Here is a 134,939-nt window from a genome sequence, read left to right on the forward strand (position 1 = left end):
AAAGATTATTATCTCTCGACTTCTTCCCACGTCAAAGCTCGATTTATTTGGCAGCGATCGTTTCAACAGGTCGGTTGAAACTGAAGTCGCTAGTTTAAACCCTTTCAAGATCGGACGTCAATGCGGCGCGACTCGTCTCGCGCCTGATTACAATTAAGATTTCCTTCCAGCCAAGCCGCGTAGAGCTTTGCAAGAATGTGTGAAATTATTAACATCACATTCCTGTTTTACACTGCAGCAGATGCACTGTAAAAAGAAAAAGATTAACATTAGTAACCTGAATCTATTTTTTTTCCCCTGCATCTCATTAAGATGTTTAAAAAGTGCAAATTAAAATCTCAAAAAAAAACCGTAACCGGGAAAAATTAGTGAAGCTCGTATGACCCAATGACTTCCGTCTTTAATTATCTGCATTAGTTATTGATTATCCAGGAGTAACAAATGGCTGATTAACTGTGAGCTTGCGATTATACAGCTACGGAGAGAATATACACGAGCAGGTTTTTGGGCGTGCAGGTATAACCGGAGGAAGTGCACATTTCCTCGTGCTATTCTCCCTGCAGGAGCAGCATGCTGCACAGTAGCATGAGGGCGGAGGTGAAGAGCTGAACCCCCCCGTAGCGCAGGGGGCTGCCATGACTGCTGTGACTGCCCGGAGGGGGCGCCTTTTGAGCCGCTTTTCGTTCCTGCAGGAAACTCTCAGAGTAGACCATGTACAGCTCGACGCAGCGCCGGGCCTTCAGCTGATCGATTAGAGCTGGGTAGCCGATCTCCTCGATGCCGACCGTGTCGTCGTCCGCCTCCTCCTCGCCTCCATCCTGGCCCGGAGGAGCAGAGGAGCCGCTTTTCTCCTCTTTAAGAAGATCGTTCCTGGGCATGCAGCGTCTCATGAAGTCATCGTAAGTCTCCGCCCGCGGAGGCGGGTTGTAGGCATAATCTCGCCCAAAGTCCTTCTCGTCTGTGGACCGGGAGCCGTAGCGCCGGTACATGTAGTTGTTGTAGTAGTGCTCTTCTTCGGGGTTGCGAAAATTGAAATGCGGCCGGGGGAAGCGGCCGAGTCCGTATCCAACAGCCATTCCGGCCACGGCGCCGACGCCGGCCGCCATGACGGCCTTTTTGGCGAAGCCTGAAGACTTGGGCTTGTATCCCATACCCTGCACAGAATGAGAGAAAGGAGAGCCTCCCATCCCGCGGCTGTAACCACCGTATCCATAACCTCCTCCACCGTAGCCAGGACTCAGGATCTTATTGTTCGGGTTCCAGTTAGGGGAACCATACCCCCCACCAGGGTACCCCCCTTGGGATACTCCAGGCTGACCCCACCCTGTATTCCCACTTCTGACTGGGTAGCCCCCTGCTGGGTAGCCCCCAGCTGCAGGGTAGCCGCCGGCAGCTGGGTTCTGGTTAGGATAGCCTCTAGCTGGGTAGCCCCCAGCTCCAGGGTAGCCGCCGGCAGCTGGGTTCTGGTTAGGATAACCTCTAGCTGGGTAGCCCCCAGCAGCTGGGTTCTGGTTAGGGTAGCCCCCAGCTGGGTAGCCCCCAGCAGCTGGGTTTTGGTTGGTACCAGCCCTCCCTGGAGACTGGTTTGGATAGCCGCCCGCTGCTGGATAACCCGGATTGGCTCTGCCGGGATACTGGTTGGGGTTGCTCCCAGCTCCTGGATTGCTCGGCTGGTTTTGTCTGGGATATCCTCCTGGTTTTGAGTTGCCGGTGCCCGGATGAGGGTAGCTTCCACCAGCGGGGTAGGGATTGGCGTTCCGGTTGGGCTGGGAGCTGGACGGTTTGGACTGCGTCCCGCCCTTGTTGCCGAAGCTCGTGGATTTCCGACCACTACTGCTGCCACCTCCTCTCCTGGCCCAGGTTGAGTCCGTGCTCAGAAGAAGCACAAAAAGTAGAAACACGGGGGCCATCTCGCACAACCTGCCCATTCTGGCCCTGGAGAGAAACGTGTTTGGGTGTAATTAAGCAATACAGAAACAACCGCCCTCTATTTGTGACAGTGTTGCTCTTCCAATGCATAAAAAGGCGAGCGAATAAATCCTCACCATTTACATCAAAGGGCAAATAATCATACAGACATAAAATATGGCATCATCCGTTTCAATGACGTTCAAGATGTGAACATTTGTCATTATCCTAACAATTAATCAATGCGGTCAATATGCAAGATTTTATTTCATTAGCATCACCCTACCCATTCGCAGCATTATAATTAACGGTAAATCATATTAAATCGAGACAATAAACGACGTAAACGCGTGATCAAATTATTTCCTACCGTGTAATGACGCTTTAGCTGTGTTTTCCGACGGCAGTTCGGCGATCATTCGCCGCTGTCCTCTCTCCCTCGGGTGCGTTATGAGATGTCTGATTCTGGAGCGCTGTTTTCGTCTAGAAGGGGTGTGCTCGTTTTGGTATACGGCGAGTGCCGGAACGGGAAGGGCGGTCTAGATACTTTACGAAGGGTAAATTACTACGGCGAAAAAAGGCAGAAATTCAAATAAATCTGTTACTAAGCAAAAGTATTTTACTTTAAGAATCATATTAATTGTGATTTATTATTCAATTCGATAATGGGCGCCTTTATGAGTAGCGCATGCTGAATCGAACTAGATTTCCAGGTATATTCAATTCATCTGGAAAAAAAACGGATATTCTGTGAATCTCGACAAATTGTCACTTTCTAAAACCCTCTTCAAATTATAATATAAATTTATAATTTACATGTACCGTGGTTACAGCTATGCTAAATGTCGGTCATCATCAGCTTTCAGAAGAGAGGAAAACAAGCGCACACCCGGCGCATGCGCAGTTCGTCGGCTCCGAACTCATCGAGGAGCTGCAGTAGGCCTGGCCTGACGGTACCCTACCCTCTGCTTTTTGATTGGATGATGTCAGTTTGCCGTGACGTCAGGATCGTAAATGCGGAAACGCCCGGATGTACTCTGAGCTGCCTGTCCGCCGGCACATTGTTGGAAACATGTCGGTACGGAGAGAGCCGAGCGGAGGAACTGCGACCGTGAAATGCGCAGTTGAGACATAAACCCATCTCAGTGGTGTTTTATGCGCGCTTTGCAGCCTTTACTGTTTCCGGGAAGCTGGCCAGGCGAGAGCGGATGGACTGATAAAGAAAGACGGCCGGGTTGGATCCATATTAGAAGCCTAAAGACCAGGCGGCGGGGCAGGGAGAGGAAGAGAGGGGATGTTATCCGTACTGTCTTATGGCAGACTGGTAGCCAGGGCTGTCCTGGGTGGGCTCTCTCAGACCGACGGCCGGGACTACAGCCTGATTAGCGCCAGCTATGGCTTCGGTAAAGACTCTCGCAAGGGGATCCTGAAGAAAGGGACGTGCTACGGGGACGACGCCTGCTTCATCGCGCGGCACCGGACCGCCGATGTTTTAGGTGAGCTAACCTTGTTATTGGCTAGGTGGCTAGGTGGTGACCTTCATTCCGCTAGCGGGCAGATGAAAGTATAACCCCCCCCCCCCCAGTCATCTCCTTCAAGGAGGGGGGGGGGGAGCTCGTTCACCCCCCCCCCCGCAGACCTTTGGGGTGCTTCTAATTTAACGGAAACCGGATAAATGATAACGGGAAAATGCCGCGAATTTAGCATTAGCCAGCGTCAGTTTCTGTGTGGATTACGAAACTGGCGTTTCCAAGGGAACGCCGTGTGCGTGACCTTTCACCCACATCGACTCCAGCGAAATGATGCGCCTCGTCAGTGCAGTATATTCATGAAATAGAATGAGAGGTTATCGATAAGCCTAAATAGACCGTCTCAACGCTGAAACGTCGCAGACTTATTATTGCAATGTCTCGCAAAGGTCAGAATGGATGAGCATGGAAGCGGCCATGTTTGCTAATAGCCACGTTAGCCTGTTAGCTTAGCGTAATGTCTTTGTCCTCATTGTCCTCACAGGGTTAGAATCACGTTATGCCACGGGGACATTTCCACTACTCGATGTTTTATAAATCAAATAAAGGCGCGGTCATAATGATTAATGATTAAAAACAACAACAACAACAACAATCGGCTCCGTGGAACGAAATCCCACGTGTCGTGGAAGTTTGACATTCTGTGTGGCTGTAACTAATTATATCAATTACAAATGTAATTGATATTTGTACTGTGTGCTTCGCATGCATAATGACAGAAGAGTGAATATTTAAGAACAATTATTATCCTGGTGAATTCTCACATATTGTGAATCTAATTGACTTCATTTAAATGTATTTAAATTCGTGTGTTTTGTCACTTCATCTCAAACTGTTCACCATCACAACAATTATTTTGCTGGGGGAGGGGGGGGGGGGGGGGGGGGGGGCACCAGTGATTAATACATGCATGAACCCGGTTGCTTTCTTTCTCTGAACCTACTGTCCCAGAGGTGAAACAATGAATATGCACTAAAGTTTATCGCTAGCAGTCTGAAAATAAACGTAGAATTGAAAAGTTGCATCTTTCATTGTCTTCCAAAACGACTGACTTTTTCTTTTCTTCATTATTAATTATTAAAACACGCAAAACGCTCGGTCTGCTCTCGTGGAGATGGTTCCTTTAATGTTCTGTCAGCGGCTTGTTAATCATCGGCACTTTGTTTACAAAAATCCAGACGGTGAACAACTTACCTTCTGCGTCCTTCAGGAGTCGCCGATGGCGTAGGTGGTTGGCGCGACTACGGCGTTGACCCGTCTCAGTTCTCCGCCACCTTAATGAGAACGTGCGAGCGGCTGGTGAAGGAGGGACGCTTCACCCCCGGCAATCCCGTGGGTATCCTGACATCCGGCTATTATGAGCTTCTGCAGAACAAAGTTCCCCTGCTGGGTGAGTACGCGCCGAGGCACGATTCGCTGCAGAACCAAAAAAGTTACAGTTACTCGTACCGGAGCTCCGAAAGGTCAAGAAAAGCACCTGTGAGCGACACTGCAGGAGGGCCGAAATAATTTTAAAAGCATGCGCATGCCAAACATGTGGCCGAGGGCACGTTTCTCTCTTGGACTCTGCATCCCTGACCCACAACCAGCACAGATGCACAGTGTTTGTTTGTCAGATGGCCTACCGGTGCTTTTATTTTGGTAAGCTGTGCCGAGGTCTGTACGTGACCTTTCTTTGCTCAAGCACTTGGCACTGTCCGTGACCCATGGGTTTGTGTTCTCTCTTTTTTTTTCTGTGCAAGGACACTTGCAAATTGCATAATAATGAATCCCAGCTGCTTAGAAAGCTACGTTAAGCGACGAACAAATGGCAGCGTTTGTCCTCTGGGAAACGAATTTCTTTCCGTTTTCTCCGCAGTGACCTCTGTTGTCGTGAGACGTTGACCCTGTATGAACGGCGTGCGTCTGTAACCTTTGCGGTTTTGCAGGGAGCAGCACGGCGTGCATCGTGGTTCTGGATCGGCGGAGCCACCAGCTTCACACGTGTAACCTCGGCGACTCCGGCTTCCTGGTGGTCCGTGGAGGGGAGGTGGTCCACCGCTCGGACGAACAGCAGCACTATTTTAACACCCCGTTCCAGCTGTCCATCGCTCCTCCTGGAGCTGAAGGGGTGGTGCTCAGTGACAGGTCAGTAGCTCTGTTACAAGGGTGAGAACCGTTCAAAAAGAAATGTCATCCAGAATGTGGGGATACTGGTTCCTCTTCAAAACGCCACAATGAATCAGGCATGGTTGAAGGTCACGCCTCTGCCTGTCACAGCTGGGTGTGTAGAAAGAAACGGTAAACATGTTCGCGTTCGGTTTTGCTTGTAAACAGGCGCTAAGATAATGTGCTCAAAGTGACATTGTCGCAGTAACGCGATGTTTGTGGGATACACCAGACCTCCTTCCTCCTTTGGCGCCGCCCTCCTGGAATACTTGATCTCCCTCTTTATGAAGGACCGGACAATCCTCTCGTGTCGTGTTTGTCGTTTTGAACGTGCCATCGTCTGTATTATTACCGTCATCCTTATTCTTGTCTTAAAATTAATTTACTTTGTTACAATCTTGACCCCCCCCCCCCCCCCGAAGTCCTGAAGCTGCTGACAGCTCCTCCTTCGACGTGCAGCTTGGTGACATCATCCTGACAGCAAGCGACGGCCTCTTTGACAACATGCCGGACTACATGATCCTTCAGGAGCTCAAAAAACTCAAGGTGCCCGACTCCATCTGACCGCTTGCTGCTATCCAGCCATGAAATCAGCGCCTGATTCACATTCAAAAGGTCATTCTCTCTCATCCCAGACCAACTACGACAGCGTGCTGCAGACCGCACAGAGCATAGCGAAGCAAGCTCACGACCTCGCCTACGACCCAAACTACATGTCCCCTTTTGCACATTTCGCCTGTGCCAACGGCCTGAATGTAAGAGGTAAGTAAGCGCACCGTCCGTCACTTCATACGCACTCAAAAGATGGAGGAGAACTTTCTGTCGCTTCTAGCTGCACTGATCCTCACACGCTTCCGTCTCATCCTGCAGGAGGGAAGCCAGATGATATCACGGTGCTGCTGTCCATTGTGGCTGAATATACAGACTGAGTGTGTGTGTGTGTGTGTGTGTGTGTGTGTGTGTGTGTGTGTGCGTGTGCGTGCTGCTCTGGGGCTGGCCCGTCCTTCCCATCTGCCCGAGTCTTCCACCTGCAGCCCTCCATCGAATGCACTGCGTCCTGTGCACTGACGGCGGGGTCGACACCTTACCCGCGTACATTTGCGTTCTTCCTCTGTTTTGTTTTGGTGCTTGAACAGGCAGCTCAGGCTTTTTCGTGTTGACGATGGTGCAGAAGGAGATTACTATTTGGGGTGAGGGATGCCTTTCAGTCTCCCACATCGTGTTGCGTGTTAAAGCGCCATTGCAGGACAGTTTGCTTTGTCAAACCTTGTAGCCCTGGTCTATAAAAAAAGCGATCCCATAAGGAGTAAGCCATGGTTTTGGGTTCTTAGCGCATTGTTATAGAGGTGACTAATTCCTCCAGCTGTTCTGAGCGTTGATCTGGTCGCCTTACAAACGCGAACAGATCAAGATGAACTGAGAGTGCTGGCGTAAGGAGCGGATGTCGTCACAGATGCGAGTCGGGTTTTAGTGTCTACGGTTTGGGATTTACGAGCAGCCGCTCTGATCAAATAAAAAACCTTTAAAGGGAAAATGCAACGCGGATTTGAGCCTGCGTGTGAAATGTGATCGGTTTCTGCGACTGTCATCCTCCTAAGTTGTAAATATTTTGTGAGCTACGTTCCAGCCTTTCATTTGTCTTCAGCCATTGAAGCAAATGTCTATGTTGTTCCTGCATTGGGAAATATATTCTCCTGTGTCGTTGTGAGCTTTGTCAATCCCCCACTTACACTCACTGAATGAACAAGATTGTGATAATATTGATCGCTCCTGCGACTAGTAGGGAACTGGAAAGTATGGTTTTTCAGTGTGAGCGCGTCGCATGTGTGAGAATTTATCGAAATGTGTCTCGTGTTCAATGTTTCTATTTGTTATCTCGTAAAGCTAGCATCTGGCAATGCTTAGAATTGCAATGATAGGTCAGGCGTGGATTTAAAAAGATGTATTTTTTCAAGCATTTAGTTTTAGAAGAGTTTGAAGTGTTTGCGGATATGAAATGTTTTTTTAAAGTTCTCAGTTATTTCTCTTGTTTTACTGCTTTTTTTTTCTTTTAATGCAGATGTCTGTACATGATTTTACACAATTTCTATGATTTATAGTCACCATGATTGTAAGAGTGCATTTAAATGTGTGTGCTGCGTCAAATGACAATAATCAATCACTTTCTGCCCAGGAAGGTGCGTCCCATTTACCCAACGGCTCACCTGAGCGGTTTAGATTTCTTCACAGTTTAAAAGCGGGTGCACCAAAGATGCATTTTTATTTGTATGTACCTGTCGCGCGCGCACGTGTGTGTGTGTGTTTGTGTGTGTGTGTGTGTGTGTGTGTGTGTGTGTGTGAGTAGCTGTGCTTTGTTGTGACAAACATCATAGAGCAATACTGTAAATCTCATGATGTCCAGGAAGTGTAGAAATGTTCAGAGGAACATTAAAATGTCTGTTTAATGCCAACAGTTGTACAAAATTCACATCATATTCTTTGTGTGTGTGTGTGTGTGTCGGGTTGCAACGGATTCCAAGACAATTTTAAGAACCCAAAGAAGGAAAGCCATAGTAAAGACGGGATTAGGGCGCCGCCCTTAAATCCCTTCTGTAAAGACGCCATGTTGCTTCTGTGTTGTTTGAATGCTGCGTCTTAATGTCTGCGTCGTTCCTGTACCTGCTTCAATTTCACACATTTGTAGTCTCTTGTCTTTAGAATAATGTCTGTGTTATATAAATCTTCTGAGCTTGTGTTTACCGGTGACGGTAACCCTATATTTGACAGAAGGGTGTAGCAGGAGATTGATAATGATGCTGTAAAATTACAGTAAATGGGTGAGCACAGTTTCAGCCTTAATAGCTCGAACTATAAACGAGGCCTTTCCTGTCGCAAGCTCGCGTCTCGTTCGTGCCGCCCGATGTCTGCTGTAAATGACGTGTCCGTCTTTCCCTCCTGTGAGACTCTTCTTAAAGGTGCTTCTGCAGTCTGTTTGGTATGATTGTCCTTTTTTACAAGCAAGCAATGTTTGTGTGTGCAAAAGGTACGGCTAACAATGCAGGTATAATTCATGTAAAGGTGTTTTGCAAAGTGTATAATATTTAAATAAAGAATCTTGTATTTATAGTAAATTTGAGTACTTTCATGTTGCCATTCTACATTTAACGCCTTTAATTTAAAAAAATTACATTTCAACACTTGCCTCAGAATAATTCAGAACTTTAACAAAGCAGAACGTTTCGCACCTTAATGGTAAAGATAATCTGAAGGTCTGTACTGACTGCACGTTTACTACCTTACAGATTTACTACCTTATTTCTAACTTAAAACATCTGTAATAATTGACACTATTATATACAGAAAGCATAAAGTATTAAGACTGGTTTAAATTTTTACATGACTTTCTGCCTTTTCACTCACCTGTATTTCTAAGACAAATAGAGTATAATGTTTTCACACTTATTTTATTTTATATTTAAATTAGCCTTTTATGTCACAATTTTCTCTTGCAAACATGATCAATAAAACAGGTAGAGAAATGCTGTGGAAAATATTTTAGAGGTTTATGGGGAATGGAATCCCTCTCTTCAACCAGTACCTGAACTTTTATATCCCAGCATTAGGTGGCAGTAGAGAGTCACAGGCTGCCGTGAATACTTTGTTTACTAACCTGCTCGCTTCCGTAGCAGCAAGCTAACATGCATTCCAGCTGATATAGCTGCGTGTCAGCTGACAGCTGTGTGATGGTAACATGTTAGCAACCAGGTATTATTATTATTTTTTAGCGTTAGGAGTGTTTTCTCTCGAATAGTTTCACGAGGTGTGTTAACTGAACGTTGGCTATGCTACCAAGGCGAACGGGGTTGATTATGAGACTAACTCGGCGCCCAACACTAATTGTTTTTCCAGCACCAGCGAGCTAATTAGCCGAGGCGGCTCGCTAGCTAGCTAACCTGCGGACGTCTGCACGGGAAGCTTTAAAGTATTAAAGTTAAGCTTGGCCGTGAGTGTACGTTATGAGGACGGACTGTGGACCGGGGGGGACCTCCGCTTGGGTAAATGGTGATTAAATGGCCAAAGCCGAGCTCGGAAATGGACTTGATTTGCGTGGAAGCGCTGAGAAGATGACAGACAATGGCAGCCCGTACGGTTCCGACCCAGAGGGAACCGGGTCCAAGCAGGTGGACCGGTACGGATTCACCGGAGGGGCCCAGCAGTCCTCGGGAGTCACGTAAGTGGCGCAGCGCTCTGTTTAACTACTGTTAGCAGTGACTTTGACCGTAACGAGCTGGTTTATACACGAACTCGGGCAAAAGAAAAGACCCTGTAATTATCCTTAGAGGTTGAATCTGAAGCAATTGGACCTCTGTTTGTAAAGTATAATATGTGACCTCTAATTCATTAAGGTCACATATATGTTGATGCAAAAGTACTTTTACAGGATCTTGGAAAGATAGTTGGAAGCAAAGTCATCCACAGTATTAGCAAAAATACTGTTAGCTGTTTTCAATAAGTACATCAGGCATGAATAGATGAAATAAAAACACAATGCAATAATAAAAGAACTGTTTTACCCCAAATATGACACATCATGTCTTTGCCTGTTTTTCTCTGGCAGCAGTCTTCTAGAATCTTATCCCATTCCTCCTGATAAAAGACCTCCAAGTTTGGCAATATCACCTTAGCAAGCTTGCTTCAAATTCCTCCATAGATTTTGTACGAGATTCAAGTGACAATGTGACTTGTCCCACGATAATCTGGTGACTTGTCCAGGGTGTGACCCCACTCACCCAGCTTCAGATGGGCTCAGCTTTAGCCTTCGCTGACCAGGCGGCATAAAGACCGTATTTATAGATCATGGCTGGTTTTGCTCTCTTGTTTTCTTGACCTTAGCTTTTGACAAGTTGGCTTTTTACGCAGAAGTGTGTCGGTCGGCTCCTCGAGCCAGTTTGTCTAAATTTGTTTGTAAAAGAAAATGAGGTGTGTTATTCAGCGATCGGAGCAGGGGAAGTGTGAAACCCTGAAACCTCTAAAGTACAGCAGTAAAACGACGATAGTTCTGTGTGTGAGATTACAGGGAACTGAACTCGGGGGGGGGGGGGGGAACGTTTTCTCACAGCTTCCTGTTTTCCTTGTACTTTGCTGCCGTTGGCAAGTGTTCCGCTGCTTTGTCTGAGGTTAGGCTTCCTGTGTGGGACAAGGAGAAGAAGAAGAGCCAGAGTCCCGCCCCCTTTGGTGACAGTAAATTTACACCCTTGTTGCTCTGCACGAAAATAATTTGTTTCTTCTGTGGCAATCGCTCCGAACTCCACAGTAACGCGGACGTTCCCAATCACGTGCTGAGGGAACGGGAGGCCAAGTGGCTGGAGATGCTGAACAGCTGGGACACGTGGATGGGCAAAAAGCACAAAAAGGTCTCCTTTCCTTCTTACCGGGAATTCATCCAAAGCTCACTGGCTCTGCGTTGGTTCATTAGCATCGTTAGCATCTTGGTTCACTGACTAACCAAGATGAGATCCTTCCGTAACGATGCCGCCATTTTAAAATGCCACCTCTGATCAGTTGTGCCAACCGTGTATCTCTAAAATGTATCTGTGTTCGCTTCTCTGGCCGTCCGCTCTTGTGTAAACGTTGCACGTGTTGAATGGCAGGTGAGGGAGCGCTGTCGGAAGGGGATCCCGCCCTCCCTGCGTGGCCGCGCCTGGCTTTACCTCACCGGAGGAAAAGTGAAAGTCGAACAAAACCAGGGAAAATTTCAGGTCAATCCGATATTTGTCCATCCGTGCTCGTAGCTTCGGTCAGACGTCAGAAACACGAAGGGTCACGTTGCGGTCGTTGTGAATTCTCATTGCGTTTCAGGAACTGGACTTCATGCCGGGCGATCCCAAATGGGTCGACATTATCGAGAGGGACCTCCATCGACAGTTCCCCTTCCACGAAATGTTCGCCGCCAGAGGCGGTCACGGGTAAACGCTGCGTTGCCGCTAGCGGCGCTCGTCGTCGCGTCGCTGCGGCTGAATGCCGGTTTCATTGTCGTCCGTGCAGACAGAAGGATCTGTTCAGCGTGCTGAAGGCTTACACGCTGCATCGCCCAGAGGAGGGCTACTGTCAGGCTCAGGCTCCCATCGCTGCGCTGCTCTTGATGCATATGCCGGCAGAGGTGAACACGCAGCAGCCAATCGGCCTCTATTCCAGAATAATTCATATTTGAGAGGAGCGTCCCCGAGAGCCGTTGACTAGAATAAATGTCTGCCCTGGTTTCTGTTCCGTATCCCAGGATGCATTCTGGATTCTCGTCCAGATCTGTGAGAAATACCTCCCTGGGTACTACAGCACGGGGCTGGTAAGGATCCGGGCGGACACACACACACACACACACACACGTCGTATAAGACCAGCCTGAGAACATCTGATTATGTCGTGCCGTACAGCCCGTAACAGGATTATGTGTTCAGCGTGTTAATAATATCTGAATGTAAAACCGCTGAGTGACATAAAATGGCGGCCCGACTTGAAGGACGAGATTATCAGACAATCGGAATGAACGAAAAACGCCGTCTGCTCCCGCTCCGCTTGACGGGACGTCCCTCGCTCTCTCCGCAGGAGGCGATCCAGCTGGACGGCGAGATCCTGAACGCGCTGCTGCGGAAGGCGTCTCCCGTGGCCCACCGCCACTTGAAGAAGCACAAGCTGGACCCCGTGCTGTACATGACCGAGTGGTTCATGTGCGCCTTCTCTCGGACCCTGCCGTGGGCCTCGGTGCTGCGTGTCTGGGACATGTTCCTGTGCGAGGGTGAGTATTACTGCGTACCTTGTTGAGGTAGTACTGAGGATCGGACACACCCTGTGGTCTCGGTCTGATACTTACTCCTGCCGGTTTTTCCACTTAAATTATCAAACGCAGGCATAATGGCCGGTTCGCGTGTGTTTAGTCTCACCCCCCCCCCCCCCAGGCCTGGTCACATGACGTAAAACACCAGAACACGATCACCTTTAAAGTAACACTGCAGATGATGATGAATAAAGTAATCTCTTCCTTTGATCTGAGGAACGGTGATTCGGATATTTGAGGTCTCCGTGACATTCGGCAGCACCAGACTCTCTCCTCTAAATGCTTTGGTTCCTGTGAAATGATCGCGCTGCTCCGTGCTTGCTCCTTATCTGCTGCGATGCTGTTCTCAGGAGTGAAGGTCCTGTTCCGGGTCGGTCTGGTTCTCTTGAGGTGCGTTCTGGGATCCAAAGAGAAACTGAAGGCCTGCCAAGGTCTCTATGAGACCATGGAGCTGCTCCGAAACATTCGGCCCCAGTACATGCAAGAAGGCTTCCTGGTGCAAGAGGTGCGGTTAGCATTTGTGTCGGGGTTGTCGAGACCCAGAACTTGCCGAGCCCTCGTTCAGGCCCAGCTTTGACTCGGTCCTGAACGGAAGGATCCATCTGGAATGCTTCCGCTGAATTCTCCGTTTGCGTTTTTAGGTCATTGAGCTGCAGTTGTCTGAGAAAGACATTGAAAAGGAACACCACGCCCAGGCGCGGCGCTGGAAGGACACTCGCGGGGAACGGCTTTCCAAGTCGCCTCCCAGGATGCACGGCGCCAAAGCCATCATGGCTGCCGAGCCGCCCAGCAAGCGGGACCTTAAACAGAGGTCTGACATCGTTCCTCTGGGACTCGAGACGGACGGGGACGTGGCGGGGGACGCAAACGAAAGTGTAACGGCTAAAAGGGAAATCCTGAAGAAAACAATCCTTCCAGAGGAGGAGCCCATCAATCCCTACCTTCCCCCCACCGCCCTCCTGAATAACGTGGCCCAACGCGGATCCAGAGATAGTCTGAACAGTGCAGACCATGACACCCACCTGTAACCGCCGGCAACGGTCCCATCACAGCATTCCATTACGGCTGCATTTAACGTAGCGGCGACACTAACGTGACGAACCAAGACGCCGATTTTTACAATCGCAAAATTCACTCACCCCGTCACTGTAATACTCAACAGGGGCATGTTATTAAACGCTGTTATTATACGGCAGTATACGGAGTCACGGAAATGGATGGATGGTTGAACTCGGTGCGTGTTACCAGGGTAACGGCAGAAGGCTCGTACCCGAGGTGGAAGGCGACTGAACGGCCCTGGAATCTGCTGCTGCTCGTTTTTACCATCCTCTAGCGCTCCGGTAAAATGAAGTCTGATTTTGTCCTCGGCGACGAGGTCTTCATCGTCCTCTTCGTCCACATTAGCCACGAGCCAACACAGATCCATGACCCTGCAGGTCATCCACGCTGACCTGTGCAGAAGTGTCTGCAGGGCCTTTTGCTTCACGCGTGTTTTTACTTGTGTCGGACACTAGAGGGCGCGCCGAGACCATCTCTCTCTCTCTCTCTCTCTGTCTTTACAATCACGTGGAAGTGGAAGCTGACGTGAGCAGATCTCAAATGAAGGAAACATTGCGCCACGAAGCCAAAGATTGTTTGTTTGTTTGTTTTTTACACTTTTTGAGATTCACGTTGTCCAAGCAGTTTACACGATCGTATCGTGATGCGGATTCGATTGTTCCTTTGGGAGAGCCGCGGTTTCATATTAGTGTAATAAATGAGTCACTATAAAGATGTTTTTTTTTTTGTTGTTTACACAATGTTTAAAAGATTGTGGGATCTTTTGAAGATAAGTTGTAATACAAAATGGATAATTTATTAATTTGTGCTCAACTTAATGTATTTAGCCCCCAAGTTAACACAATGCTGATCATATTTGACCTTATTATTGTCCATTGCAACATTTTCTTTGTCACTCAAATGTTTGAGTCTTTTGTAAATGTGCAATCGATATTAAAAATCATCCTCAAATATCTGATGCAGTCAAACAGTTCATGCATGAGATTAATATATATATAATATATATATTTGAGAAGGAATCGATCTTTTAAATTTCTGATGTTTGTTTTCTCATGGAATCTGGTGGTGGGTTCTTTGTTGATTTTAGAGGAGATGTTATTTTTAAAGATTTGTACGATTTGACTGTTATTCGGGAGGCGGCGTTCACCAGACGTTTCCTCTAAAGGTTAAAGTGTGAGCGTTTGAAATGTTTCAAACATGGCGGCATGAATTCAACGTGCCACTCACACTCGGTGTGAAGGACCAGACCTTTACAGGGTGTGTGATTATTCCTCTATGAACTTGACACTCTTGGTGGATATTAAAAATAAATCCTGTCTGAGTTTTCATTTAGTAAAATGTTCGGATGACGAGATGCTCCTTGCTACCGATCGGCTTCTCTAATTAAACTGATCATCAATTAAGCTTGAAAAACCTCCACCGCCTGTTGATATTGTCGGAAGTTTTATGTGATTTAAAGTCAACTCATCTGAAAGCTATTTTATATCCGATGCCTTTTGATTCAATAAAAATGTAAACCTTTGGCTTTCGCCTTTCTTTGCCTCCGTTTAATATTAAAGAGGAGCGAGGACTGAGCTGAACAAGCTGGGCTTGTTGTCATTCAGCCCCCTCGCCCGCCCTCCCATCCTCCCACCCTCCCACACTGCAGCACGCTTCCTTGGACACCTGTTTCTCCGGCTCTTTCAGCTCTTCCAGGAATTTGCATCTCAAATGGAGGCAAATTCCCACAGAACCCAGCCTTCATCTGAATGGAGTCTTCTTCTTCCTCAACGAGGCTCACCTGCAGTCAAAGAGCGGGACGGACGAGAAGACGTCGAAACCACAGTCGCCATTTAAAGGCATTTCATTCTGCCATTTGAAAATGTACTGAATAGCAAAGATGAACTACTCCCCCCCCCCCCCCCTAGTCTTTTGAATGCATGACATTTTTGTATTTTTGACTCCTTTCATTATCTCTTGTGGATTCCTTAAATTTGTTAAAAAGGCTAGACCCCTCTGGGCCTCCTAAGCACCCCCCCATCTGCACCTCCCTTGTGGCGCTCAATAAGACCCCCCCCCCCCCAGACGACGGAGGATGTGGTGGGAGACCGGCTTTGTGGCTACGTGATTCAGACATTCCCCCCCAAAACCGCACTCTGGGGGGGTTCCCTCAATGTGATCACACTGTTGTGCGATCACGTTGAGGGAATCTGTGCCAGTCTGTGCTGCTGCTGGGATGCCACATTCAGACTGGAAATAGGTCCCATGGGGGGGGGGGGGGTAGGGGGGGTTATACTGGGAGAGAAGATGAAATATGAACCCGCAGGTCCATTCTGTATGCTAAAACCTTCAGCTTTAAATCTCATCAAATGCTGTTCGGGACACCGTGAGACTGGATTTGACGTCTTATCCTCCACCTCTGAGTTCACATGATGAATAATCCACCCAGAAAATGTCCCTGACGTCCTGCTGGACTCGGCGGCGGGACGACGTCTCTTTGTATAACCCTAAAGCACAAAGATCTCACCATCAGAGCATCTGATAAAGTCAAACGAGCATTGCGTCGCCGACGGTGGCATGTCCCTCGTGGACAACGTCCACACCTGCGTCCTATTGGTGGAGACGGCTGATTGCATTCACCATGAACCAGAGGACGAGCTGCTGCTGTTTTAAACGTGGATCTTCTGCTTGCTGGGTAAGTTTAACGCCTACATTCCATCCCTCTAAGCGTATGCGTGTAAACCGATGCCCCACACATGCCATGTCTGTTTACATGTAGCTGTCTGTGGGGGGAGAGGGGGAGGGGGGGGATAATCTCACCAGGACATATGTGTAAAGCGTCTGGGAGATTATAGTCTGGTTTTGTGGACTGTAAAGCTCCTCTAATGCTTTTTGGTAACAAGGGCCGAGGTCCTGATTGGGATCCCCCATCCTCCTCCTCCTCTTCATCTACCCAAGGGGGGGGGGGGGGGGGGGCACCAAACACCCACTGATAATGACTGCATTGGTTTTGGTGCAATCTGTGAATGCATGGTTAGCTTTGTAGCCGCCGCCGTTTTGTTTCTGCCTGCATTTATCTGTCGTTTAGCAACAAAGAGTAGCAAAAACATATCTTGAAGACATTTTCAGGAAAAGTTGATAAAAGTTTGGTGATGATCCAGAAGAGATCCTGGATTCTGGATCACTTTGAACCTTTCATTAACATTGCAGTAGAAATAGAGATCAAATAAATGTAGCATCATTATTTTTTGTTGTAAATCCCAGGTGCTTGGCGGAGGTCTGTGCTCTCCGAATGCTTTATAGTTATTTATTTAATTCACGTGTTCTTTATTTTGAGCCCGCCTCGTGGGACTGAGACCTCGTACGGGCTCCATGTGGGACAGGAATTGGAAAGTTTCAGGGTTCAGACAGATGCCTGTTCAGTGGACAGTGGGCAGGATGTGCGTGTCCTCTCTAATGGCTCCCCACGGGATAACAGTAGCTCAGATCCATCACGTATTTTGACACTGGCTTAGTGATTCATGTTGGGAAATGATAACACACACCTGTTTGGTTCCATGCAGGAACCCCCCCCCCCCCCCCCCCCCCGATCTGTGCAGCTGGACGCAGCATCAGACTGATGGAGGCGCGTGGTTTATTCCATTGCGTGTTTGTTTTTGTTGATGATATTATTTCAATAACAATAAATTAAAATTAAAATTAAATTAAATACAAACAAATTAAAATGTCATTGATAACTCATGTTGAGGGGCAGAGACAGATCACCAATATTTGTAATAGTTGATAACTCAGTGCTTTTTGAACGCTTCCTTGTTCATGGCTGTGGAAGATCATTGAATTATCCTTCTTCCGACTTGATTGATAAGTTTCAAGTCATTCTACTCTTTATACGACCTCCGTACCTCTAAGGTTTCCTTTCGGGGACCTTGTTGTGACCTCTGAACTGCTGAGCGACCTTCCTCCTCTTCTGGGTTCCTGCATGCAAACACAAGCCGTTGCTCATTCTTCAGGTTTTACATGTTCCCTTTTGATGTTTCACACACATGTTTTTTTTTTAAATCTTTTTTTTTTTTATTAACGGCTCTTTATTAACAGACGGTCATTAAGGGTTGTTGCGCTGGAATATGTCCTGTAGTGTAATAAAATTATAAATATGTAAGTATACAGAGACGTATTCTCTGAAACATGTTCAGCAGACATTGTTGGTGGGTCTTCTTAGGACAAATATTTCGCTCTGTGTGTGTTACGTGTTTATCTCTTGGCCGGGGATGTTTGTTGCCTCGCTGCTTCTGTTTTGCCAAACCGTATTGATCTGAAGTCGCTTCCTGCCATTGTTGTGCCACATCCCCGCTGTCCCCTCTCTTCCTGTGCATCCAGTCCCGTCTTTCCTTGTTGGTAGCTCGGAGAGGATACATGGAGGATGGAGGTGGGTGGGGGGTCACGGGGTGTGTTAGAGGGAGAGAGAGCCTTCTTGTGGACCTCATAACCCTGGATCAGAATTTACTGGGACGCATGTGACAACCAATTATAAGTTTCCGGCAAATACAATTATCTTGCACGTTCAATTAAATTTGGCCAATAATGAAAATGGATTCCTCAGAAATGAGAGTAAAATCTAGCAATTGAATAAATAATACGTTTTATATTCAGCAGGCCAGCATGGTGGCGTAGTTGTTAGTGCAGTCACCTCACAACAAGAAGGCACCGGGTTTGAATCCTATCAGTGAGGAGTATTTTATGTGTCTGCGTGGGTTTTCTCCAGTTTCCTCCAAAAACGTGCATTTTAGGTGAATTGATTACTCCACATTGTCCGTAGTGTGTGAGTGTCTCTGCGTGGCTGGCGACGCATCCGAGGTGTACCCCGCCTCTCGCCCATAGCAAGCTGGGATAGGCTCCAAAACGGCGAGTCTTATTTTTGCATTTAAATTTGCACGCTTGTGTCTAGAAGTGTGAGAGAACGAAGCAGAAGAGGTGTTAACGCTGGTCAGTGAGCGGCCTCAGCCTGTTCTAAGCTAACGATGAAAGCACCTTCGGGTTGAGGTTACAATAACTTATTGTGTTGCGCCCCGCCCAGTCATGGCTGTTATACGGTGGGCGAGTTTGTGTGTGCGTCTCTCGAGCTTCAAGCTAAACTGCTGGCTTATGTTTCCGGACTCTGTGAAGTTGGGGCGGCCATAAAAACCAGCGAGACGTTTTGTGTTACGCGTGAACGATGAAAGACTGAAAAGCTTTGTTAATCCTGCAGAGCAAACATCCTGATCCCTGATCGTCCTCCCCAACACCAGCCACTCTCATGTCCTCCCTCACTACGTCCATGTCTCTTGTCCTGGGTCATCTTCTAGCCCTGTCCTTTGCATCGTCCTCCCCAACACCAGCCACTCTCATGTCCTCCCTCACTACGTCCATGTCTCTTCTCCTGGGTCGTCCTCTAGTCCTGTTCCCTGGCAGTTCCATCCTCAGCATCCTTCTACCGATATAGTCCGCGTCTCTCCTCTGGACATGTCCAAACCATCAAAGTCTGTCCTCTCTGACCGTGTCTCCAAAACGTCTAACCTTCACTGTCCCTCTGATTGTCTCATTTCTAATCCTGTCCAACCTGGTCACTCCCAAGGAGAACCTCAGCATCTTCTAGCTCCGCCTCCTGTCTTTTCCTCAGAGCCGCTGTCTCTGAGCCGTCCATGTGGTTTGGCGTCATTAATGTTTATGTCCTACGTTACACATTTCGGCTCGGCGGGTCCATTGTTCATCGTCTAGCTGAGTGAAAATGCGTGTCCTTCCTTTTTAAACAAACTCATTTGCCGTGTCTTGCAGCAGCAGCGTTACCTCTCGGCCAGATAAATGAACCTCTCCCTTTGGCTTCCTGCGGTTTGAGCTCCTCTCGGCTCCTGTGTAAGAGACAAAGAGGCGCCGCACCTTTTTGTAACACTCATATTGTCATTGGCGACCTTGAGCGCGAGTGTCGGTGCTATTTATACCTCTTTTTTTTTAATGCTGTGTGGGATTTCCCTCTCCTGTCCTGCTATTTGTATTTGATGGATATTTCAGTCCAGGGTCTCCTGCCCGAGACGAGAGGACAACAACATGTCGAAAGCAGGAAGATTTATATCAACAGTCCGAGCGGTCGAACAGAGAAGCGATGTGGCATGCATGCGAGGGTTATCTGCTGCTCTGGATGTCCGGGTGGGTTCATCCAGCCTGCAGTAACGCTGAATATACGGATGAGTTATACGTTAAAACGCCATTATCTGAACCAGGACATGTGGCATTTAAATTCTAATAGTGGCTGCATTATTACCTCGGCCAAGCAGGTTGTCATTAACATTGCAGTAAGTGAAGCTTTATAATCCTCGATATATCGGCTGATTTACAGACACAATGTTGTCGGATGGATCGATTTCAGATATCGATATCTCTGAACGTGTTCTTTTTGTTGTCTAAACTAATTATGATATCAACTTGAATCCAATTGCTAATGTTTTGTTTTCATGGTTAAGGATTCTAAAAATACAGATAAAATAAATGTAAGACAATCATTTTAGGAGGACTTTTGCACTTTTCTAGTCTCCCTCTTATGTTAGATTCCAGCACTCGTGTTCTACGTGTCAGAGGACAACTCGACAAGTTTAAAGTGTAAATGGAATAAACTGTCCCATTCATTAATGCAGGGCGAAGATCAACTCTATTCAAACCCTGACACAAGTTGAACTAGACGCAATCTTTATCAAGCACCGTGTATTTCACCATGCTTGGGGCAGTTTTGAGCATCTGCAGGTCCCTTCAAGCTGCTGTTGAACCAATTTAAAGACAGGTTTTCCCACATGCGCAAGTCAAATGTGTGTCATCTCCTGTCGTGTTGATTTCCATCTGTGAGGCCTCATCTCATTATCTCCTGGCCTCGCTGTGGGTTCCTGTCCAAACATGCCTAACCCTTCTCTAAACAATGCAAGGAAACACTTTTTCCTTACACAACAGACCTACAGCTAGTCGACACCGGCCACGATAATATCGGGAATTCAGCCAGATTTAAAGATTCAGGTTCCAAATATAAACTTCGTTGACCTTATTCATTCCTGCAAACTTCTCTAAAACACATAAGTCTTTCCAGCTGTAGTTGGAAAACTTAAACGGCTCCATCACGGCGGCTTTTGTGGCCAACAAGTTGGTGTCAATCACCTCATTGCCTTATCTTGAAAGGGTAGAGGGGAGATAAGAAGAAGCAGCAGGCAGTGAAGACACCCATTTGGGTCAAAGCGTTACCTTTCCGCAGCAGCCAGATAATTAAAGTGCAGATCAGACTGTAATGTAACCGCAGCTGACGTTTGCCGACGGGTCTGTTAATCATCCGGGTCGACGGGCTGCGATCATTTCAGACGTGTGAGATCATGAATGATCTTATTCTAGTTGCCTACAAATAACGCCTTGAAAAACCAGCTGTCTCTGCGCAGGGGGGTCCGTGCATGTGGTCTGTGACAGCTTAACACACACATCAAACAACTGTCGGACCCCCACCGACTCCAACACACACCTCCACAAGGACAACACACACCTCACAGGCCTTTGGTGCTGCAAGCATCGCCAGAAACGGGCTCATTAAACATGCAGGGTGTCGATGGAAGATCAAACGGATGCTCTGCAGCCCTGCAGACGGGGGGGGGGCATTAATGTGTCTCTCTGCCTGTGTGTATGGTTCTAAATCCCCGCTTCCGCTGTCTATTGCTGACTCATCGCTGTCAAATGAAGGCAAAGCGATGACGGGTATGAAACGCCGTGGCGTGGTGAAGTGAGAGCCCCAACGAGGAGTGTGTGGCTCCTTCATGGTGTGTGGTTTACTGCACGGGGGGGGGCACACACACGGGAGAAAAGCACAAACGGTGACGACCATCAAGCCGGGACACAGGTGGACAATTAAAAGACAAACACGAGCTGAATGCTGTCAAAACGGGGGCCTCTGGCATGCTAAGTGAAAACATAAAGCCCCCCCCCCCCCGCCTGCAGGTCAAACTGATGGAGCTTGTTGCTCCTGCTGGTGATAAAAAGTTTGATTTTCTTCATGATGAGTAGTTTAAAGCGACCGAAGAGCGATCTGCAGCAGATTTATTTATTGTCCTCCTATAACTGCTGCACAATCGATGCATTCAGGGAGGCCCGATGTTTCATTTAAGCGTATATTCACATGTGCTCCAGTATAAACAGCCCCCCCCAATCCCACAAGAACGCTGATAGGAAGCGCGCTTTGAGCCCCTTCGCTTCCTGTTCTGCTGGACGGACAAAGAGTGGACGGGACAATTAAGACGAGCGACGGAGTTTAGGAAGAGGTGCAGAACTACAGCTGCAACGGTTTGATTATCAGACGCAAGAAATGAACGGTTAATGACGGTAAAAGCAGAACAACAAGCCCCCCCCCCCCCTCCCCCCCGCCTCAGCCTTCGCAGGAAGAAGAGGAGGAGGAGGCCGAGATGGAGAAGTGGAGGAAGGGATCAGTGGAGAACCAGATTGTTGAGTGATGCAGAAGTTGTGTCTAAAGGTCGGCTCCATGGCGCCACTGCTGCCGTTCTGCTGAGAGACGGAGCAGTCGGAGGACAGAGACGTCCCACCTGGGCCAACAAACGGACCCAAGAGACGAGGAGGACAAATGTTCCTCTTTAATGTGTCCCCCTTCGGTTCATCCTGCAGTGTCAAATGAAGAATTCTTTTCAGTGGTGTTTTATGGCTGTCTTTAAGGAGACGACTCTAAGCGTTCTCTTTTCCACAAAATTCAGTGACGTATTTGGCAGCTCTGAAACCGCCACTAGAATGTGACACACAGATTTGGAACCTAAAATGATGTTTGCTGGTAAAACTTGAGTTTATTTGGAATTAATTGCTTTAATTTGACGTGGCATCTGTTCTTCATTTTACTTTCTAAATCTCTTTTTCACATCGTGCAAAGCGCGGATTGCTCTGCTCTGAAATTCACTAAAACGTCTAAACAAGTGATGTAAACATATTGTTACATGATTTATCCTAACTTTGCTGGTCTCACTGAGGTGAAATTTATCTTACTCTACTCCTGCCATTAATTTGTGTAAGTTACTTATCAAACTGTCATTTATTTATTACTATTATTAACTCCATGATAAGAGACATAATTGTAGATTTGACTTTTGTTCTGTTTGATTAAAGAAAATCTGTTTAATCTGAATGACTGATTTCTTTTTTATTAGCAATTAAACGTCACCGTTTTAATAGCTTAACATTCAGTTCCTACAAGCCAAGCTTGACTTTGTCTTCGGTTTGTGGTTGCAGCTTCTTGAGCATGTTCTGACATGAGAGCAGAGAGACGAATGGAAGGAGATCATCCTCTTTGCGTTTCAACGACGGGCTCTGGTGTCTCAAGGACTCAATTCATATTAAAATGAATTCCTTTATGCAACCTGATGTGGCCACGTTTGACTTATGGTCTACTGTCCGGGCATGTCCAAACCACTGCCATGTAATAAACTAGGAAAGAGCACAGACCTCCGCCAAGCTGCTCGTTCCCCTCCTAACTGGATCTACATGGTGTTCTGGATCAGCACCAAAAGGTTCTAGATTGTTCTTGGTATCTTTATACACCAACCATTAAAAGTCAAAGTGAATCAGACCAAGACCCATTTTCAGATTTTATTTCATCAAGATTCATCCAGCAGTTTTTCTGTAATCCTGCTAAAAACAAACAAACTGCGTTAAAAGCTTAACATCCTTAACAAAGAAACAAATAAGTACATAAATCAATAAAACATTTTTAAAAAGTGCAAATGAAGTGAACACAATCTGTTCCAATACCACCTACAGTGCTTTGACATGACTCGGTATTACATGGAGTCCGGATTCAGACGTGCACACATGCTCCTCCAGCAGAGGGAGGAGGTGGAGGAGGAGGACAGCAGTGGGAGGGGAGGAGGGGGCCGTCTGGGGGACTATAAAGGCGGGGGCAGATTTCACATGCAACAACAGACTTCAGCGTGCTGCCAACTGTATCAAGCCTCTCTGCAGTGACACTAGCTTTTAACTTGATTGAGCTTTTTTTTTTAAATCTTTTACTATCTTTTTCTTGAACTCGGTACGAGAAGAGAAGATTCAGCGATGGAGCAAACCGAAGATCCTTATGAATACTACGACTATGAGGAGACGGAGAACTCCTCCATGTGTGACTACTCCGAGTGGACTCCGTCTTACTCCGTCATCCCGGTGCTCTACATGCTCATCTTCATCCTGGGCCTCTCTGGAAACGGGGTGGTCATCTTCACGGTTTGGAGAGCCCAGGGCAAGCGGCGAGCCACTGACGTCTACATCGGAAACCTGGCCCTGGCTGACCTCACCTTCGTGATCACTCTGCCTCTGTGGGCCGTTTACACGGCCATGGGCTACCACTGGCCCTTTGGGGTGGCCCTCTGCAAGATCAGCAGCTACGTGGTCCTGCTCAACATGTACGCCAGCGTCTTCTGCCTCACCTGCATGAGCTTCGACCGCTACCTGGCCATCGTCCACTCCATGTCCAGCTCCCAGCTGCGCACCCGTGGGAACACGCAGATCTCCCTGATGGCCATCTGGGTGCTGTCCGGCCTCCTGGCTGCCCCGACCCTGATCTTCCGCACGACCAAGTATGACCCAACCAGCAACCGCACGTCCTGCGCCATGGACTTCAGCCTGGTGGTGAGCAACAAGAATCAAGAGAACCTGTGGATCGCCGGTCTCAGCATCTCCTCCTCGGCGCTTGGATTTCTCCTGCCCTTTCTGGCGATGATGGTTTGCTACGGCTTCATCGGCTGCACCGTCACCCGCCACTTTAACACGCTGCGCAAGGAGGACCAGCGTAAGAGGAGGCTCCTGAAAATCATCACCACTCTGGTGGTCGTCTTCGCTGCCTGCTGGATGCCCTTCCACGTGGTGAAGAGTGCCGATGCCCTGTCTTACCTGGACCTGTTTCCAGACACCTGTGCCTTCCTGCGCTTCCTGCTGCTGGCTCACCCGTACGCCACCTGCCTGGCCTACATTAACAGTTGCCTCAATCCCTTTCTCTATGCCTTCTTTGACCTGCGCTTCAGATCCCAGTGTCTTTGCCTGCTCAACCTGAAGAAGTCCTTGCACGCCAGCCCCGCCAGCTCCCTGTCCTCTCAAAAGACGGAGGCTCAGTCTCTGGCCACAAAGGTGTGACGACCGCCGAGGGCCCAGAAGCATGCTGGGTACATTGCAGGTTGATTGCGGCGCTTTGTGCTTCCTTCCAGATCGTCTGTGGTCCATTTTGCAGACGAATGAAATGGACAGTCGGGCTCGTGGTCCGTCAGAATCCAGCCCTGCTTTGAGTCCTCGGGCAACAGAATTGAACCACAAGGGACAAATGAACTAGAGTTTTTATTTTAAGAAAAAGTGGAATGTATTTTTAAAGAGCTCACTTGTTTCTGTCATGAACTTTGTGTGAACAACTGAGCTTCGTATGACGTCTTCAAATCTCAGTGAAATGTATTCCTCCTGCATTTGCCCCTGCTGTTCTTGGTTTCTTTTGTTAACACGCGAGGTGTGATTCCTATCAGGCCGTTATATTGCCCAGCTCCGACGGTCATATCATCACAACCAGCAGTGTTGTGTGTGGGTGTGTGTATGTGTGTGTGTCTCTAGAAAGGGTGTGCCAGTCAATAGGAGGTTAGGGGGTCTGATAAGAGTGTTGTAAGGAGACACGGAGATAGTGGGAGGGTGGATTGGGAGTTGCAGACAGACGGACAGATGGCAGCTGACAAATGTTTTCAGGCTGGTGGAGAGCCCAATTAAAAGGTGACTGGTTTGACAGTCTGCTGGTGAGTGTGAGTCTGTGCATGAAAGAATGCATTTAGTGAATACACATCATTTGGAATCCACGTTTTATGATTTGTAATAAAAAGGTGCTTTAAAAAAAAACAGCCTAATCTTGGTCTCACTCTGTTCCTTCTGGTGTGGCTGGAATGTCCCATCTCGGGCGACGTGCGTCTTCCTGTTGGTGCATTGCTGAGGGGAGGAAAGTCTCCCTCCCATTGTGTTTCACCATAATCAAAGCGTATGTCCACAGGAAATGCATATTTGACTTCTGTTTCCTTCTTCCAGCAGGCCTATTTCTCCTCTGATGATGATTTGCCCACACAGTCGGTAAATACAACCGTTTTTAAATGGGATCAACCCCCGTGACGTGTGGCTTTGTCCCGGGGATGGAAGTGTGAGGATGGTCAATCCCAACGACTTCAGGATTATTTTCTGAACATATTTAGAGGTTTTTCTTTTCATTTGTATTTCACAATTTCTGTTTTCTATTCAGAAAATTAGAGAAAAACGTGTTGAGGTTTTATGACAATTCAATGACCAACCATTTAGAGACCCTAATGAGATTTTTGCAGGACAACAGAAGGAGATAGAAGGATTGGACTAATCCTTGGCCGCTAATTTGCTGTGCGAGTCGACGATCTGCTCGGGTGTAAAACCTGTGATGAAGAATGGCTTAGGCTAAATCACCCACAATTACATTTCACTGCTGTGGGGCATTTAGGTAAATGTGACAAAAGCTGAATTCCTTGTAGAAGGAATTCAGCTTTAGCTTCAGTTAAAAAAAATAATAAAAAAAACTCCAACAGCTGCAGCAGCAATCACTCCTTCATCACTTCCACAGCAGCATTTCATGCCAAGGCACAAATAATTACATGCAAATGTCTTTGTTAGAAAAAGACAACTCCAGAAATTAGTTCCACATTATGAGGAGCAGAGCGGGAAAGTCCTGAAAGCCAGTTCAGGACTAAAACTGGGACCCTCTCTGGACCCTCTCTGGTGCTGGAGAGCAACATGCTTCATTGATGGAACGGCACACACGACATTTTGTAATTCCGTGCGGTTGATTTTCTTTTTTCTCCCAAAAGACAATTTGTCACATTATCCTCCACCTGTTGGCATCAAAGCCATGTCTGTGAAATGTAATCTGGGTAGATTATTTTCATGGGTTTGTGCGTTTTATGAAGCTAATGTGATCGTGTTACCCAGATTTCATGGCATGAACTTTGCCAAAGCCAGAAATCAAGAACTGCGACAGAAAAGGGGGATTTATATGCCCTTTGATCACATACAGGCTGGATGTTTGTCTGGAATGGCTGTTCGGAATGATTCCACCAATGTTTTCATTCCTCTGTAATAACAGAGTGTGAAGAACGGACAGGCAAGGCTTGCTGCGGGGGTTCAAACGGTCCGCTCTCCCTGCAAGGAACGACAAACGAGTACAACAGCTTTCTGTGACAAGCACTCAGAAGCATGCATTTAGCCTTTCCTTCATGTATTTATTTTTTTAAAGCCTCTATTTGTGTGTTGAAATGTGACTGAAACACAAACGTGTTCGTGAAGCATCTGAAACAAACGTTCTCGTCTTTACAAGATGGACAGAGTCACAAAATAAAAATGAGCGCTTTATAAAAAACAAACATTTTAAACATGAAACATTCAATGAATCTACAGTATAGTGTCACTCAGTCTCAACAAGTAGCAACACTAAAACTGTGCTCATATGATTGCATTGGATAATAAAGATGATAATGATAATAATGCAAAAAAGAAAAGGGTCCATTTTTGCACAATCAAGCTGTGCAAATGGTGAAATTACAACTATTAGCATCGCTTTGATAATCAACCAGTGATAGAACGGAACCAAATACATTTACTCAAGTGCTGTAAAGTATAAATTTGAGGTACTTCTACTTAAATTAAGTATCATTTGTCATTTAATGCTTCTTTCGCTTCCATTACGTGTTACAAGTTGTTAGTCGTATAATAATTTACCTCCCTGGCAGGTGAAAAGGATGAACTCTTCCTTAATATACATATAATATATAATAATATTTTCTTCTCACATTGGTGGTTCAGTGCTAGAATTCTCGCCTGCCGTGTGGGACACTTGGGTTTGATTCCTGGCCAAAGCAGAAGTCATTTTATTTCTTTACTTTCACTATTATTAATCATATTTCTGGTTAGAAACCAAAATGCGTTTTGTTCCCTTGTACATGTGTAATAACAATAAAGGGGAATCTAACCGAACCGCAAATGAAACTATTTCAAAGCTGTCAGGAAACAGCTTGAAAAAGTCTTTTTTAAGCTCATGGGAAGTTAAGTGGTTTAAATTAAACCATCAGTATAATGAGTTGTAAAAAGAATATTTAAAAAAATTGATAAATTGCTGTGTCTATAGAATTAAAATGCAGTTTGCACATTGAATCAGCAGTAATACAATCAAGATGATCGAATATACTTATGAAACAGAGAAAGGTGCCTTTTTTTCTGCAGAAATTGCACTTTTAAATATTGTTGTAATGCTTCGAGGGCTTTCATTTGAAGTGTAGGATTTTCTCAATGTGGTATAATTTACATACATGATTCTAAATAGAGACAAACAACCAATCCTCCTCTCTGGATTGGCAGGTGATCCAGAAACTAAGCACAAAGCAGACCATTCCGTCAAACCTGAAAGCACTGTTCAGGTTTATTCAATGTGGGCTGAGTATCAGTTGAAACCAAAAGGAAAAGGTAATGGGGTGGGGGGGTCACCATTATCTCACTCATTATCATATCAATGGGTGAAAAATAGCCTGAGGCTTTGTGCCTCGCAGCATGTTTGAGATCCCATCCCCAACCACCATAAATCAGAACCTAATAAAGCATCTTGTGTAGAAAACAGACGCGGGAAGTGTGCACACTTTTCTCCTCCGGCCTAACAATGGAGGCTGAGCTGCAAAGCCAGCAGACCGGACCCTGACACAGGCCTGACCATAGAGTGGTAGGATGAGATGCTGACCCCTGGAGCGTCTTGGAGGAGGACCCTTACCTTCCTGTTGCCTGATCATGAGCGCTCTGCTCCTCACGACGTCCCAAGAGGATGACAGAACTCACAGACAGGATAGGAGTCAGCAGGCCAGGCAGGAAAGGCAAAGGGTGGGCAAGGCATGTGTTCCTGACCAGGGATATCCTGTCTTTCAGAGGCATCTTGGTGCTTTTAGGGTTCTCTGCATGCCCCACCAGAGGTCTTGGAGGACAAGGGTGCTGCTTCAGACACTCCTCCACACTAGAAATGTCCAAATTCAAATCTCAGAGAAGGGGTGACAAAGAATGAGCTTGAACCTATTCAAACATTTGAGGTGAAAAATCAGGTGTGACTTTCTTCCTCACTCTCTGCTCGGCTTCCACGTCTCATGAGATGTCAGACATGCCAACGGTGCACATCATTAGTGGAGACGCGTCGTTTCCGACAACCAAAAAAAAAGAGAGGAAGTGGCCAAGCAGCGAGTGGCGCCGGATCTTGGGTTATGCGACTTTCAGAGAAAACCATCGTCTTCACGGGGCACAGAGTGTCCCTTCATGCCCGTCTCTATCCTCTCCATTGTGCATCCTTCCCTCCCTTAGCTCTAAATGGACGCCCTGTCGTCTGCAGGAGGACCAAGCCAGTTTAGAAGCTCAGCTGCACTGATTTAAGCCTCACAGGTAACGATGGATGTACGTGCAAGCCAGGCACACAAGAACGACACACAAAAAGGTCACACGATACAGCTTTAATAGATATGGCTGATCCCACAGGAAAAAATGTTGATTTAATTTATATTTAAGAGATTATTTAGGGTTGTGCAGATTTTATAGAATTGATATTTAAACATGTTGCCAAATGTGCGGCCAACTTGTGAAGGTCCTGTAAATTTTAATTCTGCATTCACAGATGTGCCTTTGAATAGCAAGTATTCATTGATGTAAAATACTTTCTCTGTCATAGCGGCCGTGGCAGTTGCTGCATCATATCAGATGAGTTACTTGTCAAGAAACAGAAAACAGTTTTAGTGGATGTAGGGAAGTTGCAGTGAGCTTTGGGGCTACTGGTGCATCGCCATATATATTGTTCTAAAGACTCAATCTACCCATGCGTGCACTAGAAGTGGTCATTTATCGATTATATTTAGCTCTGCATATTTGTTTTAGTTGATTTTCGGGAAAATAAATTGCCAATTGGAACGGATTTTACCTACAGGATGTAAATTACATCGTCTGGATGGGTGTCATCTGGAAAAGATGCTGAGGACGAGAGAGACCTTGGCTGCTCAGCTGCAGTCCCTTAACGTAAGGTAAGGTAACGGTTAAAATCAATGATAACAACATAAACCATCACAAATAAATTATTGACATAGATATTATTTATATGAACTAAATAGAAATAGATGGTAACATTGTCCTGAGAGTAACAATTGACAATAAAGACAAGGATGTCTGATTTAGAAAGATAATCAATACTGACACCTAGTGGCCGGAACCTTCTGCGCCCGGAACCTTTCTATCCGAGTTGTTTCTGACGCCGGAGTTATAAAAAAAAAAAGACAGACCATATGAGCGGACGCCACAGACTGACGTCATATCCGCTTTATAAAAACAGCCCAGTCCCGGACCGACATGGCGTCTCACAAACAGAAGCGGGCGTGGAGCTTCGTGGAGGCGGGGAGTTTACTGGAGCTGAAGTCGTACCTGCGGAAGCACCGACACCTGGACGTGAACTTCTCCCGGGGCAAGAGGGAGAGGAGCCCGCTGCACCTGGCCTGCTCCCGGGGGGACGACGCCGTGCTGCGGCTGCTGCTCAAACACGGAGCCGATGTCCTCCGGAAAGACCGGAGGGGGGACACGGCGTTGCACGTCGCCGTCAGCAGGGTCCTTAAACGGGAGGGGACGGGCGGTGAGTCCAGCAGGGTCCTTAAACGGGAGGGGACAGGCGGTGAGTCCAGCAGGGTCCTTAAACGGGAGGTGAGTTCTGAGCCGTAACGTTTGTTTGTTTGTTTTTTGTTTGTTTGTTGTTGTTGTCCTCGTCCTCGTCCTCCAGCCTACGGGGACCTGGTTCTTCCTCTCCAAATGAACTGTCCAGAAGCGATGGACGCCCCCAACAAGGCTGGAGTCACGCCTGGAGACATGCTGGACTGGGTGAAGCGTACAGAGGTAGTTACAGGCGTGCGTGTGCGTGTGCGTGTGTGCGTGTGCGTGTGCGTGTGCGTGTGTGTGTGTGCGTGTGTCTGTGTGCGTGTGTGTGTGTCTGTGTGTGCGTGCGTGCGTGCGTGCGCGTGTGTGTCTGTGCGTGTGTCTGTGTGTGTGTGTGCGTGTGTCTGTGCGTGTGTGTGCGTGCGTGTGTGTGTGCGTGTGTCTGTGTGTGTGTGTGTGTGTGCGTGCGTGCGCGTGTGTGTCTGTGCGTGTGTCTGTGTGTGTGTGTGCGTGTGTGTGCGTGTGTGCGTGTGTGCGTGTGTCTGTGTGTGTGTGTGTGTGTGCGTGCGTGTGCGTGCGCGTGCGTGTGCGTGCGTGTGTGTGTGTGTGTGTGTGTGTGTGTGTGCGTGCGTGCGTGCGTTGCATCATTTCCTCGCGTTTTGCTTCAGGCTCCGAGCAGGCCGAGGCCCCCTTCTGGAGGGAACCCTGAAGCCGAGTGGCAGGAGAAGCTGTTCGGTGAATGCGAGGACGAGTTCTGTGAAGCCTTCGGCGTGTTCGACGGTGAGCGGCGACGCCTTTTACGCCCGAATCCCGTCCCTGACGTCACGCGGCGCCTAACCCCCGTCTGCGTCGCTGTTTTACAGCGGACGACTTTCTCCCCGTCGACGACGAGGACGAAGACTACGGGGACTGGGCCGACCGTATCCGGAGAGAGTACTTCGATAAAAAGCACGCCGAGGCTCAGAGACTGGCGGCGGCGGCGGCGTCCTCCGGGTGGCGAAGGAGGACGAGCGAACAAGAGAGGGAGCGGCGAGCGCAGAGCGACAAGGAAGTGCACGAGAGGCTGCAGAGGGAGCACGAGGAGTATCTGGAACGGGGGCGCCGGAAAGAGGAAGAGGCGCGGCGGGCCGAGAAGCGCAGGTACGAGGAGGGGTGCGCGTCCACGTTCCACGGCGGCTCCGTGAAGCTGCGGTACGACGACATCCCCTGGCCGGCGCCGCGCGCCACCGTCCGGGAGATGGTGGACGTGATGCTGCACGGCGTGGACCGGAAGGACCCGCCGGCGTTCCGCAAAGCGCTGCTGAAGCAGCAAACGCTGTGGCACCCCGATAAGTTCGCGCAGCGATGCGGCGCCCGGTTGGACGAGGAGGACAAGCGGCGCGTGCTGGACACGGTGACGGCGCTGTCGCAGGAGCTCAACGGGCTGGTGCAGAGTCTGAGGACTTCAAAGTGAGGACTTCAAAGCGCTTCATCGGGTCGGGTGTGTGTGTGTGTGTGTGTGTGAGAAACGTCTTACAACCTGGAGAGGAGGAAACATTAAAATAAAAGTTTGTCTCGTGAAGTGTCTTTCTTTTCAGGTGTTATTTATACCTATTTAAAAAAAAAAGCATAAATGATGATGAATATATTTATTAGATAGAATGTTGGAGTACAAGTACAGTCACACAGTAGCATGTATTACAGTACGAGTACAGTCAAGCGTCCTGTCTAAGAGGAGCATTTCAATAAAGCCCTTGCGGTCTTGTTTCCGTTGAAAGTCCTTCGTACATAAACCATCGACGTTTAACAATACCAATAACATAAAAATAAATTACTCAATTGATGCAAAATAACAATAAATTAAAAATACACATATGTACAATCTGGTGTGGTCTTGTGACGTCAGTGTAAACCAAACCCAAACGCGTGTTAGTGGCCGGTGCTTTGCGTGCGTGAAGGTGAGTGAACGGTTCCTCAGGGAAAATACTGTCGTACATAACGCACCATTAGTGTAGCTAATAGTAAAAAATAAATGTGGCATAATTTTTGATGGTCTAACGATCGGTCTGGGGACAGGTCTTGGTTCAGGAATATATTTGTCGTACTTTATTACAATCCAGAGCAGTCCTATTCTGGTTAATGAACACTTGGTTGCTTAGCATTTAACATGTTAACATTGAATTCTCTAAAATGGTACTTTGCATTCACTACAATAGAGAAGCTTCTGTTAGTCTGAGTGGCCGATTTAAAATAAGGGTATCCGGTGTTCTCAGGCGAAACACAATTTAAAATATGCGGGTAAATGATACGTCATTTGGGGAAGTGCGTCATAAACACCGAGGAACTAACATACTTTATAAAACCAGTGTGTGAAATAAAGGATTGTACACAAAAGGACAGACGCTCGGCCTGTTTTCAGTGATGGAACAGAATGAGACGATGCGGTGGCTGCCAGGTTCTAAGATAACCCCCTTTGTTGTTAATTTAAGACTCGCATTAAAAAATCAAATACAAGGCTATTTATTTCTTTAATAGCCTTTGTTAAAATACAGAGGTTAGTAATTTGTGGGGTTTTCCTTGAGTTGCATTCTTTTTTAGAGACCCCCCCCCCTAAAACCACGCTTTAATGACGTTCAATGCACTGAAAGATAACGCGACTCGTTCGGAGGATGCGACACTATCTGGCAACACGGAGACGCAAATCTGAGCCAAATCGCCGGGCGACGCAGCGCGACCGGCGGCCGTCGTCTATTTCAGACGGGGCTGATCTCTTCTCTACGTCGGTCGTCTCGGCGTCCGGTTGCTGCTTTATGTTGCCGGTTGCCGGTTGCTCGTTTCCGGGCCTGGTGCGTCGCGCCGGCTCCGTGCTTCTGCACCGTAATGACAGGTGCGCGCGGTAAAGCGCCTCCAGAATGACGCGGCCCGACGCAGAAGGCGCATGAGGGGAAGGCGGCTGTCTTTGTCTGAAGCGGCGGGGAAGTCGTTCATTATTAATAGGCGATAATTGATCATCGGTCGGGGGGGTGGGGGTGGGGGGCGTTAATTGGTTCAGGGGCTGAAAGCCACGCACCGACTGGCTGAAAACTGAGATGTCCTATTTTCGCGTGTAGCCGGTGAACGCGTCTTCGTCCAGGTTCATTAAAGGCTAAAGGCTCGTCATAAAGGAGCATCAGGAGGAGGAGGAGCAGGAGGAGGAGGAGGAGGACAAAAATGGTCTTTCGGAGTGAGGAGATGTGCTTGGCACAATTGTTCCTGCAGTCCGGCGCTGAATATGACTGCATCAGCGAGCTGGGGGAGATGGGGCTGGTCGAGTTCCGAGATGTGAGTATCTCTCTCTCTCTCTATCTATCTGTGTCTATCGCTCTGTCTGTCTGTCTGTGTCTCACATCTGTCTGTGTCTCTCTCTCTATCTATCTCTATCTGTCTGTCTGTTTCTGTCTCTCTGTCCGTCGTTTGGCAGGGCGTCGTTTTATTTAATTTACTATTAATTACACTCATTCATTCGTGTCTGACACTCTTGTGGTTTCAGCTCAACCCAAGTGTCAGCTCATTCCAGCGGCGCTTCGTCAGCGAAATCAAGAGATGCGAGGAGATGGAGAGGATTCTGGGTAAGGGAGCACCTGGGTGACGCACCTGGGTGACGCGCCACGTGGTTGTAGCCCGAGAATAGACCCGAATCCATCATGGGTTTAGTGAGCGGAGTGAACTTCAATGTCGGCGTTTTGCCTGTGGGCAGGATACCTGCTGCGGGAGATTCAGAAGGCCAACATCACCGTCCCGGAGGAGGATGAGAGCCCCCCCGCTCCACCCCCCAGACAAGTCCTCGAGATCATGGCAAGTGTCATTTCAAATCTATGGAAACGGTCGACTCCGGCTGTAAAGTGCACCCACCTTTTGTGCCGTTTTTCAAAAGTAACTAATGGCTGGTTCGGCAGCGACTCTTCTTGTGATCCGACGACTCCGAGTCGTCGTTCTCAGCTGTCCCTCTGAACCGAGGCTCCGCTCTCTGCTGATGTTCAGGAGCAGCTCCAGAGGTTGGAGGCGGAGCTCAGCGAGGTGGCCCGAAACAAGGAGAAGCTGCAGAGGAACCTCCTGGAGCTCACGGAGTACACGCACATGCTGAGAATCACACGGACCTTCATGCACAGCCGCTCCAGGGTGCGTGCGCTTCTGCTCAGATGCTCATTTGGCTTCGTGGTGTAATAATAACTATTATTACACCACGAACGAAACGTGCTCCTCTTTCATCGTTAGCGTGAGGCTCTCGGTCCGCAGTACGAAGAGTTCCCCACCGTGGAGACGGACTCTGTGACGGGAAGCACCGGCATGCAGAGACTCGGAGCAAAGCTGGGGTGAGCTGACGAATAACCGCGTCTGCGTCCACAACCAAAAAGGGGGGGCCGTGTGAACGAGAACACGAAGCTCCAGCCTGACCCGATCGCTCTCTCCACCGCAGGTTCGTGTCGGGTCTCATCCAGCGGGGGAAGGTGGAGGCGTTTGAGCGGATGCTGTGGAGGGTGTGTAAAGGTTACACCATCCTCAGCTACGCAGAGGTGGACGAAAACCTCGCCGACCTCGACACCGTGAGTGTAGAATGCGTACGTCGCGATGTTTTCAAAGGGGCCGCTGAGTCGAATAATAATAATATGAACAAAACATGTCCGAAAAGGAGTAGGATGAAGCATTGGCTTATTTAAACCTACCCCTTCTCCACTACTCAATAAACCATATCCCTAACATACATTGAATACATATCTACAGAAAATAGAAAATTAAAATAGTAAATAAACATATATATTATTTATTTTTTTATAGAAAATAATTAGAAAATTAACCAGATGTATCCACAAAGTAGAAAATAAAGTAAACAAACGTATATTTACAAAAAATAGAAATAAAAAGAGTAAATAACTAATTCATAAATCATCTGTGAAAACACTTGATTGTTAAAATGCAGAATGGAAATCTTTTTTTTAATCAAACAAACCCTTTCGCCTTATAAAACCAACCAATAAAAAGTGGGCGTGTCCTCATCCGACTAACAACTGATCTGTAATTTCAGGGTGAAATCAGCAAAAGCGTCGTCTTCCTCATCTCCTTCTGGGGAGACCAGATTGGACAGAAAGTTCAAAAGATCTGTGATTGGTAAGAACTCTGAACTCGTTCTCGTAGACGTTTCACCGGCCGTGTCCTCATTTTCTTTTTTTTTGCCCCCCCCCCCCAGCTACCACTGCCACCTTTATCCACACCCTGAGAACGATGAGGAGCGGGCAGATGTGTTGGACAGCTTAAGGACTCGCATCCAAGACCTCAACAACGTAGGTGTCCCCCCCCCCCCCCCCCATTTAACCCGCCTCAGGCAGAAAGCTGTCGCTGTCGCCTTCCTCCAGGTGCTGCGCCGCACCGACGACTACCTGAGGCAGGTCCTGCAGAAGGCCTCGGAGTCGGCCCACGCGCGGGTCGCGCGGGTGAAAAAGATGAAGGCCGTCTACCACATCCTGAATCTCTGCAGCTTTGACGTCACCAACAAGTGTCTGATCGCCGAGGTGTGGTGTCCCGTGAGCGACCTGGCCAACCTGCGCGGGGCGCTGGAGGAGGGCTCTGTGAGGAACATTTAACCAAAAAAAAAAAAAAAGCATCGACTGTCAAAATGTATCGACGCCGCCGCAGCCGCTTTACGTTGCCGTCTCGTCACAGAGGAAAGGCGACGCCACCGTGCCGTCCTTTGTGAACCGCATTCCAAGCGGCGACCCCCCACCCACGCTGTTGAGGGCCAACAAGTTCACGCGCGGGTTTCAGGGCATCGTGGAGGCGTACGGGGTCGGAGACTATCGCGAGGTGAGCCCAGGTAAGAGCTCGCGCCGACTTCATTGTAAAGAATCAGCTTTAAAAGTTCAACTGGAAGGTGCATTGAAATGCTCCGCCCCCCTGGCAGCGCCCTACACCGTCGTCACCTTCCCCTTCCTCTTCGCGGTGATGTTCGGCGACTTCGGCCACGGGATGGTGATGAGCTTCTTCGCCTTGTGGATGGTGCTGCGGGAGAAAAAGCAGAAGAAGACGCGATCCAGTAATGAGGTGGGGGGGGGGGGCGGGGGGGCGGACTGTGGACGCCTCGTCGCCGCCATAATGATGGGTCGGTTTCAGCACTGTCTCGGTCGCTCTCAGATTTGGGCCGTCTTCTTCAACGGGCGTTACATCATCCTCATGATGGGGCTCTTCTCCATCTACACCGGGCTCATTTACAACGACTGCTTCTCCAAGTCGCTCGACCTTTTCGGCTCTGGCTGGAGCGTCAAGGCGATGTTCACGAGCCAGCAGTGGACGTGAGTCGTCGTGGAGGCGTGTCTCTCCAGTGTGCGTGTGTGTGTGTGTGTGTGTTTGTAATGACGTCTGCTTTACGCTGCAGAAACAAAACCCTCCAGAGAAACGCCGTGCTCGCGTTAGACCCCAACGTCAGTGGCGTCTTCGGCGGGCCGTACCCTTTCGGCATCGATCCTGTGAGCGGAGACACTCGGGACGTTTCATTTACACGACTCGTCGTTGTGTCGCTTAAACTTAGAGGCCTCTCGATGCTCCATCAGATTTGGAAACTGGCCGTGAACCGACTGTCCTTCCTCAACTCCTACAAGATGAAGATGTCCGTTGTAATCGGGGTGGTCCACATGAGTTTCGGAGTGGTGCTGAGCGTTTTCAACTACTTGTGAGTGATTTGGGATGACGGGTTGACACTGTGCGATGATGAGGGGAGATCTTCGTCACCACCTTCTAATGCTTTGTCCGCCCCCCCCTCCCTTCAGGCACTTCCGACAGAAATTCAACGTCTGTCTGCTCTTCGTTCCCGAGCTGCTCTTCCTACTCTGTCTCTTCGGCTACCTGGTTTTCATGATTTTCTACAAATGGCTGGCGTACGGCGTGCGAGACTCCAGTAAAGCTCCCAGCATCCTCATTCACTTCATCAACATGTTCGTCATGCAGGGGAAGAATATCCCTCCACTGTACCCGGGACAGGTGTGTGTGTGTGTGTGTGTGTGTGTATCGTCTGAGATTGATCTTGAACTTTTGCGAATGCTCCTTTGCTTTTCTTGATTACAGGCTGGGCTGCAGATTTTTCTGGTCGTGATAGCGATGCTATCCGTTCCCGTGCTGCTGCTGGGAAAACCCGTGTACTTGTACTGGCTGTACCGTGGAGGCAAAGGCCTCCGCCGACGCAGAGTACGCACAAATACTACGCATGAACTAATGTTCTGAATTAATATTTACTGTACATTGAAGCGCGTCTCTTCAACGTGAACATCAATTCTGTCTCAGGGTTATGAGAGGGTGAGGCGTGCAAGTGAGGATGACAATTACACAACACCATCTTATGACGATGAGGAAGAGGAGGAAGGAGTTGATGAAATATCCAGCAGAGAACCTCTCCCCAGACAGGTCACACATCTTTTATATGTCATTGTTCACTATCCAATAAGGTACGGTGCTAATAATTACTGCTTTGCAATGCTGCACGATGCAGGACTGGCGTCGCCGTCCGTTGTTGATATATCTCCATGAAGTTGTGGACGCATCTGGACGAAGTTCTCGGGAAATGTTAGGGATGTTACCGGGAAGAGATGATTACATTTTGGTGATGATCCAGAAGAGATCCCGGATTCTGGATCACTTTGACATTTTCATTAGCATTGCAGTCAATGGAGCTTCAAAATTTTATTCCTCAATATCTGAGTTGATTATTAACCAATGTTTATGGAATTTGGCACAATCATGTAGGGTGGGGGTCTCTGTCTCACCACCGAATTTCATCCGGATGGGATCCAGAGTGACCTTAGGAAAAAATATTACATTTTAACGTTGAAAATCCCATTTACAGATTCAAAAATCAGTTGAAAACACACATCAAGTCTGATTCATTTTAGCTTTTCATGGTTGGTGAAGCAATTTAGAACCAGTTTAGAAAGCATGTGACGTAAGCTTTCATCAGTTTAAATGATGAGGCGTCTTCTCTGAACCGCTTTGCAGTTTGACTTTGGGGATGCGCTCCTGTACCAGGCCATCCACACCATCGAGTACTGCCTGGGCTGCATCTCCAACACGGCCTCCTACCTGCGTCTGTGGGCGCTCAGTTTGGCTCATGCCCGTAAGTGAAAGGAGAGAACGTAGCGCAGCCTGAGCCGGGTTCCGCTTCCTGTTTTAGTCCAGAGCGGTTTGTCCATACGTATGTCCCACGTGGGCACGGACGTCTTTGCTTTCAGAGCTGTCCGAGGTGCTGTGGGATATGGTGATGCGCCTCGGGTTCCGGATCACCGCGAGAGTCGGGGTGGTGTTTCTGGTCCCCGTGTTCGGCCTCTTCGCCACGCTTACCGTGACCATCCTGCTCGTCATGGAAGGGTTATCAGCATTCCTCCACGCTCTCCGGCTTCACTGGTGGGTCGCCACGCCTCGGATCATGACATCATCCAATAATCGTTATCAGCTCTATTCATAGATTCAATTGTGTCTTTTCCTTCTTTTAAGCCAGATATAGTTCTTGATTTAATAGAATAAACACCATTTTTAAGTCAAATAAACACACGCAGATCTTTATTCAGTTTTCTGTCTGCAGCTTTTCTTTTGATGTTCATTCTGTTTGAATTGAAACGCTCTCGTTTGCGTGTTAATTTGGTTCCAGGGTGGAGTTTCAGAATAAATTTTACCACGGAGCCGGGGTCAAGTTCGCGCCCTTCGACTTCTCCCTCCTGCCGTCCATTTTTGAACAAGACGGCTTGCTTTAAAAATAGGACTCTGCTAGTTTGCATAAGAATGGAGGCAGACTCTGTGAGCTGAAACAATTCGCACTGTGACGAGGATGACAACGGATCGAAGCTCACTCTTGTAGCGGCGTTTTTCACCATGATGATTTTTTTTTAAGCGTCATCGGCCATGCTGACTGCCTTACTGCTGTACCCAGCAAACCTTTGAATAGACTGTGTCTCCAAATGTGTTTGTTTTTGAGCTAACGCTTAACGCGAGCTGTCACAGCAGTTGGCTGGATTGAAATATTTTAATTATTTACAAGGAATTTACAGCAAACAGTTAAATGGTGCGGTGTAAAGTTCACAGATGTTCCGACGAAGCATATCAAGCATCCTGATTTAGTGCCATAGAAAGTCATTTGAGGATGCCATGTTTTATTTTAAATGGAGATAAAAACCTGTTTCACCTGAATTTAGAATACAAAGGTAGAACATCTATTACAACCCGTTTTTGTGTGGCAGATTGTCACAAAGCACTTTGCAGAAATGATTGTACAATAAAATGTTTTCACTGAGAACTGTGATGATGCCAAATGAAAAGAATCAACTATTAGCCGTTTGCTTATTTACTTATGAATGCATTTATTTAAGTGTAACCTCCTTATAACCCAGAATAAGTCAAGAAGCTGTAGGACTTTCTTTGATACTGCTCGTTGCATTTGTTCTAATTAAATAATTACTCATTTATTTATTGTCTGTACAATAGTCTAATATTTTACCCTTTTGATGTGTTGAATAAAGAAAGGTCAATAAATGAACTGTTTGTTTGTGACTGGCCTAATTGTTAACCGATGTGTTCAATCATCAACAAAATGTCCCAAGTGAGAATTCACGTTTTGACAAGGCACTACATTTGTGAGAAATTCTACCAATAAGTTTTATTTAAACTATTATCTTAATTATACTTGGAAGAGAACATCGATTAACTGAAAATTAATAACTGATTATAATTAAATTTGATTAATTCAAGTGTAGAACATTGCAAAAGAATTGAGCTCAAACCTGGTTTTAAAAAAAATATAAAAAACATGTTAAAAATCAAAGTGAATAATTTGCTCAGGGGTATTATATTTTTGTACAAGAACTAGATAATATTGATTTGTCATGAAGCTATCAATAGAAAATAAGACATTTTATTTTTGAGATTGCTATTGAAATACTATACACAACACACACAGCGAAATTACATTTCCACCCGACTACGAGGGCGGCGCAGATCTAGAGCAGATCTTGAAGAGCATCTTGGACCGGTGCCGTGGAAGACAAACTGCAATTAAAAGTAAACTGATCTTATAACAGAAAGGCCTACAGAAGCAATACAACTTATTTTTGTGGCACTGGTCATAGTGCACACATGGAAATAAAAATAAAATCTAACAATTTATTTTATATTTCTTTTTTTTAGATAGTTTGTTTAGAAATGTAATCTCTAAACGGATTATTGTATTATTTGTCCTGATAATTAAATTAATATTATTTTTTACTGATCAATAACAGAATACACGCACGGGGATCTGCTTCATCACTGTGATGACGTCATCGTTTGCGCGCCTCTCCCTCACATCCACCTGCAGGCAAAGTACCGTCCAAACCCGTTCCGTTGCTGCCTGAGCCCCGATGATACAGCACCAGGTACCGCACCAGGTACCGCACCAGGTACCGCACCGCCGCCGCAGAACTACCTGAGAGTTCAGGTGCGCTGCTTTAACGGACAGCTGCAAGCTAACGGTCCGTTAGCATCACCGGAGGACTCGGTGCAGCTGGATCACGCTGGCGGAGGGCGGGCGGGCTAGCTAACGCTAACGCTAACGCTCCAGCTGTTCAGCCGGAACCAGCTCGGCGTCCGGCCCGCTGGAGTGACGTTCCCGTGGGACATGAACGAGCTGGCGAGGCGCTTGCCCTCCCCGGTTCTCCCCGGACTCCACCTTCCGTGTTCGGACACCTGCAAAGGCTGGCTCTTCAAATGGACCAATTACCTGAAGGGCTACCAGCGGCGGTGGTTCGTCCTCAGTAACGGCCTGCTGTCCTACTACAGGTAATAATAATAATAATAATAATACATTTTATTTATATAGCGCTTTTCTAAAAACGCAAAGTCGCTTTACATGCGTACATAAAATAAAAACAGCAAATCAATACAGACATTAAAAGAGGAACCTGAAAATAAATTAGATAAAATATAAATAAATATAAATGTTTCATCAAAAAAACAAAAACAACATTAAACAGAATATAAACAAATCGAGCAAACAAAAGTACATTATATGCAAAGTGCTGACTACAGATTGCCGATGTTGCTTGCTGCTCCTCAGGACTCATGCAGAGATGGCACACACCTGCCGGGGCACCATTCCCATGGCAACAGCGCACATCGAGGCGGGGGACACCTGCCACTTTGTGTTAACCAGCGGAGGCCGAAGCTACCACCTCAAGTCCACCTCGGAGGGAGAGTACCAGCGATGGCTGTCGGCCCTGCAGCAAGCCAAGGTCAACGCCTCTCAGCTGCTGCACCACTCAGGTGACATTTTGAATTCGCGTTTTAACGTCATTTTCAGCTGGTTTCTAATGTTTGGGGAAGCAAACACGTTACTGGTGGACAGAAAAGATCCCAGTCTGCTTACGATGTAGCCTTCAAGAATAACCGTGACCTGGATGAAAGAGACTCCGCAGCGACGACCACAACCTGAAACGCAAACGCTTTATTCATGTAGCACAAACCAAACCCCACAAGAGGGCAGTGTTGATCCTTCTGTGCTGATTTCTTGAGTTTTAATTCATTATGTCCATTATAATTTACCACAGATTTTTAGGGGGTACAGACATTTACCTCGTTATTACTTTACGTTTTTCTATTCTATTCTATTATTATGTTAAATTATGTTATGTTATGTTCTGCATTAAGGTTCTGGGTGCCACTGTCTAGTCGCTCTCTCTCTCTCTCTCTCTCTCTCTCTCTGATTCATCCGCCATCCCTCCCTCCCCGCCTCTCGTCTCCTTTCCTGAATGAAACGACCTTCTTGATGACTCCTCCTTCCGTTCCGGTGAATGGAGGGCTAAAAAAAAAACGAGAGCGGCTGTGAGGGTTTTCATTGAAAACGTTATTTATTTTTTTTCCCCCCCACGCACCCACCTTGTGGACAACAGGGAGACAGACGGCAGTGCGAGCCTTGCGAATGAGTGTCAGCTTGTAAGTAATGCGACCGTTACGCTAGTGAGAGCAGAACGAGCATAAAGATGGAGGCGTGTCCGTGTGTGTGTTTTTTGATTGTTGTAAAAATGTGTGCCTACACGGAGTACGATAAAAGTGTCTTGTGCTGATTGGATTTGTTTTAATGGAATAATAAAATAAATATGGAGCACTTTTTGACGGAGGGCTGAGACGCTTATCCTGCCGCTGCCATTGCTTTATAATGGACTTTGCCTCATCGGCGGTGATCACAGCCAAAGTACTTAACAGGATTCAGGGAGCTGAGAACATTTTCCCCGCAGCCTCGGATTATTTGCCACCGTTCAGAGATTGTGCTACGCTGTGTTGTCGCCGCTGTACGTTCTGTATTGATTGTTTCCATTGATTAAAGTATATTTTATTATCTCGCAAATGTATTTGTAAACTGGCAATTCTGTTTTCTTCACTCAAATTGTCAGAGAGTGTAATACTATAGTTTCCAGTGGAGAACACACACACGCACACACACACACACACACACATCTACCAAGTGCTTCAAAGCAGGAAGCCGTGCAGCTTTTCTGCTATGTTTCGCTTTTAGCATATTCCAATCTTCATTTTTGTCTGATGCTTGCTTCCTACACCGAGTTCGCTGTATCTTCTTCTTCTTCTATCGTCTGTGTGTGTGTGTTTTCATGACTCAGCGATGAGTCACTAGTTTCATCACGTGAAAAGTACCGTATTAGCACGCCAATAAGGTCAGTAGCCCACTGTAGCCTCGAAGTTGATGATGATGAATATATTTATTAGATAGAATGTTAGAGTACAGGTACAGTCAAACAGTAGCATGTATTACAGTACAAGTACAGTCACACAGTAGTATGTATTACAGTACAAATACAGTCAAACATCCTGTCTAAGAGGAGCATTTCAAAAAAGCCCTTGCGGTCTTGTTTCCGTTGAAGGTCCTTCGTACATAAATCATCCACAATTAACAATACAAATAAAATATAAATAAATTACTCCACAGATGCAAAATAACAATAAATTAAAAATGTTAATGTAGGAGATAGAATACACTTTGTTGATTCTGATGCAAAAAGCTGAGCGGTGATTATGTGACCTCGTCTAAATACAAGTGATTTATGCAGCGTTGCAGGAACGGTTGCATATTCAGTGCAGAAAATTCCCTTAATTTCAAAGGTCTTATTGACCGGAATGGGTTTCGTATTTGTCAGGAGAAATTCCAAGGACATGTGTGCAAGTTAATGCATGAAACCTGATTACGTTTAGGCTCTACTACAAATAATGACGTCATAATAGTGGTTTTGCTTTGATGTACAAGTCGATGAAGTAGACAGATAAAAATTAGTTTTTGCCTAACTGTTTTTTCATTTCACTTAAAGAAGGTCATTATTAGAAATAAAAAACAACAACTCTGCAGTTCAAGTGCTTCAAATATCTGTCATTGGTTTTCTGTAACGTTGTCTAGAGGGATTTATTTCCCTCTCAAATACCGAAGTCTGTCAGCAGTGAGGCTGAAAAGAGAAGTGCGTCATCTTTTTTCTCGCGTTTTCTTCTAAAAATAGCTTCGCTTCCTGAAAGCACAGGCCTACGTTTCCAGGGCAACGGTGTTCATTCACAGCTTTCTGGTCTCGTAGCGGAGGGCTTATTATCCTCCGCCATTCCCCATAAACCTTCTCTCACTCTCATTCTAAATTTAAAACGTGTTTCCCAACATGCCAGGTGAGAAACGAATCTCCCAGCGTCGTGTCGCCCATCATTATTTCACAGAGAATATCTGTATTTTCAAGTGTTCACATTGAGTCTCACTTTTCTTTTCTTTCTTTTTTTGTCATTGTGTGAAGATGACTCCGGAGATGAAGGACCTCAGGAGGACCGAGCACTGACCCAAGGGGTGCTCAAGGCTCTGGCGGGAAAGCTAGATGACCTGAGCACCTGTAATGAGCTGATAGGAAAGCACGGCGCCGCCCTCCAGCGCTCCCTCAGCGAACTTGAAGAACTGCGAGGATCTACTGACGGCACAGATAAAGTGAAAACCGTGAATGAGCGGGCGACCCTTTTCCGCATCACCTCCAATGCTATGATCAAAGTGAGTCCCCGTAATGCCGGCCCGAGTCGGGGCGGGCGTCGTAACGGGGACACCCAGTAGGGCTCAGAGTAAAGGGAAATGCAGCCTGAGGCCTTGTTGTGTTCGCACCTCAGGCTTGTCGCGACTTTCTGGACGTAGCGGAATCTCACAGTCGGAGGTGGCAAAAGGTCCTACAGCATGAGAGGGAACAGCGCCACCACCTGGAGGAGACCATCGAGCAGTTAGCCAAACAGCACAACAGCTTAGAGAGAGCCTGGAGGGAGAATCCCACCTCCTACACAGGTGAGACGCACCCGCTGCCTGCTTAAGGATATCAACCGAAATGTATATCTCAGGATTTGGTGCATCCAAAAGGTACTAAAGTATAATGTTAGACAAGCTAATGCGAACTTATTTAGGCTAGAGTTTGAGTGTAAGAAGGAAACATCTAAAGTGCCCTGACATTAACCATAGTGAAGGTTTTCTCTTTGTCGGCACCCTTTTCATCATGTAACATTTTAAATAGCTTCAATTTAACACACCTGCAATAGAGACGACCGTAAATCCCAGACGAGCTAACGCACATCTGTTTCTATATCCTCCTGCGTCCTGTGCTCCGTGCCACAGGGGGGGTGGGGGGGTCTCAGGAGGTGGACGCGAGCGATGAGACTGACGAGGCAGAGTTCTTCGACGCCATGGAGGAATCCCCAGCATTCATAACAGTGACCGCTAATGTCGACACGCAGCACAGGTGAGGCGCCATTCGGCGCAGCCTCACAGAGCTACCGCTTGGGATAGATTTAAATGGCGCCGCTTTCTCTCAGGCGCTCGGGGAGTAATCACAGTACGATCAGCGGAGGACTGCCCAACGACTGGGCTCGCAATGAGAACGTAGGTCCCGGGCACGATGACACCAATACAATAAATTCATTCCTCTTGTTTTATAGCCACTAAATCTTTACATTTTGTCTTTATTTTTTTATTTTTTGTAGGAAACATCAGGCACAAACCGCACGCAGCTCCAAAGAACGAGACGCAGTCGCATTCCAGACAAACCCAATTACTCCCTCAACCTGTGGAGCATCATGAAGAACTGCATCGGCAAAGACCTTTCCAGGATTCCCATGCCTGTAAATGGAAGGCCGAGAGTAACTTGAGTAAATAGGGGCTGACGCGACCTCCCACATGAAGCCTTCTCCTGCTGCGCCGTGCTTGCAGGTGAACTTCAACGAGCCGCTGTCCATGCTGCAGCGTCTGACGGAGGATCTGGAGTACAGCGAGCTTCTGGATCGGGCGGCTCGCTGCGATTCCTCGCTGGAGCAGATGTGCCTGGTGGCTGCCTTTTCCGTTTCCTCTTACTCCACCACAGTTCACAGAACAGCCAAGCCTTTCAACCCGCTGCTGGGGGAGACCTACGAGCTGGACCGGCTGGAGGAGTACGGCTATCGCTCCGTGTCCGAGCAGGTGAGACAAAAAAACGGACGCAAATCCTCGCAGGTTTCTTTTTGCAGACGCTCAAAACGGCACTTTTATCGGAGCAAATGTCCCTCGTTGGCGCTCAGATCAGCCATCACCCTCCAGCTGCTGCCCATCATGTGACATCACAGCGAGGGTGGAGCCTGTGGCAGCATATCACTATTGATAGCAAGTTCCGTGGGAAGTACGTTTCCGTTGTGCCCTTAGGTGAGAGACGGGAAAGCATTTACTGTATGCCTTTTGTAAACGTTGTGCACCTTTTTGATGTTTGCGTGTCTTCTGTAGGAAACATTCATCTGCAGTTCCACACGAGTGGAAACCACTATGTGTGGAGCAAAGTGACTTCAACAGTCCACAACATTATTGTGGGGAAGCTTTGGATTGATCAGGTGAGCCTCTCTTGTATGTTTTCTTACTTTAAAGGGCCTATATTTTACTCTTGGCACTGAAGTATTGAAGTTTATTTCCTAAAACACTACTCGGATCAGGATGCCTGCGCAGTATATGCTCTGTTTCAACCGTCTGGTCACAGAATAAAAAAAAGCAAAGGCAAAAAAATGTTTTATGTCTGCCATATCTGTAGATAGGGACATGTATTTTTTTATTGGAAAACTACAAAAAAGTTTTTTTTCATAATATGATAACTTTAATTGCTTTGTGTCACTGAAGACCTTCGTGTCATCATCCAATTAAACCACGTCTGTTTTCTCGTCTGTTGCTATTGGCAGTCTGGGGACATTGATATTATAAATGACACATCCAAGGATACCTGCCACCTCAAATTCTCTCCTTACAGCTACTTCTCCAGAGACGTCCCCCGTAAAGTAAGTGTCTCAGATTTGCTTCAGTCTGTTTTTACATATTATGCATCGCTGTAGTCTAATGTTTACCCGGCGTTTATTTGTTTGTTAGCAGGATTACAGAGTAACTGCTGGGTGGATCTTGGTCTAACTAGGTCCCATAACATTTTGAGAGCGATCCGGATATAGTCTGCGCTCTGAGTGCTTTTCTATTTCTTCTTGATATGTGTATTAAATTCTTTATCTTTTATGCTTTGTCCTTTATAAATGTAGATGCGTGAAATGTGGATTTGGTTGTCCTGTTATTATTTACTGTGAAAGCTCTGCAAATGGAAATGAAAGTATTAATATTAGTGAAATGCGAGCGCCACTTTCTCTGATGTCTCTAGGTGACAGGAGTGGTGGAGGATGGAGAAGGCGCAGCCCGTTACATCATGTCAGGGACTTGGGATGACAAAATGGAGAGTGCCAGAATAGTGGACAGCAGCCAAGGATGCGGAGGCTCTGAAGGCAAACAGAAGACGGTCTATCAGACCCTTCCGCCAAAACTCCTGTGGAAGAAGTATCCTCTGCCGTATGTTTGATCTTTTGGAGCACATTTCTATCTCAACCTCCCAATCTGTCATCTCCGATTTATCCTCCGTCTTTTTCTGTATGCCCATTTATCTCGTGTCTCTCTCACTCTCTCAGAGACAATGCAGAGAACATGCACTTCTTCTCCTCCTTGGCTCTTACGCTCAACGAACCAGAAGATGGCGTTGCACCGACTGACAGTCGCCTGCGTCCGGACCAGCGGCTCATGGAGGCGGGTCTGTGGGACGAAGCAAATGTCCAGAAGCAGCGCCTGGAAGAGTGTCAGAGGCTGGAGAGGAAGAGACGGGAGGCACAAGCCAGTCAGGCCCTGGAGGAAGGTGAGAGCAAGGGAATGGACAAATTGTGCTTCTTTATTTCGACTCTCAACAAAAGGATTTTAAATAGTCTAGTAGTGCAAAGATTCTGAGCTGTAAAACTCCAGAAAACTTTCAGAGATTCTCTGCAAATGTCTTTTAGCTTTCAGCATTACTTAACCATCAAATATTATATAGTGTAACAAGTAAATATCCAACATCTGGGCACATTTCCTTTCCTGGAAGGTAAATACGTTCCACCACAGGCTCTCTTGCTCTGAGCATCCACACACATAATGTAATACGTTCTGTGAATTGTGTCTTTCCAATAAAATTCTTACATTGAATATAGACTTTACATAATGCTTCTTACCAAATATATAACACTCCTTCCCACATTAATACAGCATCACTATTACAAATGAACGGCAGTGATTTCAGATTTCAGCTTGGGTCAGTGTATCTCTGGCTTTGTTGCCGGATCCAGCCATGTGTGAAAGAAAGGCAAAAATACGGCCAGTCATGGCGTGAAACAACATGATTTCCATGTCGCTAGGGCGAGACATCGAGGGTTACCGGCCACTGTGGTTTGAGAAGAGGAGAGACGATTACACAAGAGAAGACACCTATGTCTATAGGGGCGGCTACTGGGAGGCCAAAGACCGACAGGACTGGAACCAGTGCCCGGAGATCTTCTGAGAGACGTGTGTGTGTGTGTGTGTGTGTGTGTGTGTGTGTGTGTGTGGGTGTGTGTGTGTGTGAGCAGAACTGCTATAAACCACCACAAGTAGAAGCACAAAACAATCCAGTCGTATCTCTGTTTTTATAAATTGGAAGAATACTCTGAATCTTAATGTAAATGTTTGAGTAGAGCTTAAATATTGCCATGAAAAAAAACGATTATTTATATGGCGAGACTCACGTTTAGGTGATGAGATGTAACTTGAAGGCAAAGAGTGAGAAAGAAATGAATGTTTTCTTACTCTGTAATATAGACTTCATGTTATGATCCCTCCAGTTTTCGACTTGCATAAATTACAAACTGGGACTGCCGAGTTGTAATATCAAGTATGTTTGCCATCGGGCCTGTATTAAGGACTTTAGAGGATCTTTGAAATAATTCACAGATATAGTGACCTATGCTGCATTTTAATGGCTCAATTCTAGATGTATCTCTCAAGAATCTGCACACGTTATGAAAGTACAATCGGAGATAACGGAGACGCTATGCTGATCATTTGTCTTTTTGCCTTGACTGTGTAATGAAGTAGGGATTACCTGGAAATCATTACAGCCAAACTGAAATTCTGTAGATTATAGAAATATATGGAAAAATTCATAATTAATCATCTTGATAAAGCGCAATAATTTAATCAATCTAATCTAATTCTAATTTAGTTCACCGTTTCGTATGGACATGTATGGATGCCTGGTTGTTTTTGGCCTGTAATTAGTAAGACTACCGTAATAGAAATTGAATCAATCATTTATTCACAGTAACAAAATACCACCTCGAATTACATGCACACATTAGTCAGTCACAACTTCAGCTCTAGATGGGGAAATCACATGAATATAAGTTATGGTGTATAATATTCATGAAGCACATTATCTTAATGCTTATGCTCTAATACAGGCTGTTATATTTACCTGCAGTCAATAAACATGCTGTACATTCTAAGACGGGGTTTCCAAATCAACAAACTATGTTTAGCACTTTTAAAGTGAAACACCATTTCACCTACCGCAGTTACCTGCTTGTGTACTCTTACTGTAAACTCACATTTTGTCCCGAATAATCTTGTAAAGATTACTTACTCGGTGCTCAAATAAAATAAGAAAATTATCTGTTATTAATTTACTAAGTTTAAGCATTTATCTCACAATGTCTTGTGGCGGTCATAATAGCTTCAATCAAATTTTGATCTACTGAATAATAAGAAAGAAATCAGGAACATATCTTTTAATAAATGAAATGCTTTCTAAGGAAATAAATGTATAGACTTTCCATAGACTTGGTGATTATGCTCTTTTATGTTGCAGAACAACAGTACATAAATCACAAAGAACAAAAACAAAGCATCAACCGGGCTTGTTTAAGTTTGGTTGAAGACGTTTCTCCTCTCATCCAGATACTTATGCTCCTCTTGGAGCAGCGGCCAAAGGACCGAAACGACCGGCTACAACTCTTAGAAAACTTCCCATCATATGCAGAAGTTGCTGCGTTGTGGCCTGCTGCTGCTCCATTGCCTCACAATGCCATTTCTCGAACTCCGCACTCTCCTGCCTGTCCCAGACACGGTCAGCCTCATCCATTGTCCTTTGTTGCATTAAGGCTTCATAAAAACGGTCAAGGCCATCTGACCTACTCTTCTTCTTCCTCTTCCTGCTGGTAGCACCGGGAATAGCCGACCGTGGGGCGCTCTCGCCTTGGTCAGACCCGGGGACGCTTGTGCTTGGTGTGCCATCGTCCCCAAGATGGAGGTCCGCCGAGCTCTGGCCCCCTGTGAATGAAAATAATGCTTTTGATTTAAAAACAGACAGTACAGGCTTAGCTTCGTAGCATGGATTGACAGGGTTTTACAAATGTCAATAAACCACTTATAGAGGAGTTATAACAGTCAAATTGAGCTTTCGGTGAGCTTTCACACTGCTTACGGAACAGAGCAGGGTACTCTTGGTGTATAAAGATACCAAGAACAATCTAGAACCTTTTGATGATGATCCAGATCACCATGTGGATCCAGTTAGGAGGGGAATGAGCTGCTTGGAGGAGGTCTGCGCTCCCAGAGTGCTTTTCTAGTGACCTCATATAATATCAAGGGCGCATTCTTCTGTGTGGCTCATCTCCAACACGTAGAAACCAGCGCAGGGCAGATGTTGCATGCAGATGTTGCATGCGTCTCGCACCAGTTTCACCGCTGATCGAGTAAAGACACGTTTTAAAATGAGGGGCATGTCCCTTTAAATAAACCAACCAATCAGCGTCGCGTGCGTCCGCTGCCGCTGCCTGGCTCAATAACACGGTGAGGTGACGGACTGACGGGATTTTTAGGGGATGCTGTCACGGTACTCGGCGGATAACGAGGTAAAAGCGATGCTCGTGGGGGAATGTCGCTAACACGGAAGTTACCGTTCAGTGCGTGGACGGATGCTAACACCGCGCACGGTGTTCGGAGTAGCATGACGTCAGCTAACGAGCGCCTGCACACACACAGAGGGCGGCTTGCTAACGTTAGCACGACCTATAAGTCATGTAATCCGCCAGTGTCGAGCGACGGCTCGGTCCGCCACAAAGGGCAGCAAACTTAAGATATCTCAGTCTAATTGTGTCAGACTAAATGTTTTTTTTTTTTTTTTTTGTGCTTTTGTGTGAACCGGTAGCAACGTCACACATAAAACGACTTGTGTCGCGCAGACGAGGCGCGTCCTGTCCTGTGTGTGTTTCTCAGACAGCACTCGTAATTCCTCCCGCACCTGAATGCCTCATCGCGCTCTCGCAGGGAGGCGGTGCAAAAACAGACACAGGCGTCTGTGGTTTGCTGGAGCGACTCCCTCGACCCGCAAAGCGGAAAAAGCGGTGGAAGATGAAAGGGGGTGTTGTGTGTTGATTAGTTCTGGTTAAATTCACGGTGTTTGTTTGTTTGTTAGCAGGATTACCTGAAGGTGCGTCTTGGTCTAATTTTTAATCCCATTAAGTTTTGAGAATGATCCGGATAGAATAAAATCTGTTTTTTTTTTCCCATTTACTTATAATGGAGGCATTTTAAAAAATCATATCTTGTAAAATATACACTAAAAATCAGTCCTAAAGGGGTCCGATATGAACCATCATGAAACATGTCTTCTGGATCTGATCCGGAATGAGGTCAGGAAGAAATATTAAAACTCCGTTTATGGATTCAAAAATCAGTTAAAGATTCACATCAACTCTGATTCACTTTGACTTTTCATGGTTGGTGTGTAAAGATACCGAGAACAATCTAGAACCTTCTGGTGCTGATCCAGATCAGATCCGGTTAGGAGGGGAACGTTTGCTTTTCCAGTTAGCATAAAAAATCATATTCCGTAACGAGAGGTGACGAACTCGTCACGTGTTTTCCTTTTACAGAGGACCATGGTACGAACATGATCAGCAATGGCGTCCCGAAATGCGAGGCGACTCTGCAAGGCCGAGGCGGGAGGACGCCGCCGGCGGAGAAGCTCCACCTGCTGTCCGCCGCCGTGGTCTGGCTGGTGACGGGAACCACCATTTCGAGCCTCAACAAATGGATATTCGCCGTTTACAACTTCAGGTACCCGCTGCTGCTGTCGGCGCTGCACATGCTGACGGCCGTCGGGGCGGACTACGGCCTGATTAGACTGAGGGCCGTTCGGCGCGGGGGGGCCGGAGAGAAGGAGCTGACCCCCAGGGCGAAGTGCAAGGTGTTCCTGCTGAGCCTGACGTTCTGCGCCAGCATCGCCTTCGGGAACCTGGGCCTGAACTCGGTGCAGCCCTCCTTCGCGCACATGATCTACACCACCACGCCGCTCTTCACCCTGGCCATCTCCACGCTGATCCTGGGCCAGCAGCACCACACCCTCAAATACGTGGCCATGGTGCCCATCTGCCTGGGGGCCTCCTTCAGCATCATGGGCGAGGTCCAGTTCGATCAGACCGGCTGCTTCTTCGTGTTTGCGGCGACCGTGCTGAGGAGCGTGAAGTCCATTCAGCAGAGTGAGTAGCGCTTTGGTGACGTTTAAATGTTTGACTTCCTGCGGCTCCCGGCGTATTCCAGACAGTTTTACTTTGTTATTATTATTATTATCAGACGGCTTCTGAGGTACTGCCAACCTTTTAACGAACTGCTATGTGCGAGAGGTGGGGTACACCTCGCACGAGTCGCCAGCGCATCGCGGGGCCACCTAGAAACAGACGACGACTCGCACGCGACGGGCGATTTGGAATAATCGGTTCACTTCAAGCTGCGTGTTTTTGGAGGAACCCGGGGAGCACCCGCGTGGAGAACATACAGCAACAGCGCTACCCACTACGCCACCGGGCCTCCTCCTGTTATGTCACTAAATGCATCAAACTTGAGGAACGACACGCCCCTTCACGGCCCGCCTTCAAAGAGGGACTGCAAACGCACTTTTATTCGTTTGCGTTCGCGCCGGCGGGGCAGTCCGACCTCGGGTGCGTTATTTATTCGTCCTAGACTTGTTTCTGTGTTTATCGATCTCACGCTGCACGTGTTTATGTTTCACCCTCCACACGTCTCGTGCTTCCCCCCTGTTGGTGAAGCTTCGCTGGTTCACCAATGAGCGGCTTCCTGTGCCCTTCTCCCCGTTTCCTCAGGCATTTTGCTCCAGGAGGAGAAGATCGACTCGGTGTTCCTGCTCTACCTGATGTCCATCCCCAGCTTCTGCATCCTGGCCGTGGCGGCGCTGCTGCTGGAGGACTGGGCCACGCTGGAGTCGCCGCTGCGCTACCACCAGCACCTCTGGGTCTTCGTCCTGCTCAGTTGCCTGGCCTCGGTCATGTACAACCTATCCAGCTCCTGCGTCATCAGCCTCACCTCCGCCGTCACGCTGCACATCCTCGGCAACCTGAGCGCGGTGGGGAACCTGCTGCTGTCTCGGCTGCTGTTCGGCAACGAGACGTCCGGCCTCAGCTCGGCCGGCGTGGTGCTGACGCTGTCCGGGATCCTCGTCTATCAGAACACGGAGTTTATCGCCCGCTGCCTGGATGCGCGCAAGGCGAACGCTCCGATGTCCACGCGGGTGGATTTTCACACTGCGGCGGCGGCGGCGGCGGCGGGGCACTTCGGCAAAGCCGGCGGACCCGAACCGGCACGTCATCGCCAGAGACCCGAAGACAAGGCGATCGATAAGATGGATTGAATCAAGGGGAGAATTAAATACTGAAAGACAAGAGGATTGATGAATTTCTCAAAGAGCTGGGACGAGACGGTTTCGAGTCTCCCCTTCATCTGTCGATGAGCACACGGCTCTGCTTGATACCTCATGACTTATCCATACGTCACTCTTACTACGCCACTGTGAAGATCTCTAATCGATGTTTGGAGTGGCCATTTTTAAAGTCTAAATTAGGAGTGCCCTTTCTTATGCAGCTTTATTTATTATTCTGTTTAAGAGCTGCGAGGTGGTTGAATAGAAATGCTACAACTTTTGTAAAGGGGTAGAAGAGATGGACGGACATTTCAGAGACATGGCCTCTTATTCTACTGAAGCACATTTTTATTAAGAGGCCTAAGCCCTGTGTTTTTGCCTGCCCTGTATGAACCTCGCTGTAGCTTCAGGTCTCGACTTTATTTTCTACGATCCGCTTGGAAAGATGGCGTCTGCACATTTGGTCCAGCTAGTTCCGTCTTTTACAAACGCTCACTGCAGCCTTCTGAGATAATTAGGTCCACTCGCTCCCTAAGGAGAGTCGCCCAACTTTAACCGTCTTATCCCTGCGGAGTCGAGGAAGGAAAAGGAAAGTCAAGCTGGTCCACTCAAGGTTGCTTCTTCAAATCAATGTCATCTGATTTTAATGTTCTTGTGACATGAAACTTATGCTTTTCATGATTTTATTTTCTAACAGATGATATTTATTCTCATCGTGTGGGGGGGAGAAGATGCTTCTAAATTTTCTCTGGTGTTGAAATGCGCTTTATTTTGTTCCTGACGTGTCTTTTTGTGTTTTAGTCGACAGCACCGGTCCCTCCTGTTCTCGTCACGGTCAGACTGATGCCGCTGGTTCAGATTATAATCGCCTCCTCAATCCATAATCAGGTGCCAATTATAAAGCGACACTCCGTATCCGAGTACCGTTTGACTCGGATCATGAATCCGCTGTCAGTGGAAAATAACACGCCAACGATGTGAAGCTGTTTGATAAATGGTTTTGTTGGATCAATACTTCAAAGTAAAAGATCTATTTTAAGGCGTAGCCGGGCTTGAGGCTCTGCGTAGCGGATCATTTCATTGGTTTTACCTTGAATAGATGTTATGCAGGATTTCAAGCCGTTGAGTTGCAGCGTGGGGATGATGATGATGATGATGATGTTTCGGGGGGGAAGAGTCTGAGCATGTGCTTTGAAACGCAGCGTCTGCAGCCATTTTAACGTTTTTAATACCATCACAAACTGTTTGCTCTTGTTGATACGTCCTTTTAGATTATGAGGGGCAAACCTTCTATTGCACAATTCAAGGTAGGGCGACACTGTTCTCAAAACCTGTGCTCCCTGTGTTTTGGTCTGGTTTTGATTGTTTGCAAAGCTAGCTGGGTGTAAAGAGTTATTTTGTGTATGGAGTTTATGCTTATTTGTCTGGTTTAAGTTGGTTTGAGAATGAAGCACTTGCCTTATTACATAACCTTGATGAGAAATTATTTTTAATTTTTTTTGGGTTAACATTTCAAATGCCAACAGCAGCCACAGAATATTCTGTTTAGTGGGGGATATATGGGAGATTCATGTACATGTGGTCCGCAAATGCTTGAATAAAAAGCATATGAAAACTCCTCAATGCTGTGTCCGAGTTCCCCGCTCTCTTTTGTGTCTATTTATTTATTATATGAACTGTCTAGAATTGTGTGACCATAAAAGGGTGTTTCACTTGATAGGTTACAGTAATGTTCCATATTTGCTTGAAACCATTCAGGAATATATCTCTAACAAATGCATTGTTAGAAATCGGATGATTTAAGGTGCCTGTGGAGCCGGGAATAATAAAACCGCAGCACAAACAAACAAACAATGTTTCAGGAACTGAAGCTGTTGCAGGAGAACATTCCCTCTAAAGTGTCCCTTTGCCCAGTCGTTACATTCCTGTTTACATGCATCACCTGTATTTAGATTATTTCACCATGGAAGCATGTGCTTGGACCTGGAATCCATCCATAACTTTTATTTGTAAGAAAAACAGCTGTTCTATCAGAGCCATTAAGTTCTGGTCCACAGGGGAGACCCTGTATGAATGTTGCTCCGTAAATTCCTGCAATACAATTTATCCAGATTAATGGGGTCCAATGTTTTCTACTTTAGGACTATACCTATGAATTAACACACAAAAAAAGTCCTAAAATGCTCAATTCCTGAATCCGCTCCTTTGATGGAATCTGAACTTGGATGAATTATTCATCGCCATGTTCCCAATTCTTGTTTAATGTTCCAGGCAGTTGATGTGCGACTGAGAGAAACAATCTTGTCACAATAAACTCAAAATAATTCCTGATTTTACGTTCTTCCCACGTTCCCAATCCTACTCCGAACAGATGCAGTGAAAACGGTCGATCTAATCCCATCACGCTGGCGTTGAGATTATTTTCAGGGGGATGTGTCTTCACCACCTGGTGGAGCCGTCGTTCTGATTTCTGATCAATCAGTTCGATCTAACTCTGCATTAACTCGTATGATGAGTACTGATGTTTTCTCCCAGATGTGTTTGTGTGTGTGTGTGTGTGTGTGTGTGTTTGTGTTAGAGATTCCTCTTCCTCTGTTAACAGGGTGGCATCATCGGCCTTTTGCCTGAATAAGGCAGCGCTCTTCACTTCTTTGCAAACTTGTTAACTCTTTGTTCTCTGTCCCAAAGCTTCGTGTGCAGCGCTCTCTAAACGCAGCCAAGTGGGAACTGTGAGTTAAAAGGAAATGCATTGCTTCACATGACATCATCCATGCAGGACGTGGAGACGAGCGCAGGGGAGACTGTGCAGAGGGTGACAGAAGCTTCTTTCTCCTCCTCTTTCTTCCCATCTTGGGCGGTTAATGTAAGCAACCTCCGCTCGCTCTCCAAACATGCATCCTTGTGAAGTGCTGTGGTTTGAGGTGTGACCTCCGGGCTGGGATATCGCTGCCCTGCAGACGAGACCAAAGGAGGAGAGAGGAGAGAGGGGAAGCTGGAGACACATCCTGCCAACAGGTGAGAGACGCGTCCCCTCAGCAGTCACTGCTCCTACTTATCGTGTTTTTGTGTGTTTGCTTTGTGTTGCACTATTAGGCTTGAATGGGATCCCTGATTGTGAGTCTCGCCCAGCGACTGAGTGCATAGTTTTACACCGCTATCAGATTCTTTCAGCAAACGGCCTTGCTCCACGGCGTTACTATATTCGTATGTGTTTTTTTTAGTTAGACAATCTTTTTTTTAAAGTAATTTCCATCCTCTGGGAATGGTGAAATTCTAATTATGAGAGAGCCATTTTTAAAAAGCTGAAGATCTCCTTATATGTCTCACCACGTTCAACTAGATCTCCTCCCCAAACATGGCGTCTCAAGCCAGCGCCGGTTCCACATCGTTGTCCAGGGAACAACTGGTCACTATTGAGGATGAGGAGGTTCTCAACAAGATGGTGAGCCGATGACTTTCAACTTTCTTCGGGCTTAATGTCAGCACGACGTCGCCTCTCCTCAGCATCAAATATTTAAGATATATATCGGGAATTTAATTTGTTACTGATGATTTGTTGTCATTATTCCAACAAAGAGATGTTTCTCAATTTAATCCAGCAGTAAAGCCTAATTGCTTTTGTTCCCATGGGAACAATGAGCATTTTCTTAATTAAAGGAAAGTGTTTGCAGATCTCTTGTGTGGATAAACTTTGCTGTCGCCGCTGAAAGACCGGGAACATCGTGAAGCCATCTCCACGAAGCATTTCAGAGCCGTGTCTTTCTTTCGAATCTTTCGCTTTGTTGACCATTGCTTTATCGCTCCAGCTGGATAATGCCACAGACTTTGACGAAAGACGTATGATTCGCACCGCGCTGAGGGACCTGCTGAAGAAAAAGAGAGGTGAAAGCCGATTCTTGCTCCCACGCAACAGCAAAGCCATGATTCACCACAAGAATATCCCTGACTATTCCCTCGATGGTTCACTTTCTTTCTAAATTCTCCTCCATCTCCTGTCAGATAAACGGGAGCAGGACCGCGGGTCGAGGCAGCAGGACTTGAAACAGCAGGGCCTGAGCAAAGGGGGTACCGCGGGGGCAGCTGTGAGCATAGGCAGAGCATCTGTGAACCAGCAGCCAGCAAAGAACAGTGCGTTTATAAGACACTTTATAGACGTTTATAAGACGCTTTATAGACGTTTATAAGACGCTTTATAGACGTTTATAAGACGCTTTATAGACGTTTATAAGACGCTTTATAGACGTTTATTAGACGCTTTATAGACGTTTATAAGACGCTTTATAGACGTTTCTAAGACCCTTTATAGACATTTATAAGAAGCTTTATAGATGTTTATAAGATGCTTTATAGACGTTTATAAGATGGTTTATAAGATGTTTATAAGATGCTATATCGACGTTTATAAGACGCTTTATAGACGTTTATAAGACGCTTTATAGCTTGCTGTCATGTTTTGGTGTTTGGTTGTTCATTATTAAATTATCTGCATCCTTCTAGAGTCACAAAGTCATCCTTCTCCATCAGCTGGCGGGTGAGAGAATTCAATGTACTTTTTTTTTTTATGGATAATTAAAAAAACAATGACGTGAAGCACTCATTCCATCCATCAAGCATTACGTGGCGTTAACTCTGAGATAAATCCTAATTTATAATAAACATTTTGATCCAGAAGAGGCCTTTAATGCCACAACTGAAGCCTCAGCATCCGTGCTAATACTACTAATGCAAATCCGACTGCTCCTGCAAAGCAAAATCCGCTTTTATGTTTAGTAATCCTCCTTTAGCAGAGCATTTATTATGCACGGCGCTCTCTCTGTGCACGCAGCGTGGATTTTCTTGTCTCTGTTTCTCCTTCCCCAGTCCGCCCAGTGCTGCTGTAGCTTCAGCCCAGAAATGTCCTCCTGCTGCAGCACCAAATGTTAAAAATGTCAAGCAGATGCTTCTGGAGTGGTGTCGGGCCAAAACAGAGCCATATGAGGTAAATATGCCCCGACTCTTTGCCTGTGAATGATTGCGCCGTGGAGCTTCGTATAGCTCCACCCCTCATGTCCCAGTCTCTACCTCTCCTTGCTCTGAACTGATTTCCCTCTGCCTTGAGACAGGGGGTCGAAATCCACAACTTCTCTTCAAGTTGGAAAGATGGGATAGCTTTCTGTGCCTTGGTGCACCGGTTCTTTCCTGATGCGTTTGAGTACTCGATCCTCAACCCCTCCAAACCCAGAGAAAACTTCCAGCTGGCTTTCAGCACCGCAGAGTGAGTCTTCACTCCTTATGTGCAGAAGCAGATGCATCGTGTCAGGAAGCTCCGGCAGTGCATTTCAGATAAGAGCGCTGCCGTTGTGTCTCTTGTCTGCAGGAGGCTGGCAGGCTGCCCTCCTCTGCTCGATGCCGACGACTTAGTTCGGATGAAAGAGCCAGATTGGAAGTGCGTGTACACGTACATCCAGGAGTTCTACCGCTGCCTGGTGGAGAAAGGCCTGGTCAAGACCAAAAAGCGACTGTAGACGCTTCACCGGCGGCTGCGATTCCAAGCTTTAAGAACAATGCACGCAAGCATGAGCTAAAGTCACACACCGTATTTAGTCTGTATCTGTTGTTGAAGACTTTTCTGTCCGGCTGATGCAGGATGTGAATGTAAATGCACTGTGTTCAGCATTCATGCTGCATGGCTCGTATCTGAGCAGGGATTAGGGTCTGTCTCTGTGGTGGACAGCTGGCAGTGAGGATGAGTACATTCCTATGGGATTACACATCTGTAATCCACAGAGGCTCTGGGAATGAACGTTTTTAGGATCCTGTTGAGGTGCTAAGACACTTTTAATAAATATTAGTTTGACATGGTTTGTTGTCTATCACTGACTGGTAAATGGTGCTGTAGAAGTGTTTTATATTCCTATTTGATCACTCCAACATACGACTGTTCCAATGAAATGTGCAGTTACTATTTCAAGCACACATTTTTTTTCTGGGCTGCTTCACCTGAGTGGATGCAATTCGAACGAGCTCGCATGTGGTGTTCACTGACTTAAATGTTAAATGGGACATTTTGCTATCCTGTATTTTGTGGTTCCAATGTCACTCTAACTGCAATTTATACAATCGGTTTCAAGATTCAAGATACTTTATTGTCATTAGGCGAACATAATAAAATGTTTACTGTTACTGTGATGATTAAAAAAAAATAGTTTTATTTGCAGCCAGCGTTGCGTTTGATTTTAAGGGCGTCCAGCCTCCGACCGGCCGGAGTGCTTTAAATTACAGGCGTGCTGATCAATTCAGCAACAATCAGTGACGCACTAATGTCAGATCAATGCGTCACTGACAGGACGAGGCTCGATCGATCGCGCTTTATTGGTGGCTGATTTTTGTTTTGCCTTTTTTGTTCTGCCCGCCCCCCAGAAAGAGAGCGAGAGAGAGAGAGAGAGAGAGAGAGAGAGAGAGAGAGAGAATGATTGAGGCGCAACGATGACCGAAAGGCGCACATCTGCGCCACATGCAGAGATAAGCAGGATGAGGAGCGATCGTCAGATCAACACGCTGCAGGAGTTCGTACACGTCACGCGTGACCGCGTCCTGTCCTGACGTCACGGGAACGTCCGCCGCTGTCCGCGGTGCTGACGGCTCGGGTTTTTCCTCCACGATCCTGCGCCCACCTGCCCGAGACTCCTGACGCATCGATCTGATGCCGATCCGCTCTGTGAATTTGTGAGATCACCTTTACGGTTCACCTTGGGGGGGGGGGGGGGGGGGGGGGGTGCTGTTCCTGCTTGTGATTACCTTCATGTGCTATGTGGGTTGTGTTGTGTCTTGTTCCTGAAGGTTTTCACTCTTAATGTGAACTCAAAATGAACCAAGCTGCGTTTTTAGAGGTTATACCAACACGGGCACATGCATGAAAGAGAGCCTCATTTGCATACCTTGAATAATTAAACCAAGGTGTATAGTGTCTGTGTGGGAGGCCCTTCCCATCCGCCTCATCGTGACCCCCAGTGTCTGTTGGCAGCGGTGTGCTTCGTCACGGGCAGCTTGTCCTGCTGAAGCCCTCTGAGTTCAGTCTCTAAAGGTGAGGATCACGTCGGGTTTGAATGGACTGTCTGTGTCCTGTGAAACGGGGTCAGAGGTTAATTAACTTTGTCATTCAGCTCTATAATAACTCAGGTCAGAGGCTCTCCGTTAGCACCTCAGCCGCACTTAGCTTAGTTAGGTTCAAGGTATTTGATGCGCCGCCACATTTTGGAGGGATATATCCTTTGTGAGATTTGATTTTTAAGTGGGCCACTTTTTTTTTTTTAATGATTACTTATCATATCTCTTATCTTTTGCCACTCGTGAGGTTTGGTGGCATTTTAATGCAGCACTTATTTCTATGGCGTTGCTTCACATCTGTGGACTTGTTCCACCGCTGTGATTGTGTGACCTAAATAAAAACACGTTCAACATATAGTAAAAGCAAAAGCATGTCGTCTTCACGCTCTCAAAGTGTAATTATGAATATACTCTGTGTTGCAGGCTCATGGATCACAAGCAACAGAGACAAGTCAGCACTGAGCCTTGCGGGTCCATAGTGCAACCGGGTCCTGGTTTACCTCCGGGTTCTCCCCCCATCGGCCCAGCAGGGATGCTTCAGAGACAGCCTGGATTGCTCGCCATGCAGACTGCAGTTCCACCTATGAAATTAACGGACCAACAGTCAGGGCAACCAAAATCTTGGTCCACTCCAGCAAGCATAAGTCGACCCAGACCGACTGCTTTCGGAACTAAACTCGCACACAAGAAACCCAGAATCTCAGCTGACCCCTCCAAGGACCTGCACCCGGTTCCAGTTTGCATCCCAGGACCGCAGAGTCCCAATGTCACGCCACACTCCCCAACAGAGCCCCCCCTCTCTCTGAACAGTCCCCAGAGTCCCCGCAGCCCTCAGTCCTCCCCAGGCCAACCTTACCTGAGCCCCAGCCCCAGTGTCAGCCCCAAACCCGGCCTCAGTCCTCAGCCGCAGAGGACCCCCTCTCAAGGAGGCGCAACGCAGAGCCAAGTGCAGCCTGGGAAGCCAGGAGAGAACGACGACTTCAGGTGAGGTTTTTATACCACTTACCTGTAAAGAGGATTCCATTAGCAGCGCCGTGGCCGTGCGTTGCTACGCTGCACGTCTAAATGCAGCTCCAGAAGCCGAACTCGGCGGCTTCAGAACGCCGACGTGTGCCAGATCGAGTTGCATGAATCAAATCTGAACATTTTACTAAGAGCTTTGTGACACGGCCACATTTTTTGGCAGCTTTCCCAGAGACACACTTTTGTTTCGTCGCTCATTCATGACTAACAGCTGAGTATAAAAATGGCTCTTTTAGTTCGCAGAACTATGAAAATGTGCTTTTATGGCGGAAACACGCCTGAAGGGATTCAAGTGACGTTCCTGCTGCCACCTTTTAACAGATTTCACATTTCATCCTCTAATTTCTACGATTGAACACAAAATTGCATATTTTTTTAAATTATAATCCATCACTGCTGTCCTAGTTTCCTCTTTTTTTTATATTAATTTAGTGTATTTGCTCATTTAATTACATTGAATTTACGTTAACAATTGATATATTGATATTGAGGTGTTTTTGTTCACCAACCAACAGGCACAGGAAGGATGTTGAAACTTTGGTTCCGAAATGTCTTAAACCTACAGAGACATAAATGATGAGCTTCTTGTTTCTAACCTTGTAAATATACACAGACGACGCTTAAAGGAAACTGAATCTGTTTGATTTGTTGGCAGAAATCATGAAATTGATTAATGTGATGATTGCATCGTTATTGCATCATGGAAGGAGACTAATGGCGTCTATTTCGACAACTGATTAATCATTTAGGTCACAAAAATGCTTTCAGATTTCAGTTTGGAAAATGCAAGGATTTTTTGCTTTCTTTGTTTTCTATAAATATATTCCATTCAAATAAAACAATCGACCGAATAATTAGTCTTGCATGCTGGGGGGGGGGGTATTCGCTTCTTTCTGCAATAAAACCGAATGGCTAGCGGTTTAATTTATAAAGGCACCATCTCTTTCTTTCAGGGTCTCCATCGTCACGTGGAATGTGGGCTCAGCTGTCCCGCCAGAAGACATCATGTCTCTGTTCGAAGCGAATGTCTCAGATGGGAGCTCTGACATGTTCATCATCGGGTAAGCGAGTATTTCTTGCAGCGCCAGCGAGACAGCCGTGAGTGTGTGCGCTTCGATCCACGCCGTCCTGCTACGCGTCGCTGCCCTTATTATTATGCGCGTCGCTTCTTAATGGCTTTTCTGCCACCACACAGACTCCAGGAAGTCAACTCCATGATAAACAAGCGGCTGAAGGATGTTCTTTTTGCAGACCAGTGGACTGAGCTGTGCATGGACACGCTCAGTCCCTTTGGATACGTTCTGGTTAGCACATTTAAATTTTTTCTTCTTCTTCTGTTTGAGTTCTGCTGTAACACAGTCTAGCTGATATATATTATACGTGCATGTGCCCCATCTGTTTAGGTTGCATCCCAGCGCATGCAGGGAGTGCTGTTGCTGGTCTTCTCCAGATTCTGCCATCTTCCGTTCCTCAGAGGCGTGCAGACAGAGAGCACTCGCACAGGGCTTGGGGGGTGCTGGGTACGTGCTGCGCATGAAACCGATGTATGGTACATTTGTGTCAGTGATTTAAGGGGAAGGGGGGAGGGGGGGGGCGCTTAACCGTGTTGCGTGTGCTATTTCATGCCAGTGCATGGTTATATGTGTTGTTGTGTGACCTTCAAGGGCAGCCATGCTGCTGATGTCACCTTCTCTTTGAGGTCAGGGCAGCAGCAGGCTGTCACAGGCTTCCCGGTTCAATGGAGTCTTTAAAAATCATCTCTCCATCTATTGTTTTTTCTTTTCTCACTTTAAGGGAAACAAAGGGGGAGTCAGCGCCAGGATGACGGTGTTCGGCCATCCGGTGTGCTTCCTCAACTGTCACCTGCCGGCTCACATGAGGAACCTGGAGCAGCGGGTGGAGGCCTTTGAAAGCATCCTGCAGCAGCAGCAGTTCGATGGAGGGGCTGCCACCGGCGTCCTGGACCACGAGTGGGTGACATTTTATCACATGTGTTATATGAACCCTGCAGAGGAAATGCATATCATCATTCTAAAGTCAGTAATGAAAATTGTATTGGAATTAAAATGCCGTCATTTCATCTTCCCGTGTCATTTCTCTGCTGCCAGCGTTGTGTTTTGGTTTGGGGATTTAAATTTCCGTATTGAAGATTACGACATCCACGTGGTGAAATGCGCCATCGACAGCAATAAGCTGCCTCTACTGTGGGAACGAGATCAGGTGAGACACCTTTAGTCTCTTACAACGGGCACACAGGCTTCTTGCCTCCTGTCCTATGACCAACAGGGGGCGCTCTAGCTCCAAGTGAAGAGAAGTCACCTTTCCTCTGTTCACTCCACAGCTCAACATGGCTAAAACCACAGAGTCCATCCTGGAGGGCTTCATTGAGGGAGCCCTAAAGTTCCCACCTACTTATAAGTTCGATGTGGGCACTAATACTTATGACACCAGGTATCCGTTTACTCTTTAGGAACTTTTATCCTTATTCCATCTTTGTTGTTTTGCTTCCAAAAATCTAGATGAGATGAAGATTTCCAGAGCATAAAAAAAAAAACTTTCTGCACGGTGGCGCAGTGGTTGGTGCTGTTGCCTCACAGAAAGAAGGTCACAGGTTCAAATCCACCTCGGGCCCTTTCTGTGAGGAGTTTGCATGTCCTCCACGTGTCTGCGTGGGTTCTGTCCGGGTTCTCCGGCTTCCTCCCACCACCAAAAACGTGTGTGTGTGTGTGAATGAAAATGAATGAATGATTTTTTTATATTTTTTGCGACACTACATTTGTTAATCTCTGGAGAGATGCTGCGTGAATTAAACACGTACATATTTTTTATTTAGCTCGCCCCAGCCGTGTTTTGCTTCTTTTCCATCAGTGCTAAGAAGAGGAAACCTGCCTGGACCGATCGTATTCTCTGGCGTCTTCGACGCACCGGCTCCCCGGTCCCTACCCACAATGCAGCGCTGCGGTGTGGCCTGACCTCGTGGTTGGGAGGTGCAACTAAAGTAACACAGCATGTGTACAGAAGTCACATGGACTACACCATCAGTGACCACAAGCCTGTTTCTGCCTTGTTTTCTCTGCACGTGAGACGATAGTCTGCAAATATCCTCCAGTATGCTGTCAATTATTGATTAATATTTTTATGCTGTTTTTTGTGTGTGTGTGTGTTTTTTTCCAGTTCCCATTCAAGATGGACGTGCCCCTGGTGGAGCTGCAGGTAAATAAGGAGTGGTCTAAAGTTTCAGATGCTACAGTTCGATTCACTGTTGCATCAACTTACCAGCGTAGTTCATGGGACTGGATAGCGATATACAAGGTGAGGCTTCAATTGCGTAAAGGTGCAGCACGAATTCGTACAATTTAAAGCGTCAGCGTTTAGTGGTGTTTATTTGTTATTTTATTCCTGCATAGGTTGGGTTCAGACATTACAAAGATTACCAGGCTTACCTATGGGCCAAGGGAGAGCATGTGGCGCAGGTGTGTGGAATACTGGTCGTCCATTTATTCAGCGCGTGACAGCTGAATTCTGGGTAAATTGTTTTACCTTTCTCTCCTCCCCAGGTAACATTTTCAGAGGAGGATTTGCCAAGAGAGGATTGTGATTACATCCTGGGCTACTACAGTAACAGCATGAACAGCATTGTTGGGCTGTCGACACTGATTCAGGTGAGAAATGTCAGCGGACAAACGGACGTTTTATTCTCCTGAACTTGCCCCCTTATGCAGATCAAGATTCCGGTCCACAGCCCCACTGTCCATCGCTCAGAGAGCTCAGACTTCAGTTCAGAAGACGACAGCACTCTGGTTCTACTGGCTCCAAACACCCGCAGCCCCAGCCCTAAAGCTGGCAAACACCACCACCGCCACCGTCGCAGCCGCAGCCCCGCCCTCCCCGCTCTCTCCTCCAATCCCCTTCCGACCCTGCAAGGCCTCAGCCTTTGTCCTCGCTCCAAAGAGGGCCAGACTCGCAGCCACTCGCCCTGTCCTGCTGCAAAGAAGGAGCGGCTGGTCTCCCCTGACATTGTTCAATCGGCCGCCGTGAGCCCGCTGAGCCCCCGCAGCCCTGCGTCTCCAGGCGGAGGGGTGACTGCACCAGAGGCCCTGATCGCAGCCATCATAGGCGAGCACAGGCCAGCTCAAGTGGCCAGTCAGACAGCTCAGTCGAACAGATAGGAAAGACAGGTGATGTAAAAACACAAATCCACTGCACAAGTAGAGACACAGGACAGTCCCTTAAAGCCTCTCTGCTGGTAGAAGAAGCATTTAAATAGGTTCTGTGTCGCCTGAAAACATTCCACATCATTGATGTTTGGCCTGCAGCTCTCTGCTTCTGAATCCACTATGTGTATTTCTGAGTCGCGGATGCATCCAGACTCCGTGTAACAAAGTGCTGTTGTAGACACATAATTATCACATGTAAACAAGCACATTGAATGTGAGACCGGATGTCCGAGAAGATTATGGATCCATGTCAACAGTCAGTCAAAATAAGGATCCTTGGCCAGATGTATGGATGGTAACAGAGTTCACACTGGATTGTTTGTGCCTGTGTGTAAAGGGGAGTGCAGCGCCGTCTTAAAACATTTATTAAATGTGTGAAGTTCTACCAGATTATGGATATTATTTTGACGCTATCATTCTTGGCCCTGCGCCAAGGAGGTTCTGTTTTTGATGCTGTTTGTCTATTTGTTTGTTAACAGGATTATGGAAAAACTGCTGGATGGATCTTGATGAAAAATAATCTGAAGATGGGTCTTGGTCTAAATTAGATTAAATTTTGAGAGTGATCAGGATACCCGTCTGGATACAAAAAAGAAAATCCAGATTTTGCTTTTTACTTATAATGGAGGCTTTAAAAAAAATCATATCTTAAAATATGTAAAATATGCATTCAATTCACTCACCAAAGACGTTTGGTGTATAAAGATACCAAGAACAATCTAGAACATTTTGATGATGATCCAGATCACCATGTGGACGGTGTAAATCCAGTTAGGTGGGGAACGAGCTGTGATCGCCCAGTGCTTTTCTAGTTTATGAATTAATCTAATGCATCCAAGAACAGAGATAGAGCTTTTCATTGCCTCAGTCACTGTGAATTTTCCACATGCGTGCGTGCCTTTTGAGAGTGATGCATTATTCCCCAGCAGCTTTGTCGCTGAAGTCCCTGTCCGATGGCCAGCGGCTGAATATTTAGAACAATGTGAGTCATTCAGTTTTTGGGAGTGTGCAAATAGAACAGCAAATGGAGGGTAAGCAAAAAAAAATAAAAAAAATACTATAGTTATTGGTCAAACACTGCTTGAAACTAGCACAGCGTGTATTTTTGTGTTTACCTATGACTGGATGGAAGCTTTAGACTAGGTTGTAGTGAAATAAATTGTTACGCTAGATATTGAACTGTTTGCAGATAGTTATGGGTTCAACCCTCGATCATTGCAGATCTATAAAGGAAGTGGAGATGATAACGTTGTGGTATTAAATTAAAAGGACAGTGTTGTACTTTTAAAAAAAATACTTACGGTAGCTCTATTTCTTTTGAATCTCATAGTAAGGCGAGACGATTGCAGTCGTTTTCCAAAGTTACCGTACTTGCAGTTCACAAATATCTGCAGTTTTAAGAATACGTCATTAGAATGACAATTATGAATAATTACAACTAATGACTTATTAAAAGTATGGACACAAGAGTAATTTAAGAAGTTTTATGCATATTTACCTAATAATGAGCAAAGCAGTTTCCCAACCTTGTCCCGTCAATGTAATTCCTTTTGATGTACCAAAGTCTGCCGGCGCTTTCTGCCTTCTGTGCATAAGTAAAACACAAATTTTTAAAAGTTTACTTTTAGGGCACATGTAAGGCCCGCACATAATGATAGCTGTACTACCGGATATTCAGATATTCAAATTTAGTGTCATACTTCATTCATTTACCCAAGAAAGATACGAATCTATGAAGCAAAAAGCTGAGTCAAACGAGATATTACTTTATTTCAATGGGTCACATCTAAAACGGGTCAACAGGCACATTCTAATTAGCACGCAGCAGTTAAAATGCTTAGCTGAAGTTTAGTATCCCCCATCTCAAAATTGATAGAGGATATGGGAATGACGGCTGCATGGTGGCGTAGTGATTAGCACTGCCGCCTCGCTGCAAGAAGGTACCGGGTTGGAATCCTGTTTGTGTGGAGTTTGCATGTTCTCCCCGTGTCTGTGTGGGCTTCCTCCGGGCTTTCCATAGACTAGAGTAAATTGATTACTCTAGTCTAAATTGTCCGTTTGTGCCTGAATGCACCCTCATGCAACCTCATCTGCTTCTCAGAAACTCAAAAGCCAATAAATGATAATCTCATGAAAGTGTTCACCATGTGGGTATGAATGAACTGTGGAACCTTCTGAATTGAACTGGGTCCAGGAAATATAAACAAGATGAAATGTGTCAAAACAGGATTGAAAATAAATGTTTAGGGCTATTTGTAATATCAACATCACTTGTTGGCTGATGTCTCCAAGGTCACAAGAACAAAGGCCCGTCGATGTTTGCTCGGAATTTACCCTGAGGCTCGGTGGCGTCTTTGATTATAATGAACACGCCCCTTTGCGTCACATGATCGACGCCCATTACAGCATTGGCTGCAGGGAAATGACTGGAATATTCTGAAAAGTTGAACAGCGTTACTGTATAAATGGGGCTGAGACAGGTGAGCTGACAACCTCAGCTGTTAAAGACTGCGCATCCTGATCAGCCTCCGAACCTCTCAGAATAAAATACAATAAAATAAAGCTTTAAAAAAAATGAACAGCCAGACAAACGGTTACCATGACGACCCGCTCATCGATAACTGTTTTCTCTTCACGTCAGAGTCAGTGGGAGAAGGACACCCTGGTAAGTTTGAACTTCTAACAAACTTCCTGTCTGTGTGAAGTAGTTTATCCGTTGGCCCTAATAATTAAACGGAAACACGTAATTTCCTTCGACGAACAGACGGACACATGGGTTATCTGTCAAATATCAATCTCTTTTGGCAGGTACTACAGATGTTCACTTATAAGCCGTTCTAAATAACTGTGAGAAACTATTGATCCTAAATACTGCGTCTTGTGCAATATTAACAAGTTTAATACAACAATACTGCAGTAATTCTTACATTTATGGATATTTTAAGAGCAAGTCATGTCAGAAGCTATGTGCTGCTCCTCTGTTAGTGATGGTAGACTTGCATTTAAACACATCTTGAACACTGACTACTGCAAATAGAATTTTAATTTTAATTATATTAAAATCTAATCTAAACACTAGATGCACTAGAATGCACTTATATCTGTATATTTCAGGAAGGGAGATGCAAGTACTTTATTCTGTGCGATCTTGGACACAGTCGACAGAACTGGTTCATTCAAACTGCAGTATTTCTCAGAAGCCAACATATTTAATTAGTTTTATTTAAGCTTGAATATACATCACACGCCTTACTGAGATAAAATTGTAATTACGGTAATGGTATAATTTTACACCGCAATTTTCCTTTTTCTTGAAAAGCTGAATAATGACATGACCTTGATGTGTTTTTGATGCATACAGGCAAACATAGTAAAATACTGTTGTTTTACTCAGATAAGATTTGTGACCAGATCAGCGATGCTGTGCTGGATGCATACCTCAAGCAAGACCCGAATGCCAAAGTGGCCTGTGGTGAGTGTCCAGACACGGAAGCAGGCTGAACCAGAGCAGCTCATGTTAACATTTATCGATGAAACCCGTGTTTCAAAGCAGAAATCAAAGGAGACAAAATTAATGATCATGAGGGGAAAGACATTTTACATCAATGAGGTAAAATAATTCATGAATTCATGAAGTTATGTTGTTTTGTGATAAACCTTACCCCTGTGAATAATAGATAATGTATAATGCATATTAACAGACATTAACTGGATGAATGAGTGCTCTTTGGTGTAGTTCTTTGGGTGTATATATATGGCAGCATTCTAAAACTTGCTGCAGTGCCTGTTAAACCTGTCTCAGTCCCAATATATCTTATCCTGTCTTGACAGCTGCACTGGAACGGACCTCATTTCAATTTGCATTAGAATGAACCATGTACAAAGCATCCAAAATATTTGGAGTAGGGAAGGAAATATGTGGCATGAATAAAGTTGATCTTCCTCACACTCCTCCTCCTCCTTCTACAAGTGCGTGCTTGCACCAAGATCACGACATTCGTCTCACCGGTGTTTGACAGCAATTGAGCTAGTTTATGTCAACATCCGCCTGCATGCCTCGATGTGAATAGCACATTATCTCACTAATTTTTGCTTGGTCATATTTGTTGACCTACATATGAAATGTTTACCGAATATGTGTCAGAAAATCGGATAGCTGCTGGAATGAAAGTTTTTGTAACATGCATGGGAGCGTTTCTTGCAGACGGTCCTGTGAGTTGTGTGTCCCTGTGTGTCCTTGTGTCCTCAGAGACTGCTGCTAAGACGGGGATGATCCTCCTGCTGGGGGAGATCACCTCCAGCGCTGTTGTTGACTACCAGAAGATTGTCAGGGATACAATCAAATATATTGGCTATGATGACTCCAGCAAAGGTACAGCAATGAAAGTTGGAGAGAGAGAGAGAGAGAGAGAGATCACATCGATGGATGGGTGGATGGAAATTGTGACGTACACATGGGTCATGTCTGAACCGGCTCGTGTGATTGAACGAGCCGGTTCTGTCCCCGTCTACAGCCTCCGGTGTGACGGCGTCGCCTCTCACATGTACACCTTGTTAGACCCGTTCCAGAATAGAAGAAACATTCATTTGCATCGTGTTGAAGGCCGAGGGGAAATATTTCATCTGAATCTTTGTTACGTGGATCAACAGGCTTTGACTATAAGACCTGTAATGTGCTGGTTGCGTTGGAGCAGCAGTCGCCTGACATCGCTCAGGGTGTGCACCTGGATCGAAAAGACGAGGACGTGGGCGCCGGTGACCAGGTCAAATATGCCCGCCGCTATCTTTACCTTTCTGTCTCCAGCTCGAGCCAGTTGATGATGACGATGATGATGATGTTTTCACCCTTATTTCATGCTGTGGTCTGTGGCTGCACCTCTCACAGGGTCTAATGTTCGGCTACGCCACTGACGAGACCGAGGAGTGCATGCCCCTCACTATCGTCTTGGCCCACAAGCTCAACGCCAAGATGGCTGAGCTGCGTCGTGATGGAACGCTGCCGTGGCTCCGACCTGATTCCAAAACTCAGGTCAGTTGAGGAGATGCTATTTTCATTTTCCCATCTTTATTACCCTTCATTGCTATTGTTCTTTGCCCGATGGCAACGCGGACACATTTTACCTTTTGCCCCTCCCAGGTGACCGTCCAGTACAGGCAGGATCGGGGTGCGATGGTTCCGCTGCGTGTCCACACTGTCGTGGTGTCTGTGCAGCACGACCAGCACGTCGGTTTAGAAGAGATGCACCGATGCCTGAAAGAGCAGGTGGTGAAAGCTGTGGTTCCCAGCCAGTACCTGGATGATGAAACCGTATACCACCTGCAGCCCAGCGGCCGCTTCGTCGTTGGGGGGCCTCAGGTGAGACGGGGATATCATGGAATAGAACAGTAGGCTTTAGTTGTGTTGAATGTTGAAGCTGGGCTTCGTAACAAAACAAGAACTTTACCGCGTTCCCCGCCCAAAGGGCGATGCCGGTCTGACTGGGCGGAAGATCATCGTCGATACTTACGGCGGGTGGGGTGCCCACGGAGGCGGAGCTTTTTCTGGAAAGGACTACACTAAGGTGGATCGCTCTGCTGCGTATGCTGCTCGCTGGGTGGCCAAATCTCTCGTGAAAGCTGGACTCTGCAGGCGTGTGCTGGTCCAGGTGAGTTTATCAGTATCAAAGACCACGTTGTTTTATTTCCAAAAATGTGTTTCAGAAAATCAAATCACTTTAGTATATGAGGCATGATCCCAATGCAGCGTCTGCATCTGCGTCTGCGTCTGCGTCTGCGTCTGCGTCTGCGTCTGCGTGTGTCTCGGTTAGCGCTGTTGTTATCGTGTGCTCTCTTCTAGGTCTCCTATGCCATTGGAATCGCCCGTCCACTCTCTGTCTCCATCTTCCACTATGGAACCTCCCAGAAGAGTGAGAAAGAGCTGCTGGAAATTGTGCAGAGGAACTTTGACCTCCGTCCAGGAATCATTGTGAGGTATCCTGTTGCGTCTAATTTCATCAAAGGGGCATTTACTTGTGCGTGTTTTATGCTTCCTCGACATTTATGAGAGTTGCACTTATTTCCTGCCTCAGGGATCTTGACCTGAAGAAGCCAATCTACCAGAAAACAGCAGTTTACGGGCACTTTGGTCGCGACAACTTTTCGTGGGAGCTGCCTAAGGAGCTGAAATACTAAACCCCGCCTCCTCTAATCTCCCAGTGCGCTTCAGGCGTACCACAGCTAAATGTGTGTCTGTCTAAAGTCGTCCTCCTCTTCTCACATCTATGACTTGATAAGATAGCCTTTACAGTAGTTAGTATTGCACAACTTTCCAAGAGAGACGTATATTATTTCAGAGTATAAGGTAATAAATTATACCAACACCACGGACCAGTAGCACTTACACACTCAGCCTTTCTGCTGCTGGTTCAGCTCGTTTGTCTTCTGATTAGTAATGATCTAATATCCTGACACTTGAAATAGAAGAACGTAAATCTCCTCAGATCTGCTAAGTATCGATGGCATATTTTACCATCTTCTGACGCTTCCTCTTGAAAACAAAGTATCTGCAGCTGACATCTTCCATTCTTTCAATTTATGGAACATCTTTCCGGTGTTTGCCCCGACCTCCTCATTTTCTCACACAATGTCTATTCAGGCCTGTGTTTTTCTGTCAGGTCACCTTGTTGTAGCACCAGAAGCTGCTAATGGCCTCGTGGTAACACAGGACTGCATCGTGAAATCACTCAATAGTGTTCTGGTGACCTTGATTAAGAGAAAGCTTGAGCCCCCCCCTTCCTGAGAGTGGCTCTGGGTGTAGCTGCAGAGATACCCGGGCTCAGTCGCTCCTGGGTAGGGGCTGCCTTTACTTCAGGCAACACTATATATATATGACATCATTTTTTACAGTGGCATTGCAGATTGGTTGCAACCAAACATTTTCAACAGTTTTACAGTCAGTCACATGTTCCCACATCCTCACCTGCCTAAACAAATGTAAATCTTAAAATTGCAGTATTTCTTTTTAGAAATGTGTGTGTTTATTACCCCATAAGCCACACATCTCATCGTTCATTAGCTGGAATCAATCAGACTTTGTCTGTCTGGATTTTAGCAACATAGCTCAAAAGGTTGCAGACGGATCTTGATGATATTTTAAGGAAATGTTTGGAATGTTACAAGGAACAGGTGGAGGTCTGCGCTCTCCGAGTGCTTTTCTAGTTTCTCTTGTTTTTCCCTACTTGGGTATCATTATTGTGACATTTTTAGTTGGGTCCTTCTGGCGCCACCTTGTGCTCGCTTCTGTTCATTATAGGAAACGCCAGCTGTTATTTTGTCCTTTCACACCGATAAAGATTGAACCTGAAAGATAAAGATTGAAAACAGATTATACCATTTACTTGCATCGTCTAGCTGTTCTACAGACAAATCGTTTGGTTGGTGTTATACAGAAAAACCAGCCTGTTTACAGTCGATATAGAAGTTATAAAAATCTTTTTCTCTCTGTCATATATACAGGTAAAACAGTAGGCGTGTATATGTGGTTTCTGAATATTCTCATCTGTCTTCCCGGGGGTTTTCCTTCAATAACTGATACTGATTATTCTGATTCATTTTTTTATGATTTCTCTTTCAAATAAATTTCACTCTTCTCTTGCTAATTTGTTTGACATTTGACTATTTATTTATACCATGAAGCAAATTTGTGTGATTCAGTGACGATGGATTCAGTATCGACTAAAACATTGATTGTTCCCTCGTGCAGAATATAAATTAAAAACACACATTTTAGTTAAAAAAAAAAATGCGTTTAGCGTATTTCATGTTGAAACTTCAGGTCCGAAACATATCCAATAAACTGACTGGAGATTTAAATCTGTGAATGCAGTTAAAATATAGTTTGCTGATCATAAATAGGATGTTGACACGGAACATTGACCAATCTTTTTCTTTTTTATTAATAACTTATTGACCTCTCACAGCTTGTATCACACTTTATTTAACAACATTCATGTGAATGACAACATGGTGAGTTTAAACCTCAGTAAAGAAAATTAAATAACTAAACCTAATTTATAGCAGGTAAAGTTAATACAAAATGCGTAGTTACAAAACTTTAAGAATAGAACGGTCCTGCATGCATAGGGTGATCACAGAGTGCAGCGAGATATCAAATCAGTGGAACGCCACTGGCGTCGCCGAGCAGCTGCAGTCTGACGCTGAACGGGTGGGATAATCCACAGGGACGCCAAGCTTGCCATATCTTTAAGCCCCATCCTGAAGACAAACTGAGATATTTTATATTTCATTGTATTTGTATTTCTATCATACTCTTGTAATAACTGTCTTACCTACCTTAACATATTAAAGCTTGTAGTTATGGGACTTCCAGACAAATTTCTGACAATAGCGCAGCGTCTACGCAGAGAAGACGGCGGTCAAACATGGCTGCTGGTCAACATTCAGAAACTAAATAAGCCCAGCTTCTGCTTTATCAGCCAGGTACTTACACCACATTTAAGGGCAGTCTTAACGTCGCTGCACCTGTATGATGTCAGAGTGCATGCATCTGGGAGAAAAACAGGGAAATTATAATAATACAAGATAAATATTCAAATTAAAAACATTACTGGTCCCAGTTCCTGTGACATATTTATACATATTCCAATTTGTTTTATTTTATATGTCTGTAATACTACGCACTATTCAAGCTACCCTTGCTTAGCCTTAGCAAAAGGTCACTGAAGAAAAAAATGAATATTTTCAGTCCGTAAAGTAGATAATAACAAAACCACGACTCGAGTAATAAGCAGACTGACCTTGAAGAGGATCCTCCTGCCCTTTGCACATTTGGATAAGAGTGCAGATGGCCTGGGGCGTGGCGTGGCTCACGATGGCATCGACCACAGTCTTAATGAACTTGCTAATCACAGATTCACACTGACGCCGGTAGACGAAGGGCACAATATGACAAATCTTCTGCATGGCCTCAATCACCGCAGCCTGCAGGAGAAAAACAGCCAAAAAGAGGATGGTACATCATTTCAGGAACAGCTGGTCGCTTCCTCTGTGTGCATTTAGACATGCATGTCTGTGTGCAGGACGAAGCTATGGGATGTTTGTTCATGTTCCCTCATTTATAGAGCCTTCATTACTTACTTCCGTCCTTTGTCTCGGCAGCAAGCCCTCCAAAGCCTTGACTGTAAAAATGCAGATGGTGCACTGTTTTGAGGTCTCCACCTTATTGACGCCACGCAAACAGTAGCGGGAGTAAAACACAAGAATCAAACTGCGGCCTTTTATTATATAAACTTACATTAATGTCTTAAAGCTGTACCTCATTGACATCTACACTTCCCATGGCTTCTTGCAGCACCTGAAATTCCTTGATAAAATACTGGAGCATCTCGCCCTGTTCCTGTCCGTTGGAGCTACAAAGCCCAATGAATTGACAGATTTCAGCTGGTTTCTGCAAAATGGGACAGCGCCCGATGAAAAACTCAAGCGGCAGCAGCAGAGACTGCAGAACTCGCCATTGTTATTGCACCCTTCATACCCTCCTGATGACGAATCAAACATGCAACTTACCATTACAGCGGTAATGAGGTTGATTACCGGTGGGAGAATCTTCTCCAACTCTTCTTTGCAGTATTTAGCAGGACCCACAGGTAGCATTTCACACATATTGTCAATGGCATCCGCAAGCTTTTTCTGAAATTACATGTTTTATGAGGCGTGTGGTCTCTCAGCCCGGTGTGAGGAGAGTCAGTGTGATTTAAACAGGAAGTGGTTCAGTGTGTGTGTGTTAGGGAGAGGGAGTTTCACAGTGTGTGACTAATTACAAATCATTTTCATTTATTAATACCATGAATGCACTTCAGCTGATAAAAGAACAGTTGGAATTTAATTCCAGCTTTTAATACTGTTTTATTTCATTTCATGAGTACTTGAGATAACACGGGGTGTATTTTAATCTTGACCTATGAATATGGACATTCACAGCATTAGTAATAATATCACTGATCAAATATTGATCATCTGGAATGTGTTTGCGTCTTACTCTATTGTACTCACCTGGAAGTCTTCATTGGAAGAAAGATCAGCAAGGAGTTCAAATATTTGTGTGCAGTCCTTACAGGTGTCCCCGTTCTGAGTCTGAAATCAATGTTGCACAGTCAACAGCAGGTTTTCATCTCTTACACATGCCTCGTTATAAGTTCTTAAATTCGTAAGGGACATTTGTTGATATCAAGTTTGCTGCGTTCAAAGTTCAACAAAATCATATTTCAAGAGGGAGAACAAATTTGTGGCTGAATCAGCTCCACTGGATTAAAGATTGCATTAATTTTGACACATTTATTTCTCATGAAAAACATGATTAAATTGATACATTTAATGTTTTTCTAAAGACTTTGCCGGTGGCGTCGTGCCACCTTTCAGATGTCTTAGTCATTTCCACTTTAAGGTTAAACTGTATATGAAATATAATCATTCAGCCTCCAGAGCTGCAGCAGTTCGTGCAAATTACATAAAGTCCTTTTGTAAGTAGATAACAAGTTAAAAAAATTATGCCTTTACTTTTACTCAGAAGGATCTGAATAATTCCACCACCAATTCAATTATAAGTGTTTTTATAAATCACATCCAGAATTTCTTAAACATTTTTATTACACATCATTATCAAAATATGTATTTTGTCACGTTACAGCCAAATATAATATTTATTGTAAGAACCAAATACTCATAAACGTACTGCTCTCAGGGCATCTGGAACATCTTGCAGACGGTTGATGTTGAAGTCTGAAGTCTGCGCTGTCGAGGTAATATCATTATTTTATCACGACTCATCATTTCATTTGTAATTCATCAGCTGATGATAATCGATCAGTCTCACCACAGCTTTCAAGACAAGCGAGGAGAAGCAAAGCAATCTTCGGTAAGGCCATCCTTTGTCGATTTCAGGCTCTTCGTCAAATACCTTCTCCTGTCTGTGCTGCAAAGTGACAGCAGCTGGTATTTGACCAGACCCATCGATCTACTTGTAGCCCCCACCAGCCAGAATTTAATGGGAAGCAACCAACTTCCCAAATTCATACTTCTGTGATGAGACTTAGAGGAACCGTTTCTTTTCATTGTTACCCACTGTATAATATTAGCCAGGTTTCACATGTAGTTTCTCCTAACAAGGTACATAAACCTGCCATTGCTCACTTTCAGATATTTTAATAAATATAATGTCAGTATTATTTACATTTCTTGTGTCACGTCCCTCAGTTTGCATTTCTTTTGGTCTTGACCATTGACACACGTTGCAGTTTTGTCTGTATAATATGATCTACTCCACTACAAATGAGTTGTAACTGAGGACAATCGGGAGTCAGGGTGACATTCAGATGTGAAAAAAAGTATTGTTACTTATACTGTATATAAAAATTAAATTAAAAAAGACTCAGGAAATAGTAGAAGTATTGATTTAACATTTCTTATTTCTCTTTATTCAAGTAAAAATGAAATAAGCATTAAGTTTAAAATCTTCCAAAGGCTATTTCTAACAGCTGTATTTGTGCGAACCTCACTGAAGCACACATTATATGAATTACTATCATTAGAGGCTTAAATGTATTCAGCATCAGTGACCATCGTGCAGACAAGCAGTGAAACAAAGTCAAAGAAAGAAAGATGTCTTGTTTTGTTTCAGATTGAATTAAATAATTTAATGTCATTAGAAAGCAAGTTAGTTCAAATGTTTTTGTTCATTCATAACTGGATACAAAATGAAACATTTAGAAATATTGAAGTGAACATTCTAACCCTGGCAAAAATGATACTGAAAGCAGAAGTAGCCCGCTATTTCTAACAGCTGTATTTGTGCGAACCTCACTGAAGCACACATTATATGAATTACTATCATTAGAGGCTTAAATGTATTCAGCATCAGTGACCATCGTGCAGACAAGCAGTGAAACAAAGTCAAAGAAAGAAAGATGTCTTGTTTTGTTTCAGATTGAATTAAATAATTTAATGTCATTAGAAAGCAAGTTAGTTCAAATGTTTTTGTTCATTCATAACTGGATACAAAATGAAACATTTAGAAATATTGAAGTGAACATTCTAACCCTGGCAAAAATGATACTGAAAGCAGAAGTAGCCCGCTCTTTAAAGAAGCTGTACAAATAATCACATCCTCATTAAAGTATGGCTGTAACAGAAGTTTCCATTTTGGATGTTTTTTTATTTATTTTAATAAAAAAAGAAATTGGATTACTTGTACACATCGTCGTCCGCTTATCCGGATCCGGGTCGTGGGGGCAGAGAGGCCCAGACAGCCCTCTCCCCAGCCACCTCCATTAGCTCTTCCGGGAGGAATTCAAAGGCGTTATCAAGCCAGCCGAGAGATATAATTCCTCTAAAGTGTCCTGGGGTCGGCTTTGAGGTCTTCTCAGTTGATGGACACCTCCCCTGGAAGGTGACCTCACTAGATGTCCTTACAGCCACCTCAATTGGCTCCTCTCCATGTTGAAGAGCAACTCACCACAAATCACAGTCATAATATGAACTATCATGAAAAATGTCTCCTGGATCTGATCCAGAATGAAGTCAGGAAAAAATATTACATTTTAACATTAAACTCCATTAATGGATTCAAAAATCAGTTAAAAATAAACAACTCTGATTCACTTTGACTTTTCATGGTTGGTGTATAAAGATACCAAGAACAACCTAATCTAGAACCTTTTGGTGCTGATCCAGATCACCATGTGGATGGTGTAGATCCAGTTAGGAGGGGAACGAGCTGCTTGGTGGAGGTTTGTGCTTTTCTAATTGTTTCCATTATACTAGTTCTGGTTCTTTCTGGTTTCCTCCCAACACCAGAAACATGTAATATTGGTGACTCTAAATTAACCATGAGTGTGAATGATTGTTTGCCTCTCTATCTGGACCTGTGATAATAAACTAGCAATGGTTTATGGTAACGGAGATTAACATCATCTTGCATAACATCCATACTGTTTGTGTGCCGGACAAACACTTCACCTCACAAATGTGACTCACCGCAGTCAAGCAGGAAGCAGGCTCTCATTTTGATAAGAAATAGGCACCACAATGTGGGCATCCCCATGTTGAAAGGCTCGCACACAAATAAATCATTTTTTCTTTTCCTTATCCTTTTTTTTTTATAGCTAGGAAAGTCCCATTGAGACGCAAGATCTCTTCTACCAAAGAGTCCTGGATTCAAAGTTATAAAGAGTAAAAAGAAACAAAACATTTACTATCATAAAGTACATAAAATATGAATAAATTATACAAAGGAAGAAATAAAAGAAGAAAGACAGGTTATACTCATCAGTATCAATAACAGTCCATCATAGGGCAGCGTTAACAGTGACATGTTTCCTTCAAGGATTTTTACATGTAATACAATTTATTTTTAAACCGTTCCCTAATTGTGTTGAATTTTCTGTTTTCATATCAGACTCAGAGATATTTCTGATCAAAGTCATCTGCTTGTTCCGTATTTCTGTAGACCTTTAGACAGTTCAATATTTCTAGACAAAAGTAATAATAGTAAAAAAAAAACTGCTGAACAAACACCAGTCAACAAGAGAGAATTTCAAAAGGGAGTTCAGGAATTGCATACACAAATTCAAAAATATTGACGCAATCAAAAATTAGAACTCCAAAATCTTTTCCCAGGCCGGTCAGAGTAAAGCAAATCTGCAAGTCCAAATCATGGAGTCACATTTTGAAATAATTTCTCCTCCTTTTGTCTGATCCTGAGGCCACCTGGGTACAACATGGAACAAAATAATCCTTCTCCATCAGCTGTTGTTTCACAGAGTAGAATTCTAGATATTTCTTAATCATAGCCGCAGAAAAAAAAATCCTCAAATATCCGAACTGGGGCGCTGCTGCAAAGTAGAGATTGTGCTTTTCTTGCTGCCGCCTTTGCCCTGGAAGCTGCAAAAACCGTAAAATGCTATTTATCTTGATTTTGTGAAGATGTTTGAACGGTCTTTCTCAACTTCTCTTTATGACGGGTAGTTTTTTTTACGTCCTTTATGTAATCCCAAATCTGGAGCATGTCTCCAATGTGGTATTTTTTTTTTAGCTAGACAGTAAATGGAACCATCTTGAGGCCAGAAATGGCACTGACCCCCGTGCTGCTGCTTTTACAACAGAGCTGTTCTTCCTGCTTGGCGTACAGCGAGTGGCCTTTAACAGACTTTTAAGAGGAAGTCAAAACTGACTCAAGAGGTGCTGAAAGAGAGTAACAATAGAACGCAGTTTGTGTGTTTGCTTGAATTAGTTCTCCGTGTACCTAGTGTAATGATAGTTCTTTCATGACAAGCCTTTTTGTTCATTTTGACAGCATTTTCCATCTCGCTTTATGAATTGGTGCACTTTCCATGTGCTGCTTCAGCTTGTGAAATCACTCTGACATTCCTTGCTGCGATTGTCTGATCTAATGCACCTGCAACAATGGGATTCTGTGGCCTTTGTTGAAGACAGAAATTACAATATTAGTACAAGTAAATATAGGGGGGGGGGGGGGGGGCTGCAAAAACGTGGCTTTTAAACTAATGCAATTGGGCAGTGATTGTGTTTGGTGATTGTGTTTTTCTAAATGTCGTAGTGGCCACAGATGTCTGACGAACAAAGTTCACTTTCAGTTATGTAAGATGGATAAGCGGTGAGAGGAAACTTTATTTTTCTTGCACATTAATAAATCAGAACCGTAAATGCACCAGAATTAGCTCGGTGTCACAGCTTGACATTACATTGGGGGGTAATAAAACTTCACAGTTGAGAGTGACTTTTTATTGGGCCCAGCCCAAAGCACACAGATAATGCTACACCCCTAACAGGTGAAGTTATTATCTATTTAGCCAACTTTCTTCCTCCTGGAGTTCTGGTGTAGACGGCACTATTGATCGCTTTAGTTTGCGGCACTTTTTCTATAAATATTTTTCAATCGTGTATCTGGAGGATGAACATTGAGGTTTTCTACTTACTGACAAAGTTTCATCTCTAATGGATAGGAATTGCTTTCCTGCACGTTGGACCCTCCTGTCTGATGTAGTCAGGCTGTATTGACTGTTCCCACCCTGCGGCAAACTGCTTCCTTGAGATCCTCTTAGTAAGGGTGTAGTCTGCTGTTAAACTAAAGTTTCTGTTCATATATTTCTCCTAAATCATTCAAACAGCAATCTTTCCCACACCGTTGGAGAGTTGCACCGCTCAGCAGCAGCCCCGACGGCGAGGCGTTGTTGTGGAATGGTTTTACCATGTATCACTTGTTGTTCTGACTTTGATTGATTACTGCATTAGAAAAGTGGAGTTTCCACATTGCACGCTAAATGTCATATGTGACTGCTGCAGCTCACTGGCCAAGCCACTGGAGAAATATAATAGCTTGCTAAACCTTACGGTTGACTAACAAGTTTCAGCCATCGCTGTTATTTCTGCTTTTTTCCACTTCCTTTAAAGATGGAACAGGAGTGTGTGAAACCTTTCTGTAGGTGTTGCACACCTAACGATTTGCCGAGAGACAGGTGCTAAAAAAAGCCCCAGACCCTATCTCTTACACAGCTATAAGAGAAAAATGATTCCAGTCTTTTTTTCTACTTCAAATAAAAAAGAACTTGCCACGAGGTCCAAACTGCCATCAGTGCAGCATTAGTGCAAGATAAATTAAATTACAAATTACACCGTCCACATGGTGATCTGGATCAGCACCAAAAGGTTCTAGATTGTTCTTGGTATCTTTATACACCAACCATGAAAGGTAAAAGTGAATCAGAGTTGATGTTTAACTGATTTGTAAATCCATAAATGGAGTTTTAATGTTGAACATTCATATATTTTCCTGACCTCATTCTGGATCAGATCCAGAAGACATTTTACATGATAGTTCATATCGGTCCCCTTTATGACTGATTTATTTTTTAACTTGCTAAGTAAAGTTATCTTGCTGCATGGACAGATACTTAAGTCATTGTTTAATTCTTTTATTTTAGCTACATTATACGTTGCTTTTGACTGTTCTACATTTAAACGTCCCACACGGAAATATTACTCATGTTTTTCACTCCATTCAGTTCCAACTGCTGGAAAAGGGACGGCAACAAATTTTGGGTTTAACTGTCAGTGATGGTGAAATAATATCATTAGTTTTTTTCATGACAAGTTTTGTATACAGCAACTGCAGCAGTCCCTGCCCAAACACACTCACGCATTATTGCGGTAACCCAATGCTTGACCATGCCTCTGTCTTTCCTTTTCCTCATTGCACAACCATGCCTCACAAAAACAATCCATTCCTTATTTACCCATGCTGCTTCGTGGCTAAGACCTTTACTTAATACAACACTGGTTTGAACTACAAACCTTAACCTACCATGAAGATTTAACAAAAGGAACACGGTTAAACGTTTTCTGCTTCCTCTTTTCGACTACTTGCTCAAGTTCATCGGTTTCTGTGTGGAAAGACTGAAGTCCGTCGGCTACGGCATGACGACACCTCGAAACAAGTGAAAAAAGCGCAAGAGAAATCTCGAATTCCTGTTTTTGTTCTATAGTTAGTCAGCAAAAAAATAATAAAATTCACCAACATGTCTTCAAAAATCAAAGCAATTCAATTACAATTAAGGAAATTTGTAAAATGGTTGAAAATTGAACAATTCGACTAATTTAGATCAATTTCATGATCTGAATGTCAATTGTTTTTAACAAACTGCTATTAATATTAAAATTAATAATTCGCAAACAATTCAAATAGCTTCATAACAATCTAAGAGTTTAAAATGAAATGCTGATAAGTGCAGGATATTATGACGCTGTTATGGTAGGCAGTTATAAATTGCTTTGTGGCTTTCTAACTAAATAATCAGTCCTATCTGGTGCCAGGAGAAATGAGTGACAGAACGGAGAAGGAAGAAGGAACTGTATTTTACAGTAGCTTCACCTGTACAACCCAAAGGGCGAGGCATCAGTCTCACAAGAATATAAAGGAGAACAACGTCGCTAACTCCAGATCTCCAAGAGAATCTGAAATCTCTGCATTTTTCTGCACAGACTCAGGTAGGCAGATTATTTTTATACACTTTGATATATATATTTTTTGCCACTTAATGCTGCAGAAATAGTTTCTGTGCACTTAGATTGATTCAGAAAATGAATTTAGTTTTCCTCCTGACGTTTGTGTTTTTGTTGTAGAGATGCTTCTCTCCGTCCTTCTTATTGCGGGTCTGTACCTGCAACCTGGAGACTCCAAAGCAGGCAAGCCACAACCTTCACATCGCAGAAATGTTTCCAAATCTACTTGTTTCATGTATTTATTTTGCCAGTGTCTTTAATCTTTGCAGAATATCTTGGCAGTCCTCTTCTTCAAAACTGTTTTCAAGAGGCAAAGCGAATTGTAGATGACGCATACACGTACTCCAGACAAGAGTGAGTTCAGGCAATGGGTCAAGTCTTGAAATAACAGAATTACCTCAGTTTAGATGCTTGCGTACAAAGCATACCAACGTTTCTGTGGGGACCGGCAGGAAAGAACAGATGCCTCAAATTAAAACTTTCTGCTCAGCTTTGTGTTTTTCTCTCAACCAGGAGTCTGAAACGAGTCCGCCGGGAGGTGGTGAGTCCTCATGATGCTCTTCGAATGCTGAAGCAGCCTCGCGGTGACACGCGCTCAGCTGTGAGATCCGCAGACTACATGGCGCAAACCATCCGTCTGCTGCAGGAAAGAATGCATCATGTGCACAAACGGTCACTCAACGCAACAGGTCAGCGGCAAAGACGACACGTTTTTCACGTAGTTTCTGTGACAGCTTGTCTGTCCTTGTCTCAGATGAATGATTTAATTACTGCTTTAAAATGTGGACATAGTAGAACAGTGAAACCTGTAACAATCGCTGCATGCGAATGTGTCACTTGTGTCTTTCATATCTTGCAGATTTGCTCTCTAAAGAGGATTTGGACAAGCTCGCCGAAATAACTGGCTGTGCAGCTCGAATCAGGCTACCAGACTGCAACACCACACCAAACCTGAACAAGTATCGCACAATCACCAGTGTCTGCAACAACCTGTAAGAGACGCGCTAAAGTCAAAAGATAGAAGTAGAAAAGTAACATTCAGAAATTACATTTAGGTTCTACTTGTTGCTCTGCTTTCTGACATGCAAACCTCATTCTAAAACATCCCACGATGCCTCTTCTCATGTAATATAGCCTAACCAGACACACGTTAGCGTGTTTAGATTCTGGAAACGACGGTTAGTCTGTGTCGAATCAATGCGAGCAGGTTAAACGGTGTGGACAGCGCTTGTGTAATACGTCTAACCGTCTCAGGCCTCACGCTGCAGATTCGTACATGCGGTTTCTCAAGCAGCCTTTCCAAATATCGCATGATTATTATTATTTTTTTGTTTTGTTGTAGCAAAAGTCCTCGCCAAGGATCCACCAACATCCCCTTCAGCCGATGGCAGCCACCCGAATATGACGACGGCATCTCCAAACCGAAAGGATTCAATAATAAAACCGTCAACAACTTTTTCCTCCCGCTGGTATTTGGATTCTCACAACCAACATTTTGATTACTGTACATTCATTCCGCGACAGGACGAATACCAGACGTCCGTCTTCCCCTCTCAGGTGCGACAGGTGTCCAACAACATCCTAGCCACGACTGACGCAGGTGTGGTCAACGACACACAAATCAGCCATATGGTGACCTTCTACGGGCAGTTTAACGACCACGATCTGACCTTCACGCCGTTCTCGCCCAGCATCCGCTCCTTCAGCAACGGGGTCGACTGTGACGAGAGCTGCGAGCAAACAGAGCCGTGCGTCCCCATCCCGGTCAGGATCTGAACCCAAACAGCGAGATCGTTGTAAGACTTTCTCCTTAACCTTCATGATCCATTCTCATCCTGCAGATTCCTGTTGGGGACCCCCGGCTGCCCTCCGGCCCGGACAGCTGCATCCCTGCGTTCAGATCCGCCCCTGCTTGTGGAACGGGATACTCGGCCTTCAATTTTGGCGGAGAACCTGCCAAAAGAGAGCAGATGAATGCCGTGACTTCCTACCTGGATCTCAGTCAGGTGTACGGCTCTGAGGAAACACTTTCTCAGTATCTCCGTAACCTGAGCAATGATAAGGGCTTGCTGCGGGTAAATACCGAGTTTAAAGACAACGGGCGTGAGCTGCTGCCCTTCCACCCTCTCGTAGTCAAAATGTGCGCCACGCGCAAAAGAATCACCAACGACACCAAAGCCAGGGAGGTTCCCTGTTTCATCTCAGGTCAGCCATCTTGAAGTTCAATGTAACGAATAGCTTTATAAACACTGGGAGAAATAAATAGGTTAGAACTGAATTGTATTTTGCTCTTACTTCGATCATCTTGCCTTGAATTGCATTTTCTATCAGACAAATCGTGATTTTGAGGTGATTATTACAGCAGCAGAGCATAGCTGAAGTGTGGCATCCGGGCTAGAGCAAACAGGAAGTGATGTCATGATCGCTTGGCTCATCTACCTGTAACTAAGCTCTACGCTTGCCTTCCTTCCCATCAGGTGACGTCCGGCAGGATGAGAACATCGCATTGACCTCCATCCACACGCTGTTCGTGCGTGAACATAACCGTCTGGCTAGAGAACTGAAGAAGATTAACCCACGCTGGGACAGTGAGACTCTCTACCAAGAGGCCCGCAAGATCATGGGAGCGTACACACAGGTAGGTGCAGCTGAGCTGGTAGCTACATCACAATGACGTGTTCACTAAATCTCTCTGTCTCTTAGATATTCGTGTTCAGGGACTATTTGCCGCGCATCGTTGGGAACGATGCCGTCCGCAATAAGCTCGGTCGTTACCCTGGCTACAATCCCAACATTGATCCCACCATCGGCAACATCTTCGCCACGGCAGCGTACCGCTTTGCCCACTTGACCATCCAGCCGAATGTATTCCGCCTGGGTGAAAACTACAAGGAACACCGTCAGTTCCCCAGCGTCTCTTTGTACAGGTCTTTCTTCACCCCCTGGAGAGTCGTCTTTGAGGGTGGGCTAAATTCCGAAAGAAATGTGGAAAGTCATCAGTCGACCTGTCTGAAACGATCAGCGACTTTCATTGAATCTCTTCAGGTGGCATTGACCCTCTGCTGCGCGGTTTGATTGGCCGTCCTGCTAAGCTGAACACTCAGGACCACATGTTGGTGGACGCTGTGAGGGAGAGGCTGTTTCAGTTCGTGGAGCACGTTGCTCTGGACCTGGGCTCGCTCAACATGCAGAGAGGACGTGAACACGGTTTGCCTGGTGCGTCCCTCTCTTTCATTTTAGCCTTTTACATTGTAAGAACAGCGTTGAATCCATTTATTACCATGCAGGCTACAATACCTGGCGTAAGTTCTGTGGACTGTCCCAGCCGCAAAACCAGCGCCAGCTCGCTCAGGTCCTGAACAACGCCGGCCTGGCCCGCCGGCTGCTGGACCTCTATCGCACGCCTGACAACATCGACGTCTGGATGGGAGGCGTGGCGGAGCCTTTTGTCACTGGCGGCCGTGTGGGACCGCTGTTTGCATGTCTCATTGCAACGCAGTTCAAGAGGAACCGCGTGGGTGACAGGTGGGTGTGGGAGTGGGTGTGGCTGCACACAGTAATGAATCAGAGTATAAAGATTATATGAGATAAAGATAAAGCTGCTTTCAGTCCAATGGTCTCAGGTGTTTGTCTCCATGACAGCCGTGGACTCGGGGCGTACTATGATGGTGCGACCGCTTAGATCACCACCAGGGAACGCAAATGTTTTATTCTCCATTTTAAAATCAATATTTATTAAAAAACAAGAATCAAGGAGGACAATAATAACATGAAGAAAAAGACCCGTCTGTTTCAGCCCTGTTATTGACCGTGTGTGTGTGTGTGTGTGTGTGTGTGTGGACAGAGCACATCTAGAGTCTAGATGACATACTTAGCCTCAAATCCGAACAGTGCTTCAAAAAATGTGTTTGTGTTTTTTTTTCATTTCTGGGTTTTCTGTAGAGGAATTTTTGTTTGAAAACCTTGAAAGAGTATATTTTGCGCATTATGGGACATTTTAAGTATAAAAAGTTTGTTTATTTTACCAGAAAAACAAACACAAACAAAGGAATATGCTTTAAAATGAGTCAGTGTTGTGCTTAAGACAATTGGCCGCTGTTCACATTTACAATGGCAGTGAATTTCTTTCTTTCTTTCTTTCTTTCTTTCTCTCTAAACATCAGGCTTTGGTACGAGAGCCCGAGAACCTTCACGCCACAGCAGAGGAACGCTCTGCGCAGCGCCTCCCTGGCCAGGATCATCTGTGACAACACCGGCATCACTTCTGTACCCAGAGACGTCTTCGAGCTCGTCTCAAGGGGAAACCCGTTGGTGCGCTGTTCAAGCATCCAAAGAGTGAACCTGTCAGCCTGGAGGGAGGCGGCCTGCAGCGGGGATTCAGGTGAAACACCGCCACACCAAACCCTTTAACCCAAAGGGATGGGGGGGGGGGGGGTTTAGCATTTTTGAACCCACTGTGTTTATTTCTTCTTGAATAACATGTTTAGAACCCATTCTTCATATGTGATGATTGGTCTTGCAGGCTCCGGCGACGGCTGTAACGAAGTCCGTGCAACAGAGGTCGGTTTTTAAGGACTAACATTTTACTCACATTTGAAAAACACAGTGAAATTATACATTCTTTAAAAGTGCAGATTAAATTAATTTATTTGTCATCTGTTGTTCTTAACTTTGATGATTTGGTGGATGTTCTTTGCTCCAACATATAACATTCATTTACTAAAACAAGCGCTTTTTTACATTCCTTAAATTGCGAGGCTAAATTACTTTCTTTATCTTTATTTGCAGAACATGGCTGCGGAGAACGCAATCCAGGAGGATCCAGCTCAAACAAATGTGCATCAGATGAATGCCGAGGGCCACGAGGGCCTCCATGGAAACGAGGTAATATATTGATTGTATACTTAGAATTTGGAATTTTAAATCTTTTCACATAGTGACAGCATTACAAGTCACAACAAAGAATATTATTGGGCTACTGCTTTAGTCTGAGTGCATTATATAACAAGCGCATTTCTACAGCACAACAAATGAATGAACATTTTGAGTATTGATCACAATGTTATAAAACTGTGAGTTCAATAAGAGGTTAAAGGACACCCGAGGCAGTGTGATCGACTCAGGTGGATGTTTCGTTATGGTCTGGAACAGTTTAATCACAGAGAGATTTGAACGCACTGTGTTGTCGAAGAAGATCATATATTTTGAAAAATAACATCTAAATAAATAAAAATGCCTTCTAATATAGAAATAGAAGTATAAATCAGAAGAAAAAGTATAGAATAGCATGTATAATTTATTAAATATTTACTCTGGTGTAATGAAGAACAACAGTAATCGTGCTCGACCCATTCGTTTGTTTCGCCGTAGGTCCAGTAGGACCCCCCCGGGGGACCCCCCCCCCCCCCCGCCAGGGACAGCCAGGCCCTCCTGGACCACCAGCATTTATGAACTCCTCACAGCTACAATCTGCCTTTTCTGTCAGCCTGGGCGAGCACAATGCGTCCTCAGAGAGCATAATTCATTTCCATCAGGTCATCTTCAACCAACAAGGCCATTACAGCGCCGCCACGGGGGGGGGTGTCTGCGTGCGTCACCCCCCGGCGTCTATCGCTTCAGTCCACCGAGGGGGTCGCCGGTCTCAGCCCCCAAAAGCTTCTTCTCAGGTGATCTGGTCTTTGCTGCTTGACCGGAACACCCTGCCTGCAGCTTTGGGCTCTCTCTGCAATGGCAATCACGTTACAATAATCTTATGCAATATCTTTAACATTGATTATTTTCTTTGTGGAGGCCCTGGGCCACACGGGGAGTTTGGTTAATCTTTTCGTAAAATGAACAGACGTTTGATTTGATTGTGTGCTTCGTGCAATAAAAAAACCTCTTCTGATGAAGACATGAGTTTTCAGTAATTCACACTCTGGGGCGGCTGGGGCTCAGGTGGTAGAGTGGCTCAGAAGATCAGGGGTTTGAATCCCAGGTCTGACTGTCCACATGTCAAACTGTCCTTGGGCAAGACACTGAACCTGTCTTCAAGCTTTTCCTACAAGTCCACATCACAGAATATTATGTCTTTCAGGTGGACATTAAACGTAACAAAATATTTTGATTTCAATAATTGTATTGACAGTCTCAATGGAGCAATTATCTAATTAATCAAATAAAACGATGTAGTACTTTCTGCCTCCTCTCGATGGAGCCATTTTTCTCTTTTAAGCGAAATAGTCGAACAATCTGCTGATTGATAATTGGGCTGCATTTCCCATACAACATACACACATCTTATTTCTTTGATTAGTATTTCTCTATCATAAACCAACACGAACTTGGAAACTTCTAAATAAACCAAAAACTGTCACTGAGTTAAACCCTGAAATGATTGAACTCTATTCACAGGATATAAAAGGGCAGTTTCCTTAGTAACGAACTTGCTTCCCATTTTAACCATACTACAGTTATTAAAGGTCACTGGAGGTTCCAACCAGCCCACCAGGAACTGAGTACGGGGGAAGGTTGGACAAGTTATAATACTAATATGGTCAATTTAATGGACATTCTCCAGCAAACACCCGCTACCTCCTCTACTTCCAGACAGGAAGTAGACATGAATTAAACAAATATAGAACAAAAGGCTCAGACCTGAGATTGAAACAGCATCAATCGTTTAGCTTCCGCCTTTAAAACAAAATGGGACACTTTTAGAAAGATGAGACAAATAATAAATACGACTCTGTCCGGATATCTTCCACTAACAGTGGAAACAGCTAGCCCGGCGGTAACCAATGGTAACGCAACCTGCTTTCCTCAGGCCCGCGACTAAACAAAAATCACACAAGTATAATGTGAGTCATTTTTACAGGGTGTATATGCTGGACTATTTATCGACTGAGACTTCAGGAAGTTACTGGGCATGGACAAGGAAGAGCTGGAGTAAGGACATAGAAAGACATTAGGGGTGCTGCTCTGAGGAGCGGGCTCGATGTCCCCCTCTGCTTCCAGGCTTTGTGCTACGCTAAGATTTGGACCCATCGTTTAATGGGCTGTACTTTCCAGTAATTCCTTTTAACACTTCAAACCTCTTCTTTACATGGTGATAATGTGATTCACTGCTTGTTTCCACTGTAACCTCTGCTACGACTAAAACACTTTTTCTTTTTCTATTTTGAGATTACACATTTGAGATTAGGATTAGCTGGACAGACCTAGATTGTTTTCCCGTGAATCTATGTGGTGGTGGGACGAGAGGAAATAGTGGGAGTGAAAATTAAAGGGACGTCTTCATCAATCAGTGTTTCTCTCTGGGGTTTTTCTTGATGAAGCGCTCCTCCTCCTGGTTGGACTCTGTATAGTGTATGTGCAGAGTGCCACGTAGTCCACCAGACTGTGTGTGTGTGTGTGTGTGTGTGTGGCAATCCAAGAAAAATGGAAACCCAGTATTTATGAAAGAGGAGAAAATATCTTTATTGTCTATTTCTGCTTTTGAGGTCTGAGCTGAGCCGAACTTAAATCGGCAGAGCTCAAGTAGTGGGTGGAGGGGAGGCCTCTGACTAAAATGAAATTAAATACTGGAAATCTAAGAGTGGGAAAGGTTTTAAAAGTGACAAACTGGTGTTAGGAGATAGAACTCCCCTGCTTAAGTGGGTGCGAGGGATGAGATCTTAATTATAATTTGAAATTAGCAAGTATTTATTTTCACGTTTGACAATTTAGATTTTAAGAGTGTGTTTTAAAATCCAATTGGGAAAGCAAAGTGGCTTTTAATTACAGAATGAATTCTATAATTTATCGTTATGAAAGGATGGAGAATGACGACGCTCACGCAAGAGGCTCTGTCAGTATTTCCCATCTATTTTCTGCAAATCAGACAGTGGATCTATTTCATTTCTTTAAGCTAAATCAGGTGCCCGAAAAAAGTCAGGAATGGGGCCGGATTCCAGCAACGTGGACAAAAGAACTGGGCTAATTTCTTACAGATGTGCGAGGGAACACTCTGCTGCCCTCGCGGAGGAGGAAAGTACTCAGAACTGGAGAAAGTTCAGTGAAATACAAGTGAACAATAAGTGACCCAGTACAGCTGGCTCTTTGTCTGGCTTTTCACTCTCTGGAGGAACTGTTGGTATGCAGAATCACAGGAGCGTGCATTTGCAATCCTCATAGCAAGAAGTCAGGGTTTTTTTTGTAGAAATGCATCTACAGCTGTTTTCTCCTGCAACTACGGTGGACAAAACAGGAAACACCAGGAGCAGCCAGATCCATCGCTGTGATCCAGTTTGGAAAGATTTTCATATGCCTTGAAAATCACTTATTCTCTTGTTTGCTGTTTGGACTCCTCAGAAACGGATTATTCTTGCTTGAAATGCATCTTTTAGTTCATCTAGAGACTGCTGCTCCACCGGATTCATGATCCTCTTTTCGCATCAAGCATTCCCCGTTTATCTTTAGCTCTTCATCGCATGTAAGGCCGTATAGGGAGGACTTAAGCGCGCTTACTTCCCAACCTTATCTGATTCGCCGTGGCATCCTACAAAGGCTGAGACGTAACCTCACATTGTTGAGCGATGACATGTGCTCTCTGTTATCCAAGAAAAATGCAACTGGTTCAGGGTTTTTTGGGGGGAATGTGTTTTTAATTTTCCTGATTTGAAGTATTTTCCATTAATACCGAATGGCCTTGGCACCCTGTGTAGTTTTAAAGCCACTGCTCTGGTTATGGAGTGATGATTTATGAATGAGGCCCTGCTTGGTTTTTCTTCTAACTCAAATTTCACATATTTATGTAATTTGTTTGAACCTGGCCATGCTTTGCAGTGACCTTTTGTGTAATTGCACCACTCTTAAAACGCGCCTCCCATTTAGTGTGAGCTCAGCACAGAGACGTGTGTTGCCTGACGCAGATAATAGAAGCATTGATCTGTGTTCTGGGAGGCGTTTAGGTACCGTACGTTGAGACTTTGCAGCGACATTGGTCTAATTCGTCCTCCTCATCCAGAGCCGTTAACACTCTGAAAACGAACACAACGCGGGGAATGAATGGGCCTTAAAATGATGACATGAGGCTCTGTCCTGCTAATAGTTCCGATAATTGGCTACAGATTTCAAACATTTAATTAAAAAATAAAAAATTCTCTCCATGTTTTTGGCCCTATAGGGCTGAAGGGAGAAACCATTGTTAGGTATGACGGCGCCTCTGGACTGTTGAGTACTTCTACGGTTGTCACCAGCAGCTATACGTTCAGTATTTTTCCAGTAGCTTGTTATTGGCATGTTGAGAAAAGGTCAAATAATGACACAAGAGCAGAAAGTTTGTCTAAAGCCAGTAATCTCTGTCTTCCATATTCCACAGTTACTGGGAAGAAAATGACTTTCTATATTCATTTCAGTAATCTGCCCCCTAGTGTGAGGACAGGGGACACTGAATTATTGATCTGTTATTAGATTACAGAGGATCATTTATATATATATACAACCCTGCAATTCATTTTGTGATTCACCCATCATGCATTGTTTCCTAAAATAATTTACCCTCCCTTTCAGCTCCGTTTTGAATCGAAACCTGCGTTTTATTTGTTGCTTTAGTTATTGGTTTTAAATTAACAACTCAATCAGTCAAATAAACAAACAAAAAAAAAAGACTCTTCACATTCGCTCTGTTTTTCTCTGAAGCCTCACTGACTTGTGAAACGGATCAATCCTTGTGATAACTTGCTGCACAGTGGCAGCAGCTCTCTTGTGTAAATGTTAGAAGAATTTCCTGGTCCAGTAAACACAAGAGAATCAAAACCGCGTGTTACACCTTTAGCGCTAAACAGCAGGGCGAATGATGGTTGATCAGGAGAGGAGGTGTTTCCAAACACAGTATTAGATGCATCGAATATCGACACAGACTGATCTTATAGAAGATTGCTGTGAGATACAGGAGGAGGCTTTCACCAGCAGCAAAGCAGAGACGGGGGATCTGTGGGCGATGGCAACCTAGACAAAAATGAAATGGTGCAAAAAGATTCTAAGATCCTCCTATGAGAAAGTTGAGCACTGTAGAGGCTTCTGGCCGAGTGTGTTGCTATTTGGTTTGGAGTTCATCCAACAGTCAGGGGAAATGTCTTGAGCATGACTTTTTGTTGATCTAGCAGAGAAAGAAAGATATAAGATAGTTTCCAGACAGGGGGCGCTCATCAGAAGTCATAACTTTAAGCTGAATTTACACAAGATTTAGAATTTGCTTTCACGTCAGAGTCTTGACTCAAGATGTGCATCTGTTTCCACCTATGAACTAAAGAGAAGAACCTTATTTCACACAGACCAGAATGGGTAGGCTGGTTGGGCATGCTCTGACGTCACACATCCATCCAGAGGTTATGTGAGCCGTTCCAGCAGACTTGTGTGGAATAGATTCAGAGACTCCGAGTGCCGAACTCCTCCTCCTCATCTTCCCACTGGGTGCATGTGCGGGCTGCGTCCGCTCACCGGCCATCCTCCAGTTGAAATGAAGGACATTTAAGTTAAAAACAGTTGACAATATTCGCAAATATCCGCTCAGTCAAGTAAAAAAAACAAAAAAAAACGCCCTTGATTTGATTTTATAATGGGATTGCGCGTATTTGGCACGCCATTTTACGCATTTGTGTGCATCTACTTTTTTGTTTTCATCATCCAAACGTCCCGGTCCCAGAGGAATCCGGGGACCCACCAGCAAGGCGACAACCGGGGACCGGCTCTCCGGCAGACGTTACGGTGGTCACACAACGGCAAGACTTTTAGCATTTTAAGCCAAGGCGCGCAATATCAGCCACCGAGGCGCAGGGGCGCGCCGGCGGAGCAAGTGCAGGCGCGACCTCTCACCATCATTCGGGATGCGGACGTGGGACAGCCGGACAATTCGAGTCCGCCGGTGGCGGAGCCGCAGCAGAGTCGCCGTGAGTCCAATCCACGGAGACCCGGTGGTCTCCCTCCTCCTCTCCAGAGGCTCCTCCGTGCGCGTCTCGCTGAGCGCACCGGGACGCGCCGGAACAGCACTGCCAATGAGACCCAGGAAAAGGTGACTGCCAGTCCCCCTTTGATCGGGAGAGAAGACATGATGGTCGGAGACGATCCCTACGACCCATACAAGTCATCCGACAGCGACAATCCGTATTATAACTACTATGACGTCTACGAGCGGCCGAGGCGGAGATCCAGACCCGGATATGGCACAAGGAATCACCAGTACGGTAGGGAAGTGTGTTAGAAGTCATCCAATGTTATATGTTCATTTATTTGTTTACCTTGACTTGACTTGGTCAGGCATGGGCAAACCCAGGCCCGGGGGCCATATACTGCCCGTTGGGCTATTTAATTTGGCCCGCTGAACTTGTCCAAATTATATCATTAAATTAAATGTTACTAGAATTAAACCTGATTCATTTGACCTTTTCCCTGTAATGCTACCTGTAAAAGGCCAAATCCTTTCATGTAATGGGTTGTGCATGTCATTTATATTAGCTCACACAAATACTCCATCCATCTGTTCCTGACCCGGCCCCTCTTTCATATTGTGGCCCGCGAGTCAAAAAGTTTGCCCACCCCTGGTCAAGGTAAACCTGCCACATTTCCATTTCCGCTATCGTTCTGTGTTTTAGGCCTGCCTGACCTCGTACCGGACCCGTACTACATCCAAGCCTCTGCTTACGCCCAAAGAGTCCCGATGTACAATCTGAGATGTGCAGCTGAGGAAAACTGTTTGTCAAGGTAGACCTCAGTCTGAGAACTCTGAACCAGGCTAACGTGCTTGTGGGTGAGGACTGCCAAGTGGAACCAAGTGCTGCCACTGATGTCTGTAATTTAATCAGAGCTTGTCTGCGGGGAGAAAGCGTGGATGGTAAACACATTATCGAAAACCAACCCAAACCACCACGTGCCTTGAAACTATTTTTCCACCCACCAATTATTCATTGGCTGCCCTTACTCAGACGCTGGAAATCTGCTCAGGGGAAGGGCTTGCAGGAAAAACAATCTCAGTAATCATGTCCAGATACTGTCTATGCTTTTTTTTTTTTTCTTTCTTCTTCCTTTGGATTGTTCCTGCAGCTCGGCCTATAGAGGCGACGTAAGAGACTATGATACCCGCATGCTGCTGAGGTTCCCCCAGAGGGTCAAGAACCAGGGCACTGCGGACTTCCTCCCCAGCAGGCCACGCTACTCTTGGGAGTGGCACAGCTGTCACCAGTGAGTATAATCTCACCTCAGCGGGACCAAAGCCTCTTGACTTGTTCTCCTGCAACATTTCTTCCTCATTAATTACAGTCATGCATGAATCCAGGTGTCCGAATGTGGACTTGGATGTTTTTATGGGGCTTGTCTGAATAAAATATAACAAGAGCTTTTCCTTTTTTCACTTGGAATGGAGACGCTTTTTCTTCAGACCCCTTGGCTCCAAATTTAAATCTGGGTTGTTTTGAACATTTGAAATTTAAAAATAATATATTTTTATTTTTTGTCACGCTGTCTTTTCCTGTCTGTGGGTGTGTAACGGCACCCCCTGTCCAATCACACTCGTGATTGTTTTTTATTCTTTGAAGTCTGTTTTATTGCTTAGCAACAAGTTTGATAGGATTTAAATATGTTCTATTTGCTTCTTTAGGCTATGAATGCTTATTTTTTATTAAAAAAAAATTTCAATCAGTGCATAATTTTTTTTTTAAACCAACATTTTGGCTTTCAAAAGAAGATGTGAATGAACTTCATGCGACCTTTGGATTTAATTAATTGACAACTGCAGAGTCAGACATCGTAAAATAAGGTTGTTGGAAAGGACAAGTCAAAAAGGGAAACCGCTGCTATTTTGTTCCTTTATTGGCCAGATGGAAAATCATCTAGTCTTCCGTGAATCTACAGAACGTAGCTCAGCCCCGTGGTTGTTTTGAATCAACTCCGCTGCTCAAATCCCCAAGATACAGCATATTTTGACAAGAATCCAGTAAAGCGCTGATGTAGACTGTGGACTCTGTCAGTGTTTTAGACGTAAACTAATGTTACAGTCCACTAAACAAACTCTGTCCTAAAGATAACGGAGTGAAAGCAGAGTCAGACTGACTGCAGCACCAAGCTCGACCAAGGCTGCTCAGCTTCCCATTACATCACCGCAATTAAATGCAACAATCCCAGGATAGTTTGACCCTCATAGTATAATTAATTCATGTCAACTAACTATCGCGAGAGATTGGAATCGCATAGGTATTAATATTAGTTTGTATATTTAGTCAATAAAGGTGTCCAGGAATCCTATAAAACTGAATATTCTCACCAGGTAGAGAATATTATGCTGCTCCAGATCAGACTATGTTTTAAAGTCTTATTGTGATGTCATTGTGTAATTTTTTTTTTTTTTTTAAACATTGTCTATAAAGTTTGAAGGTTATCGGCCCGATGCAATCAATGGTCAAGAATCCTTTAAAAAAAAAAAAGAAAAAACAGATGATAATGATGATGATGATGATGATGATGATGAGGACAATCCAGATCACCATCATCATGGTAAGTTTCTGGCTGCATATCCTACCTTTCTAAAAATGAATATCCTTCTCGACAGGCATTTCCACAGCATGGACGAGTTCAGTCACTACGAGCTGCTGGACGCCAGCACGCATCACTCCATGGCCGAGGGCCACAAGGCCAGCTTCTGCCTGGAGGACACTTCCTGTGACTATGGCTACTACAGGCGATTTGCCTGCACCACACATACGCAGGTATCAAAGGATCCTGCTGCCAAGACAACCGCTGAAATGCTGTTGTTGCTCCTTTTTAAGCGGCTCTCATCAATACAGTTTATTAATAATGGATCACATGGCAAGTTGTGCCTGATGTGGTTCACTCAATATGGCAAAACAACAAGAATTTAAGTGCCATGCAGGACGTTTTTCTAAGATTTGTAGATAGCGGAGCCCTAAAACAAACCTGAAGGGACAGCAAGTGTGTAGTGTAGTGGATTTTGGATCTAACTAGCTTACAGACATGGGGGTTGTCCTATTTCTGCAGTTCATGTTGAATACATTACGTCATGCCTTTATTGTTTTTATTTCAGGATACAATTTTTGAAAATGATCACAATGACATACTAATACACAATTTACACACATATTCTTGTCACCTTTCAAAGTACTAAATATCACAAGGACTGTGAAACTAAAGCAATGACGTGTTCCTCTTATAAGTTTTTTATTCTTGCTCTACATTCTACGCTGCTGCTCTAAATGCCCACCGTCTTTAACTGCTGAAGTGAACGCTTCATATGATTGCTGTCCACTCTGCAGGGCCTGAGTCCGGGATGTTATGATACCTACAATGCTGACATCGACTGCCAGTGGATCGACATCACAGATGTGAAACCTGGAAACTACATCCTCAAGGTTTTGTCAGAAATCCCACATGACCATCGATTGGGTTTTGCTTGTTTATTGATTTTTTTTTTCTCTTATTTTGTTGATCTCTACAGGTCAGCGTGAACCCGAATTATCACGTCCCAGAAAGCGACTACGGCAACAACGTTGTGCGCTGTGATGTTCGCTACACAGGCAACTATGCCTACGTGTCGGGATGCCACATGTCAGGGTGAGTAGCATTTCTCAGGTCCGCCTCGCATCCATATGTTGTTCTGATTTGGGTTTTTTCTTGCTTCTCTTTCAGGTATTAAGAGATGACGATCATTGACAGCATGTTCTGTAAATGGCAATAAAGGTGAAAGATAAAAAAAATAAAATAATAATTGTTATTGATGTTTGTAATTTAAAATAATGCCAATGAAAAAGTAGTAGTTGTGTAACATTATAGTGCCAGACGACAGTGAATTTTGCTTGTGTTTACTTTTACTTTTTCTCTCTACTTATTATTACATTATTTTGTGTTTATACTAGTATTTCATGCAACCTTTCAACTTGTTACAGAATAAAATCCATGAAACTTTGCGGCTTCCTTTATTCATTTATTATGAGTGAGCAAATTATCTTATTTTGAGATTTAGAGATTTAAGAGAGAATTCTCTTTCATGAAATATTTATTAAAAGCTTAGACCTCATTCAAGCAAACAACACAGCGAAAAAAAACTTGTCGAATTATACATTGGCATATATTTATTGATTTATCTGCTAACAATATTTCGTATTTTACACTGTGAGACTCGGTTATGTCGCGTTCAAAACTGTATTCAATTAAAATAAAAAAATGGCGCGTCTTCTGCTCCTCCACTCCGCCAGGGGGCAGCACCGCCACTATGCCCCTTTTGTTTGATTGTTTTCTTCCGGCTACCAGAGAAACGAGAGTAACTCAAGCACCAGCAGTGTGTGTGACGGAGTGTGTGTGTGTGTGTGTTTGTGTGTGTGTGATCGAATATTAGGGACAAGTGTTTATGTTAAAGTCAACATGCATTCAGTCCGAGTATCGATTCCGTCGTTTCGATCAGAAAACAACTTGACGGAGAAAGGATACACGGTAAGCTGCCTGTCTGTCCTTCCAGCTCAGGTTTCTGTCTCCGTGCCCTTAAAATGTTTCATCCATGACATGCAGCGTTGAATATAACATTTTAAATGGGACTATTGTCCTGTATTTGTTCGCTAATTCGCTGTCGTAAGACCAGAAATGACCCTTTTGTATGCCCGTTAATATACGTGGTCGACTCGGGTAATCACAGACTACAGCGTGTTTAGAGACAATCAATCTGATCAAAGACGCTGGACATTAATCAAATCCTTCCCGTCCACAAGGTCACGGTGTCCCCCAGTGTTTGACATGGACACACAACTTTACAATTATTTAGAACCCTCAAATTAACAGTTAAAGTGGCTTTTAAACTCGTATATCTTGTGTCAGCTATATAGATCAGTCAGAGAAACACTACATCTCCCATAACGCATTCCAAAGCTGACTTAAGCCCCTAAATATCTATGTCTGATTATTTCCATGGCTCCAGTTCAAAGCAGGCAGACGCTTCATTTCATTTAATAAATGTATTATGACAGAAACTGATCGCTCGGAGTCGAGTCTGCATGTAAATTGCTTTGACTCTCAGAGCTGTTGCAGCATTTTCTGATCGTTCTCTCGTCTTTTCTCTCCATCTTAGGACACACTGACAGCCGTTTTCAAAGCCTGTCCTTATTTGCATTAGCAGCGCTGCCCACATTAATTGTGGAGTTCCTTCGCATTACATGATGCAGCAATCTGTAGTCCGGTGAGAGGAGTCTGTAGAGACGTCAACAGTAACGGCGACAGATGCTTCCTGTTGGCAACTCGCTGACGTAGACTCAAACGGGCTGCTCACACACACACACACACACACCGACTGCACTGGGGAGATACACGACGTGGCCGATGGCGCGAAGAGATAAACCATTTCCTCAGAATTCACACTTCCTGGGTTCGTAGTAACGTGTTGCTTTCCTTCAGGTTTTCAATATTGAAGTGCTGATGAATGGAAGACAACACACTGTTGAGAAACGCTACCGTGAATTCCATGCATTGCACAAGATGGTGAGCTTCAGTGTGTGTGTCCCCCCCCCCCCCCCCAAGTTCACCACGATTCACTTCATGTTGAGATTCGACAAGGTTCTCCTTGCTCACCAGCTCGGCATTAATGAAAACCTTTTCGTATAATTAGCCAGTTAATCAGTTCGACAATTTAGAAATCTGAATCTAAAATTAACAAAGCCATATTTGTGGAACAAAAGGAGGCAAAAAAAAAATACAAGATATAATTCAGCTGAGGATAAAGCACAATGATTTGTTGTAGTATTTTTATATGAACCCCTGACTTTTCCTCCAGAGCCACCGGTAGTGTCAGATGTTACAGCGGCATTGTGGTAAATTTAAAACACCTCTAACAAAAGGATTATTGTTTGCCAGTGGGTTACAATAAAAAAAAAAAGGATGAAATTCTTCACCATCCATGTGATTTTTGTGACAATCCAGCAGAGCTGTAGAGACATCTTTGCTCTCCTTAACTCATCTGCCGTGTACATTTTAAATCCCTTCAGCTAAAAAAAAGCCTGAAGCCTCCTGAGATTCCTTCTAAGCACGTCAGGAACTGGGTTCCCAGAGTCCTGGAGCAGAGGAGGCAGGGTTTGGAGCTCTACCTGCAGGTAATCCTCAGAAGAAAAACGCTTCTTTACGCCCATGAACTCATTGCCCTGCTTTCTTTCCCCACAGAGGAATGTCGTCTAACCTAAATTAAATGTTTAAAGTACTGTGCAAAGCATTTACCAGGGACGGGTCATGGGGTCACGTTGGTTGTTTACCAGTGCTTCGCGTGCACATTGTAATTATGCTTTTGTTTTGTCTGCTTGTTTCAGACTATAATTATGGAAAATGGAGTTCTCCCAAAGATATTCCTGGATTTCCTGAATATCCGCCATTTTCCTTCTGTGCCAAAAATCGAATGCTGTGGGTGAGTTGAAATCTGGAGGTTTTACATGAAAGAAAATTCCCTTTTGTACTGTTTGTGTTTATTTTAAATCCTTCTTTCTAAGTCTCTTAAAGGGTATGTGGCTTAGCTTTTATTTTTCCTTTTAAGGCCATTCGATCCGGAATCGATGGAATCAAGGTGAGACATTTGGCATCCTCCTGTTGGCTGTTCTAAAAAAAACCACTTGATGAAGTAATCCTTTGAATTGTTTGCTTTGCGTCACTGTTTGTTCTGAACCTAAAGTTCACCCCGCATGTCAGCGACCTTCATCCCGTTAGTTTATTTGCAGCATGTAAATGAACAAATCTCCTGACTTCTCCTCAGTAAACTTTCACACCAGCCAGGCTTGCTGTTCCTGAGGGACCCGTACCTGCTGCCGTCCGCGCACGGTGAGTTCAAACTGCTTATGTGCAACGTAAACACATTCAAATAGCATTAAAGTGAAGTATACAAAAAAATTGGGCTTGAACTTTTTTTTTTTACCAATACTATCTTTTAAATGGACTTACTTTCAGATACGTTTTCAAATGCCGTGATCGAAGGTGTGATACACGGAGTTTTCTACCCAGATCTTCAGCCGAGGTAAAGCTGCAGAGTCGGAGCAGAGAAAACTCAGCCCCGAACAGGTCCTCCATATTTTCACATCATTTTAGGCGGACTTCGAGAAGACAACATGAAACTCTTTTTAAAAATCACTTTCACCACATTCTAAACTTAAAGCATTAACCTAACACCCAGAAACTTCCACACGCGTTAACATTAACCTTGGATTGGAAGCCTTTAAATCCTATTTGTCAGCAATAAATCATAACTAAATGTGAACGTTTTTTTTTTTTTTTTGCAGGTTTCAAGGAATTGGATCAAATAAAATTTGAGCTTATTTTCAGAAATGTATATATCAAAATAATAACTTATAGTTTCTTTCTTAAGAAAGCTATCAGTGAAATAAGCAGGGAGGGTCAACTGGAAGCAGAAACAAGTGGCATCCGATCATAAGGGAGACCTGAAGTCTATGAAGTCTATTATTTGAGGGTTTTTAACGTGTGAACAGCACTGTGAAGTGATGACGTGAGTGCGGCGCCTGTAAACGGGCGCGCCTCTCTTTTTATAGCACCAGCGCTGCGGTTTTTGATATTGCTCTGAGCTGCCAAATCGAGCAACCTGAAGGATAGACGTGTGGGACAATGACAAGGCTTGCCTCTGGTGGTGCTGACGGCTGTCAGAGAGATTAAAGCGCTCAATAAAGTAGTTTGTGGCGGTGATCTGGGAGGGAGCAGCTCCTAAAGAACTGTCTGATATATTTAAATAATACATTAACATGGATGCAGTAGGGGCACAGGCCTCGGTGCGTGTATTACCCACAATGCCTCTCGGATGTTGATGTCTTGTGTCTAATGCATCCTTGAGATGAGGAGTGTAAAGAAAGATGTGCTGATGATACGACTGACAGCAGAGATTAAAAAGTGAACCGCTTCTAAAAAATAGCTCCAGTTTTGTAATACACGTTGACTTTGAAATTGTTAAAGTCCTCATTTTACATGTTTAGAATCCGGATATACCACCAAGAAAAACAGCCACTTGCTCAAGGCCAGTATCCAACACTAATATCGGTTAGATGAGTTCACGCTGATTTTACACCCAACTTGGGAGGCTAGTTTTTCAGGGCGGCGATCCATCCAGCACTTAAAGGGATGCAGAGCTTTGTTAACTGAGACTTGACTGTGCAATATATTTTGTATCGTTTCCTCTTAATGTCTGTAAATGTGTAAATTATGTTTGTTGTTGCTTTCTGGGCAGAAACTGATTAAAAATAACGCTGCTTCTGTGAGCCCTGCTGCATTTCATGTCAGCTATAAACTGAATATTGTAATGAATCCTGAGTGATCAGATCATGACTCGATGTTATAACAAAGTGAATCATTTCATAGAGAAGAATCTTATTTATAGTGTCTAACATTGGACCATCTGTGTGCCATGATGTCAGCTGGAGTTCTGCTGCATCACTTGAAGTGTTTAAACTGACACAAATAAAATGTCACAAGAATTATTTGTCAAATGTATTCTTATTTATAAAAGAAATATTGTTTCAGCTAAAACAATTTCATTTATCATTTCTTTATTAGAAAACTCAATAGAATACGCTGCCAAGTCAACAATTCAGCTCCATTTACATCAGCTTCTTTCCTCACAAGAGTCCATTGTGTTCTGCAAAATCTATCCTCTTCAGAACTCAGTAACATCGTTTGTTGTATGTAGTTTAAAAACAATTAAACGAAAATAAATTACAATTAGTCCAGCATATTTAATATATGGCCTTCTAGCTGATCAAATGATGCTGACCTTCTGTCAGAGCGTTTTAAATTCTTCTTTTGCCAATTCACGCATTACTGCACTTTTAATAGGGACCCGATTAAAAATGGACAAATTGGGAACATCCTCTTGCTCAGTAAAGCAGTGTGAATCTGTTAACATGTAGTGTAATAGAATAGAATAGAACATGCCATCTGCATGAATTCAAATTTGTAAACAAAGTACTGAATTTATATTTTGGAACTATCCTGAAATGGGAAAATTAAGATCCTTTAATTTCTGCGCGGGGAAAGTCCAGAAGTAATAAACACACGTGAATGAAACGTGTGAACCATTCAGCTTCAAAGTTCTCCATGACCGACATCGTCTTTCAAATGTTCCTCCTGGTTGCCGACGGGGGCTTTGATGTCGGCGAAGGCGACCTCTCTTTTCAGCTGTTCGAGAGGAGGCAGGCCCACCGCCAGGTTCCTCAGAGCGATGGCCGTCATCAAGAATCTAAAAGGGAAACGTAGTGGGTTCGTGAGACGCACGGCATTCAGATGTCTCGTGTGAATACAAGCAAGCCCGGCGCGTGACTTTGCCGTCGGAGGACGCCACTCACCCCCTCCGTAATGTGTAGTACTTCTTCACTGCAAAGCGCTCCAGCCGCTCCGACACGCCCGCCTCCCTGCGTTTCTTCACCTCCTTCATGCGGCGCTGCCTCTTCAGGAACAGCCGGACGATCGGGTCGGTGGCGTTGACGTCGGCGTCTTCGGCAGCCACGAGCGGCTGCAGCTCAGGAGGAAGCGGCTCGGTTTCTGCGGTTTGAGAATCAGAGGACAGGAAAATGTGTCCTATGTTTGCCTCAGTGGGTTTTTTTTTTATTTTTTAAACTCATTAAACGCTACCCTTACCTGTCCCGTTGCGAACGCGCTCCTGGAGCTCTAACAGTCTGGTGAAGTTCCGCTGCAGCGACGCCTCGGTGGTGTTGACGTAGACGTACATGTAGCAGGACGGGTCCTCGGACACCGTGTACACCTTATGATAAGCCCCTGCAGGCACCTGCACACACACGCACCGTGTAAATGATGTGACTGTTCGATGAAACGGTGCGGTAGAGTGTCACGCTGGGTTGACGTACCTTCATCTGCTCACCCGGATGAAGAGTGAAGTTCTTCTTCTCCTCCACTACCTCAATGGTCACTTTGCCCTGCAGCACATGGATGCTGGTGTTTCCCAAATCGTCACTTACAAAGTTTTCTAGCAGGAGACCTAAACGGTGGAGCGGGGTCACGCAGTGAAAAAGCAGCCCGTGCAGCGCAGAGCGTTGTTAGAAAATAAAACGACAAGGAGAGGACCGTAACCTGGAAAATCAGCGATAAAGACGATCTCCGTCTGGTTGTCCAAACTGCCCTCAATCTCCTGGAACTTGGTCCTCCATGGCGAGAGATCCACCAGCAGAGGCATCAGCCACGTGTTCGGCCGGAACGGTGACCAATGAGCTCTCACGATGTCCACGCGTGGATCGAATATCCTTCAAGAAACATCCAAAGCCAATTTAAGAACGCTTCATTTTTTTCATTGGATCGGGCGGTCGCATTCGTAGCACGGCACCTTTGCTGGAAGCGATCGTTGATGGACACCCAGATGTCGAAGTAGATTTCGGGATCAGAGATGTTATAGCTGGGCAGGAGCTGGCTGAGGCACGTGGCGTACTGCTTCAGCATATCGCCGTGGTCTTTCCAGCGGCGGCTTTGTGTGAACACCTTCGGGGCACAGACGGAGGATTTACAATAGAAAACGTTGTCATTTTAAAAAGTAAAGCCAGAAAGTAGCATCAATAGTGATGACAGCCTGCACACCTTTTTATTTTAACCTCCCCTTAACTTTAATTAGAGGTCGAGATGTTCTCACTCTTGTTTGGGGGGTTCGTAGGTTTGCTTGTTATTCTTTGAACACGTCAGACGGTCCAGGATAAAATCCGTTCTATTCTGGTGCAGAGCTGTACGTTTCCCCTTATTTCTAGGTAAACAATTCCTAAATCATACTGTAAATAACATTACATAAATAATATTGACGGTGCTGATACCTCAGAGCGAGTGATCAATGAGAACTTCTTGTACGTGATCTTTAGTATGTAAGAGTCAAACAGACGTGTGGGGTTGGTGGACGTATACTCGTTTTAACTCACCCCGGGGTTTAGATATCCGATTTCTCCGGTTTTCCCATCTTTGTATGTGATCTTAACATGCTGATGGCTGCGGGAATGAACCATCATGTCCCAGGAGTATCCGTACAATCCATTCGTCCAGTTGTTGTAACCCTGCAGCAAAGCTTCGCATTAGACTAACGCATGTTAGAATGTCACTAGTAAATCTGTACTAAGAACTATGACTATGAAAACACATCAGTTATAGTATCTACTTGTTTAGGGCTTCTTTAATCTGAGCTGCTGTTTGCCGTGGTGTAAAATCCCATAGAGATTTTTGGCTTTTCCGTTTCTGACATTAACATTCATTTCTATCATTTTTTTTTTGTTAATATTAGACTTGAAAATGAATAGAATCTGTTAACGAAGCATCATAATAACATTATGCAGCAATTAACTAACTTTTTGTTCATCAAATGACCTGTAAAAGTCTTGAAAGAGACGGGCAGTCGTACCCGAGTGATGAAGTGCGAGTAAGGCATGAAGAACTGTTCGATGATGTAAACTATTGTAAAAATGGCCCCCAGCTTGTGCTTAAGTCTCAGTTTGGGTGCTTTGGCAACAGGTGGGGTGGTCTGGCGTTCCTTGTAAACACAGGAGGGGCTGGGCTGGGGGTCCGGCGAGGTGAGCGGCAGGACCGTCCTGAAGAACGCCGGGAAATGGGCGAAGAATCTTCTTGGCCAATCAGGATAACAGAACAGAGGACTGGTGGCCAGCATTGTGTAAGAAAACATACCTGCGGAGGAAAAAGGAGTCAGTCGCAAAATTAAAGAGAGAATTAAGAGGACGGCGTATCAAAGACGTAGGACTCACCAATGCTGAAGAGTTGGGAGTTCATACAGTGGAAGTAGCTGACGAAGCAAAATCCAAAAGGCCTTGTGGCATCAAAAAACAGCAGGTAGCCTGCGGTCAGGTCCAGAACGAGGCCCCCGCCGTGCACCACCAGCAGGTTTATCAACTCCACAGGAAGGATGGTTCTGAAAAATCATGCGTGGCACAGCAGGATCAGAGCAGGACCGCTGACGCGTAATGGAAACCTGTTGAATAAGGTGCCGCATAATACCTACTTGAAAGGATCAAACAGCCAATGGTGTGCCAGATATGACATGGAGTATCCCTCCACCCAATCAGCATCCAGTTTTTTAACTCCAGCAATGAAGTACACAATAAATATCTTGGAAAAACCATTGACATCCGTCAATATATGAACGATTAAAAAGGGGGAAATTCAGTGAATAAAAAGTGTTGCACAAACCTGTATCCTCAACAAAGTGTAATTCCAAAGAGGCACGTGAGCGTTTCTTATAGAAGGCCTCCGCACTCCGTCGACGGACCTGCAGACAGACACGTGCACATCTGTCCTCCTCTGGAGAGCCATCAAACGAACAAGCGGTCGATGCATCTTCACATCCTCTCACCAGTATCTGTTGCCATCCATGAGCGCCAGCTGAAATCCAATCAGACCGTAGAGGTACGAGTGATTGTTCCACGCCGTTTTGTCCAGAAAGAAAACGTACCAGTACGTCGAGATGAACATGAGGCAGGAGAGCCGGTAGAAAAGGCCGAGCATGATGCCCAGCGCACCTTCAGGGAGGAACACACAATCTCAGATCATTAAATGATCACCCAATGAAGCCGGCGATGCAATCAGGATTATCTGTCCTCGTTTTACAGATTTTATTATTCTCCGGAAGTGTGACGTCTGACAAATATGGATATTTACCTGACAATGACATTTTAAACACGCAGGGGAATAGCGTTGCACTGTGGGTAATGTAGGAGTCTAAAGTTTGACCTGTATTTGAGATTAGCAGGGAAAACACAGACGTTGCAGTTTTTACTTTGATCACTGTGTGTTTTTAAAGTCCCACAATTTGAGAAGAAATGTGTTCAAAACAAAAGATAACTTTACTAAGGTACTAAAATACAGGTATTACAAATAATTACTGTCAATTAACTCTTCAAAATTCAGTCACAATGATATATTTTATAAACATAGAATTATGTGTTTCATTTATTTTTTTGTCTGAGATAATTGCTTCATTTCAATCATTTATTTGATGTTGTATACAAATAGAAAATGATGTGATACTTTATGATATGCCAGTTACATTCTTCAGTACCACATCTACAATACCTAATGTTTACATTTCTATGCGGCACAAATGTTCGCAGCTTAGTTTTGAGAATCAGAGTAGAACATGCATCGATACCAATGCTGATGTGTCGACATTGTAAAGTGTGAGACTCGTGGATCTAATGACGTTTTCCATCAGCATTGATTTACTTATTGACCTTGTCTTTTGTTCTTCTGTTAGCATTTCTACACAAGCTACAGAGAATGCTGCCTTTTATATTAGGCGGAAATTCTGCATTAGTTTGTTGGCTTTGGGGGGGAATTAAGGTGGAAACTGCATGTCGGGGGGAGTGTGCCCCTTACCACATAGACAGCTCCCCGCAGAGACAGCCTACTATAAAATGACTACATCCGTTTAGACTCAAAAAGAAAGGGGGGGGGGGAGGGGGGAATACTGTCAGTAAAGTCAGTAAATACTGAGCTGGGAACTTTCAAACCTGTTCAAAATTCTAAATAAATAAAAGCGTGACCCACCGAGGAACATCACCACATACACCAGATACATCCAATCGAGTTGCAGCGGCAGCAGGAAATTAAAGAGCGGGAAGCGGCACACAGGAGCGCCGTCCAGGTATTTGTAGTCCAGGTGACTGAGGCCCCGCTCCTGTGTGATGTCGATAGCCATCAGAAACCCTGCAGGACGAGACAGAATGAAGCCGTACACAGATATCCCGCGGGACCGATCTCAGGCACTCAGGCTTAAAACACACATCTCAACTTACCGAACAAGCAGCGGAAAATGCCGAGAGATGCAGGGTCAGTGGGCCGGTTCAGGAGGGCCACCATGCTATTCCAGGAGGTCAGGTCTTCCTTCCTGAAGCCAAAGACCTTTTCCAGCTTGCTTCTGGTCTGAGGTGCATCCTTTTTGGGAACCGTATCCTTCTTTGCAGATTGATTCTCTCCATCGTTACCCACTAGAGCGCCTAGATGTTGAACTGGGTCAGAAATGCACGCGTAAAGCAAATATATTGCGGAATGACGCACCAGATCTTATCAAATGAGGGGGAGACATGCATTGATTAAAATAGATTTCTGCTTAATTTAAACACTAATCATGACAAATATTAACGCAACAGCTTGCGCTAACTTAAAAGTTGGCCGAACTGCAACACATCACTGCTAACAACAAACCCACCTTCAGCCGCGTCTCTCGTCTCCATGCTGTAAAATATAAAGGATTAAACGGATTTAGTTCGGAGACAGGAGTTCAAAGAAATCCTCTCTCTGCCCCAGATGTGCGTGTCTTGGTCACGAAGTTACGTGTCACTGCGCACAGGCACACGCACACGCACACGCTCGTATAGCACTAAAGGAACATGTTTTTGTACGTCACTTCCTGTCCTGCCCGACGTGAGGTTGGTAAGTAAAGTACCATATGATGCCACTAGAGGGTAGTCACGTGATGGTTCATGGACTTAAGTACAGTACTGGAAATAATAATTCATAAATAAAAAACTGAAAGACAGGTTACACAAGAATTTGATATTTATATTTTGTAGTCCTACAAAAATGGAAGTTGTTCCACTAAGTCTGATTTCAGTATTGATTTTAACATGTTTTAATGTTAGACTATAAAATCAGTTTTCAAATGGATCAAAAAAAATGACCATTGTAAATCTTACATTTATATTTTTGAGAGTTAAATGTGACTTGTCCTCTTTAAAGTTTTGCAATTGAAGTCTGTCTGAGCAAAGGTTGTCAGAGGTTGATTTTTGAAGTGCCCTTTGCACTCAAATACAGGCCAGTCACTAGGGTTCACCAAGGGCCTACGTGCTGGTCATCCAGTTATTCATTTATTTATTTTATTGGAAGTTTATTATTACTTTTAATTGTAGTTGTGAAGTTAATGTATCGTTTTTGAATTATTCATTATTCACCACATTTACATCAATCTAACCTTTGTTAGAACATTTTTTTGACTTGTAATTCGTCGATTCAACAGTAGGTGGCCATTGAGCAGAAAAACTGTATCGTCGGACACACTACTTGAAAACACAGGGAAGAAGAAGAAGCCACAGATTTCCTGGGAAGTTTACACATCATCTCATACCTCTGGCTATTATTTTACTTTAATAAAAATTGTAACGGCCAAAGACAGTTTTGCGTTCTGGAGACTTATGTGAAGTATCAGCTTCTCAAAAGCAGAACTGTTTTTTGTTTCCAGACGTGGTTTTCGTTTGTAAACAACGGCAGCTAAGCTAGCTTTCGTGTTAGCTCCTTTTCTGCCAGCCTGAGCATCTGACCTGTGATAAATGTCCAAATTAACCTAAAACGACTTCCTCATCCGCCCAGGTGGTGACAGTCACCAGGTAAGTTAATGTATTTATTATCTCTTCTTATTGCTCATGAAACCGTTTTGTGGTGAACAATGATAATAGCAGGTTTTCAGTTAAAGAAGTCCACGCAGATATCAAGCCTTCTCTTTTCAGCCCAGCCCCATTATGGGTCATTAGCATTAAACATCACGCGTCCATCTTTGACTTAAGTCTGCGTTGTTTTGCCAGCATTATAAATTGCTTTGACTTGCGTTAATTTGGAAAATTCGTTCGTTTTCAACCGCAACCCGGATCCGGGTTCTGGGCGAGGAAGACCAGACACTCCTTCGCTCCAGCCATAATCTATAATAATCCTTGATTCCCAGGCAAGGATCGATATTCTTTGCAAATCTTCAACATGTAGATAACCATTTCCAAATAGTGACAAAACAGCATGCCTGATCACACCAATTTGAATGTAAGAAATTGTAGTTGTTCATTTGATTGAAACAGAATCAGAATACTTTATTAATCCCAGAGGGAAATTCCAAAAGTATGCGCTGTATTCATTTAGATTTTTGAGATTTCATGGACTAAACAATATGTTGAAAGATTAACAGATTAAAATTTGGGAGGAGACAAGAAAAAAGAAACTGCTACACAACCTTTATCAAGACTCCAGAAAGGTCTAAACTCGTAGTCTGTTTACTTTATTGATCTTTGCAGCTGACCGCTTGTGTTTCATATTTGTTTATGTGTTTTGAAAAGTGTAGCAATGGGAAGTCTGGGTAGCAGGTTCCAGTCCGCCACTCAGGGACCAGAAGAGGTCTCAGTGGGCACAAGTACCAGCCGCAAGTACGGCTGTGACTGTAAGAAGAGGAAGCGGAATGCCCAGTGTGACTGTGAAAGTGAGCAGGAAGAGGACGACGCCATGCTCGATACGCCTCGCAGGCAAGTCGGGTTAAGAAAAGCGGTGTCCAAAAAGAACGACCAGTTCAGCGTTATCCTGTTTTACATCTGCTTGTATTTCCAAACTTGGAACAGGAAGAAGTTAAAAAGCACATCCCGATATATATATCAGACCTTGTTCCTGAATGGGGAAAACAGCGACATTCGCATCTGTGCCCTGGGACAGGAGTGGAATCTACACAAAGTGTACCTGTGTCAGGTAAAAACGTTGATTTAAAATGGCCGCAAAAAGGAAGTCGGTGATTGTTTTATCGTGTCGCTGTCATTAAATGGCGTTGCTTCTTTTTCCCCTTTCTCCTCCTCAGTCGGGTTATTTCTCCAGCATGTTCAGCGGCTCTTGGAAGGAGTCAAACATGATGGAAATCATCTTGGAGATCCCGGACCAGAACATCGACACTGAAGGTGAGATTACCTCAAACAGAAACGGAAAGTGTGGAAACAATTGACTGTGTTCGTTTATGTTCTCTGCTGACAGAGCGTTACTTTATTTTTTTCTGTAGCTCTTCAAGTGGTGTTTGGATCTCTGTACCGGGATGATGTGCTGATCAAGCCCAGCAGGGTTGTCAGTATTCTTGCTGCTGCTTGTATGCTACAGCTGGTCAGTACGCTCAAAAGGCATTTTCTGAATTTGAAAGTGAACGCTTTACGAACGCTTTATTTTGTTCCCGACAGGATGGGTTGATTCTGCAGTGCGGCGAGACCATGAAGGAAAACGTCAGTGTGAAGTCTGTGTGTGGATATTACGCCTGTGCCAGCATCTACGGCTTGGACTCAGTCATGAAAAAGTCTGATTTAAATACTTTAAAATGATTTCATATCGCAGTAATTCATATCTTAAGTGTGTATTTTCTGCTGTCTGTGAATCTCTGTAGGTGTCTCGAGTGGCTTTTGAACAACCTGATGACCCATCAAAATGCTGACTTGATGAAAGAACTTGGGTGCGTTTGCTCGGTAGAGACGAAGCGCTGCTTGTTGAAACCTCCCAAATCAGTGTCTGGTGAATTCAAAAATAAATATTGTATATTAAACCTCCTACGGCAGAGGAATATGTAAAGAGGCGTGGCCTCCGCTGGGAATAACCAGCGGTACATTTGTCACAATCCTGTAAGAGGAAAACCAAAATGGTTCAATCGTGTGACTTTTCTGAGTAGGAAAGTAGGAAGTCTGTTTTTATTGTCAGTGCGGAGGTCAAGCTGGAGGGTAAAGCTCCCAGATAATTATTAAAAACTTTGATGGACCTCACTTTACAGGGCGGAGGTGATGGAGCAGCTCGTCCAGTCCTCGGACCTGTTTGTCATGCAGGTGGAGATGGACGTATACACTGCTCTGAAGAAGGTAGATGTAAACACGACCCCCCTTCGTGCTCCCAGATAGACGCTCCGTTCCATCAGACCTGTGGCTCACTGCTATTTTCATCAAATTCTCCCTGCAGTGGATGTTTCTGCAGCTCAATCCGTCGTGGGACGGCCCGATCAAGCAGCTGCTGGCCGATGCCGACGCCTGGCTTTGCAAACGCAGGACCGGTATTGGATTGAGTCATCCTTTGAAATATCTTCACTTTTTTTTTGTTTACGTGTCGCCTCACGACTCTGTTTTCACCGGACTTTGCAGACCTGTGTGACCAAGAACCCTTCTTGGACACGGAGGAGGGCGCACCTTTTTGCTCGGTGTTCAAATACGTTCGTCTCCAGTATATAATCAATGATCTGGCATCGGCACGGATCCTGGAGCGAGACAACATTTTACCTCCAGGTAGGATTTGGCTCAGACATGACTTATACATACTACACATACAAATTCAGTTTTCGACGGATTCCATGTCGCTAACCTCTTAGCCTGGTTATATCAATGAATATTATTTTGCAATCTTTGTGTTGTTAATAGTTTCTTAGATTTATAATTACAGGAGAAAACTTATGTAAAGATTTGGAGACTTGCTTTGAGTTTTCGTAAATATAACTAAAAATAGAACTTGGAAGAATCGAAGCAGCAACTTTTTTGCTTCCATCTCGTGCTTGCGGGCTGATATTACATTATAGTTTCTATTCAAACCTCCAGATTGGTTAACATCGGTGTACAAAACCCAGTGGTTCGCTATGCTGCGGACAGAGTTTGACAATGATAATGGGTGAGGACATGAGACTGAACTATTGTGATGTCAGCGGACTGTTGATTGTAGCCACGTGCACTGCCGAGTATGATTTTAATGTGTCTGTCTCTCATTAGTCCCCATGAAGCTAACAGAGAGGAGTTTGAGCTGAGCAGCATGCGGTGTGGCAGAAAGCTGGCTAAAGACGGAGATGTGAGTCAGACATTTCTGCTGCTCCAGTGCAAAACAATTCATTTAATTACTGGGAGAAACAAATAATAATCTCCTCCTTTCTGCCTTAGTACTGCTGGCGGTGGACAGGCTTTAACTTTGGTTTTGACCTCCTGGTGACCTACACAAACCGTTTCATCGTGTTCAAAAGAAATACCTTGAGTCAGCCATGTGGGGGCGCTGTGAGCCTGCAACCCAGAAGACATCTGGCATACAGGTCTTTGAACGTCTATCCACATGCTGTGATTACATCGTGGACTTTGAAATAAATTAAGATTCGAATCTTCTAAATTGACCTTAAAAATCACTCAAATAATCTAGAAAAAAAAGTATTTGATTGAATTGTTGCAAATTCACAGTAATAGTCAAACGACATAAAGAAACTACTGTTGCCTAGGATGCATTTTGGATCACAGCTGAAACAGCTGTGCCTGTGCTGCTTTAATAGTTCTATATTTGATCTGTCTTTTAAATTAAAGAGTGATCGTGAGCTTATAGTATTCTAAAGCTTAGAACTAAAAGTTTCTGAACTCGGCTATATTTGTTCAATCGACCGTTCTTTGGTCTTAATAGTAACTTCAAAACTCGTGTTTGGTGCTTGTTCAAAGGAATAGTTAATTATTTGTGATAGCTTCATGTTTACCTTACAGACATACAAGTAAAATTAACACTTGTGACAAAAAAAACCCTCAAATATTTGCTTCTTTTATTTCTTCAGGTTACGTCTCGCCTCCTTTGACAGCCATGGAAAGTTAGTGTGTAGCCGTTCAACGGGTTACCAGCTTCTCACTCTTGAGAAAGACCAGGTGAGTGAGTGAACCGCGCATGTGCGCGCCTCAGACGCGGCGTATGAAATGTTGGGTAAGACGTGCGTAATGTCCCTTCCGTCACTCAGGAGTACGTGGTGATGAACCTGGATAGCCGGTTGCTGTCGTTCCCACTCTACGTGTGCTGTAACTTCCTGTATACGTCGCCTCCTTCAGACAACCGTCCGGATTCTCCAGAACAAGACAGCGCCGCTCACACGGCGTCCTGATGGCCTCCTCGGCGGCCATTAAGCGCCGCCGCCTTCTTCACAAAGGTGTTGAGACACGGACGTTGAGACATCTAACACCGGGCATGTAAAAATCCATGTTTACTGAAAAATGTTTTAAGTTTGTTTGTTTTTTTCACGTGCGGATATAGATGCATGTCCTTTACATTGACCGCGAGGGGTTAAGCATTCACTGGAGCTCTTTGGGAAGCTTCAGGTCTCCTCCTCACTCTGACCGTGTATAAATGAATTGTGTGAGGATCCTCGCATCCACTCAACCAGCGGTGCTGCTGTAGCGACCCGAGTGACTCCACGTAGAGAGAAAACACAATACCGAATACACCGAGCGTGTTCTGAGCATCGCAGACAAAAGGAAGAGACGTGCCTCTATCTCCCGCCACTTGTAGAAACACTTCAGTTCTGAAGCAGCACCTTTACTACCTGCTGCTTCACAATCAGCATTAATGTCATACCTGCTGTTAGTTTCTCACCTGCTCTCTGTTCGCCGCCTTGTGTGCACTGTCTCGCTTGTATTGCTGTATCATTAAGGTCAAAGTTAAAGGTGTTTTTGGCATTATTTTAATTATTTTTTTTACATTTGTATTTATGGGTTTGGAAAATGAAAACATGCATTTAGTTTGTCAGCCATTAAAACAGCCCACCCATGAGGACTATGGTGCTATCACATGACCACTGCAGTGATTGTGTAATTATTCTTTTGCAAATGTGGCAAATCACTCTTGACAAAATCCTGCATTTTTACTGTTTGTCTGGTTTCCTTTGTGCTGAAACCTCCTTTGGATCTTGCCTTTTATTGGGACTTTGAACTTCTGAGGTTTTTAATAACATCCTCTGACCTCTGATCAGAAATAGGAAGAACTATGAATATAAAACCAGTGTGAAGAACGATGTCATCTAGGCTGGCTCACAAACAAGCAACGTCAAATTGTACCTATCTCGTTTGCTAATGTCAGCGTAGCTCACACAACAGCAGAATGGAGCTTGTTGCAACATAAGGTCACATGGCACCAGCTCCACAGTGCAGCCAGTAGCATCAATGCGAGAACGGAGCACCTTGCCACTCAACACATAGCTGTTACATGTATTTATATTTAGCCTAAGAATCCAGAGTTCCTTTCAATTCCACATGTAATCTGCTCACGTCTGGGTCATTGACCTTAACTCAGGCTCCTGTCCACTTCTGTCAGACTTGAACAACCTGCTCCTTTTTTTTGTCAGTATAAGAGTAAAAACAGAGTTCCATCTCAGGTTTGTTTTCCTGTGAGCCAGTCTTTTATTTTACTGACTGAACAAATATCTGTTTTTGCAATCATGAATTTCTTTTTTCACTTTTTTTCAATTGAAATGGCCTCACCATTTTTTTAAATTCAAATTAAATTCTTATGTTAAGAATAATTGTTCTTGAGTTGTGAGATTTAGCGCTTTTGTTTACTGCAACATGTAATTGTGTACAGTTCTGCGGTTACTTGGGCTGTAACCTCTCGTACCTTTGACTGTCTGCAGTTAAGAATACTCATTAAAACGTCAAAGCGTCGCTGGCATCAGTCGTCGTCTTGATACTGGAACCGGAGCTCGCGCTATTCTTGAAGTGATGCGAAACGTAACGCAGAGAAGTGCAGTACTTTTAATCCAGAGTTATAAGCACCTCATCAGAGGAAGTAACGACTCTCGGTAATATAAAAAGAAGGAGGGATGAGAGGGCGGAATATTCGGAAGTTAAATATGACATATCAGATCTCACAATGGGCCATTTTTAAATGACCACAGCGTTTGTTCGGTGGCGCAGCCCTTAGAAGAAGTCCAATCCCAACCTTGTCGCATCGCTCCACCCCTCCATGGCAGATGACTCCTCGACTGCTTTTACATGCGTTTGTAATGAGCTTAGGCTGAAGCTGCTCCTCACTGCTCAATAGAGTCCAAGTGTTCTCTGAGCCTCCGGGTCATGCTGGGGATCAGGTTGATGTGGTCTTCCACACAGGCGCCCACACAGCGATCCATCAGAGATTGAACGGCAGGCTCCTTTGCGCCAGAGTCGAAGAGATCCTTCGCCTTGTCGTTGCAGTGCATTGTGCATCTCGTGAGGCGATCCTTTGATGCAACGAGGAAAGAAAGCAAGCTTTAGTTTAGGTCATTTCCAGGTGAAAAGGTGACATAAAAGCTTCACACAAAGTGCAAGAGCCATTAGGATATTAACCAACTTACTTTGATATGATCTCTGTTATTCAGCAGTTGGAAATAAATATCAAAGTCATGCTAATTAAAGTTAAAAGATGCATTATCACCGAGTCCCCCAGGGGTCTCTCTCTCTCTCTCTCTGAAATACAATACTGTGCTTTGAAAAGAAATCTTTTTCTTTTTTTTTTTAAATAGGTAAATGCTGTTGCCATAAAAATGAAAAAATAATAATTATAATCACAATTTCTGGAACGACTCTTATGATACATTTCCATCATTCCTGGTTAACGGGGAGACTGAGTTAGCATAATGTAACTCACCTGGAACTTCTCCAGCTCTGAAGTGACCAGTCCTTGAGCTTTGGCCAGCGGTGTGTGACACCTGTCGATGCACTGATGCACCTGAGACATGGCGTCCGAGGGGCGATCGCAACACTCCGCGCTGCAGCTGAACATGCGACCCTGCAGCCAAAAACACATTAGAGGCAACATGTTAAACATTGAGATCAAAGAGGAGATTTAAATACTTGTGGAGGAAAAATAAAATAAAAACTCTGGTTCAAAACAACTGGGAAAAATAGCAACAATAAAATGTGATGACAATTAAGAGAAATTCAATTCTTAAAAAAAAAAATACACATTTATGATTCTATAAAGACACTTGCCTGCATTTTGCGGATGTGGTCCCTCTCCAGGCATTCCACCATCTCTTCCACCGCCTTCTGCATTCGTGCGTGATGCGCTTCGGCCATCGTCCCGCTCGTTCCGCAGTCTTCACCGATATCTGGGGCGTGTTTCGTGTATAGATCTGACCGGTTTCCACGACGAAGCTGGGACCGAGTTGGTTTACTTTATGATCACTAAGGTCATCGCCATTCAAGCATGGGACAAGACGGGGAGGATGATGACGCGACTTCCGCATTACTTCCGCAGTTGCGTTGAAGGAAAAAAGCCTTTTCCGGTTTGTGAGATCAAATTTAAAAACAATTTAACAAAAATTCCCAACAGGCTTAAAAATAAACTACAAATCACAGTCACGCTGTTGTATTATTTTATTTAATGCTTCTCAGAAAATGATTATTATTATTACAAAAAATAAGATTCGTGAGAAATGACTTCCGGTCAGCTCCCTCGAAGTTGAATACCATTTTTCAAGTCGAATGATTGAACTTTTACCATAATGTTATCTTATGCAAATACATTACCATGGTGTGGAATTTTTTTTCCTCGTTTGTGAAAGTATTATCCTAGTTATTAATGTATTATATTGTGGGTACATTATATTAATTTGTGAACAACAATATTATCTTGTGTGCACAATCTTGAAACAAGTTATTATTACTTTGGCTCAAGTTGCTATCTTTGTGGGATAATAACCAAAAGGTTATAGTTCTAACTTCTCAGGTTCTGAGAAATGTTTAAGTATTTTCTGCTTTTATTGTGAAACTAACTTTAGGAGGTTTCCGCCGGAAGTATGTCGCAACGTTCACAGACCTTCATGGCGGTCCGACGTGAGTGAAATGTTGAACAAGTTTAGTTGTTGTTTTTGTCTCTTCCGTATTATTTGGGTCTTTTGTCGACATTTAATATTTATGTTTTAATTTGAGAGAAGTCACATTCCCGAAGTTTATTAAAGTGTAACTGCGTGAAGGCAGCAGAAGCTCTCATATCACTTTTGAAATAGTAAGTTTTAGTTTTGTAAAGGAGTAAAATATTAAGCATCTAAAAGGATATTTGTTGTGCTACTATAAAACTATTTGTTTTTTTCTGTAAATAAATGCGAAGTCCATTCGATAACCTTTGAACAAGCCCGATAGAGACTGATAAGACGGGCTCGCTGGTCTGATCATGTTTATGCCTCCCGAACAGAACACAGACGCTACAATGAATGCTCGAAGCTTGTCACTGCGAGCTCTGCTGTTTCTGGGGCTTTGTCAGACAATAAGTCGAGCCTCGACCCCGGAACTGCAAGATCAGCCCCAAAAAATAGGTAAGCTTATCACCTGAGGGTGGGAAATGATAGAAGAGACACAACATGCAGCGGATATCTGGACTCTTTGCTCATTTATTGAACCCGGAAAGAAGTCCCCATTAAAAAAAAAAAATCTCTTACAAAAGCATCCTGGCAAGAACAAACAGCAACACGGATAAATAGATATGCAAGTTGCAACAAAAACATACATATTTGAAGATTACAGGACAGTATATAATAAAAACTGAGCCAGAAATAATCAGGAGATGAATCCTTAATGAAGTAGTTATTAGTTTTAGCCGTACTGACTGACATAAAGCACTAGAGTCTCCTAAATCATTGTTTCGCTCTGTTGTCGCTGCTCCTCTAAAGCCGTTGTCGGAGGAGGCATTGGCGGAGCAGCGGCAGCGTTTTACCTGAGGCAGGAGTTCGGAGCCGGAGTTAAGATCGAAGTGTTCGAACCCGACGCCGTCGGCGGCCGACTGGCAACGGTGAAGATCGGAACCCAAGAGTACGAGACGGGAGGCTCGGTCATTCATCCTCTCAACCTACACATGAAGCACTTTGTGGAGCTGATGGGTAAAGAATCAATACATCGGGACGAGTTGAGATCGTAACCGATATGCAGTTCGGCTCGGAGCCCGTTTTTGTGTTTGTTTCAGGCGTTCCTCAGCGGAGGCCTGTCCCCACCAAAGTGGCCATCTTTAATGGCAAGGAGCTGACGTTTGAAGAGAGCGACTGGTTCATCATTAATGTTTTGCGCATGCTGTGGCGATATGGATTCAGCCTTCTGCGAATGCAGATGTGGGTGGAGAGCCTTCTGGACAGATTCATGAGGCGAGGAGAAGTAAAATGCGTGACTGTCGTCGGCAGAGACTCGCCGTTTCTTCTTCTTCTGTTGTTGTTAACGGTTGCGTCTCGACTCCTAGGATCTACCAGTACCAACAGTACGGGTACTCGTTCACCACCGTGGACAGGCTCCTGCACGCCATGGGCGGCGACGGCTTCCTCGCTCTGATGAACCGGACTCTGGAGGAAACGATGATTGATGAAGGATTCTCACAGGTCTTCCTCAATGACATGGTGGCGCCCATCACTCGCGTCAACTACGGCCAAAGTGTCCGAATCCATGGATTTGTGGGTATGTTGATAAACTTCAGCAAGGTTCGGGCCGTACGCCAACATAGTCAGCGTTTAAAAATATTTTTTGCTTAAACTACGGTACTTGGGGATTTGGCGTGAAACTTTGGGCACACGCCACGGAAGGGTGGAGCCAGGATTTACGCCGTGTTGTACAGCGTCTTTGTGATGCTAACTTCGACCGTGTGTTGCAGGGGCGGTGTCCCTAGCAGGAGCAGATTCTGGTTTGTGGGCCGTGGACGGAGGCAATAAGAGAGTGTGCTCAGGGCTGATGTACCACAGCAAAAGCGACCTCATCTCCGCCAAAGTGACCTCCATTGCAGTAAAAGTTCGTCCGTCTAAAACCGGTACCGTTGACCTTTCCTCCCCTCGGCCCGTGCATGGACTTCCTGTGTGTGTGCTCTCTATTATTCAAGATGTCATCTTCACTTCCACCCATATCTGCTCCTCAGGCACTCCGACCAGTTTCTACGAGGTCAGCTACGTCGGAGAATCCGGCTCGGCTCACTCCCTGTATGACATCGTGGTGGTCGCGACGCCGCTTCACCAGGGAATGTCCGACATCGCGTTCTCCGGCTTCTCGCCTCCGATTCCATCGGCCTTCCCAGGCCGCTACCACCAGACCGTCTCCACCCTGATCCACGGCGTAGTGAACGTGTCCTACCTCGGGACCGCGGAGCCAGCCTCACAGTTTACCGTGTCCGACGTCCTCACCACGGACTCCGAGGGCTGCGCCATCAACAGCCTGAGCTCCATCGACCCCGTGCACATCCCCGAGGGCTACAAGCGACCCCCTGCCAGCCAGCCCAAAGTCTGGAAGGTGTTTTCCCAAGAGCCGCTGTCCCAGGATCGGCTGCAGGAAATGTTCCTCTCTTGGGATTTTGTGTCTGAGACTCAGTGGCTGGCTTATCCCTCGTACCGCCTGCCGCCTCGTAAGACCCCTCCCTTCATCTTGCACCGCCGGTTGTACTACCTCAACGCTGTGGAGTGGGCGGCCAGCAGCATGGAGATGAGCGCCATCGCAGCCAGGAACGTGGCCCTCCTGGCACATCACCGCTGGCACCGGCAGAAGAGCAAGATCGACCAGGAGGACCTTCACACCAGAATCAGAACAGAACTCTGAGAGAGCTGAAGACTGTTGATCAAGTACTGCGTCTGCCCAAACGCCTGCTGCACTGTAAAAAATACTGCCAATGTCAGCGCAGATCTCAACACGTCTTCAGGTGTCTGTGGCGCTCTGACCTTCGGGGGGGGGGGGGGGGGGGGGTTGTTTTATTAATGTCTCAGAACATGGTAACATCGATGTTTGGAAGCTAAACCTTGGTTGCTCAGGGAGACTGCTCAGACACACACACACACACACTTCAAGAAGCTTCTTTGTAATCACTGTGAATTGGAGTTGCTATGGGTGTGTCTGAAAAGGATCTGAAGATTACAAAGGAAGGCTTTCTGCAGGACATTTGTCAGGTCGCCTAAGATTAGGTGTAGAGGTGGGAAGGAACAATTTTCGACTTTCTCTTTTACTGTTTTGTATTCCGTTCCTGAGGACACTCGTTTTGATCCTGCACTATTCTTATCTTACCTGCTGCTTTTTGATGGCAGTTTGCACTCTTTCTATTTGCACATGCATTTTGGCTCCAGACCTCCAGGAAATCATCTTGCTGTTGTCACAAACATCCGTCATCACCCTTTGGTAAAATTCTTGTCATGTTTTTCCTAATTGGTTTTGTCCTTTTTTTCTTTACTGACCAAATTGCTTCAGATTATTAGAGGGTTGTGACATTTTTTGATGAATTAAATATCGATGTCAGTAAACGACTTTGACTGCCTGTCTAAAATGCCTTTCTTATAATGTCATCAATAATTTGTCTTCATGTAACCGCTCTGTACTTCAATGCGATACATGATGGAGTATCAGTCTCTAAGTTGCCCGTGATTTATTCAATGTCGGATCAAGTCGAGTACCCGTACTGTTGCTTGTTTCCTCAGCACCTTCAGAGATTTCCAGTTTTGTGCCTTAAATCCATTAAAATTACACTTTTTTAGTAGAAATATCAGTTTCTACTGATATTTGATTTCACACAACACTGGAGCATCCTGGATCGCACACTGTCTTGAAATCACAATAAAAGGATGCCGCCTTGCCTGCTTTGTCCTCTGGTTTTTACATTTTATCACAGGTCCTTCATCTAAAATAATTTATATGCTTTCGAATGCCACTAATCTAATCCTAGGATTCAATGTGACGGTGATACTGTTGACCGTATCAGTCTTAACTTGATGCGTGACGGGATTTTCTCCGGTCGTAACGGATCGGGGAGAGTAAAGTGATAACTGCCTTTGATCTGCAGAATTGACAAGTTGCCTCACTGAGCGACATTGTGAGCCGGAGAGGACGTGCAAATCTTGACCAATCCCAAAAGTAAACAAACATTGTTCTCAGCTCGCATTGCAAGAACCCCCGTAAACAATAAAAACAAATCAAAGAGACAAAAGCATCCCAAATAAAGGCCCTTGTCACCAAAGATCCAACAATGGGCAGCATTGAGGGTCTGAATAAAGATCCGTCTGTGTGGGGATGTGCTGTCCAGCTGTCCTCTCAGGTAGGGAATGGACAATGGTACCAGAACTGCCAGTCCATGCAAAGCACGTGATGTGAAGACATAAGAGGAGGGACAACCACAACGACCGTGCATCATCCTGGAGGGACATCCAGAGGCATCGATCTCCCGAGTCGCCAAGATGAGAGCTCCACTGGCACTCTTCGTCGTCCTTGCTACGGCCGGATTTTACTCCAGTAAGAGGGAACGAATATCTCTTACTCATTTTCAAGGGAATTATAAATTGACTATTATTTGTGATTTTCTTTTCTCCCCCAGCTCTCTCAGCATCTCTGGAATCTGCCGAGGAGGAAGCAGCGGCTGCACAAGGTGAGGAATTATAACTAAAGAGAATCAGCAGCTTTAATAAGAACCACGGAAAGACGATGTTTGCTGTGAAACTGATGTCGTGGCTTTTGTTTCACGCAGATGAACTCGCTGAACTGAAGAAAATAGGTACCGGTGAACTGCATTTAATGAAAATATGTCAATTATTTTTATTATATTTAATGTGGGTTCATCCACCTGGTGTTTAGTGGAAAATGAATTCTCTTTATCAGCTTGTTTGTTTTACTACGTTCACTCATTTCATTTCTCTTCCTCCTCAGATCAGATGGAGTTTGAGGTCGCTCAAAAGAATGAGGCTGCTCATGTAAATGGTGAGTTTGACCAAAGTCCAGAGCAATGACCGTAATATGCAAATAGAACTTTCCTCCATTCATGATTAAATCATATAAAAAAAAAGAAAGAAATCTGTTTAAAAAAATGTTTGACCTTTTCCATGAAGCTACGGAGGAACTAAAAGATGACACCCGTCAACATGGTAAGAACAACCATCAGACCTTTTGACATTAAAATTAAAATGGTTCATTCGCGTGCAGTTTAAAAATGGAAAATGTTCTCCATGCAGAAGCTGCTCAAGTTGGATCAGGTAGGTTTGACACACCCCAGTGATGAATCTACACATTAATGGCGTGTTTAAAGTGTCACCTGTCATTCATGATGTCCCCCCCGACAGTGGAGGAGCGTACTGTAGCGGAGAATCACGGCTCAGGTGCGTAGAAAAACTCCGTCGACCTTTAACAGGGATCATATGATCCCCCCGCTTCCAAGAACATTGTGTAACTGTGAAATCCTCCTCCTGCAGAGGGAGGTGGGGATTCTGACTCTGCAATACATGAAGGTAAAAGAGGTGTTAGTGTTCACGCCTGTAGATGGCAATAGTGGACATCATATCAAAAGGAGTGAAAGAACTGGATCAACATGGACTGACTCTCCTCCTGTAAACCGCAGAATCACAGTCTGGATCCTCTGAGGAAGCAGACGGTGAGTTCACAGCTTCAGGTTTTTAAGTAGGTTAAAAGCTGTATCATCACAATGTCAGTTCCTGAGACAGGGGAGGGGTGAACCATGTCACGGTGACAGCACATGCACCAAACCCTGCTGCTGTGGTTTCGTGGTTTAAACTCAAAAGTACATTTTCATGTCTTCCCAGAGCAACACGACACAAAATCAGAGCCTGGGAGCCGTGTGGGTAAGATGAAACCAAACTCGCCACTTGTGAATCTCGCACCGGGCCGTCTTGACGTAATCGATATTTCCTCGTTTCTCCTCTGCAGATGAAGCAAGCCTGGATTCAACAAAAGAGCAAGGTGAAAAGATTTAAATGCTACACACACACACACACGGCCCCTAATCTGTTCTTTGTACCCATCATCTGAGCTCGTGATACAAGTTCAGACAGTCCAGGGCACCTTTGATGCGTGATCACTGATCACCATGTGCCTGAAAGTTCAAATGTAGGTTGCGCAATGAACCAGATAATTAAATAACTGAACCGGCAGCAGCCGGCCTCAGCTGGATTCAAAGTGTTAAAGTCTGTCTAGGCTGGTTTCAGAATAAAGTAAACCATTTGTCTGTAAAGCAATTACAAATTTAACAGCTTGTAACGGCTCTCAAGCTGGATTTCTCCTCGTTCAATGTATCCAAATGTTCAAAACAAATGCAGATAGGTCAAGTCATCTCAAAATTGAGTCGCTTTAAACGGGTTCTTGTATTGCAGCAAATGTAGGGCAGGAATCCAGGGCACTCAGACTCCGTACTTATCGTGCTATGATTTATACGCTATCTGCGTGCAGCCATTTTAGGATCGAGGATACGTCGTCCCTGGCCTCAAAGATGCTGGAAGCATCGATTCAAAATGAATCCAAGGATATTGATGCAGTAATAAAGATTATGTAATTTTCAAAGTCAAATGAAGCCTCCATGCACACAAAGAGACAAACGAATAATCAACCTGAAGCAGTGCATCCTTCTCTTCCGGGGCCATAATGGGCCTGAAACAGCAGGAAAATCCCAGACTGGCACAGTCATCAGTGTTTCACAGGATGAGTCAGTCATAACAAAAGCCCTGTTGTTCATCCGCCTGCATGGAAGCATGGAATTCTACTGGATTGCTGCGAGGGTACAATGTAAACCTAGTGTGAAGGAATTCTCTCTGCGTCTGCGTCACAGATGCGCTGGAGTGAGAGCCGAGGATCCCGACGCCCGAGCAGCGCAGAGCTTACTGCAAATAAATTCACTATTCCAAACTACACAACCTGTGTATTTTTGTGTTCTTTATGACCTCCAGCAAAGAGGTTGCATGTTTGTCATCAATGGTCTGCCTGTTAACAGAATTAATCTGGTAGTGATCCCCAAAATAAACTGAATCCTATCGTTACCAGGACAGATGTCCTGCTTTTAACTTGGATTATTCATACTATGTTAGTTACACGACTCACACGTTCTAGTCTGCATCATGTTCGTTTGATTAGAGAATTATTTTACAGCACATCCTTCAATATGAATGCCCACTCTCAGAAACAAAAGGCAAATTCAGCAGAAATGTTTTTCCATTTTTATTCAGTTTATTTGCTCAATCCACGAGTGTGGACTACAGTTTATGGATGTGCATTTAAAAACAAAAAGAGAACTCTTTGGTACCTATAAGGGGGAGGGGGGGAACAATTAAGGCAACTACTGCTCTAAAATAAATTGTTTACTGCAGGCAACCACACGCTGGCAGCACGCAACATGTCTGACTTCAGTAATGAAAAGGCCAGACAGTGCATCTCCAAAACATCCCCCGTAGACGGCCCCCAATTATAAGGTTCCTTTTCCAAACCATTTGCAACATTCCGTTTTGTGGGCCCGAGGAACGACAAAAGCTACAGCAACTCAAATGTCATGGTAGGTACAAAAAAAAAAAAAAAAAAAGAACTCGGATTTGATGTGTGGAAACCAAAGGCCGTCCTAAAGTATTTAACCTTCATGGACATTGTAATCAAGTATTAACAGGAGACACGAGACCTGGCTCGAGAACACGTTCGCATCGACATTCAAGTAAAGTTATTTCTGTACCGGTTGAGAACGTAGCGTCACAGCAGACCGATAAAGAGCCGGGTTGTAATTTGACAATTGTTTTATGCCAGAAAAGGGTCGGAGAGATTTCACAACCTGACGTGTTGTTCATCCAATTAATGATTCTAGCGTAGCAATTGACTCTGACAATAGCGCATCATGAACACGATACCATAACGTCAGTATGGTAGAAAACACCAAGCATGCCTAAATGCCGCAGTTCAAGGTATTCTAGCAAGTTAGATTTAAAACCTTAAATCAGCAACACACACACACACACACACACTCAAACTTTGGGTGGGTACACACCAACAACCTAAAAATACTGTTCGCACCTACGTCACTTTCGTCATGTGCTACGACTGGAGCCATAACGTCCGTAAAAAGATAGCTCATTTTTTCTAACGGGGTAAAACAATTCAAACAGCATTATTGTTGTATGTACATAATTCTGAAGTAAAAATAAAAATAGGAAGAATTAGTATCAGGAAGAAGAAAAAAAAAAAAAAAAAGTCAGTTGAGGCTTTGAGAATAACTCTTTACGGAGTTACGTGAGAAGACAGAAGAGCAAGCGTTACGCTGGAAGTAATGCGGTCCGACTGGAACCAACTGCGAGGTCGACACCGACCGATCCAAACCGCCACGTGACGAGTCCTCTCAGACGGCGCTTTCCTTCTGAAGGCGAAGGCTTGAGATGAGGGATATACATTTGAGCCTTTCAGACTTCGCCGCGTTCATCTTCTCCCCGCTTTGCGTTCCTCCGAATGCTCACAGGATGCCGTGGATGAAGATGGCCATGATGGCGGCGCTAATCAAACCGGAGATGGGCACAGTCACGAACCACGCCAGGAAGATGTTTCTGAACAGATGCCAGTCTACCGCTTTCCTGGAGCGCAGCCAGCCCACCGCCACCACGGAGCCCACCTGGAAACGGGCGAGAAACTCAATTACCTCCCTCGAGTTTTTACAGAATCCTCGTGCCTAAAATGAGTCGAGCCAACTCGGCCCCACCACTAATAGCTCACCCCCCGCCCCCGCCCGCCCCATACCGCCGTCTGGCTCCCAGACCACAGGGTTTGACCAGCTTACCTTGCAGTGGGTGGTGGAAACAGGCAGGCCAATGTTGGAGGCGACCACGACCGTCAGGGCTGAGGCCAGTTCGATGCTGAAACCACTAAGAACAACACAGACGTCGCTCAGAACGCGTCTAGACATTCGAAGGCTGCCCCCCCCCCAGTCTCATGGAGAGAGGAGACCTGCCCCTACATACCTCGAGGGGGTAATGGGAGTAAGGTCCTTGCCCAGAGTCTGGATCACCCGGCGACCCCAGACCCAGAGTCCAGCACAGATGCCCACGCCACCGTACAGCAACAGCCAAATGGGCGTGTCCGCATTTGATGTCACGCTGCTGGTTGTGTATACCAACCACAGCGCCACCAACGGTCCAATGGCGTTACTGAAAAAAAAGAGAGTTGTCATTTCAGACAGCCAATTATCTCGCCCTCATTCAAGCAGAGAAACCCCGAGAGCAACCGCCCATCGGCTTGATGGCGGTGCGTACCTGACGTCATTCCCTCCGTGGGCGAACGACCCGAAGCAGGCCGTGAGAATCTGAAGGAACTGGAAGAGAGTGGAAACTTCTGGCTTGTCTGCGTCGAGCCCGTCATCGTCCAGAGAGCTGCGGCTGCTGCCGGCGTCGCCCTTCGCCACTTCCAGCGTCACGTCGCCCCCCCCCAGCCCCTCGGGAGTCGTGTGCTCGGCTACGGCGTTGCAGTAGCTGGTGTAGCTGTCCATGCGCACGCGCTTCCTGTCGTGGCCAGACCCCGGAGCCTTGTCTCCGTCCTCGCTGGCGCGGAAGTCCCCTTCCTTGTGCTTGAACTCGCCGTGCATGCCGATGATGGCCATGGTGTAGGAGGTGTAGCTGTTGTTGCGGCGGATCGGCCGGTCGCTCCCTTCGCCCATGCAGTCGCCGACCTTGGCCAGGTGGAGCTTGTGCAGCAGGTCCTTGTAGAGACCCGAGTCCTTGTGGACCGTGTGGTACTGGCTGTAGCCGTTACTCGGCATCTGTGACGGCCTGTTGTGGAACTGGACCTGGTTGCTGAAGTGGACCTGAGTGCTGGTCTGAACCTGTTTCGGGCCTGAAGAAGACAATCTTAAATGGCATCAGTTCCCTGCATCTTTCCAGAACACCTGAATAAATAAAGCTTATTTTTTACTTATTACACCAAAATGCCTGAACAATAATGTTTCTGGACAAACGTACCGCCGTGTCCAGCGTCGTCGTCGCCGTCTGCATCGTCGCCCTCTCCAATGTCAAACGCCACCCTGCGTTCTTTATTATTGTCCAAGTCATCGGAATCTCCGATGTCAAACGCCACCCTGCGCTCCTCGTGGGCCGCCGGGGGCTGGGCTGAAGGGTTCTGATTGGCAGCTGGGTCGGCGGGCGTAGACGCCTCCTTCGCAGTCTGCTTCAGGATTGGACAATGCGCTTCTCTCAGCTCCCTCTTCATCAAGGGGCTCTCAGAGGGGCTGGAGGACTTGATATCTCCTAAGAGGTGGTGAGAAATGCGTTTCCTGGATCATCCCCAAACATAGTAAAGCAGAGCGACACCAACGCGGCACGCGTTCCTGTTCACACTACACTGCAGGGCATCAAGCGTTACATAAGAGTTGTAATGTGAATATAAATAAATAAAACGTTGCCCGCTAGCCGCAGCGCTACCCTCTTTAAAAGCGACGCGCTGCAGTCACAGGATCAGATAAAAGCACGACGACTTCAAAGATTATATTTACACTCCGGGCCGCGCGAGGCTCACATGACATGGCTTTGAAGCCAAGCGGATATTTTGTGCCAATATGTTCTACGCGATAATACAAGGAGTGTTCTGCGGGTCACGCTGCGTAATCAAACTGGTCAAAGCCAAAGCAGTTAGCGACCTTTGACATTCACCGCAAATGTCATGTCAGCGCCTCAGATCAACCTCGGCTTGTTTTCATGGTGGGCCAAAACTAAACGATCGCCGGATCTCCGAGCCAAGCCAACTTCTTGTCGGGTGCATTACGACTCAGACAAAGCCCGCTTGTCGAGATGATTAGAAAAACACTTGACATGCCACCATTATGAGCCAGCTGTATAAACTGTAATTTGCACAAACCGGTTGCTAATCCCATAAACAAAAGGAAGATTCACCCTCTTGGTGAGAATCTGCAGACGAGCACTAATTAGGAAGAAGCACGAAACAGTTATTATTAAAGCTACACGTTCTCACGAGGCTAAGAACATGAGGTGTGTAAATACACGTGGATTTTAGCTTCAAGTCTACATGAGATCATTTCCACGACAGCAATTTAATTAAGAAAAAAAAGCCCCGAGCTCCAGTCGCGAGATTAATGTGGACCCACATTTTGTGTGTGTGTGTGCGAAAGGCTGATCTGAAAACTGAACACCTGAGCAACAATCAGAAACACGAATGCGACTTACGCTCAATCTTCTTCTTTAGACGAGGGCAGACGACAAACCAGACCACGATGCCAGTCAGCAGGGAACAGCCCAAGGAGATGAGCAGCGTGCCCCACCAAGGAACCTTGTCAAAGCCCAGCACTGGACCCCACGGCGCCACGCACAGCAAATACAAAAAGGCAGTTTTAAAGGACAAGGCAGTGTGTGTGCTGCCTTTAGTAGACAACGCAAAGAACTTTGCAGCCGAGCAGAACCCGCCGGTAACATAATTAGAACCACTTTGCCTCACTGGGGCAGATATAATAAACACGGGAGGCATGTGTAGGTTCAAGGACAAGAGTGTCACCGTAACCCTAAAATGGCCTTTAATGCAGCACGTAGACGAGTTCCTTCAGAAGGGGACACGCAAGGAGCAAAAGGAATTAAAGCGGAAGTCTGTCGCTGCAGCAGCGTTACCGCCGCAATATCGCCACACACTTTGCCAAGACTGCAGCAGAGGCGGCTCTAATGCGGCGCACGCCAGCAGAGAGCAAACACACTTTATGCATATCAAAACGTCCCCAAGGAAAACCAGTTCATCACGCAACACATGACAGCAAGATCAAAACGAAGAGATGACATTTCCCAACTCCACCACCTGATTAAAAAACAAACACTTCCACTGACACGGGCCCGTTGGGGAAGTTTAAGATAAACAAGAGGAAGCGAGGGCCGCTGTGTTCATTTGGAGGGCAGAGTCCAGCGCGCCGCCGCCGCCGCCGCCATCGAGTCACACAGAGCACCTGACTTCTGTTTATCTAGTTACGCAACGGAAGGTCACTCCCAGCAGGAGCCAGGACAGAAAAGGAAAGGAAAAACCGGAAGGCAGCGCTAAAACGGCCGAAGCTCCCGTCCTCGCGGAAAAAAGCACAAACGTACTTTACAAGAATCCACATGCAAACATTCAGATGATTCACAGGAAAGCTCTCACAAGACGAAGGACTTTTCCGACAGTCTGACAAACACTCCCACACAAATGGGCGAGCATAAACCACAGTCCTGTGGTGGGATGAATGGGACAGCACGAGAAACCGAACCACTGTTGGTTCCTGAACTTCCTGAAAACTCTACGGCCCGCATGACAAAATGACTTTCCACCGCTGTGGGCACCCGACCAACAGGCTCATTTAAACTCATGACTCGCCGACAAGTCGTCTGATTGGCTTCGCTTCCGTTGAGACATCAACCAAAAGTATATTGGATGGCATAGCGACGCTGAGAGAGCCCCCCCGCCCTCCAATCAATAGCCATCTTTGACAATAGATTGAAGCCGCAGGGGGTTTTGTTACAGACATGTGGCTCGGGGTAAAAAATAAATCATGCATAGCAACGCCTGGGGGATCACATTTACGGCGATTGTTTGGCGTCCGCAGAGCGAACAAAGCCACCGGCTGTTTTTCAGAGGGCAACCCAGGCAGAAAATCGGCATCCAGTTAAATGCACTGCCGTCGGTTAAATGAGGCTGGTGTGAAGGGGCAAGCGTGTACAATCACTACGATCCCTGGCACAGGAAGAAACGTTACATTTTAACGTTAAAACTCAAATTATGGCTTTAAAAAAATCGTTAGAAACACACATAGACTCGGATTCACAGTTGGTGTATAAAGATACCAGGAACGATCTAGAGCCTTTTGATGATGATCCAGATCACCATCGGAATGAGCTGCTTGGCGGAGGTTTGCGCTCTAGTTTAAGTCTAAGAACCCAAGTCACCCGACAGCTGCCTGGTGTCCGGTTGCATCGCTATGCTAGCCTCTAGCATGCAGAGGGAACTCAGTTCATGAAGGTATCTGAAATGCTTTAAAATGGCGAACACCGTGCACGTTCGTCGAAGTGAGGGAATTCACAAAATGTGTCCGACGTGCCTGGCTAAGCTTTATGGTCTATGCTGGAGCAGCAAGTGATCCCTCCTCTGAGATAGCTGCCGATGTGCACACACACGTGCACACAACAGTGCACCGTAACTGGCCAAACTCTGACCTGTCGCAGCCATTTACTGGCTCAGGCCAGCTAACATCTTGAACTGTTAGGCCCTGCAGAGAGAAGAGAACAGAAGGAGCAAAAGTTGCTCATTTAATAAGACGATTCTGGGAGAAGGAAAAAGCCAACAAGTATCAGAGAATAGCTTTATCAATTTAAACCAGCGGGTCAAGCACAGACAGCAGAAGACCACAACAATTAAAAAAATCCTCTTTACTTCTCTTCTGCTCCTTTATGTCTGAAGGGCACAGACAGTGAAATCTTATTTCCAACTCCCTGTCGCGCTCCGCTCTAAAACTTCATTCAGGCTACGACCCACATAGAACCACAAGCGGCAGCCCAAAAAACAGGTTAAAATAAACACACAGCTTCCGTGAAAACAGTAAACAGTCTGGAATAAGAGTGTGCGTCCGGCTGTCTGAGGGTGCAGTTTATTTTAAAGCTGTGGCTTTGGGCGGGCACGCCGAGCAGAAGGACTCCAATGATACTCACTCGACGCTCCAGTGAACATGATGGAGAACACGTTGATTCCCATCGTCAGGGCGTAAAACATAGGCAAGGCCCTCAGACCGTTGGGCACGGGGTCTTTCTACAGGGAAACAATAGCAACACGTCAACAACAACAAAGGTCCACGGTACGAATCCTCCGTTATACCATCGGGGTCGAGTTGATGCGAGGGGAAGGGCTTCGGTTTGTTCCTTCTGGCCACGATAAACGTTTCTTTAACGCCATCGCATCGACTAGTACAGTTAATGTAGAGCAAACAAACCGCATCACTCCCTACGGTTGATGACGTCCGACTCCCGATACACGTACAGCCTAAACAACAACAGCCTGCTTACCTTACGCAAGATGAACTTGCGAACAAAGTAGAAAAGAACGCCTGACATTATTCCAGACAAAAGGGGACTCAGGAACCAGGATGCAACTGCAAACGAAAGAAACAGGAAGAGGAAATTAATTATCCAACAATGCAAATACTCGGAAGTTAATTCTGCATGTACGCATTCTGCATGTACGCATTCACGTGTTGTGAATTTAACTTTTAGAACCTAAAACACAACATCATTCATCCTTTCGTGTCTGAACTCAAAATATAAACGCCTCTCCACTATACCAATCACAGGAACATTACACCACGTCAGCTGACGAGAGAACATTTGACTTACCGATACGGATGAGCTCAAGCCACCTGACTCCTTGTTGGCCTCTGGCAACCAGTGAGAAGCCAATCGTAGCGCCAACAATACAGTGTGTCCCAGAGATGGGGAGCCTAAGGAAGGAGGCAGCCAACTGCCACACAGCAGAACCTAATAAAGATATAAACCGATAACAGAGCCCGTTTCCCAGGTAACAACAATTATCGGTCCAACAAATGCTACTCACCAAACATGGCACTAATGGATCCAGCCATCAGCTCGGAGCCGTTGTAAATGCGCACATCAATGATGCCCTTGCGAATGGTCTCGCTCACTTTTGCTCCGAGGAGCACAGAGCCCAGGGTCTCAAAAATAGTGGCGAGAACGCACGCCTGTCTCAAGGTGACCACCCCAGAGCCGACAGCCGTGCCAAAGGAGTTGGCAACATCATTGGCACCCACAGAAAAGGCCAAGACGAAGGCAATGATGAAGCCGATTATCAGCAGCCACATGTATTCTGTAAGAGCGGTCGGAGGCGCCGCTCCCGTGGTGGCGAGGATCGTTGCAGTCGTTGATTCCATGATCTCAAACTAAAGAACGGTGGTTTCACAATCTTTTTTTTAAAAAAGAAATGCCTGTCCTATAAGCTATCTATAATGTATTTATAAAGAGCAGCAAGTAAAATGGAGGTAATTTGTAAAATAAATAAGTTGCTTCAATAGTATTTCTAATATTTAGTAGTGCAAACTCGCGTATTAATCCGGCAGCGACCAGAAAAGAAAAGGTATACAGTATGGATTTATTGCTATCCTGTAATTATACTAGCTCTAATACTCTTCCTTTCCTGCTGAGATATCACGCAGAGTAAACAGACAGCCATTGTGCAACCGTGTCTGCAGGTGAGCAGGGATACATCCTGAAAAAAAAACAAAAAAAACACAAGACAGAAAAAAAGGCTTTATTAGCTTCTGCCCCCAATTCAGAGATTAAAAAATTACAAAACACATTTAGATACAAGATCCTAATGGCAAATCAAATTCTTACAAGGGATAAAAGCACAGAAAAGTTAAGGTTTAAAAATAAAAGCATAATTTAAAATCCCAATGGGAAGCCATTTTTTGGGTGAATGTCGCAGATGGGAAACAAACTAGCAATTTTACCCAAATTGAACGCATTTTACGCGTGGCGCTACTTATTTTTAACAATTCGCTGCCATGTTTTTGTGCTGCAGCTGTTACGATCAACGCCGTAAAGAAAGAAACACAAAGCCGTCTCGCCCATAAATGGTCATTATTTCCTGCATACACCCACGTGTCGTCATCCATTCATAGAACGCGGCCCCCCGTTTGGCCCCACTGCTTCGCGGAAACGCAAAACATCGGTTTAGGGCGCGTTTTAACCAGCCTACACATGGACTAGGACGCAAAATAATCGATTTCCGAGCAGCATTTTGACGTCGTGACAATATTCGCAGTATATTGACGTGTATTTTCGTAAAGAAGGGGGGGACGCAACCGGATGCAACGCAATTTAAGACCTTGCGCAGCACAGATTCGCGTAAATGAGGATATTCCGTTCACCGAGGCGAGCGACACCATTAATAGCATCCCAACCTTGAAGATAAAACCGCTTACAAAGTTCAAACAAAACAATAAAACACAATAAACTTCAGTCCCCATGTTAACGAGCACGTAACAACAGGAGCGATTGTTTTGCTAGCCCCGCGTGCGCAGCAGAATGGTTTACTACTACTGCTGCTACAGAATGGCTAACATTAGCACCGTGTCGGGTTCGTTTCACCTCGGGTAGCGGTGCAACCACAAAGTTGTGTTCCGCTTTTAAATTACATATTCAAGAGAAAATTAGGAATGATAAAAACTCACCGCTCTTTAAGGTTTTTAGTCCTGTGAAGAACAGCGCTCGCTAGCCAGTAAGCTAATTAGAGCGCGCACAAGGGGGATGCGATAATGAACACCGCAATTATCTCCTGGGGGGGGGAGTTAACGCGTTAAAAATAGAGCGAAGTACTGACGATAACGACGATCTAATTCGACTGGAGATAAAATCGTCTTTTCAGAAGCGGCGTCGTCTCGGTTTGAATGAGAGTCTCGAAGCCGTATGTGTAAAACTCGATCGTGCCGGTGGGCGCCGCGGGGCTTCCGTTTTTATTGGATACACCCTGGCGGAAGCCCCGCCCATTCACCAGCATGTTTGTATTTCTATTTTTTTCCTCATAAAAACTATGACGCAGCCAGGTATAACTTACCTATATTTATTTTCGTCCTGTATTTCTGAAGAACTGGCTCTTTACTTGCTGTTTTTTCATTTCATGAAACTGCTAAGCTTATATTGCTCAGTTACATAGGTGACTTATGTTTGATTAGGCCCAAGAAATCCATGATATGCTGAATGCAGAGTACAGTATAACACTTTCTATTTGTTTTGTTAGTGGTTTTTACCAAAACATGTTAAGTGACACAGTAACTAACAGTGACAATTGACTGAATAACGCTGTAGTAACAACACGTATAATTGTTTTGTTTCTCCCTATAGGCATTGTCTCTAAATTGCGAGCAATACTTTTGTGAATAAGGGCAAACATTTTCCCTCTACTGGACAATATTTAAGTTGTTCCATAATGCATAAATTATAAGAAAGAAAACCCTTCCCAAAGGAGTGTGTGGCAGACAATTTCTTTTACTGAAATAAAATGCATAAACACAAGATCCTCACATTATAAATAAACCCCTGTTTTCTTCTTTTCAGGAACCAGAAATGTGACTTCCATTTGCCTCTTTTCATTTTACCCAATGATCACTGTTATCTGATGTATCTATAATGTTTAGGACTTAATTTGTGTATTTGTTTGTGACTCTGACCAAAGAATGAAGCTTGTGTTCATGAACAAGGTCGTAGAGAGATCTGGCAACAGCTCTTTATCTCCATGTAGTCAAACAACGCCATCTTGTGTATATTATCCTAATAAAATGTTTGGCTGTTAATAATCCCTTGGCTGCTTTTAAAGATATTTGTAAAAAACGTTACATGTTTTTTTTTAAACATAAAGAATGTTTTTTGTCCAATGACAGGAAGCCTACTTCATCCCTATTAGGTATAATTCCAGAATATATGAATATGCCCTTTCATTACTTCTAAAATTCAGTTTCAGTATCTTCTCTGAAACATATTTATCTTGCTACTTTGACTCTAATAAATGTCTATATTGCACTTACGTAAACTGAATAAAAGACAAGACTTCCAAACTTGTGATGAAATAAATCACGACAGTAAAGGCCCACCTTTGGATTTTCAATGAACACACACATACTTTCCACTTTTAGTGGATATTATAATATAAATCCTGCACATTGACAATTATTTTCCACTGAGATAACGAAAAGAAAGATAAAGAAATGAAAAGCACAGAACAATCAAGAACGGAAATAAATAATGACAGTAAAGGCCCACCTTCGGATTTTCAATGAACAGATCAGATCTCAGCTAATCTCTGAACATAATCAAAGTGAAACAGGTGTACACTTGTTCTGGTTGTGTCCTTTTTTTTTTTTTGCTTTACAATTCGTTTGCAGATTTTTTTTATTGCTATCTTTATTGTATTTTTCTCATCTCCTGCTGTCAGTAGACTGTTTTGTTTACACAAGGTTGTCTTTGCTGTTTACGGTTCACTTTTTCATTCAATAAAGTTTTTTTTTCAATGGGGGA

The 134,939-nt window shown here is 45.0% G+C and overlaps 19 protein-coding genes across 20 annotated transcripts; 16 read left to right on the plus strand and 3 right to left on the minus strand.

Moving 5' to 3' along the window:
• Positions 1–2,995: 2,995 nt before the first annotated feature.
• Positions 2,996–6,726, plus strand: LOC137908458 (protein phosphatase PTC7 homolog). Its single transcript, XM_068752863.1, has 6 exons — positions 2,996–3,404; positions 4,648–4,827; positions 5,366–5,564; positions 6,008–6,131; positions 6,221–6,347; positions 6,456–6,726. Exons 1-6 carry the CDS (start codon positions 3,203–3,205, stop codon positions 6,512–6,514), a joined length of 891 nt encoding a protein of 296 aa, XP_068608964.1. The 5' UTR covers positions 2,996–3,202; the 3' UTR covers positions 6,515–6,726.
• A 2,908-nt stretch (positions 6,727–9,634) lies between these two features.
• tbc1d10ab (TBC1 domain family, member 10Ab) lies at positions 9,635–14,968 on the plus strand. Its single transcript, XM_068752828.1, has 9 exons — positions 9,635–9,795; positions 10,879–10,978; positions 11,216–11,323; positions 11,424–11,530; positions 11,610–11,724; positions 11,842–11,907; positions 12,168–12,357; positions 12,747–12,901; positions 13,038–14,968. The coding sequence occupies exons 1-9, from the start codon at positions 9,635–9,637 to the stop codon at positions 13,422–13,424; spliced, it is 1,389 nt and encodes a 462-aa protein (XP_068608929.1). The 3' UTR covers positions 13,425–14,968.
• Positions 14,969–23,538: 8,570 nt separating this feature from the next.
• On the plus strand, positions 23,539–24,609 carry LOC137908488 (apelin receptor B-like). Its single transcript, XM_068752895.1, has one exon. The coding sequence runs from the start codon at positions 23,539–23,541 to the stop codon at positions 24,607–24,609; it is 1,071 nt and encodes a 356-aa protein (XP_068608996.1).
• A 5,270-nt stretch (positions 24,610–29,879) lies between these two features.
• Positions 29,880–31,699, plus strand: nfkbil1 (nuclear factor of kappa light polypeptide gene enhancer in B-cells inhibitor-like 1). The gene is made up of 4 exons (XM_068753270.1): positions 29,880–30,157; positions 30,302–30,414; positions 30,843–30,954; positions 31,038–31,699. The coding sequence occupies exons 1-4, from the start codon at positions 29,881–29,883 to the stop codon at positions 31,625–31,627; spliced, it is 1,092 nt and encodes a 363-aa protein (XP_068609371.1). The 5' UTR covers position 29,880; the 3' UTR covers positions 31,628–31,699.
• Positions 31,700–33,363: 1,664 nt separating this feature from the next.
• On the plus strand, positions 33,364–39,682 carry atp6v0a2a (ATPase H+ transporting V0 subunit a2a). The gene is made up of 20 exons (XM_068753010.1): positions 33,364–33,474; positions 33,683–33,761; positions 33,890–33,987; positions 34,174–34,311; positions 34,408–34,505; positions 34,610–34,736; positions 35,216–35,298; positions 35,378–35,471; positions 35,544–35,756; positions 35,851–36,001; positions 36,089–36,228; positions 36,319–36,476; positions 36,560–36,650; positions 36,735–36,853; positions 36,951–37,161; positions 37,246–37,365; positions 37,462–37,581; positions 38,170–38,287; positions 38,403–38,574; positions 38,819–39,682. Exons 1-20 carry the CDS (start codon positions 33,364–33,366, stop codon positions 38,919–38,921), a joined length of 2,544 nt encoding a protein of 847 aa, XP_068609111.1. The 3' UTR covers positions 38,922–39,682.
• A 1,134-nt stretch (positions 39,683–40,816) lies between these two features.
• Positions 40,817–48,062, plus strand: osbp2a (oxysterol binding protein 2a). Its single transcript, XM_068752722.1, has 14 exons — positions 40,817–40,977; positions 41,255–41,460; positions 43,977–44,221; positions 44,335–44,503; positions 44,828–44,951; positions 45,025–45,091; positions 45,193–45,330; positions 45,419–45,664; positions 45,763–45,883; positions 45,962–46,065; positions 46,405–46,500; positions 46,866–47,050; positions 47,167–47,387; positions 47,920–48,062. The coding sequence occupies exons 1-14, from the start codon at positions 40,817–40,819 to the stop codon at positions 48,060–48,062; spliced, it is 2,226 nt and encodes a 741-aa protein (XP_068608823.1).
• A 2,326-nt stretch (positions 48,063–50,388) lies between these two features.
• On the plus strand, positions 50,389–53,246 carry slc35e4 (solute carrier family 35 member E4). The gene is made up of 3 exons (XM_068752723.1): positions 50,389–50,451; positions 51,475–52,080; positions 52,702–53,246. The coding sequence occupies exons 2-3, from the start codon at positions 51,492–51,494 to the stop codon at positions 53,244–53,246; spliced, it is 1,134 nt and encodes a 377-aa protein (XP_068608824.1). The 5' UTR covers positions 50,389–50,451; positions 51,475–51,491.
• A 3,364-nt stretch (positions 53,247–56,610) lies between these two features.
• On the plus strand, positions 56,611–58,759 carry smtna (smoothelin a). The gene is made up of 7 exons (XM_068753213.1): positions 56,611–56,697; positions 57,062–57,137; positions 57,255–57,383; positions 57,753–57,786; positions 58,116–58,233; positions 58,358–58,509; positions 58,612–58,759. Exons 1-7 carry the CDS (start codon positions 56,611–56,613, stop codon positions 58,757–58,759), a joined length of 744 nt encoding a protein of 247 aa, XP_068609314.1.
• A 2,009-nt stretch (positions 58,760–60,768) lies between these two features.
• LOC137908183 (phosphatidylinositol 4,5-bisphosphate 5-phosphatase A) lies at positions 60,769–65,533 on the plus strand. Its single transcript, XM_068752546.1, has 12 exons — positions 60,769–61,325; positions 62,318–62,425; positions 62,560–62,668; positions 62,768–62,884; positions 63,159–63,334; positions 63,473–63,584; positions 63,706–63,815; positions 64,233–64,443; positions 64,539–64,676; positions 64,772–64,837; positions 64,922–65,026; positions 65,087–65,533. Exons 1-12 carry the CDS (start codon positions 60,769–60,771, stop codon positions 65,531–65,533), a joined length of 2,256 nt encoding a protein of 751 aa, XP_068608647.1.
• A 2,622-nt stretch (positions 65,534–68,155) lies between these two features.
• On the plus strand, positions 68,156–71,752 carry mat2aa (methionine adenosyltransferase 2Aa). Its single transcript, XM_068752547.1, has 9 exons — positions 68,156–68,246; positions 68,976–69,053; positions 69,831–69,953; positions 70,232–70,344; positions 70,467–70,610; positions 70,719–70,937; positions 71,044–71,226; positions 71,418–71,551; positions 71,650–71,752. Exons 1-9 carry the CDS (start codon positions 68,156–68,158, stop codon positions 71,750–71,752), a joined length of 1,188 nt encoding a protein of 395 aa, XP_068608648.1.
• Positions 71,753–82,776: 11,024 nt separating this feature from the next.
• On the plus strand, positions 82,777–88,033 carry mpx (myeloid-specific peroxidase). Its single transcript, XM_068753214.1, has 15 exons — positions 82,777–82,837; positions 82,924–83,008; positions 83,168–83,343; positions 83,514–83,646; positions 83,997–84,123; positions 84,212–84,418; positions 84,496–84,859; positions 85,132–85,292; positions 85,358–85,616; positions 85,700–85,870; positions 85,942–86,179; positions 86,818–87,035; positions 87,177–87,214; positions 87,443–87,538; positions 88,025–88,033. Exons 1-15 carry the CDS (start codon positions 82,777–82,779, stop codon positions 88,031–88,033), a joined length of 2,343 nt encoding a protein of 780 aa, XP_068609315.1.
• A 5,200-nt stretch (positions 88,034–93,233) lies between these two features.
• loxa (lysyl oxidase a) lies at positions 93,234–97,573 on the plus strand. Its single transcript, XM_068752809.1, has 7 exons — positions 93,234–93,858; positions 94,267–94,375; positions 94,715–94,852; positions 96,216–96,372; positions 96,937–97,032; positions 97,119–97,234; positions 97,310–97,573. The coding sequence occupies exons 1-7, from the start codon at positions 93,234–93,236 to the stop codon at positions 97,314–97,316; spliced, it is 1,248 nt and encodes a 415-aa protein (XP_068608910.1). The 3' UTR covers positions 97,317–97,573.
• Positions 97,574–97,935: 362 nt separating this feature from the next.
• Positions 97,936–101,046, plus strand: snx24 (sorting nexin 24). Of its 2 annotated transcripts, XM_068752711.1 has the most exons (8): positions 97,936–98,110; positions 99,062–99,145; positions 99,649–99,753; positions 99,964–100,058; positions 100,185–100,214; positions 100,401–100,465; positions 100,592–100,658; positions 100,921–101,046. In XM_068752711.1, exons 1-8 carry the CDS (start codon positions 98,042–98,044, stop codon positions 100,949–100,951), a joined length of 546 nt encoding a protein of 181 aa, XP_068608812.1. In that variant the 5' UTR covers positions 97,936–98,041; the 3' UTR covers positions 100,952–101,046. The 2 variants fall into 2 exon arrangements, with proteins under 2 accessions (XP_068608812.1, XP_068608813.1); XM_068752712.1 differs by lacking the exon at positions 100,921–101,046 and having other exon boundaries at positions 100,592–100,818.
• Positions 101,047–102,707: 1,661 nt separating this feature from the next.
• ggcx (gamma-glutamyl carboxylase) lies at positions 102,708–107,871 on the minus strand. Its single transcript, XM_068752710.1, has 15 exons — positions 107,847–107,871; positions 107,434–107,646; positions 107,186–107,344; positions 105,993–106,158; positions 105,830–105,908; positions 105,642–105,748; positions 105,388–105,551; positions 105,030–105,310; positions 104,557–104,688; positions 103,980–104,131; positions 103,730–103,899; positions 103,507–103,637; positions 103,280–103,427; positions 102,988–103,183; positions 102,708–102,881 (listed from the first exon to the last, which is right to left on the minus strand). Exons 1-15 carry the CDS (start codon positions 107,869–107,871, stop codon positions 102,728–102,730), a joined length of 2,277 nt encoding a protein of 758 aa, XP_068608811.1. The 3' UTR covers positions 102,708–102,727.
• Positions 107,872–109,741: 1,870 nt separating this feature from the next.
• gmcl1 (germ cell-less, spermatogenesis associated) lies at positions 109,742–113,954 on the plus strand. The gene is made up of 14 exons (XM_068752978.1): positions 109,742–109,921; positions 110,015–110,134; positions 110,241–110,337; positions 110,436–110,533; positions 110,608–110,720; positions 110,808–110,873; positions 111,186–111,270; positions 111,368–111,458; positions 111,547–111,687; positions 111,994–112,063; positions 112,162–112,237; positions 112,327–112,472; positions 112,974–113,061; positions 113,151–113,954. The coding sequence occupies exons 1-14, from the start codon at positions 109,742–109,744 to the stop codon at positions 113,289–113,291; spliced, it is 1,512 nt and encodes a 503-aa protein (XP_068609079.1). The 3' UTR covers positions 113,292–113,954.
• A 619-nt stretch (positions 113,955–114,573) lies between these two features.
• Positions 114,574–116,322, minus strand: fam136a (family with sequence similarity 136 member A). The gene is made up of 3 exons (XM_068753051.1): positions 116,149–116,322; positions 115,805–115,945; positions 114,574–115,397 (listed from the first exon to the last, which is right to left on the minus strand). Exons 1-3 carry the CDS (start codon positions 116,233–116,235, stop codon positions 115,209–115,211), a joined length of 417 nt encoding a protein of 138 aa, XP_068609152.1. The 5' UTR covers positions 116,236–116,322; the 3' UTR covers positions 114,574–115,208.
• A 656-nt stretch (positions 116,323–116,978) lies between these two features.
• On the plus strand, positions 116,979–119,839 carry pcyox1 (prenylcysteine oxidase 1). Its single transcript, XM_068752917.1, has 7 exons — positions 116,979–116,994; positions 117,360–117,473; positions 117,828–118,034; positions 118,118–118,292; positions 118,385–118,596; positions 118,790–118,942; positions 119,048–119,839. Exons 1-7 carry the CDS (start codon positions 116,982–116,984, stop codon positions 119,716–119,718), a joined length of 1,545 nt encoding a protein of 514 aa, XP_068609018.1. The 5' UTR covers positions 116,979–116,981; the 3' UTR covers positions 119,719–119,839.
• A 1,466-nt stretch (positions 119,840–121,305) lies between these two features.
• On the plus strand, positions 121,306–123,794 carry si:dkey-200l5.4 (uncharacterized protein LOC795026 homolog). The gene is made up of 12 exons (XM_068753277.1): positions 121,306–121,392; positions 121,475–121,525; positions 121,625–121,651; positions 121,804–121,854; positions 121,983–122,018; positions 122,106–122,126; positions 122,214–122,249; positions 122,343–122,378; positions 122,489–122,521; positions 122,691–122,729; positions 122,815–122,847; positions 123,710–123,794. The coding sequence occupies exons 1-12, from the start codon at positions 121,338–121,340 to the stop codon at positions 123,721–123,723; spliced, it is 432 nt and encodes a 143-aa protein (XP_068609378.1). The 5' UTR covers positions 121,306–121,337; the 3' UTR covers positions 123,724–123,794.
• Positions 123,795–124,089: 295 nt separating this feature from the next.
• Positions 124,090–131,797, minus strand: slc20a1b (solute carrier family 20 member 1b). Its single transcript, XM_068752732.1, has 10 exons — positions 131,464–131,797; positions 131,247–131,387; positions 130,920–131,005; positions 130,569–130,665; positions 128,079–128,198; positions 126,861–127,145; positions 126,159–126,735; positions 125,868–126,053; positions 125,687–125,771; positions 124,090–125,521 (listed from the first exon to the last, which is right to left on the minus strand). The coding sequence occupies exons 1-10, from the start codon at positions 131,795–131,797 to the stop codon at positions 125,366–125,368; spliced, it is 2,067 nt and encodes a 688-aa protein (XP_068608833.1). The 3' UTR covers positions 124,090–125,365.
• Between the last annotated feature and the right edge of the window lie 3,142 nt (positions 131,798–134,939).

This window comes from Brachionichthys hirsutus, chromosome 19, assembly GCF_040956055.1.
Source record: "Brachionichthys hirsutus isolate HB-005 chromosome 19, CSIRO-AGI_Bhir_v1, whole genome shotgun sequence".
Taxonomy (NCBI): Eukaryota; Metazoa; Chordata; class Actinopteri; order Lophiiformes; family Brachionichthyidae; genus Brachionichthys; species Brachionichthys hirsutus.

Excerpts from the sequence above, each read along its gene's own strand:
- LOC137908458 (XM_068752863.1), top strand. The coding sequence starts at position 3,203 with ATGTTATCCGTACTGTCTTATGGCAGACTGGTAGCCAGGGCTGTCCTG. Across the intron at positions 4,828-5,365 it reads GAACAAAGTTCCCCTGCTGG|GGAGCAGCACGGCGTGCATC; the intron begins GTGAGTACGCGC and ends GCGGTTTTGCAG. Across the intron at positions 6,348-6,455 it reads CAACGGCCTGAATGTAAGAG|GAGGGAAGCCAGATGATATC; the intron begins GTAAGTAAGCGC and ends CTCATCCTGCAG.
- tbc1d10ab (XM_068752828.1), top strand. The coding sequence starts at position 9,635 with ATGGCCAAAGCCGAGCTCGGAAATGGACTTGATTTGCGTGGAAGCGCT. Across the intron at positions 11,531-11,609 it reads GCCGCCAGAGGCGGTCACGG|ACAGAAGGATCTGTTCAGCG; the intron begins GTAAACGCTGCG and ends TCGTCCGTGCAG. Across the intron at positions 12,358-12,746 it reads GGACATGTTCCTGTGCGAGG|GAGTGAAGGTCCTGTTCCGG; the intron begins GTGAGTATTACT and ends TGCTGTTCTCAG.
- LOC137908488 (XM_068752895.1), top strand. The coding sequence starts at position 23,539 with ATGGAGCAAACCGAAGATCCTTATGAATACTACGACTATGAGGAGACG.
- nfkbil1 (XM_068753270.1), top strand. The coding sequence starts at position 29,881 with ATGGCGTCTCACAAACAGAAGCGGGCGTGGAGCTTCGTGGAGGCGGGG. Across the intron at positions 30,415-30,842 it reads ACTGGGTGAAGCGTACAGAG|GCTCCGAGCAGGCCGAGGCC; the intron begins GTAGTTACAGGC and ends GTTTTGCTTCAG. Across the intron at positions 30,955-31,037 it reads AGCCTTCGGCGTGTTCGACG|CGGACGACTTTCTCCCCGTC; the intron begins GTGAGCGGCGAC and ends GCTGTTTTACAG.
- atp6v0a2a (XM_068753010.1), top strand. The coding sequence starts at position 33,364 with ATGGTCTTTCGGAGTGAGGAGATGTGCTTGGCACAATTGTTCCTGCAG. Across the intron at positions 34,312-34,407 it reads TCATGCACAGCCGCTCCAGG|CGTGAGGCTCTCGGTCCGCA; the intron begins GTGCGTGCGCTT and ends TTTCATCGTTAG. Across the intron at positions 34,737-35,215 it reads ACCTCGCCGACCTCGACACC|GGTGAAATCAGCAAAAGCGT; the intron begins GTGAGTGTAGAA and ends CTGTAATTTCAG.
- osbp2a (XM_068752722.1), top strand. The coding sequence starts at position 40,817 with ATGAACGAGCTGGCGAGGCGCTTGCCCTCCCCGGTTCTCCCCGGACTC. Across the intron at positions 45,331-45,418 it reads TTTCCAGGATTCCCATGCCT|GTGAACTTCAACGAGCCGCT; the intron begins GTAAATGGAAGG and ends CCGTGCTTGCAG. Across the intron at positions 46,066-46,404 it reads GGAAGCTTTGGATTGATCAG|TCTGGGGACATTGATATTAT; the intron begins GTGAGCCTCTCT and ends TGCTATTGGCAG.
- slc35e4 (XM_068752723.1), top strand. The coding sequence starts at position 51,492 with ATGATCAGCAATGGCGTCCCGAAATGCGAGGCGACTCTGCAAGGCCGA. Across the intron at positions 52,081-52,701 it reads CGTGAAGTCCATTCAGCAGA|GCATTTTGCTCCAGGAGGAG; the intron begins GTGAGTAGCGCT and ends CCGTTTCCTCAG.
- smtna (XM_068753213.1), top strand. The coding sequence starts at position 56,611 with ATGGCGTCTCAAGCCAGCGCCGGTTCCACATCGTTGTCCAGGGAACAA. Across the intron at positions 57,384-57,752 it reads CCAGCAGCCAGCAAAGAACA|AGTCACAAAGTCATCCTTCT; the intron begins GTGCGTTTATAA and ends GCATCCTTCTAG. Across the intron at positions 58,510-58,611 it reads CTGGCTTTCAGCACCGCAGA|GAGGCTGGCAGGCTGCCCTC; the intron begins GTGAGTCTTCAC and ends TCTTGTCTGCAG.
- LOC137908183 (XM_068752546.1), top strand. The coding sequence starts at position 60,769 with ATGGATCACAAGCAACAGAGACAAGTCAGCACTGAGCCTTGCGGGTCC. Across the intron at positions 61,326-62,317 it reads GGAGAGAACGACGACTTCAG|GGTCTCCATCGTCACGTGGA; the intron begins GTGAGGTTTTTA and ends TCTTTCTTTCAG. Across the intron at positions 65,027-65,086 it reads GGCTGTCGACACTGATTCAG|ATCAAGATTCCGGTCCACAG; the intron begins GTGAGAAATGTC and ends CCCCTTATGCAG.
- mat2aa (XM_068752547.1), top strand. The coding sequence starts at position 68,156 with ATGAACAGCCAGACAAACGGTTACCATGACGACCCGCTCATCGATAAC. Across the intron at positions 69,054-69,830 it reads GAATGCCAAAGTGGCCTGTG|AGACTGCTGCTAAGACGGGG; the intron begins GTGAGTGTCCAG and ends TTGTGTCCTCAG. Across the intron at positions 71,227-71,417 it reads GCAGGCGTGTGCTGGTCCAG|GTCTCCTATGCCATTGGAAT; the intron begins GTGAGTTTATCA and ends GCTCTCTTCTAG.
- mpx (XM_068753214.1), top strand. The coding sequence starts at position 82,777 with ATGCTTCTCTCCGTCCTTCTTATTGCGGGTCTGTACCTGCAACCTGGA. Across the intron at positions 85,293-85,357 it reads TCATGGGAGCGTACACACAG|ATATTCGTGTTCAGGGACTA; the intron begins GTAGGTGCAGCT and ends TCTGTCTCTTAG. Across the intron at positions 87,215-87,442 it reads ACGAAGTCCGTGCAACAGAG|AACATGGCTGCGGAGAACGC; the intron begins GTCGGTTTTTAA and ends CTTTATTTGCAG.
- loxa (XM_068752809.1), top strand. The coding sequence starts at position 93,234 with ATGGGATTGCGCGTATTTGGCACGCCATTTTACGCATTTGTGTGCATC. Across the intron at positions 93,859-94,266 it reads CACAAGGAATCACCAGTACG|GCCTGCCTGACCTCGTACCG; the intron begins GTAGGGAAGTGT and ends TCTGTGTTTTAG. Across the intron at positions 94,376-94,714 it reads GAGGAAAACTGTTTGTCAAG|CTCGGCCTATAGAGGCGACG; the intron begins GTAGACCTCAGT and ends TTGTTCCTGCAG.
- snx24 (XM_068752711.1), top strand. The coding sequence starts at position 98,042 with ATGCATTCAGTCCGAGTATCGATTCCGTCGTTTCGATCAGAAAACAAC. Across the intron at positions 100,059-100,184 it reads CCAAAAATCGAATGCTGTGG|GCCATTCGATCCGGAATCGA; the intron begins GTGAGTTGAAAT and ends TTTCCTTTTAAG. Across the intron at positions 100,215-100,400 it reads CCGGAATCGATGGAATCAAG|TAAACTTTCACACCAGCCAG; the intron begins GTGAGACATTTG and ends ACTTCTCCTCAG.
- ggcx (XM_068752710.1), bottom strand. The coding sequence starts at position 107,871 with ATGGAGACGAGAGACGCGGCTGAAG. Across the intron at positions 107,345-107,433 it reads CATTTTCCGCTGCTTGTTCG|GGTTTCTGATGGCTATCGAC; the intron begins GTAAGTTGAGAT and ends CTCGTCCTGCAG. Across the intron at positions 106,159-107,185 it reads GTATGTGGTGATGTTCCTCG|GTGCGCTGGGCATCATGCTC; the intron begins GTGGGTCACGCT and ends TCCTCCCTGAAG.
- gmcl1 (XM_068752978.1), top strand. The coding sequence starts at position 109,742 with ATGGGAAGTCTGGGTAGCAGGTTCCAGTCCGCCACTCAGGGACCAGAA. Across the intron at positions 110,874-111,185 it reads GACTTGATGAAAGAACTTGG|GGCGGAGGTGATGGAGCAGC; the intron begins GTGCGTTTGCTC and ends CTCACTTTACAG. Across the intron at positions 112,064-112,161 it reads GAGTTTGACAATGATAATGG|TCCCCATGAAGCTAACAGAG; the intron begins GTGAGGACATGA and ends GTCTCTCATTAG.
- fam136a (XM_068753051.1), bottom strand. The coding sequence starts at position 116,235 with ATGGCCGAAGCGCATCACGCACGAATGCAGAAGGCGGTGGAAGAGATG. Across the intron at positions 115,946-116,148 it reads ACCACATCCGCAAAATGCAG|GGTCGCATGTTCAGCTGCAG; the intron begins GCAAGTGTCTTT and ends TTTTGGCTGCAG. Across the intron at positions 115,398-115,804 it reads CAGAGCTGGAGAAGTTCCAG|GATCGCCTCACGAGATGCAC; the intron begins GTGAGTTACATT and ends GTTGCATCAAAG.
- pcyox1 (XM_068752917.1), top strand. Across the intron at positions 118,035-118,117 it reads GCACTTTGTGGAGCTGATGG|GCGTTCCTCAGCGGAGGCCT; the intron begins GTAAAGAATCAA and ends TGTTTGTTTCAG. Across the intron at positions 118,943-119,047 it reads AGTTCGTCCGTCTAAAACCG|GCACTCCGACCAGTTTCTAC; the intron begins GTACCGTTGACC and ends TCTGCTCCTCAG.
- si:dkey-200l5.4 (XM_068753277.1), top strand. The coding sequence starts at position 121,338 with ATGAGAGCTCCACTGGCACTCTTCGTCGTCCTTGCTACGGCCGGATTT. Across the intron at positions 121,855-121,982 it reads TGAGGCTGCTCATGTAAATG|CTACGGAGGAACTAAAAGAT; the intron begins GTGAGTTTGACC and ends TTTTCCATGAAG. Across the intron at positions 122,379-122,488 it reads TGACTCTGCAATACATGAAG|AATCACAGTCTGGATCCTCT; the intron begins GTAAAAGAGGTG and ends TGTAAACCGCAG.
- slc20a1b (XM_068752732.1), bottom strand. The coding sequence starts at position 131,797 with ATGGAATCAACGACTGCAACGATCCTCGCCACCACGGGAGCGGCGCCT. Across the intron at positions 130,666-130,919 it reads GCAAGTTCATCTTGCGTAAG|AAAGACCCCGTGCCCAACGG; the intron begins GTAAGCAGGCTG and ends GTTTCCCTGTAG. Across the intron at positions 128,199-130,568 it reads CATGTTCACTGGAGCGTCGA|TGCTGGGCTTTGACAAGGTT; the intron begins GTGAGTATCATT and ends CGTGGGGTCCAG.